The sequence below is a fragment of the Musca vetustissima genome, unplaced genomic scaffold (assembly GCF_032173495.1).
Source record: "Musca vetustissima isolate MV318-11 ecotype Yass unplaced genomic scaffold, APGP_CSIRO_Mvet_v1 utg20142, whole genome shotgun sequence".
NCBI classification, from domain to species: Eukaryota; Metazoa; Arthropoda; class Insecta; order Diptera; family Muscidae; genus Musca; species Musca vetustissima.
This window is the reverse complement of record NW_026882995.1, coordinates 188,871-309,075: the sequence shown is the minus strand read 5'-3', so window position 1 is coordinate 309,075 and position 120,205 is coordinate 188,871. Positions and strand designations below refer to the sequence as shown.

The 120,205-nt window shown below is 33.2% G+C and overlaps 5 protein-coding genes across 5 annotated transcripts; 3 read left to right on the top strand and 2 right to left on the bottom strand.

The window, feature by feature from the left end:
- The first annotated feature begins 6,236 nt into the window (after positions 1 to 6,236).
- On the top strand, positions 6,237 to 44,110 carry LOC133329743 (lachesin). Its single transcript, XM_061538209.1, has 2 exons — positions 6,237 to 6,795; positions 43,536 to 44,110. The coding sequence occupies exons 1-2, from the start codon at positions 6,237 to 6,239 to the stop codon at positions 44,075 to 44,077; spliced, it is 1,101 nt and encodes a 366-aa protein (XP_061394193.1). The 3' UTR covers positions 44,078 to 44,110.
- Positions 44,111 to 46,836: 2,726 nt separating this feature from the next.
- LOC133329748 (augmin complex subunit dgt5) lies at positions 46,837 to 50,057 on the bottom strand. The gene is made up of 8 exons (XM_061538215.1): positions 49,963 to 50,057; positions 49,101 to 49,233; positions 48,892 to 49,036; positions 48,582 to 48,830; positions 48,016 to 48,527; positions 47,479 to 47,957; positions 47,212 to 47,399; positions 46,837 to 47,096 (listed from the first exon to the last, which is right to left on the bottom strand). Exons 1-8 carry the CDS (start codon positions 50,055 to 50,057, stop codon positions 46,837 to 46,839), a joined length of 2,061 nt encoding a protein of 686 aa, XP_061394199.1.
- Positions 50,058 to 50,712: 655 nt separating this feature from the next.
- LOC133329741 (protein lethal(2)denticleless) lies at positions 50,713 to 53,897 on the top strand. The gene is made up of 3 exons (XM_061538208.1): positions 50,713 to 50,780; positions 51,179 to 51,822; positions 52,011 to 53,897. The coding sequence occupies exons 1-3, from the start codon at positions 50,738 to 50,740 to the stop codon at positions 53,895 to 53,897; spliced, it is 2,574 nt and encodes an 857-aa protein (XP_061394192.1). The 5' UTR covers positions 50,713 to 50,737.
- Positions 53,898 to 56,056: 2,159 nt separating this feature from the next.
- LOC133329740 (lethal(2)neighbour of tid protein) lies at positions 56,057 to 60,995 on the bottom strand. Its single transcript, XM_061538207.1, has 2 exons — positions 60,728 to 60,995; positions 56,057 to 57,399 (listed from the first exon to the last, which is right to left on the bottom strand). Exons 1-2 carry the CDS (start codon positions 60,780 to 60,782, stop codon positions 56,057 to 56,059), a joined length of 1,398 nt encoding a protein of 465 aa, XP_061394191.1. The 5' UTR covers positions 60,783 to 60,995.
- Positions 58,075 to 59,458, top strand: LOC133329727 (protein tumorous imaginal discs, mitochondrial). Its single transcript, XM_061538194.1, has one exon. The coding sequence runs from the start codon at positions 58,075 to 58,077 to the stop codon at positions 59,449 to 59,451; it is 1,377 nt and encodes a 458-aa protein (XP_061394178.1). The 3' UTR covers positions 59,452 to 59,458.
- Positions 60,996 to 120,205: the final 59,210 nt, after the last annotated feature.

Sequence of the window (120,205 nt, the reverse complement as noted above, 5' to 3'; positions counted from 1 at the left end):
AAAATCGCCGTATGCAGTGTCGATTGTCGTAGTGCCCCCCATAAACTCTATTATATTTATAATCTATTTCGAAGACTTTGGTCAATGAACCTTCAAAAAATATAATTCATGTCTTCGTAATTATCCAACTAGCCCATTATTTCGTACGCCCTATCAGTACAATCGGAAACAAACTTGATTCTTTTTCAGCTAATTCAAAAATGTCTTCATAAACAGCATCACTAATATCAATTCCTCGTACATGGCTACATATAGGGGTTCTAATTTAAGTATTTCCTCGTGACATAGAATATTTTCTTCAACAGTTGGGATATGTGATCTATATTTGTTCCCCCCATCTATACAAATAAAAAAATATTTGCAATTCATTAATCGACACTTAATATTTGTATAGTTGAAGCTACTTACAGTATTTAGCACTTATCCGATGAACATATAAAAATTAAAAAAAAAAAAAAACTTCAAGCACCTGTTTGATAGCCATCGTGAGAATTTGAGACCATGAGACGCCACACATCGATTGCCGAGAGAAAAGTAGTTATACACCATTCTAAACTGGGAAAATCTCACCGGAAAATAGCCGAACCGACTTTCGATCTTCATCATAAATCCTTGTTTTGTTATCTCAAAGCCCAAATTGTCCAAAAATTACACATTCTAGAAGTTTATTTTATCTGTTGACAACGATTTTGCATTAGTCGGTAAAAGTCGAAAATCGATTTTGAACAGTTCTGACAAAATCGAAAGATAGAAGTCGACTTTTTTGTCAAAATTAAAAATGGAAAAAACTTAAAATCGACTTTTGGTCAGCGGAAAAAACTAGAAAGTCTAAAAGTCGACTTTTGCGCTCGAGTACGTATCCCTAGTATGGCGCAGGGCGAATAAAGCCATACTCTAAGCACACAATTCCGATCGTAAAGCACTGAGGAGGCTTTGTTATGGTATGGGCGCTGTCAGAGTAGGAAATCATTTTTTTATTGAAGCAATTAATGGATAACATTTCTTATTTAAACATTCTAAAAGATAATTTGAAATGTAATGCTGAAAAATTGGCATTGGGGACAACATTTCAATTTTATTAAAATAATGACCCCAAACACAGGTCCCAGATCGTTCGAGAATATATGCTTTATAGTTTTCAAAAGTGATTCAAACAACTATTCAGTCGCCGGATTTATATCCTATAGAGAACTTATGGAGTATTTTTTGGGAACAAAAATGAATACTAACGATATTAAATCCGGATAATCAATTTTATTATCAAGTATGTCAAATATAAAACAAGCAGATTGGAACTTTCTTCGAGTTTCAAAACTTTGTAATCCCCTTAATAAACACCCAGATTTATAAGAAGTCGTGAATCAGCAGTGATTTTATAGAGAAAACTTTGTAAAACATTTTTGAATTCTTCCCACACGAGAAATGTATGGGAGTTGCAGTAGGGGTCCCAAATAATTGAAAGAAGCTTAACTATGTCAGCAGTGTGCTTGGGGTCATTATGCTGCTGGAAGTAGTAGTCGTTCTCCAGGCCCAGTTTCTCGGCGCTACGCTTCAAATAAAATATTAAGGTACGCATACTTATCCATAGTAGACTCGATGAACTCCAATTGTCCCACACCACTACTAATAACACATCATTGCACCTCCATTACCAAGTTGTTCTCGCCATACCAACTTGCACCACTTGATTCCAAAACCACACAAAACCTGCTCTCATCTGAGAAAATAACTTTTTCCCAAAACTCGCGAGGCTTATTTAAGTGATCCTTGGCGAAAGCATTGCCATTTCTATTAATTAAAGGTATAAAGGGCTTTTTAGGATTTTTTTAGGATTTTTCGAATTGCGTCAGGGGGCAGGTGGTCTTGTGAAACTGTTCTTTCACGCATTCTGAAATTTGCGATGCTGAAAGAGTTGAATTTTGTTGGGCACTTTGGAAGACTTTGCACGTTTCAGGACTTGTAAGCGTTGGCCCGGTCGATTGGAAATTTTTTTATGACTGGCGACAGTCATAACTATAAAATAAACCACGATAAACAACAAAGAATATATCAACATAAATTGTCATTAGATAATATGTCAACCCAGGCTTCGAATACAGTCCAAAATTTTCAAATGAAATCCATTGTTTGAATGCTGAAATGCTCTCAGTTCAAGTGGCAAGTAGTTCCATAATCGAGTAATACGTATTAAAAAATTATTTCTCAAACATAGAATTGTATATTCTATATTAAATCTAAACATATACAATTTTATAAATGAGAACTCATACACGGAACGAGAAATACGATTTACAATGCGCTTTAATTTCAAAAGGCTGTGATCTATAGTTCCAGATGCTACTTCCAAGCAGTAATTAATATGGGGTATACACTTTCTCTCCATACACATTCCGCTGTATATGATATATCAATATGAGTGCCAAATGATAATATGTCATCGACAAACACTCCTAAAATTTGATGACAACTCACAAAGGAGATTATATTTTAATAATAATAACTTAAATAACCGGTTAAGATCTGTAAAATGACTTAGAAATTTTAAACGTATAGCATTATTACTGTGCGAAAAAACCCGCAACTCAAGTGGCAGTGCATTCCAACATCGCACAACTCTAACTACAAATGATTTAGCAAAACAATTATTCCAATGTATCGAAGTATCAAAATCTGGGGGTTTCTGGAGGAGTGTGTGAAAGAGAATAACATCCTTAAAGGTTGAGGGGAATTATTTTTAATGATGCTGTAAAATAAAATTAAGCAACGATAATGCATAAATCTTTGAAGGGAACAACCTAGAAAACAAGTAACATATTCCGACACGTGACTGTCACGACGAAGTTTATAAATAAATCGTATTATGGTATTTACAATTCGCTTTAGCTTATTGACATGCAATGCAGTTGGTTCCCGAATACACCTCAAGTCCATATAAGACCTGCGACATTAAGCTGAAATATGTCATCAGCGAATAAAATGCGAATGTGGAGCAAGAAGAAGAGTCTATATTAGAAGAGAGATCGTTTACATATAAGATAAATAACAATGGTCCTACAGTTCGTCTTCGGACGGCTCACAAGAAAGACGCATTTAAAGAGTTAATCACGCCTAAGGACTCAAAAAAGTGCAAAAAGGCGCTGTGTTAAGCTTTCGCTTAACTCGCCACATGTTTTATTATCGAGCTAACGAAAAATATAAGAAAATCTCGTTTATCTCGAGCATATGGTTTATGGTCTTATACCTTCTATTCAATTAGAAAGTGGACTAACTGTAGTAACTGCCTCCAGTTTTAAAGAGATAAAAAAATGGTCCAAAGACTGATCCTTGAAGAACTCCAGAATATAAGGGGCGAGAATTTGACTCAAGACCATTGACGATAACGAATTGTCTTCTTCCATTGAAATAAGAATACATTAAATCACATGGAGATTTGGAAAAATTATACTCATATTTAAGTTTATGTATAAAATGTCCATGATTAAAACAATTAAAGGCTTTCGATAAATCCAGAGATACCAAGACACTTATCATACCATCATTTATGTTATTTCGGATCGATTCAGTCGGTTTTAAAAGCAGCGACTGCTATTCAATGCCCGTCGAAAGGAATATTGCAATTCATTGATCCTTTGCGAACACGTATCTAGCATTTGATCTTTAATAAATGATTGTCTTTGCACACTCAAATCATTAGACGTTAAAGTCAGCACTTGGGATCCCATACTTATATATTTAATTTCAACCAAGCTACCCGAAGAAACCAATTCCTTATGGGAACAAATTCTAAAATCTCACGCGTTTCCAATTTTAAATCTGTAAAAGATCGACACAGTCTTCCGCCGAGGAATTTATCTCAAAACTCTACCAAAACGCAGTCATATGCATCCCAAGAAAAATTAAATGCAACTTGTCTCTTATGTGAAAAAAATCACAGCATTCGTATTTGCCCTAAATTTCGAATTATGTCCGTCCATTGATTTCGCATTTAAGAACAAATATTGTAATAATTGCCTCTCAATTGGACACTCTAAGAATAAGTGCAAGAGTAAAAGTTCCTGCTTAAAGTGTAGAAAACGCCATCACTCCTTATTATATTACATATAGATAGCATAGCAATGTGAAAAAAATCACAGCATTCGTATTTGCCCTAAATTTCGAATCATGTCCGTCCAAGAGCGCATTGATTTCGCATTTATGAACAAATATTGTATTAATTGCCTGTCCATTGGACACTCTAAGAATAAGTGCAAGAGTAAATGTTCCTGCTTAAAGTGTAGAAAACGCCATCACTCCTTATTACATTACATATAGATAGCATAGCAATGGGTCTTAGGTAATTGGGTTCATTGACGGAACGAGACTTTGGAATGAAAACAACACGGGCTAACTTCCACCATGAAGGATATACAGATGTTATTAAGATTCTGTTAAACAGATCCAAGTTGATACTAGATATGTATGAATAGACTAGTTTTATAAAGGTAATGGGAATGCCATCAATACCAATCGATTTGGACCCAATTTTTCATATTGCTTCTAATATCTCAGACTATATGCAAAGTTAGGTCCAAATCGGTATATATTATAGGTATATTTTAATATTAAATTTAGACAATTGGAAGATCGGTGCAAAACTGTAAGCCTCTGTATGTATTAGAGATGTAAACTTAGAAAAATAAGAATTATGCTAAGTTATTTAAGTTATCTGGTGCATTGATGTAAATATTCGAGCGTGTGAATGTGAATAGATTCTTGCATTTTGGAAATCCCAAATTTTCGATTCCATTGGATTAATCAAACTGTGTAATTAAATTGCACATTCCGTAAACGAATCCTGTAACGAATTACTGGATTAGTTAAACGGAAGCCCGTAACCTAAGCGCTAGCTTAACTTTTTGCAAAACAACAGGAACTCCAGGTATAAACACTTAAATCCGTTAATATTTTTATGACTACAACTGAGTTGTTGTTTGCAACAAGTGTTAAAGATCCCTGGAAATCCTATTAATAGCCCTTTAAACCATGACAACGTTCCCTCTAAATGATATCTTAATGACCGGTAAAATCCAACAACAATTATATTTGAAAAACACACACAAAACAGCGTGTGTTTATATTGCATAGATCATAAAACTGGTATAGATGTGTTGTTACAACAAAAATGTTTCATTCCTATGAACTCTGATGCAAAATACCTGTTCAAATTTAAAAACAAAAATTTATTTTTATTTTTTGGTATTAAAATAATAAATTTTTGTTGCATGCTCGGCCAGTTAGCCAGCCCTTCTTTTTTCTGTGTGCGGTGGCAACCAACAGTCTTACCTGTATAAATGGGAACACATTTTGTGTGTGCTTGCGTGTGTGAAATTTACACACACACTCATTGTTGTTGTTGGTATTAATTGAGCGCCATATTTATGAAACTTATTAAACAACAACAGCTCATCTAATTCTCACACACACAGACAGGCAGAGTCATGCAGAAACCCAGCAACAACGTAACGTATTTATTTGGGTGGCGTACACACACACACACACGCATACACACCAAACAACAACATTCAACATGAGCTTAGCTAAGCGGCCCGAACACCACACACAATTCATTCGCTTGACGACGTTCAACGAGTAAAGACGTACAGAGGTTTTGAATAACGGTTAAAACGTTTGTTGTTGCCCCGTGAGAAAGGAAGGAAGAAAGTGTGTGTGCGCTTTGTGAGAAAGAGAAGAGAGTGAACGAATGAAAAGAAAATACGTGTTTTGAATCGTACTGTGTAAACGTGTTTGAGTGTGTTTTTTAAACTTGGCTTAAATTTCCCGCTCTCTCGCTCTTTTATTTTGTGCTGTCATTTGTATAACAGTTATAATACAAGTCACAGTCAATTAACTGAGCATCAGGCAAAAAGGAAAAAACAAGAAGAGCACAGTCTCGTTTAGTATCTACTTGACTCTTTAAGAAGAAGCAGCAGCTCTAGAGTACGCGACGTCGCGAAGATACGAAACAAAAAAAGAAACAACTTGAAAAGATCAAGCCAAAGCATTAAATTATTAAGCGTTTCTTTTCCAATCAAACAAAAAGAAAAATAAACGACTCTTAACAACGGTCTTAGGGTGTGGTGCAATATTTTTGTTGTTTTCTGCTTCTTCTTCGGATAGATCTCGTTGAAGAAAACTTAAGAAAAAAAATAACTAATAAATTTAAACCAAAAAACAAATACATTTTCTAAAAACACAAAATGTCCACGTTTAGAAGTAGAATCTCTACACATATCTCCAGCACAATAGTTGGCCTCTTTGTAACCCTGCTGTGCCTGAATTCTTTCGTGGATGCCCAAAGAACACCCACAATTTCATATATCACACAAGAACAGATCAAAGATATTGGCGGTACTGTAGAATTTGATTGTTCTGTACAATATGCCACCGATTATCCCGTAATATGGACCAAAAATGCTGGTGATTCGGTATTCTTATCGACTGGTTCAACATTGGTTATCAAAGATTCACGATTTGCTCTGCGCTACGATCCAAATTCATCAACCTATAAACTGCAGATAAAAGATATTCAAGAGACCGATGCTGGGCAATATACCTGTCAGATTGTAATGTCGGTCACACATAAAGTCAGTGCCAATGTTATGCTGTCCGTAAGACGTCCTCCCGTAATCTCTGATAATTCCACGCAATCATTGGTGGCCAGCGAGGGCAGTGAAGTGCAAATGGAATGTTATGCCAGCGGTTATCCCACACCCACCATCAGTTGGAGACGTGAAAATAATGCTATTTTACCCACAGGTAAGTTTGGAAAAAATTATATTTATAACTCTTAAACAAAGATCAGGGGAGCATATAGAAAATCTAAAAAATAATGGAAATCTTGTGAGAAAATTCTCTTTCCCCCCTTTCCAGTAATAATTCAAGCTTCACAAGTTGAGTCACCCACTTCAACACCAAAGTAACAAAAAATTGTTATTGAGAAATTCAATTGTGTTTACTTAACCTCTCTTTTTGTTTGCGCGCTCTCTAGAAATTTTTGAGAGTTGTAAAAAAATAAGAAATATGGCCGAAAAGTTTAATTTCTCTCAGAGAGCTTTAAACCAGTATTTTCTTGTTAAAACCTGGCTTATTCATACACACTCATGCATTTGCCCAGCAAATACGTGCCTTATCCCAAGCTAAATAATTAAATTCTTATCTCTGGTTTTTGTATTCAGTGCAATTTTCTGTAAACCGTAAATGAATTATTTATATTTGGTTCTATTGGAATATTTCTTAGACGTTTTTTTTTTCAATTTCACAATAATTTACTTGAGAAATGCATTAGAGAGAAATAAACAAAAAAGTCCATAATTGGTTTTGCACGTAAATATATATTTTTGTTGATTTTGTAAATGTGTTTATATTTTGGCATATGGCGTCTTAGTTTTTTTTTCAATTTTCAAATCTAAAAATAAGTAAAAATCACATTTGCCATTCAAAAATGCCTTGACCATATCGAATATATACGACAAAGGCACTGTCAATTTTAAACAGAAGAGATATGATCCATCTGGACGTGCTTTGTCTCTTTGGCTTCAGTTCCCCCTTCGAAGTGATCTAATTTGTCAATTCCATTAATAAATCCTCATAGAGAAGGTTAACCCCGTAAAAAGTTATAATGTAAATGCCGTTTTAGTAGAAAACAAATTTCTTCACCTAAAATTTTTCCTTCAGTATCAATGCTCTATTAATTTGGCTTCGATTTCCATATTAAAATAATTTCCTTTTTTTAATTAATTGCAAATTGTTTTCTTTTATTAGGAAAATGAAGGCAAAAATATCATTAAAAAATAATTTCCAAATTAAAATTAAACATTTCATGGTAGCTAAAGGTAATTCCATATGTGGCCAGACACCTTTAAGACATTTGTAATCATTTCTTTATGAATTACACAATAATGTCTCAAATCTATAATCAACTTACATCAAATCAGCTGATGCTAAAGAATATGTTATTATGCGTCTGATACTGGAAAAAAATTTAAATTTAGTCATGGGAAATTCTTCAAATTTGTAGATCCTTCCATATTATATTTCAATATACCTTTTTAAAATAATTTCTAATTCATAATCAAACATTTCATGGTATCTAAAGGTAATTCCATATGTGGCCTGACACCTTTAAAACATTTGTCATCATCTCATTTTGAATTACCAATAATGTCTCAAGCATGGATGTAAATCAGCTGATGCCAAAGAAGATCTTATTTGCAACTGGCAAAACTTTTCCAACATATTAAGGAGATTTTTTTGTTAAAATTGAAGGTGCTTGCATGCTTTAAAAATTAAAAAATAATTTTTTCATAAGAAAAAACGCCTAAGACACCTTTTAAAGTAATTTCCTTGTTATAATCAAACACTTCATACTTTTCAACGGTAATTTGATATGTGGCCAGACGTCTTTACGACATTTGCCATCATCTCTCTTTGAATTGCCAATAATGTCTCAAATAAGTATGTAAATCAGCTGATGCCAAAGAAGATGTTATTAAAAAAGCTTTTTCCAATTTATTGAATTCTTCATGATATGTAGATTCTTACTGGTTCTGAAACAGAGAAATAATTGAAGAATTTAGAAAATGATCTCACTAATACCATTTTCATTTGAGGGAAATTTTCCTTCAGCATCAATGCTCTTTTGAATTAACATTAGTTTTCATATTTTATTTTTTTTTTTCATTTTTAAGTACTAATTCCAAAATTATATTTGTCACTAAGAAAAAAGAGCTTAGATACATTTTAAAATATTTAATAATTCATAAATCAACATTTCATTAAATGAATATGTCGCCAGTCGCCTTTAAAGCATTTGTGATCAATTCTTTTTGAATTTACAATAATGTCTTAAATATGGAAGTAAGTCAGCTGTTCTGTTGGGAATATGAGGTGCCAAAGAAATTATAACTAAAAAACAAAATGTATTTTATTGAGCAATACAATTCACTATTTTATATGAAATGTTGTGTGCCACAATTTTATGAAAATTGTCAGGAATAATCAAAAGAACCCTTTTAATATTGCGTTGAAAAAAACTACGACATTCTTTTTATAATTCATTTCCTATGAAAAAGATAATTATCCTCTATGAGATTTTTTTTGATATATAATGACAATGGAATTTAAACTCATTGGATTCACTAAATCCGGTATAATGTAAATATTGTATTATACTTAAAAAAAATTTCCCTTTAAAATAAACCGATATTAAAATTTTCATAAATTGTATAACCAGCTGGCTATATAATTTTTTTTTTCAATGGAATGGCGACACGTCAAACTCGTAACAAAAATTTCACATTTTTCAAAACTTGTACGATTTTAATTGTCCAAAAATGAAACTTGAACATTAGTCTATTAAAACTAGCAATTCTGTCCCAAAACCTTGAATTCTAGTTTGACATGTGGCCATGAGTCTTTTGAGAAGTTTCTCCTATGACGTCGGAAAATACAAATGTTTACAAATAATATTACTGGGTGGCTAAATAAATTTCTAAAATATTACATTTTCTTAAATATTAACACAACTCGTCAAACATGTAACAAAAATTTTACATTTCTAAAAATTTTTTAGATTTTTATTGCTTAAAAATTATTACTTTTGTTATTTCCGTTATGTATCTTAAATTCTAGTTTGACATGTGCCCAGGTGACTTTATGAAAGCTTATCATATGACGTCAAAAGGGAGAAATTCTATTACTGGGTGGGCTTATTTCATTTTCTTTAATGGCCCGGCAACCCATCAAACCTGTAGTAACCAATTTCACATTTCAGAAAAACTTGTCGGATTTTTCTGTTATTTATTAAAGAAACACATTACTTTCAACATAATTTCACGAAAATCATAAAAAATTTCAAACCAGCTTGTTTTAAAAATAGCATTACACACATGTTAGGCCACCTGAAAAAAACATGTTTTCATTTAACTAAAAAATTGTTGCTTTATCATTTTTTATTTATTTTACGCAATTGCACACACACATATTTTGAAACGCTCCCACTCTTGCCACTTTCAAAAAAATTTCCCAAGAAAATACATTTTGAAAAAAAGAATAATAACAAAATGAGAATTGTTTTTCATTTTTCTAATCGACTAGTAGCACCTTACCGATGACTTAACATAAAATTGCTAATTAACTTTGCCTAAATAGGTGAACACATTTTTTTGTTCTGTTTTGTTTAGCCGGCTACCTGGCTACCTGTTGTATGGCCCCCGACTATTCATAGACCATAACAAAAACGATCAATATGACCAATACAACCAAAACATAATAGGAGTAAAATTGAAATGAAAATTTGAAAACGATATAAGGGGTGGGAAATATGTAACAAGTGAAAAACAAAATAAAATCCGTTGAGTCAGTGTGCACCTGTTTGTTGGAAAACGGGGCATTATTCTCTTTTTTATGGACATTTAAAACAACAAAAATATTTTTTTTTTTAAATTATAACAGGTTGATTCGTTACGGTGTTCTTATTATTACCTTGGGGATTTAAGGGTGGTTCGGATATTTCACATGTGGAAATGTTGATAACTGACCAGTTTGTTTTTTTGTTAAATGACTTTTCACACTGGGTCCTAAATTATGCATTTTACAAAGGAATGGCATTTATTTCATTTTTAATTAAGGGAATTGACAATTTAAATTACAATTTTTATTCAATTTCCTTTTTTGTATTGCCAAGGGCCAAATTAATATTCTATTGCAACAAACTCAGTCTTCTATAGCCATCTGACCACTCATCCAATTGCATTATTCAATATATATAAAGTTTCATACTTGTGAAGAAGTTTATGTGTTGCTATATCACTTTAAGACAATTTGTTATCAATTCATTGTGAATGGTTATGAACACAATAAATACAAGACATCTTAAAAGGTGTCTAGCTCACCATAAGACATTTGTCATCAATTCCTTGTGAATGATTATGAAAATAATAAATATAGGACGTCTAGGCACTCGACAAACTTAAAAAGTCAAAACGAATAAACAAAATAGAAAAAATACAAGCAAATTTTGGAAGTTAATATACTGTTTACATAGATTACTTCAAGAGATTTTTTATCAATCCTTTTTGAATTACTGGGAACATAAAAAATATAGTGTCAGACATTCATTACGTATTGAATTTTTTTTAGAAAATAAAAAAATTAATGAATATAATAAATGTAATTTTATTCTGATAAAGCCATCAGGCCATACATCAATCTTACAACTCAAAGTATCTCCAACATTTCCAATTTTATATAGATTTACGAAATCCCCTCGATCTTAAATGTCAATTCCATAGTGTATACGTCAAATATAATCCACGTGACGTATATGCAGTGGAATTAATATCACATACCTAGTCTGGTAAAGCCATCAGGCCACTCATCAAATCTGTTATACCAAAAATATTAACAAGTTAATCCAAAAAATTGCAGACCTTAGAAGTTTTTATTCCATTTTTTTAAACTATGTGATGAAGCCACCTAGCCACCCACCAAATTTTGAATATTCAAAAAATTACATTTAACTTTTTCACCCCTGATTTCAATCTAAATCGTTTCTCTAATGACTTGCCCTTATTAATTTTAAGGTCCCAAGGCGGGTGCCAATAAATGCTGTATTTTTCACACAGTCGGCTTAGTAATGTTTAAAAGTTCGATTACAATCACAGAATTGAAATAATGCTTGTCAAACGGTGATTTTATTGCAAATCCCCTGGCGTATGGTTGGGCGCCGTTTTTTTCGATAATGCAAATTTATGGGAATTTTTCACCCTTTATGAAAATACATTAACCAAAAAGGAAAAGAGAACAAGGCCTGCTTGCTGTGTGGGCCAAAGTCAGCTGTTATCATGACGAGAAAATCAAAAAATGTATATGACAATATGTATGAAAACGATAAACAGCCATTAAATATGCTTGAGATTAAAGGTTTTTTTGTTTTGGAACAAAGCAAGAAAAAAAGACGTGTGCCTTGCAGCCAGTGGAGGAGGAAGTCAGTTGTTAGCCCGGGCAAACGGCTGGCTATCCAAGAGTTTTGTTTACCAAAACTCAAATGAATGGATGGTTGGCTGGCTGGGCTGCTTGAATAAATGTAAGGCTGGCTCTTGCCTGCCAGCCTGCCGGTTGCCATAGACAATAATCACAACAATCGAGGACTTAAATAAACTTTTACATCACCCTTGCAAGCTGCAGAAACCACCCAACCTCCGCCAACCGCCCTCAGCCTCCTCTATGTCATATTTAACACCCACTTTACCTTGGCCAAGGAATAATGACAAGAATAACAAACCAGGACAGACAAACCAACAGACACACAGTTCGTTAGAGAAACAACAAAAAGTCACGCCGTGAAATTTATCCGTCTAAATGAGAAGTTTCACACTTTGATTTCAGTGTAAGTTTGTCGTTGTTGTTTTTGTTGCTGTTGACAATTGCTTTTTGTCAGCAGACACTGTCAGTTAGTCAGCCAGGCACGTTTTGTGGTGAAATGGTAGCAGCAAGGAAGGAAGGAAACCCTTTCTTTTGTTGTTCTTGCCAAAGACTTCTTAGAGCCTCTAGACTGCATAACTGCACACCCGACCAGACCAGACCAGACTTTTGACTTTGTTTCTTTAAAAAATGAACCCCTCCCCTCTGCCTGACATTGTATTCTGTTCTGCTGAGAGAGAGGGGGAAACCAAATGATGACGATATGGGTTTTTAAAGGATTCGACAACTTCAGCACGCGCAATTTGCTTCCGCAATCTTGAAAATGTACTCATGCCTTAAAGAAATGAAGCAAAAAAAAAACAAAACCTTTTCATACAATGGGTGGTGATGGCATCATTTTTTGCTTTTGCAAAGGCGAAACAAAAACCAACAGAATGTGTCCTCTTTGCAAAAAACATATCGCACACACACACGTCCAATGCCCATGTGAGTCTTCAATACCCCTTTCCTGTGGTTCTCTCTACACATTTTTTCAATGGGTAGTCGTTTGTCCACTTTCCCCTTTTCCCGGTACGCCAAAATAGATTTTTGTTCTGGCTCATAAACGAAAGGACATTTGCGCTCAGACATCACACATTGTCGAGAAGCGTCACAAAATAACAAAAACAAAAAAAAAACAGTTAATGCAAACAGTTTTGCAACTAATGTAAACAAATCCAAATAAGAACAAAGCCGTCACAACGACAGCTACAAAAAAAAATACAAGCAAACAAAAAATACTCGAAACAAAACCTCCATAACGAATCCATATCATTTACTCTGTCACACATAGAAACACTCGAACGCCGGGCGAAAAAAAAGGATATACTCTCGACTTAAGTTCGTCAACCAAAGAGCCTAGTAACGTGTTACACTGATGGTCATAAGTTTTACAACAATTTGATTTTTTTTTTTTTGCAAAGTAAAAATTGTTGTGTGGCCAACAGGTTCTATAAATTTGATATGTAGCCAGGCAGTTTCATATGGTGAACGAGAAGGAAATTTAAAAGTATATAAGTTACAAAATATGTGTGTCCAGATCACTTTGAGAGATTTGTTATCAATCTATTTGTTGCGAATTTTTTAAACTTAGAACTTAAAAGTGCTTCTAATTTTTAGAATTAGAATTGCGAAGTGAATTTGTTGTATGGTCAGGCAGTTTACGATTGTAAAGGAGAAGGAAATTTACAAAATAATTTATGAATAAAAGATTTTTAAGAGAACGTAAGATTTAATATTACATTCTCTCCCTCTCCCCTTTCTCCTTTCAAAGCAATCAATCTCCTTGATGTGTCGCTAGATCACTTTGAGAAATTTGTTATCAATCTCTGATGAATTACTGGGAAAACATAATAAAAGTAATGCAATAAATTTATTATGAATTTAAATTAGTTTAGAATATAATAAATGTAATTTTATTCTATTTACACAATCTTATTCTGATAAAGCCACCAGGCGACACATCAAACTTAGAACTCAAATGTATTTCTTAATTTCTTTAGCATTTTTTATATTTTATTTATTAATTTGTTATGTGGCCAGGGAGTTTAAGTTTGTAAAGGAGAAGGAAATTTGCCTAAAATTATTAATTTTTTAAGAAATATTACATTCTTTCTACCTCATATTCTCCTTTTAAAAACATTCAAACTAGTTTTCTATGTGTCTAGATTACTTTGAGAGATTTGTTATCAATCTCTGATGAATTGCTGGGAACATAATAAACGTAATGCCTAAAAATCATTATGGATTTCAATTAGTTTAGAAAACAATAAATATAATTATATCCTTTTTACACAAGTGTATTCTAATAAAGCCATCAGGCCACACATCAAACTTTGAACTCAAAAGTGTTTCCAATTTCTTTTTAGCTTTCTATTTAGAATTGCAAAGTGAATTTGTTGAGTGATCAACTGGTTTTATTTATTAATTTTTTATGTGGCCAGGCAGTTTAAAAATGTGAAGGAGAAAGAAATTTGCATAAAAAATATATATTTTTTAGGAATTATTGCATATTCTCCCTGTTTAAATATTCAAACTCCTTTTCTGTGTGGCTAGATCATTTTGAAAGATTTGTTATCAATCTCTGATGAATTGTTGGGAGAACATAATAAAAGTAATGCCATAAATTCATTATGGATTTAAATTAGTTTAGGAAATAAACATAATTATATGATATTTACATAATCTTTTTCTGATAAAGCCACAAGGCCACACATCAACATTATATCTCAAAAGTTTTTTAATTTCTTTTTAGCACTCGTTTTAAAGTTGCGAAGTGAATTTGTTGTGTGACCAGTTAGTTTTTTTTTATTAATTTGTTATGTGGCCAGGCAGTTTAAGTTTGTAAAGGAGAAGGAAATTTCCAATATAATAGATGGATAAGAGATTTTCAAGTAATATTACATTCTCTAAATGTCTCAAAATAAATCCATGGTTATAATGAATTTAGCATGTGGCCTGTTAGTATATGAATATGGTTAAAGGGGATTACACACTATCAGTTCTAACGGTCAGCCTTTTATTGAATACTGACTGTCCAACAATTGTAAATATTTTCGTGAGGCCTAATAACTTATCAAACAATCAATGTTTAAAGCGATTACACACTATGAGATTAAAGGCGAGTACACACTATCAGATTGAACTAAACTTTTTTTTATTGAATAGGGACTGCCCAAAAGCCGTGATTATTTTAGTGATCAAACAAACATAATTTTGATTATTCATGATAATCATTCCATTCATTCAAAAGTGATAGTGTGTACACTTAAGTGGCAAAAAAGTTACCACATAGTTGCAAAACATATGTGTGAATTGTTGTCCACTTTTAAGAAAATATACAAATGTTGAATAATTTTTACTGTAAAGATTTTATTTGAATTTAAAGTTTGATGTAATAACGTGTTTACACAAGACATGATAGCGACATAACAGTCGAATATATTGATTTCCATAGGTTTTGGTTTGATCAGCTGATTGTTATGGCTTTATGGTTGTGTCATAACTAATTCCACCTTAATGCCAACGAAAGCTTCATGTAACACCGTGTTTACACAAGGCAATTATTTTTGCTGTTCGAAATTATTCTTCAAATTTTGTTTGACACTGTACCAAAAATATTCTGAAAATAAAACAAATTTCCCGACATACATGCAACATACAAACAACAAATAATGGCGGCATAGAAAACAAAATATATACATACTTTCACATATACCATATAAATTACAAGGTACTCATAATAAGGTAACAAAAAAAAACAAAACAAAATGACAAGAAGGCATAATGCACACACACATACTCATAAATAAAACAAATGCAACGAAAACCCCCGACTGCACACGACCGCCCTCCCGGCCACCCAACAATACTTATTCTATGCGTTTGTATATATGTTGACTGATTGTTGTTTAGCATTGTGTGAAAAATAAACAAAACAAACATCCATACCTTGTGCTAAAAAAACCAAGCCGGCATGCTAAACTCACTCCCCTTTCCCTGTAGGGCGATTCCTTTTGCCATGGTAATCGACAACAACAACAACAAAGGTCGATAAACAAGCCTAGCCATCACTCAACCTTTTTACGCTTCATTATGACAAGTTGCTGAATGCATGCACGCATTCCCACTGTCGCAGAGGGGTCTAATGTTGTGCAACCACCAGAAAAGCCGCCAAAACGATCATCGAAAATAACCGGTACATTTGAAAGTGTATCAAGGTTTAAGGGTTACAAAAAAAATGCATTCGTTTTGCCAAAAAATAAACCCGAACGAATAAAAAACATAACTGTAATTAACGACACACACACAATTGTTTAATGGAAATCAATTCAATGTTTTTGTTTTCATTTCGTTTTGCATCATTGTTATTTGTTTGTTTGTTGTTGCAGTTTTTTATTGTTCTTACGCTTCGGGGTCTACTGCTGCTGCTTCTTCTTTTTCTGCTTCATACTACTTCAAAACCAAACAATGCATGCATGCAAAAAAAGTGCTTAATGAACAAGGTTACCGCCGTTTGCCATTCAACAACAACTATAAACAAAAAAACAACAACAATAATAATATTTGTGACCCCTTTCTCCCTACCCTTCTTTTTTAGTGACCACACCTAAATATTTCTCTGTGTTTTTTTTTCTTCTTTTTTTTTTTGTTACGATGAACTTGATGAAAAGTGCAGCTGATCAGCCATAAAGAATGCTATGACGTTTTAAATGTCACAATAACTACTTGGCTGACTCATCTGAAATATGCGCGATTGAATGAATTTCTAGACAACAACAATCAAAAAGTACATGCATTTTTGTTTTGTAATTGATCATTGTTACATTGGGGGTGTGGGGGGTGAACATGCATGACTTTTGTTGCATGCGCTGCTTGGGAAATTGTGAATAGTTAATTTTTTTGTTATTTTTTCCTGTACGTATGGTTGACAATTGTGAAATTAGTCATTGTATGAAAAGAATTAGTTTAAGTTTTCAATTGTAAATACTTCTTAGAATAGTTTGACGTTTATGTGTCACATAACCTCAAAATATGACAATAAATTGCAATACATTTTTTCTTAAAAAAATGATTGAAAATCGCAATATTAGTCATTGTGTTGTATGAATTAAGTTAATCTTTTAATTTGTAGTCGTGTTCTTAGGTCTGTTAGGGCTTTATGTGTCACATAACATTTCAATTTAAATTAGTTCTTAAAAGTACATTTACATATACGATTTTAAATCGACTCGATTAACGAAATCCAGAAATACACCCTAATTGTTTACACATACCCTTAATCATGATCTAAATGCCGATCAGCTGATGTTTGTTAGTATACATACAAAATTATTAATTTGCGCCAAAAATATTTGTTGGCAATTTGAAAAAGAATAGAAGAATTACCACAATGGAAGTGTTTTTGCAATACTGTGATCGTTTGGAAAGTAAAAAAAGCACCTAAAAACACAAAAATTCTATAATTAATTTTTATTTTCCTTTGATCTGTCATTTTTGTATTTGTCAGCCGTTAAATTTAAAAACAAACGGCATGTAAAAACAGTTGAAAATTTTGGTACATTGTGAGAGAGTTGTATTTTTTCGTACAAAACCCGCGATGCATCTCAGTAGTATCATGATTTCGATCATGATTTAAAATAAATCCTGCTGCACGATGATTTAAATTTGTGTGGTAAATCATGTTAAATTTAGCCTGATTAAGAAAATAAACCCTGATTCAGCCTTTAATCATGATTAAATGTTATATGTAAATTCGCTTTAAGACAGTTTGACATTCATGCGTCACATAACCTCAAAATTCGACAATAAATTGCAATGCAATTTTTTCTTCAGAAAATGATTAAAAATTGTCATATTAGTCACCGTATTATATGAATTAAAATTAACTTTTAATTTGTAGTAGTTCTTATGCATGTTAGGGCTCTATGTGTCACATAACCTCACAATTTTCTAATAAATTTCATATAGTCGACTTTTTTCTTCTTTTACGTAAATTTTGAATTCTTCCACATTTCTTAACTAAAAATCTATGATTCTCTTTTTTAAAAATGAAACTAAAATCATAGTTTTTTTTCAGTGTATGGTACCACACTTTTAAGGTTATGTTATTGTTTACTCTTTGCCATACTTTTCCCTTTCCCTGTTTTATTTTTAATAAAATTCAATTTTTAATAGGCAATTTAGAGGATAACTTCAATATGAATTGAAGCGTATATAAAAAAGTATTCAACATATTGGACATTATTCAAATTCACTGGCCATCGACAAGGGTGATTTGTGTTATTATGTTGGCAATGACATTTCACCCAAAAAAACCCAAGATGGGGGAGAAAATAACAACAAAAATTCTTCAGAATCAATTTCACTATACTAATAAAATTTAAATAAATTTTATGGCATTTTAAACCCAAAATTCATAAACATTATTTAGCATTCAAGTGGAAAATTGGAAATATTAAAAAAAGCGGAAAATATTTGAAATTCATGGGGGAAGGGGAATTTTTTTGATTTGCAATTTAAGGGAAACAAACAATTTCAAAAATGTTCACAAATATTTATGTTCTATAGAGTAATATATAGGGGGAAATATAAATAAGCAATGTAAACAATATTTTATAATAAAAATATTTTGAAAAGAATTCATCCATTCATTCTTTCCCACAATTTTTGAAGAAAATATTTGCAACCAATTCCCCAAAAACAGATGTTCATTAATAATTATATTCTCAATATTTTTCTTTGTTAAAAATTATAATAACTATTTGACAGTTCACATTCCTTGTAAACATACAATAATATAGATATATCAGCTGTTATTTTCTATGGGGGAAAGAACTGTGAAAAATTATTTTATTAAAAAAAAAAAACTATTAAAAACTATGAATTAAAAAACGTAATTTGTTTTTATCTGACCGTGTTAAGATGCCTTGAAATCCATTATTTTATTGCAATTATATTTGTCTTTGTTAAATAAATGCAACTTTAAACATCGTTTAAACTCTCCATTGACTTTAAAAGCATTTTTGCCACACAGCAAACTTTAAGGAAGCAGGCATTAATTGACGTTCTTAGCATAAAAATAAATTACTTATAAAACTTTTTAGAAATATTACACTCAATTTAATTCATTTTAAAATAAAAATCCAGATATTTTCTGTGTTTATTCAAAACTTAAAACTCCCACAGACACAATTCCATTATCTTGACATTTAGTACCCGCTTTCAATTTCGCTCTCCTCCCGCCAAAAAAAAACTTTGTTAACATATCAACTCTAATGATTACTTACATTTTCATTTTCAATATTCTTTAAATGTCTTCATTACACCGAACGACACCCAATATTTAAATAACACAGTAACGTTTTACTTAATTTACATTTTTCTGTTTCTAAGAACTTTTTCCCAACCAGCATAATGTAAACCCCTTTTCAAAGTATTTACTCTGTACAAACACGTGTTAATTAAAATGGGAGAGAGAGTGAGTGTGAAATGTCTCCCAAGGAAAAAAGGTAGCAAACTGTGTGAAAATCTCGTATAACCCGCATTTCTCACAAAAAACATTTAAATATTGTCAAAAGTTTATTTTTCCCCTTAATCTATTGACTCGAGATCTTAATTATAGTCTCTGAGGGATTAGTGACATTTTAACAGATTGTAAGTTGGGTACATAGGGGGGATAAAACTTTACTGATGACATTTTCTTTTAAATTTGAAAAAAAAAAATCAAATTATTTTAGAAAATAATTTTCCAGAACCAACACAAATGTATAAGTTTTACAACGATAACAATTTTTTCCCAGCAGTACGGGAACAGACCAATTATAAATTAATGAACAGCTGACTGTTTTGAAATATATGTCAAACATAAAATGTATTTTTTTGTTTCATGAAAACTGTGAAAAAATTTCAATTTAGTTTTGAACATAATTATATCTTTTTCAGAAGCTGCAAAAATTAAAAAAAAAAAACAAATAAAACCTAATACAAATTATTACGGGAACAGACCAATTATATATTAATTGAACAGCTGACAGCTTTCTCACAGCAAATTAAGCCGTGTTTACATGGGGTTATAATAATGTTTAATAACAATTTTAAACTGTACAGTTCAAGAAGACTAGTTTGAAGACCTTTTTAATTGTTAGCAATATGTTGCTAATTTTTTTTTCTTGTTAACAAAAAATAACCTAAAAACCCAAAAAAATCTATTGACAAATATTACTGTTTGTTACCAAATATTTTGACTTTTTCTCTTTGTCATTGCTTCTTCTTATTTAATAATGGGCTAGAACAAAAAAACCAAACTTGTTGACGATCTTCTTCTCCTTTTAAGACAAGTTTTTTAATGGCTCCGATGCTCTTTTGCTCAAACAAAGAAAGAGTTAAGAAAGGGAACCCTAGAAAAGAAAATGTCTCGGCTGGAATCACCATTTACCGCCGCCGTCGACGTCAATGCTATGCTAGGGTTTACACAAGTAACGGTCACTACATTAAGACACGAACTCAAGAAAAGGTATTAAGAACTCAAGAGACAGCAACAGCAAGACATAAGCAACATGCAACAAACGCCAACAAAGAAAAACAGGTATTTCAATAAAAAAAGATACATGAAAGAAGAAGTAGAAAGAAAATGACAAAACAAAGAAAAACCCTATAATAAAAAAAGAAACTACAACACAAGCATAATAGACTTTATTTTGTTGTACCTTCTTGACGTAAGAAGAAAATCCAGGCCCCCACAACAACAACAGCAAAACTACAAAAAGAGGCTCAATTGAAAACTGGTATACTGGCCTTTTTGGCCCTTACCTTAATACCAAGTACAGTTCTTAAATGTGTTTTTTATGGGGGAAAATGTAAAATAGTTTTCGTTATTATTGCAGCGTGTTTTTTCTGATTACTGTTTACTTAGGTTTCAGGTTTTCATTCGAATTTGTTTCTCCTTACCCAAAAAGAGGTGTGTGAGCGTAGTTTGTTCCCCAAAAAATTTTTTTTGTTATTTTTTTCCATGTCCTATAAAATAGTATTTATTTATATTTGAACATGTACCATGTAATTTACCTAAGGTGTTGTCGTGTGTTCCTACATTTCCAACTAAAAAAAAAATATTCATCACCATCACTTTTGCACTAAATAAATATTTGTGAGCAAATGTTTCGGGGAAAACTTTTCCCTATTATTATTTGAATTCATTTTACACAATAGTGTCAGAAAACACATACGCCTGGGTTGTGTTTATTTTGGACAAACGTTCTAAGGATTTTGGGCATAATACCTTTTTTATTTATTGTGGTTGAATTTTGTATCCTTCGTGTGTTATACCTTTGATTTATAGAATGTGTATTTTAGGGCTTTAAACCATATCTATTTGTTTAGGTCTGCTTATCCCCTCTCTCTGTCTCTCACATGATTTGACACTCATATGTTAGATGGCCTGGCAACCGACCATATGATTTGTAACATTTAGCAGCAAAACACACAAAATGACAATCATCTCTACGAAATATACATAAATACCGCTTGAATGGGAGATTAATAATATTTCTGCCCTCTTTACAATCATTCATCCATGTGTATGCTCGCTCGCTTGTTCCAGTAGTTTTTAATCCTAATTGCTATTTCTAATAGTTTTTATCCCTGCAATTAGTTGTTTTTGTTGTTTTGGCGTCCTCAAAAATAAGGGTTTCTTTTTTGTCCTTCCATCCTCCGTTATCATTAGGCATGAAAAAAATGTAAACAGGATTATCTCGGTAGAGATTTATGAAAGGCGGAGTTATGTAAATTGCTTGCAACTATAATTTTTATTGGTTAAGCGGTGATTCTTTTTGTAAATTTCTTTGTAAACCGGTTTGGTACCAAATTATAAAAGAGATTTATTTGTTTTTGGTATTCTTTCTTTTTTTGGGATTTCCATTAATCCCAAAAGATAACTTTTAGAATTTCGGGAACAGCTGACTGCTTTCTCACAGCAATCAAGCCGTGTTTACATGGTCGCGCAAATGTTATTTTTCAACATTTTTTAGCAAACAGCTGCATAAAAATGGTAAATAAAAAACGCATTCGACTTTTTAGAGATATTTTCCTATTCCTATTTTTTTAAGAAAACTTATTTATTTTTGCAAACTAAGAAAAGTATTAAGAATTGTTCACATTGAGTCTGTTTTTCAGAATATAAAATATTTTTAGTTTTATTTTGGGTTGTTTTTTATGATTTCCCTGACTTGGAAACTTGGCAGAAAACATCTGATCTTCAAAATGTTCGTTCAAAATCCCCAATAACTCAAAAAATTGGTTGCAAAAGTATACTTTAATATATTTGAATATTGACCACAGCAGATTACATAAATCAGGTGACTATAATAAAACAGCTGTTTAGTAAAATAACCCTTCTCCTTGTAAGAATACAGCTGATCAGCAAATATAATTTTAGTCGAAAAACGAATAAAGCTTTCTGGTCACAACTTAATTTACACAGATTTATTTTTTGTGATTTTGTTTCTAAAAAAATATTTGTAAATTTTCCATAATTGATTATAAATCAGCAGACTATAACAACAGCTGTTTATATGTTTAAATCCCTTAATATTATGACAAATTTTTTGTTACAAGATAACAGCTGATTTACAAATGCCAACAAATTTTTAAGAGATATTACAGTTCAAATGCCGTAATATTACTCTAAGAAATAATAAAGCTTCCTGGCCACAAGTCAATTTATAGAATAAAGGATTTTTTTAAAATGGTATATCTATTTATTTGAAACATTACATCGAATACTTGTAAATCAGCTGACTATAATATCAGCTGTAAAGTATTTTTTTTTACAAAGTTCATATTAAAATAATTTATATTTTTTTTATAAAATACAATGAATTTCTACTAACTTAAGAACACGACTTATAAATCAGCTGACTATAAAAAACAGCTGTTTAGTTATAGTTTTACTTACAAAAATACAGTTCCTATTAAGAAGGATTTTTCAGACGCAAGTTTTAGTTACAAAAAATACAGTTCCTGTTAAAACACCATGTTTTTAATAAAAACAACTGATCTGTAAAAGCAATGTTCAATATTACAGTTCACATGCCGTAATATTTGCCTAACAGCAAATAAAGCCTCCTGGCCACAACATAATTTATAGATTCAAAAGATTTGTTTATAGAAAAATATGAATTTTTACTTATTTAAACATTACGACTGATTATAAATCAGCTGTCTATAACAACAGCTGTTTTGTAAAAGCTTTACTTACAAAAAAACTCAGTTCCTATTAAAATATGATTTTTCTGAATGAAAACACCTGATCTGCAAATGTCATGTTTCAATGCTACAGTTCCCATGCCGTGATATTTGTCTAACAGTAAATAAAGCTTCCTGGCCACAACTCAATTTAGAGATTCAATGGATTTGTTGTTAAAAATATATTAATTTTTTACTTATTTAAACATCTACTACGACTGATTATAAATCAGCTGACTATAACAACAACTGTTATGTAAAAGCTTTTCTTACAAAGCTTACACAAAAATACAGTTTCTATTAAAGAAAAGATTTTTCTTAACAAAAACAGCTGATCTATAAACCAATATTACAGTTCACATGACGTGATATTTGACGTAACAGCAAATAAGGCTTCCTGGCCACAACTCAATTTACAGAATCAATAATTCTTTTGTTTTTGTAAGAAATTGTTGTTACAACAACATCAAAATTTAGTAACTATCAGTAAATCTTTTATAGAAAAGTACTCTAAGTGTTATTACTCTTGAGATAATGTGTGATAATTTCCTAACAAATAATACTTATAAACTGTTTACACATGGCTAAACATTTTTCTATTATAGTTTAGAGGCGCAAAATAAGATATCCTCCAAAGAATATCAACATTAAATCTGACAGCTATGTATTATGATAACCTCATAAAAGATGAGAGCAAGTGCTGGAAATAAGAACTCTTGAGAAAATTTCATATAATTAAGAGAGAATGAAAAATACCATTACACACATAACATAATGCAAAAAAAAAATCATTGCACACCAAATCTTTTCCTCAAATTCAGTATGCACATGCATGCCTGAAAAACATATGTATGTATATGTGTGTCTTTAGCGTGCTAAACAAGATCTGAATGCATAGATTTGCTAGTTAGGCGGAAGAAGTGGAAGAAGAAGAACAAGAGCATATAACAAAAAACAAAATATGAAATGCAAGAAGAGAACTGAATTTTTATTTTTTTCCTCCCAACACCACAAAGTGGGTGCATTCACATGTCTCAAGAGCTTGTTATATGCTCGATATGCAATAATAAACAAGCGAGGCAGCAGCATCAAGCAACGTCAACCGCCAGTGCAATAACACATCGGCTGACGTTTTTCTTTTGAGAAATTGTGGTGAATGCAACACTAAATACACAGCCTACTGCTTGTTGACCCCCACAATCATAAATCAAACCAAGGCGAAGGTTTTTTTTTTTGCCGCAGCAGCAGTATTCAAAAACAACAGTCGTCATCATCATCACAGACGTCAATTCACCTTCTGTGTTCTCGAGAGAGTAATAAAAAAAACGAAAAAAAAATCAAGAAGAACAAGAAAAATCAATGCTAAAATTGTTTTCCCCATTTTTAGAAAACAAAAAAATCTGCTTCATTGGCAGCAAAACAATTCCATGGCTTCAAAAGTTCAGTGGCGGCGTCGGCGGCATAACGAGCACACAAAAACCTCCTACCTCTTCAAAAAGCGTAAAGAACAAGAATGGGTTTGCGAAAAAAGTGAAATTTTCTAGAGGAATTAAGCGAAAGAAATATGAATAAAAATTCCTTAGAACACACAATTTTTAATTGGATTGCAAAGTGTGTGACGACGACAACGCCGTCTTCGTCTGAGATTTAAATGTAAATTGTGCAACATGATTTGGTGGGTACTACAACAATGTCTGACTTTTTTTTTAAATGCATATGTCAAAAAAATTATGTTAACATTTGTTTGTTTGTCTGTTGTCGTGACAGCAGACGACTAGAACAGAAACAACAAAAACAACTTTCCATCATCGTCATCATCATAGCCTTAGGTGAGGACTTTTGTATGAAATTTCTATATAGGATTCCCAAAGGGGTTTCTCTTTTTTTGTGCATATCCTTATTTTAACTCTTGCATATCCTGTGACATAATCATTATATTTCATCTCACATGCTTAAAATCAAAACAAGTCATATGTAATTTCAAAAAAAGAACCAACAACAACCAAAACAAAAACCCCTGGTTTTTTGTTTGTTTCTAAAGTGTCATGGAATCCTCCTAGGAAACCACAGGAGCATGCCTTTAGGCATATTTCTTTTTTTGTTGCGATGTTTTGTATGAGTCATGTGGTGAAATTTTTTGTGATGGGTTACTTTTTTGTAAGGAGGTGGAAATAATGACATTTTTTCATTTATAATCATAGACATTAGATGTGGTCCTTTGCAATTTTTGTGTTCTGAAAATACTGAAAATAAAATATTTTACGCCGAGTTCCCCTTCTTTATGAGGATTTTGTTTAATATATATTCAATGAAATTGATTTTTGGTGGATTTACAAAATCCGATACAATGTAAAAATACTATAACAATGTAAATGTAATATAAATAAAATATAAAGATTTATTAAACGGCATATACATTAGAACTTTTTACCGGGTTAACCTACTTTATGAGGATTTATTTGACATATATACAAAGGAATTGACAATTGAAACCCACTGGGTTAACGAAATCCGGTTAAATGTAAACGTACTATTAGGTGCTTTAAAAACAAGAAATATATTCGCATGTTATAAAAACTTCACAGAAAACAATTTAATCTACCTTTTTTAATTTATTATTTCAAATTTACAATTATTTTAAAATTTGGTAACAAAAAATGTTTTTCTTTGTTTATTTTCACTTTATCTACGAATGATTACAAATCAGCTGACTGCAACAACAGCTGTTTTGAAAACATATGTTACGAAAAATCCCATCTTATCCAATGCTTATTAAAAATAAAGTTTTTTTGTTGTCAGGAAATAGCTGATCTACAATTGACACAATAGAAGTTTCTACAATTTTAATTAATATTGCAGTTTAAATGCCCTGATATTAGTCTAACAGCTAATAAAGCTTCCAGGTCACAACTCAATTTACAGTTTCAAAGATTTTTTTCGTTTTATTCGCATGTTATAAATACTTCACAGAAAACATATGATCTACATTTTTTATTTCGAAATCACAACTAGTTTGTAACCCGAAATACGTTTTTTTATTTATTTTAACTTTGTTCACAAATGATTATAAATCAGCTGACTGCAACAACAGCTGTTTTTAAAACATATGTTACGAAAAATCCCATCTTATCCAATGCTTATTAAAAATAAAGTTTTTTGTTGTCAGGAAATAGCTGCTTTATAATTGACACAATAGAAGTTTCTACAATTTTAATTAATATTGCAGTTTAAATGCCCTGATATTAGTCTAACAAGTAATAAAGCTTCCAGGCCACATCCCAATTTACAGATTCAAATTTTTTCGTTTTATTCAGAATAAAATGTATTTCTAATTATTAGAACATTATCTACGACAGATTATAAATCAGCTGACTATAACAACAGCAGTGTTCAGTAAGCAATTTAAAGGTTTAGAATAAAATGTATTTCTATTTATTAGAACATAATCTACGATAGATTATAAATCAGCTGACTATAAAAGCAGCTGTTTTATAAACACATTTTACGAAAAATGTCATTATTACTACCTGTTTGTTGTAATAAAACAGCTGATCTACAATTGTCATACGTCATATTTCTATAATTTTAAGTTCACATGTCGTGACATCAGTCTATCATCTAATAAAGCTTCCTGGCCACAACTCAATTTAAAGATACATTAAATATGACAACTGGAATGTCCAATTTTCATTAGTTATTATTTCAAAGAATTACCTTTGATATCTGACATTTTATTAGTTTTTTCTTGACCGCTTTTTAAACTACTTTTTTGATAGGTTAACGAACAATACTATGGTGTTATCTTCTACAGAAATATTTTCATTTGATGACAGGGATATTAGAAAATAATTAACATTTGTCCATATATCAGGTTTACATTGGCTTACCATCCGAAAAGAATGTCCCATCCCTGAAGAAAAAAAATACAGCATTTAAAAATGTATATGCGGGTTCACAGGGCATTGCATTTACTTGCAAAATGTGAACTTCCCGTATGAATCTTTTCAGCTGATTTTAAATTGTTTTTATTAACTGCCTGTTCTTGGTAATATTTAATGCTCTGTTCACGAACCTGCCAGAAACTGCTATTATTTTCTATTTTTCCTATAAATTGTGTTGCTTGTCTCTCCTTTATAAAACTATATGTACATTAGATCGATAATTCGGGTTAAGCTACTTTATGAGGTTTTATTGACAATTTAAATCTCCTGTTTTTATAAATTGCAATACAATGTAAACGTACTATAAATTTAAAAAAGTTTTACCAACATTTCGTGTGCATATTTACAACCTTCGTAAATTCTCCATGAACCTCAAATAGTTGGTGTTGTTGTTATTTTATCAGGAAATGTAATACATATTTACCATGACAACTGAATCCCCCTTATTACAATTCAAGTTCATGTTTAAATTGAATATCTAAATGTCATTTCGTGCATATTATTTTGCTACATCGCTGTCAGCAGGCATTGAGTTTCACTTTTATTATACAATGGCGATGTTTTGTTGTTGTTGTTGTAGTAGTGAAATATTTGGTAAAAATGTCTTTAATTGGAAATTTATATTTTATATTTTTGTTCTCTTTCCCTTTAATCAGACTACAGAAGACTATTATCATATGTCTTCTAAACTATGGGTTTAAGAAAAAATTCTAAATTATGTGTTTAATTAAAACATATTTGATGTAAATACAACCATGCTTTAGTCTATAAAATACTACATCTCGATATAATTGTATGTTTTAATTGAGGTAATTTGCGGGTTATATTGAAGCTTTCAAAACACGCTATTTATGATATAAATATCAATCAGCTGATATTTGTTTATATATTCACATGCAAAAAATTAAAAATATTTTTGGCAGTTCATTTGTCAAAAAAAAAATAAAGAAAAAATATATTTTATTATCTGTACATAAACTCTAGAAAAAGGTAACTGAATTTAAAGTATGACAGTATCAAACTATAGGTCTCTATGAACAGGTGATCTCGATATTTAACACATTTCAATAAAAATATTAATTAAAATCCGTAATTCTATTAAATTTATTTCGAATAGAAATCATATATTCATAAATCATTTGTTTTAGTTGTCAGTGTCTACATTAAATGTGATTTAGGAATGGATTTTTATGCATCCATGAATGTATTTTCTGTATAAAAAAAAAACTCTAGTATAAATGTCCTATTAAAAACAATAATAGGACATGAAATTTTACATAAATGTATTGAATTTATTAACATATTTCATTTCGATGAGAGAAAGACAACTCAATTTTAATTTAGTATGTTTATTGAAATGATATCATAATCTAACTATAGATCCCTATGAACATATGATCGCTTTGATCAGTATTATGTCATATTTACATTAAACGTATGCTTATGAAAATCATTATTTAAATTGTCAATTCTATTAAATAAATGTTAATTAGTTATCATATTTACATAAACCATATATTTTAGTTGCCCGCGTCTACATTATATGTGTTTTAATAAGAGATTTTCATGGATCCAGGAATGAGTATTTTAAATTATTAATTTTTTCTTTCGATTTTCTTATAATTAAAAGCTCCTACCTTTAATATCTTCCATACAATTTGATATCATAATCAAACTATAGGTCCCTATGAACATATGATTGCTTTTAAATAATAGTGATCTATTATGCCAGGTTTACATTAAATGTATGCTTATGAAAATTATTATTTAAATTGTTAATTCTATTAAATAAATGTCAATTAAACATCATATCTACATAAACCATATGTTTTAGTTGCCCACGTCTACATTAAATGTGTTTTAATAAGAGGTGTTCATGAAGGGTTTTAAATCCCACATTTTTTTTATAATTTTCAAGCCACATTCTTTCTACTTTCTTATAATTAAAAACCCCAACCTTGAATGTCTTCCTTGGGAGCCGTACAATTTATATACTAAAGGTTAAACTGTATCATGACGACGTTTTTATTAACACCATTAAAAGCTTTAACATGTTTCCACAGGCCAGAGTATATAGTAATACTCTAGAGCCTTATTGAAGGTGGTAGGGTGGACTAAAGGAAAAAAGGAAATAAAATCGTTGTCTGATTGCTGGGTAGTTATTATTTGCATGTTTCTAAGAAAACATATCCTTTTTTCCAAACAGAAATTAAGAAATGCGTGCAAAATTGCAGGAAATTAGTAAGACGGCGGCGACCACAAACATGGCGTCGGGGACACAACTAAGCGTCTGACATTTTCATCATAACAACAAAGGACAAACAGGATATACAATAACAAATGTGAAAGTTTGAGGAAAATCAACGACAACAACAATATCAACTGTATGACAGTCTGTACAAGAACGCGCAAAAAAAATTGTAACGAAGTAAGCCAGACAAATTGCATTAACATGAAAGTGAAGCAAAGCACGAACGCGCGTTGTTGATTGGTTGGGTTCACAGCAACAAGAAAAAAAACAAATAGTCCACATCCTTTGGTGGATGTGTGTGTGTAAATGTCAGTTGGTGTGCATGATTTTTCCAAACCATTAGAATACAACACACACACATACACACAAACATAATTTCATAGACCTAAAATTGGTGGTGAAAAAAAAACTACAAATCGTTGAAAAGAAGAAGGGGGTTTGAAAACTTGTTTAAATTACTTTTTAAAAATGGCGACATTCTGTTTAATATTCAAATTTAAATTTTTAGTCTTATATTTAAAAATTTAAATAGCATTCTAGCTATGGAAATATGGAAAACTAGAATTTCCCACTGTTTAACTAACTACCTGTTGTTTGAACAAAACTATTTATGTTTTTTCTTTGGTCATTATTCAAAAATTTAGTATGGTTTATACCCCATACAGTTTATCACCTCCACTTTTTGGGAGTTCCAAAAGTGACATAACCTCGAAATTGGGGTTGTCTTTTTAGACAATAGACAATTAACGCATACCATTATCATGATGATGGTGACCAACCAGACATTGCAACAACAACAACAAAAACCAACCCTTGAAAATGGCCCAAAAATAAAAATTAATGGTTTGGCTGGCCATGTCTGGTCTGGTCTGGCTAGCGTCAATGTCACTATTAAGCCTTATCTTTCTTTAGGCCATCCATCGGACACAATTAAAAAAAAATAACCGAAAAGAGAACATGTTACCTGTTATGGTTGGGCTAACAAAAACACAGGTTACATCAGGGTATCGACCTTTGTCCGGGCTATGCATGCAACCATTCATTGTTCTCTTGTTGCATTCGCCCTTTTAGTGAAAGTAATAATTTAAACAGGTTCACACGCCGCACAGGAGGGATTCGTTTGAGAGTATTCTTTTTTTATAATTTATGACCCCTGGGGTCCTTTTATGGCGGCGGCGGAGGGGGATACCGTTACATTTGATATGGTTTTCTTTTTGTTGGACTGTTATCATCACCTGCATGTCAGCAGTATTGGGTTGCATTTTAATTTTATTTGATAGTTTTTTTTTTTTTTTGAAAACAAGTGTTGCATTTATGTGACTTTGAAATTAGAGTCAACACATGAAAAAAAAAATAGGGAGTGTACTAAATTGAACATTGGAGGTTAATTATTGACATTTTTGTGGGGGAAAAATTAGGATAGACAACGTTATTCTGTTACAATTCTTTAATGCGGTTTTAATAAAATATGTCATTTAGAATGTCAATTCCCTTGATTATATGTCAAACAAATGACATTTCTTCGTAAAGGCAACAATTTATTTTCCAGCAATACTGCAATTTTTTTTTAATTTTTTAGTAATCCCATTTATAAAAAATATATATAGGAACTTTCAGGGGAATCTGGGGAAACATAGGGGATTTTTTTTTAAAAAAACCACGAATATCCAAATTAAAGAAATGACACAATCCTGGGCAAAACTTTTACCACATCCCCTTACCTCTCGTCCTTTTATAAATGGAAAAATCTAAAGAAAATTTAATGATTTCATTTCAAAAAATTCATAGCTTCAATATAAGTCATTTATTTTTTTAATATACATATAGTAATTCGGTTGAAAATCTGGGGAAATATTGGGTATTTAAAAAAAATGTCGGGATTTCTCAAGTTAAGAGAATAGCAATAAAACAAGATTGAGGCTATAGTTTACAACACCTCCTAACCTCCCATCTAAATATCTACGGAAATATAGCCACATAACTGTAGAAAATTAATTATCCCGGGATATTTGTGGGGATTTTAAGCATTTTCAGGGGAAAAAATAGGATTTTTTTAGAATTTCCTTAAAATTGAATAAAAATTAATGATTTCATTTCAATTTATAATAATATCTTCAATATAAGCCATTTATTTTATTTATGTTTTTATATAAAATAATTTGCTGGAAAATATGGGGAAATATTGGGTATTTTTAAAATGCCATGATTTTAAAAGAATTCTAGAAAAAATAGTTTATAACACTCTCTAACATCACATATATTATTTTTTTTTATGAAAATCTAGTAATCTAATTGTAAAAATTTAAAGATCCCGATATATTTGTAGGTATTTAAAAAAATCGGGAAATGGGAATAATTAGAATTTTCTTAAAAAAATAATAATTATGATTACATTTCAATTTATAATCAAAACTGAAATATAACCCATTCAATTATTAATGTAGACATCAATGTTTTTGGGAATCTGGGGAAATATTGGGTATTTATTTTAATTTGCAGGATTTTCAAAGTTGAAAAAAAATAACAGTCAGACAATAATGGGCAAATTCGTTACAACAGCTTCCCAAAATTCATATGTTTACCTTGAAAGTAGTTCATATATATTTTTTTTAATATATAGCAATGCATTTGTAAATCTGGGGAAAATTTGGGAATTTTCCAAAATTCTAGGATTTTCAAAGTTGAGGAACAATGTTCAGAAAATAATGTACAAATTGTTTACAACACCTCTTAACCTCTAATCTATTTATTTAGGAAGCTATAATTACGTTTCGGTAGAAAATTGAATTCGCCGGGATATTTGTGGGCATTTTAAAAACTTCGAGATAAAAATAGAATTTCTTAGATTTTCCTTATAAATTAATAAATATTAAAGTTTATGATTACATTTTAGTTAAAATAATACAGTGAATATAACCCAATTATTGCCTAATACATATAGCAGTGAATTTGGGAATTCGGGGAAATATTGGGTATTTTTATATTTCCTGTGTTTCCGATAGTGATAACTAATGAGATTAGTTAGAATTTTCTTACAAATTAATAAGTATTCATGTTTATGATTAACTTGTAGTTAAAATAATATCCTGAATGCAACTCAATTATTGCTTAATACATATAGCAGTGAATTTGGGAATTCGGGGAAATATTGGGTATTTTTTTATTTCCCATATTTCCTAGTTAGAGCAAATACAGTAACTCAAGGCAAACAAATTACAACCGTTGCTAATATATAATATATTTATCTACGATAACATCTACGTAATACCGACGTAACTGCAAGAAAATTAAATATCCCCACATTTAGGGATAAAATGGGTATTTTTTAATTTCTTAAAAATAATAATAATAATAAAAATATTAATAAATATTAAGTTTTTAGTATTAGCCATAACGTAAAACTAGTGAAATTATTTTTAGTATATATTATTGTGTTTGAGAATCTGGGGAAATATTGGGCATTTTTCAAAATTCCAGGTTTTTTAAGATTGTTATATAAGTAAAACTTTACACTCGAAATCTAATCCACTAAGCTATCAAAGTATAGTCATACGACCGTAAACAAATCGAAAATTTTTCGGGGAAAAAAGTGGGATTTATAATTTCTCCACAAGAGATAATAATAACAATAATTATGATTACATTTTAATTTGTAATTGTTATACATTCAAATGTGATAATAGAGCATCAACAAAAACAAAGAAATTAAAATAATTTTCTATTTGGTCATGAAAAGTGAGCAATGGCTTTATGTTGTTTTTATTTTAACGTGTGAAATTTCTAAATTGCACGAAAAATACAATTTTCTTCATGCATACATGTGTGACTTGAGTGAATGACAGCAGCTAGCTGGATGGTTACTTTTTGTTTTTGGTTTAGATAACAGTCAAGCGTGACTTTGGTAAACCGTGCGCATTGTGGCATGGCAATGACAAAGCAAAAGAATACAAAAACAAAAAATTCAAGCTACCGCAAATTAACCACAAATGTTCAGTATAATTTTTTGTTCACTAAAAAAAAACAAACGAATAAATACATATTAAAAAAAAACTAACAAACAAAAAAGAAAGCTGCGCCGCAACATGATAATAACCATAAATGTATTGCTCTTTGCGCGACGAGTGGGTTTAATGGCTGGAAAGCCTAAACAATAACTAACAATTGTTATGCGTACTTTAGTCTAAACCAGGAGTAGTAGTAGGGGGAGGGTGTACTTAGTTCATTTTTTTTGGGTTGGTTGCGGTTCATGCTACAACAACCACAAAAAATGGTAAACAAAATAACAACTACCGTCGAAAAAAACGTGTTTTGAATTTCTAAAAAAAACATTTTCAAACGGCAGATGTTCTTTAAGGCTTTAATTTTGTTTTATGGCTTGATTCATTCTCCCTAACCTAAACACAGACAAAATGTAATTGGGTGTGCCGTTTGCACAAATAGAGAAAAGCTCTTCTTCTTCGTTGTTAGCTACTTCTTCTTATTATTTTTCATTTTTCTCTTTTTTAGTTCACCCAACAATGACATATTGTATTAATTAAGAAAACATACACACACCTACTACATGTGCCCGCAGAGCATAAGAAATGAGTCAAGCATAAATGAACATGATGGTTCCCTTAAAGTCATGACCTATACATAAAAGCTCTACATGTCAACACATACAATTCGTGTCATCAATGTGATCCACAAGATCGTACAATTACTAATCAAATAAATTCTGTGAAAGAGAGAGAGAGAGAAAATGGTAATCTTATGTGACAGATGAGAGAGAGAGGGAGCGCGGGCTTCAAAAATACTTGTCAATTTAAATTAATGGGGGGATAGTTATTAATTTATTTTTTTATTAATAAAATATGACCGACATTTTTAACGCCCTAAAGACTGGAACCCAAATTATGAGTTTTACGAAGATTGGTCATTTATTTGACATATAAGCAAGTGTATTGACAATGTAAATAATGATTTCTATTAAATTAGGTTGTTTAAATAAAACCATAGAATGTTAAAAAGTCCCCCATAAATTATATGTCAACATTTCAAAGTGAATGCCAAATTATTTTATATTCTCATTTACTGTTGAATTACATTTTACTAAGTATTTTATTGACATTAATATAAACGTAGCTTTAGAATGTTAAAAAGTCACCATAAATTACAAGCATTTCACAGTGAATGCCAAATTATTTTATTTTTTCATTTATTGTTGAATTAAATTTTGCTACGTATTTTATTGACATTAATATAAACGTAGCTTTACACTCGTCACCTGTTATAGAATAACATGCTTAAATAATAGTACATTTACATTATACCGGATTTAGTTATTCTTTTAAATATATGCCAAATAAATTCCCGGAAAGTAGGTTAACCCGATAAAAAGTTCTAAGGTAAATGTCGTTTAATATTATTTTGCTATTATTTGTTATTTTAATTTGTTTAATCCAATTTGGTATGCTTGTCGTATAATGTGTATGTACCCTACTTGACATACATTTGTGGGTACTCCACTTTATTTAACATGTCATTACTCATCTGTTGACACTTTTAAAACATAGCTTAAAGCTAATTTACATAAGGTTATTTAGCAGAAAAAAAAGACTTATTAAATTTTCAATTTTTTGAAATATATGCCAAATAAATCCTCATAGAGTAGGCTAACCCGGTCAAAAGCTCCAATGTAAATGTCATTTAATATTATTTAGCTTTTATTTTTTATTTTAATGTGTTTAATCCAAATTGGTATGCTTGTCGAATAATGTGTATGTACCCTACTTGACATACATTTGTGGGTACTCCACTTTATTTAACCTGTCATTACTCATCTGTTGACACTTTTAAAATCTAGTTTAAAGCTAATTTACAAAAGGTTATTTAGCAGAAAAAAGACCTAATATTGCAAAACGTTTACATTGTACTTAATAATAATAAAATAAAAATATTAATAAAACATGATTTAGTGGAAATTATTAATTCAACTTTTACCAGATATGTATTTCTTATCTATCAAAATGCAACAAAGCTATAATTTTAACAAAAAATTAAGTCTAGTTTTTCCATGAAAGTTTGAAAAGACAATCATCCATGATGTGTCCTCAATCTCTACAATTCAGATGATTGGCTACAAAGTTTCATCGTTTTTTGTTGTAGAAAATACAACTCATCTCCGGAACGAATCCCCCAGACAAATGCATCATTGTTTTCATTACAATGACAGATAGAAAAACGAAAAAAATGAAGGCATCATTAAAATCATTTCAAGAGAGAGATTTCATGTAATGATATGTGATTGTGTTTCGGCATATAAAGATAGACAGATATACAAAGTTATTGTCTTTTCTTGTTTCTTTGTCTCTGAAACGGATATGAAATTAAAGTATCGTCGTCTTCTTCTTTTTCCACATCATATGTTTTATGATGACGATTTCAATAATCAAACAAACAATGCTGCCACCATATCAGGCTCAGGGTGTACATAATGGAAAGGTGGGGGGAATATTTTTTGATTGATAGTGATCATCATAGCGTAACAAATAAATAATAGTTACATCTATTTTTTTTTTAAGTTATAAATGTCAGATAGTAATCTTATTCTTACACAGAAGATATAGAGATCATAAAAAGCAACAACAGGTGTTTTTTTCTTTTTTATTTTTTTCTATTTGTATATTTTCTTTCCCTTTAGGCAAACAGGAAATGTCTTTGTTATTGATTTATTTCTTTTATGGTGTGTATGAGAAATTTACTCAATAAACAGACGTTTCGGTTCTTTATTGTTACATTTCTATGGATTCCGCATTTTTTATGTAACTTCTTTATGTCTGTTGATCTGATTTTTTGTTGTTGTTGTTGCTATTAAAATTGTAACAATATTTAATTGGAAAATAATTAAATGTTTGTTTGATTATTTTCCACAAAAAAAAAAATAAATAAATCACATTGATATAAACTTCAAATTGAAATTTTAATGTGGTTTAGATAGGTAGAAATGTAATTTATTTTTCATATTTTATTTTAGAATATTATGAAGCCTTCAAAATTTTGAATCGATTTCTAATAGTTTTCATTTAATTTTTGTAATTGGGTTTCAAAATATATGTCAAATAAATCCTCATAAAGAAGGTTAACCCCTGTAAAAAGTTCTAATGTACATGTCGTTTAATGTTTGTATTTAAATTCTAGTTACAAGTAGATACAATTGTCAGTCAGCTGATATTTGTTTACGTATGAATAAATTGTGTTTAGGGATCTAAGAGGGCGAATTTAATGTTAATAGTTTTGCATTGCATTTTGGGAAAAATTATTTTAAATGTCTGAATAATTTTTTTATTTGTTAATATATTTCATTATATAAAATTATTTGTAATGATTTGAAGCAAAAATAATTTATTACATTTTAAGGGAAGCTGTCAAAAATATATTTTTTGGTGTTTGGCATTTCTGACTATTATTATTTTATTTTTTTTTATATTTTTTGATATATTTACATATTAAGAAGTTTAAAGACGACAATTCCCCTCTCAAAATTCCTAAGAATCAAATTTCAATGTTCATTCATGCAACAACAAAACAAATTTTATGTTATTTCAAGAATTTTATTAATTTCTCTTTCCCCTCATTCAATTATTTCGGCGGCGGTCAAATATTCATTAAGAAATATATTTTCCCCCCAATTCATTGAGTTCATATTTCAATACAAATAATTTATTGTTGTATGCCAGAGCTTCATAGAACTCCTAATTAATGGTTGAACAAAATATTAGTGGTGTTTTTTTATATTTTAATTTCTAAAAGGGATAAAAAATAACATATATAAAAAATATTTTTTTATTAATCGATTTTTTTACTATTTTTTGAGTTTTTTTATATTTAATTGAATATTATTTTATTATTAATTACAACCATAACGAAAAAAACACATCTAATGTAATTTAACAATCACTCATATTGCATTTATATTCGTCACTTTATTACCCAAATTATTCATTGGCCATTTTTTGTTTTTCATCGTGTGTATGGGTCATATGAGAATAATATGATAAGTCACAATTTGACATTAATTGTCAAAGTCTTAAATTTTAATCCATTCCATTAATGCTTATAAGAATTTTCATAGAGAAATTCCAATTGAAATAGGGGAAAAGGGTTGTCTTGGAAAATGGAACCAGACCAGCATCTTTGGTGCAGCATTTTAGGGCATCATGTTTTCAATTAAAATCGAATAAAAGAATAACGGTTTTTTTGTTGCTGGTCAAATTTACACCAAAGAACAGCATATTTAATAGGAAACTAACTAAAATGGTTTTAATTACTGTTACATATTTTGTTATTTAAAGGGCTAGTTTTGTGTGACATTTACGAAATGCATTTTGTGGAGTATTTGTAAAAAGGTTAGCAAACAATATGAATTAAAAAAAAGTATACTAATTAAAAAAAATTGAATTTCTTTCGTTAGTGTGTACCCAACTTAAGTAATACTAAAATAAGGGATCTATAGGAAGTTTTATAATTTTAATTTAAACGGCATATAAATTAGAACTTTTTATCGGGTTAACCTATTTTATAAGGCTTTATTTGACATATATGCAAAGGAATTGACAATTGAAACCCACTGGGTTAACGAAATCCGGTTAAATGTAAACGTACTATTAAATAGCATTTACATTAAAACTTTTTGGCGGGTTAAACTACATTATGAGGATTTATTTGACATATATACAAATAAATCCTCATAAAGTAGGTTAACCCGCTAAAAAATTGTAATGTATATGCCGTTTTACAATGTAAACGTACTATTAAATAAATACCTTGAAGACAGATCATTTTTATTATGCTATACAATTTATATAACTGCTTATTAGCATATTGATTTCCAAAAAAAGATTTGACAATGTAAACAGGAAATAACAATTTTCACAATCACATGTTAATAAAAACAGCTGACAATTATTTGCTTTAAGCAAACTACTAATGGATTTATTTAACCTTATTTTATTGTTATGGTCATTACACCTAAACTAGGTCCACTTTTTTCTTTATATCCATCTTGCTAACAGGGATTAACATTTCAATACCAAATACACTTTAACAATGTAAACATGGTATTATATCTCACACATAAACAAAAAACAACTGACAGCATATTTGCTTTAAGAAATCTAACAATTTCCAGGGATTTTCTTAATCTAATTTTATGACATAACCATTAAACATAAACCAGTTCCATTTTGTCTCTTAGTATCCACCGCAAAAATATAACAAACAAACCGCAAATGTTTCACTTTATTGCATATAATGTAAGTTAAGTATACACCAGACCCTTAACTAAATGCTACATATGCTATCAATATCCTTAATAGAAATTAAAACAGCTTTGCCATGAATAGCACCACCCACCCTCCTTTTGGCCCGCCTTATAATACAATAAAATAAAACCACTTATTAAATAAATACCTAAGCTAACCTATAACTACAATTAAACCCTCCTCGGTGAAATGAAAACGCATGTTACGTGTTAATGTTCTATAAACACCCGCATTTGCAGCATAACATATCCGCAAACGTATACAAATCATTAACGCAAATTGATCCCTTGCCATTTTGTTGGTGTTCTTGTTGTTGCTGTTGTTTGGGGAAATGAACACATGGCACACAAATCCATAAATATTAGAAAATAGTTTGCAGCAATGCAAAAAGTTATTGAACTCCTTTTCTATATATGTGACGGCAAGCTGGCAGGAGGGGTTGTGAGTGTGCAACAACATGCATGCATGTTTGAACTCGTTTTACCTATAACACAGAAACAAACAAAAAACAATAAACTAATTGCATAGGATCAATATAAGCAAACATGGTATTATTGTAAACGAACAATAGGAAGGGAAGGGGGGATGTTTGACGGGTTAAATTATACAGTAGCAGCAGCAGCCGCACTTCAAATTCTGAAGAGGGAATTTCCAAAAGAGGATGTTTTTTCCTAATGATAGGCGTCGAGCAGCACACACAGCCACCAGGATCCTTTATGGTGTTAATATTAATTACAGTATGCTGTGAAACTGTTTTTTACACACACGCACACACATATGCGCTCATAGACCGCTTTTTTGTTTTGTTTTGATTTTGCAAACGGCATCATCTCTGGCTTCAATTGTTTAATGACAACATAACGACATGGTTTCTTTCTCTCTCTCACACACAGTTACTCATCAAATTTCAATGCTGCTGCTGAGCCGAGAGGAGTCATGCAATGTTGTTATTGTTATTCATGTTACATATGACAATAATTATCACATGCTGGCAACCCTAGGTTACCTTTGTTTTATTTTATCAACTTCCGGCTTCCCTTTTTGTTGTTTTCCAAAAAGAGTAAAGAAAAGGGGTATTCTTCTTCTTCTTAATCAACGTGGGTACATGAACTCTCATCATCTTTATAATGGTTAGTTTCTTTCCTACTTTTTTTCGTTGTTGTTTTTTTTTTTGTTTCGCATGTACACATCAACATACATACACATGATGATGATGAATGAATGTATGTGCATGCATAAAATATCATTGCCCACAAGCAGTCAATGTCTATGATGATGATGATGACGACGGCGGCGACAACGACGACGACAGTTGCCCCGCTAAAACAATGTTTGTTCATTTTGTGTTATTCTTCTTTCGAGAGCCAACCATGATGGTAGGTTCATACGTCCGTAATGAATATAACCTCATTTCAAGTGTACTTTCTTGGGTGGTTGCCAAAGTTAAGTTGCCACTACCACTCACTGCTGCCGCTACTTAGAGGTTATGGTTAAGTGCAAGCGACGCAACGAGGCATATTTAAACTCTTGAACACACCAAAAAAATTGCCCGTAGGAGTAAAATGCATTTTCATGCATACGCATCACAACCAACAACAGCAACAACACACATGGATACATATATCCATAGGCAGAGCTTCATAGTTGTGAATGAAAGATGCCATCATTGTCAGAATTTTTTTCTCGTCTCGGCTTTTGACTTTAAACTTTCTTTTTTTTATAAAAAAATAGGAAGAACTTCACTTCCATGTTATAAAATTAAAGAAGGAAGGGGGGGATGAAAAAAATCATCAAAATAAAGTACTGTACATACAATTTAACAGGGAGCATGTGTCAATCAGCTGATATTTGTTTACATAGCAATCAAAACAGTTTGATTTTGTATCCTGTTTCTAGTATTGTATACATTTTTAGCTTTCATTAGCTTCTCGATTTGAAATCGAAACGATTTAGTTTAAATATTTTTGACAGGTGCCAAAACATTTTGACTTTTGTCTGTCATTACTAAGTGCGTTTATATTAACCCTCATTTTCAACAATTTGTGGTCGACTTAATAATGGCTAATCCTAGCCACGGTAGCAATAGTAACGAAGAGCAAATTGGCAAATTAATGTGTAGGCAACTCCCCAGACCATTAGATAAATTGCTGCAGCATCATTTTAAATACGTTTGCTGATGCAGCTATATCGGCCAAGGTATCCTCTGTGAGACCTTTCAACATTTTTCTTGTGGCTGCATTTTTATGATGACAGAACTAGAGAGGGAAATGTGACTGGTACTTCAAATGATAATGATTTCCCTGAAGATGCAATGCGAACTAAAAGGTCATTAACGTTTATTGTTTTCACAATTAATTTTTTTTTTTTTTGTTACATTGCAATGAAACTATTCCCTCAATAGCTACTGGGGAGGAGAGATATGGGGTGGTTTTGTTAACCAACCAAAAGTGCTTCACATTTTCCACACAGAGAAAAAAAGATCATCAAATAATAAATTGATTTTATGTTACAATTGTCAAATTGTTGCACAATTTACCCCTATACCACACAAACACAAACCACATGTAAACATTTTTGTTGTTGTTAACCACAATCCATCCATCCATAGAATAGATTTTCATTACCGTAACGTCATTTAATTAAATCTAAAACACCCGTTTATTTTGTCTGATATTGATTTGTTGGCTTTCGAACAATTTAATTTGATGTCCTGTTGTTGTTTGTGTACTTGAAATCAACCACACACATTTTAACCATAAAATGTGAATGACTTTTATTTTGTGTTAATAAAACACACCACTGACATCCCGCTGTTACATGAAAATTTGAAATGAAATTTTGACATGTTTTAAATTTAGTACTGAAAATTGCTGAAGAATTTAAGAAACTGAGGAAAAGACTAAAGAAGGAAGTAGATTTTACAGACTCTCCAAGGGATTAGAGAAAAAGTAGACAGATGTCAAGAAGATTGTTAGAAAACACCTGATCATACAAATCAGCTGATTTCTGCCAACTTTTTTATACTCGTATTTTAAATTGTGAATGTAAACTCCATCATAAAAATAAAATTTAAATAGCTTGACATAAATGCAAAGGAGCTTTTTAAGAAAACACCTGATCATACAAATCAGCTGATTTCTGAGAAGCTTTTTTATACTCGTATTATACAAATTAAATAAAAAATATATTGCTTGACATATTCTGGTCCTACAATAATGCTACATTTACATCAAACATGTTTTATGATAAATTGTAATTTTAATTTTATAAATGTCAAAAAATGAATGATTTCTATGATATACGTTCGATGTAAATGTAGAATAAGCATCATTATAAACATATCATACCATTATATTCATATTAAAGCTACATGGCCACACTTTAAATTTAACATATGATTTGCACGTGAAATAATATAGTATGGTACATATTATTGAAGAAAGTAATAGGTATTGTCAAAATTTCTCTTTTTATGCCGTAAATGCCGTTTAAGGATCTATTAAAATTGACAAACATTGATTGAGAATAGAGTAACCAGAAATTCTTAAAAGTTATCAAACATTTTAAAAAATACTTTTAATTTGTTCTATAATTTGTAGCCTAGCATAGTTCAATGGTCAATCGTATCTTCCAAACAAAGTATGGTCATTTAGCTTTATTATTAATACTAAATTCGAGTACTGCCACACTCGAATTTAGTATTAATAATAAAGCTAAATGACCATACTTTGTTTGGAATATACGATTGACCATTGAACTATGCTAGGCTACAAATTATAGAACAAATTAAAAGTATTTTTTAAAATGTTTGATAACTTTTAAGAATTTCTGGTTACTCTATTCTCAATCAATGTTTGTCAATTTTAATAGATCCTTAAACGGCATTTACATTAGAACTTTTTATCGGGTTAACCTACTTTATGAGGATTTGTTTGAAATATATACAATGGTATTGACAATTTATGCCTACTGGGTTAACTAAATCTGGTAAAATGTAAACGTACTATTAAATTAATAGCACATTTTATAAAATCTGTTTTTTAGGTCTATTCTGGTCGCTCTTTTTTCAACCAGATGCTTAAATTATTTTTTTTCACATTTGCATTTTTAATTGAAAATACTAGGTGGCGCTCTTCTCAATCAGCTATTAATTGTAAAGTTATAAGATTATGCCAGCAAATTAAAGTGTGGTACACATCATTGAACAAATTTATATTACTTGTCGAAATGTTTATTTATTTGATAATTTTACTGGTCACTCTTCTCAATCAGCTGTTAATTATCAAGATTATGTTTAGAAAAAGTCTGGAATTAATATATTACGCGAGTTCTCAATATTATTTTTGAATGCTCTGATATATTTTTAAAAACAGCTGATTCTTCTATCAGCTGTTAATTGTAAATGTGCCAGAAAAATATGATGCGGTACAAATCATTGAACAATTTGATGTTACTTCTCGAAATGTAGATTTATTTTTTTACTTGTCACTCTTTTCAATCAGCTGTTAATTGTCAATGGTCAAAATAATCATTAAATAATGAACAAAATTGGCATGTATGTTTTCGATATTTTTGTTTCTAATGTTTATATTTCCTCAAATATATTATTAAAAACAGCTGATCCTTCAATCAGCTGTTAAGTGTCAATTGATGAGGTTATGTTTAATTAAAGGTCATTTTGTCACAATATCTTATTCCTAAATTATACATATGATGAACAATTTTTTATATCCTCAATTAATTTTGACATTTTTTACATATTTATTAATAATTTTTTTTCTCTTATTCTTATAATTACAGATAGTGCAACCTATGTCGGCAATGTTTTGAAAATCAAATCTGTCAAAAAGGAAGATCGTGGTACCTATTATTGCGTTGCCGATAACGGTGTCAGTGTTGGTGATCGTCGTAACATTAATTTGGAAGTTGAATTTGCTCCCGTCATCACAGTACCCCGTCCCCGTTTGGGTCAAGCTCTACAATACGATATGGATTTGGAATGTCACATTGAAGCTTATCCACCACCAGCTATTGTCTGGCTTAAGGATGACATTCAATTGTCCAACAATCAACATTATAGCATTTCTCACTTCGCCACTGCCGATGAATATACCGATTCCACATTGCGTGTCATCACCATTGAAAAACGTCAATATGGTGATTATGTTTGCAAAGCTGTCAACAAATTGGGCCAAGCTGAGGCTCGTGTAAATCTTTTCGAAACTGTTATACCCGTGTGTCCACCAGCTTGTGGTCAGGCCTATTACGGGGATGCTGAACGTGTTGCTGCCACCTCATTGGCCACATTGGGTGTTGTGTTGGCGTTTTTGTTTACCAGATAAATGGATGGCTTTTTGGGGGGAGACCTTGAGAAACACCAGTGATTGAAGAGTGTGTAACGCCGCCAATTATATAAAAACAAATTATATATATCAAGTATCTATATAAAGGGATTAAAATAGAGGGTAATGTCGAACCCCTCCATGGCGAACGAAAATTATTTTTAACGAAAACATTCCAAAAAAAGTATAAACAACATAGAAGACCTTTTCCCATTAATGTATTTGCAAGGTTTTAAATTATTCTACGTCCATCCATTTCAATTTTTCTTTTTGTATTAAGTTAATAAGCAACAAAATAAAAAATTGTAATAGTATTTAAAGAAATGAAAATGAAATCAATTGATGATGATTAACCCTTAACCCGTCCGTTTTTTTATTATGTATACAAAAAAAAAAACAAGTTAAAAACCAAGAACAAATTAAAAATAAAAATAATAATAAAAAAAGAGGACAGTTACGACGATTCTTAAATTTTTACAAAGAATCTCTCACAAACCAATATTATTATTATAATTGAAAAAAAAAAATAATCTTCCATCACCTAAAAAAGAAACATCACAAACAAAATTATTTTTTACTGGAAAATATTTTATATTTATTTAATAAATTTATAAAATATTTTCCTCCTTTATATGCATGACACACACCGAAAATAATTTCATATTTACATACTATTTGTTTTTTATATAGAAATGTAAAGTATAAATTATATTTCATTCATTATCTTTTTTAATTTGTATTTCCAAAAAATAAAAAAACAAAACAAATATCTAGCCTTTAAGTATGTTTAATTTCTTTTTATAAAAAAAATAAAATAAATAATCTACATCAAACAGTTTTAATAAGTTTATATTGTTCTTCTTAAGGGTAGCACTTTAAAAAAATATTAAATTTTTTAAAGTAAACATTTAACAAAGAAAAAAAAAACAAATAAATTACAACTATTTGTATATGTGTAGTTTTTTATATATTAAAATAAAAAATATATTATAAATACTAAGTCTTAAGTTTGTGTAAAACCCTTTTGCTAGAAACAACCCATACAGAAGAAAAACAAACAGATAAAAAATAATAATTTTCCATTAAAAATCCTGGGTGTAAATATTACTAAGAACTCTTTTTTTAAATATTTTAATACATATAGGCAAAAAAAAAACAAACAAAAGTATATTATATATGTATTCGCCTCAAATTTATACGAAACAGAAAAAAATATATTAATAAAATTAAAAAAAAAAACATAAAAATGTGTGTTATTATTTAAATGGATTAAAGACTAAATCTCTCCCCATAAAATCTACAACTCTCCCTCTATCCAATAATGAAAGTTTCATTCAGATATCTCCATTAATTGCCGAGATATGGCCATTTGAAATTGACCCTGTGTCTAATTTGTGTAACGCCTAAAAGTATGCTCACTTTTTTCGCAAACTAACATGGAAACACAAAGCAAGCAATCTGGCAACATAACCTGCATTTTTCTGTTTTTGTGGAATTGCAATTTCATCAGTTTTCACATTTGCCGTACCAGGCCAACAGAATCGTGTAGCAGCTATATTTTGACACACGGTCAATTTCAAATGGCCATAACTCGGCAATGAATGGAGATATTTGAATGAAACTTTCACTATTGGATAGGGGAAATAATGTAGTTTTTGTGTGTATCTATAAATTAAATGAAAAATATATGTTAACATGGTATATTTTAAAATTTGTAAAAAATACTATTGCTGGTTTTCGTAAAAGAAATTTTTGTCTGCCGATACGGTGGAGATTTTTTAAGGATATTTATCCAAGTTTCAACAGAGCAAAGATTATATAAAGACTATTTTTTCAACTGTTAATGAATCGAGATATTTGAATGTAACTTCTGCTATTGTATAGGGGAAATAATGTAGATTTTGTGTGTATTAAAAATAACTAGGAAAATGATTTTAAGTTGGCATTTTTCAAAATTTACTAAAAAAACAAATTACCACGGGTGGTTTTCTTAAAGGAATTTTTTGGTGTGCCGATATGGCGGTGATTTTTTAAGGATATTTATCCAAGATTCAACAGACCAAAGATTATTTAAGGAATATTTTTTCAACTGTTAATGAGCGTATATTTTTATGTTTTTTTTTTTCGAGTATTAACAATAGAGCTTGAAGGAACATGTTTTTGGGTAACCTATGGCGCGTAACACCGATTATGTTTTTTCGAGTACTAATCAAGTGGGGATTTTTTTAAAATTATTTTTCCAATTACCAAAAGATTTGGAATTATTTGTCCAATGTTTTTATTTAAATTTCAATCGAGTATGGATTTTTTTATTTTGTTCAAGTGCCTGTAAAGCTTGATTTTTAATGAAACATTTTCTCAATACCTAATATGAGGCGCAGATTTTTAAATCTATTATTAAATTCCTTGCAAATAACACAAATCGTTCATTATAATTTCACATTTTATTTATTTTTATTTAATTTATTTAAATTTATAAACGTTCATAGAGATACATTTATATCACAACAAATACAAAAAAAGCAAAAAACGAAAAAAAATAAAGAGAAATATTTTGAGCTACAATGTCTTTTTATCTCTCCTGTACGCAGCAAATGAAACCAAAATTTTGTAAAAAGTGCCACTTATGTCACTTAAATTATTGTTGTTATTACTTGAGTCCATAATTTCATTCTATAATAATTAGCTTGATATCGAGAATTGAATTATCATCCACCATCATCATCATCACCATTTCGAAAAGTGCCATTTTTTTCTTTTCATTTGATCGAATTGCCAGTGGTGGCAATACGAATATACATGGTTAGTTCGCCTTCGTAATCTGCATACGTTTGATTGTTGAAGGTTTTTGTGGGGGGTATGAAGTGCCGCAAAGGATTCTCAATTAGGAAGTCATAAAATTTAGCCAATTTCTGTAAACTGTGAAGGGTATTTACCGAACAGACATCGATTTTATCTAGAACTTCAATAATGCGGTCATGCTGTTGTTTGGCCTTCTGTTTGTATTGTTGCGGGTCAACTGGAAAGTAGATGTCGAAAAGAAATGATTGGTTTTATGAATGAATGCATTTATAAGTAGGAGTTATAATAAAGGGAATGTTGACAAGTGTGTGTGTGCGTGTTCCGCAACATACCAAAAAATGTGTCCAAATTCAATTTCAAATCATTTGAATGTTGTGCAATCAAGTCCGCCCACAAAATACGATTTCGTACTTCCTGTAAAGCACCAAATGGTGTAAGTAAAACGCCCGGAGCCAATTGAACCGTTGATGACAGTTCACTTGTTTCGGTTATCAATGGATTGGGTGCCAAATAAAATAAACTGCAAACGGGATAAAAACAAACACAAATGAAAAATAATGCCATGTTGTTGTGAATACAAATAATCTTGAAATGCTCACCTTTCCTTGCGCAGACAAGAAATATGCTCCAATGGTGTTTCACAAAATGTCGCCAGTTCCAAGGAGTGAGATGGCAAAACAGTATTTTGTGCCTGAGGCGACATCAAAGTTATATCACCACTACCGCCACCACCAAAACTACGCCGTAATGTGGTGTTGTTCAAAGAACTGATGGTCGAATCAAAATCCAATTTTGTACTGCAGAAAACATTGTCATTGCTCATCTCAAAACTGTCAGCTCCCACCAAGGACATATTGTTGTTGTGGGTAATTTTTAATTTTGTCGGTTTGAAATTTGATTTTATCATGGTGTTGTTGTTGGCCATCATTGCTTCCAAATCGTCCAGTTGATGTTTCATAATATTTTTCGAATAGATTATTTTATCTTTGATTTGTGACAATTGCATCATATCGTATTGCAGTTTATTCACGGAGGCACTGATTTCACCATAGACTTGTTTGATGGATCCCAAAAGGACCTGAAAAGATAGAAGAAATAAAATTAAGTTTTTTTTAAATTTATTTTTATTGACTTACCTCATGATTTTCCAAATATTTCTGGGCAGTTTCCAATTCCGCTTTTAGCAAATCAATTTGCTGTGTTAGATATTCATTTTCACCTTTGGTGAAATTCAGGAAATTATATTCAACCACATAGTTACGCATAATTTCTTCACTATGTTCACTATCTAAATCGGTACTGAATATTTTCACTTTCTCCAATAGTTTATCTTCAAAATCTTCATAGGTTTTGGGGAATTCCATTTCTAAATTTTTCCGTTCCTGGCATGCTGTTAGATATCTGCCAACGATGCCTAAAAAACTTGATTTTGCCTTCATAAAATTAATTTCGAAATTTGTTAAAGGATCACGACTATTGCCCGTTAAATGTGAATCATTATTTATCGTTTTATTCAATGACATAATGTTATGTAATTGTTCCTCCTTCAAGCGATTAATGGTATTGAATATCAAGAAATTGGGTATATTGGCAAAGATTTGACGCATTTTAGCCCACAATTGGGTTTTGGCATCCTGTAGGATTTGATCTGTGAAAAATATATTAATATTAAAATTACTTTTAGCTATTCCATATTACTCACAATTATTATTTTGTTCACAGAACGTGTAGAAATCTTCTAGTTCCTTTAGGGCTTTGAGCACAGCTTCATTTGCCTTTTGTTCACTTTTATTTTCATGGGTCAATACCACCGGCATGGTGGCTTTTATTTTCTCTCGATTATCTTCCTCGCGTTTGATGTTTTTATCCAGTGCCTTGGATTTGAAATCCAAAAGATGCACTCTGGCTTCCAGTAGATCGCATTTATTTTCCATATTTGCAATTTGTATATCTAAATAATAAATAAAGTTACTAAATTTATTCATAATTGATTTGAAAATTTGAAGCATTACTTTTTGTTTTAATTGAAGCTGCCTGCGCTTCAAATTCTTTTTTCCTTTCATCCAGACGTTGCTCCAAATCTTTGAGTTTTTTACGTTTATCCTGTATCTTGAGATGCATTTGCAATTCATGGGGTAAAAAGGATCTTTCACAGACCTATAGAAGAGATAAAAATTTCATATTTGTATTTAGATTTTTTCAATATGTTTTTCTGACTTACCGACAAAACCTGGCCCCTAATTTTCTCGACTTTATGTATCAATATATTTTCCTTAATGTCCTTGACATCTTGGCGAGGTCGTACACGTCGCATCAGATTGCAGAAAACATCACGTTGGCGAGATTTGAAAACTCTGCAAAGAAAAAAACAAAAAAAAAATAGTACTTTATAAAAAAAGGAAAATTCTGAGCTTGAGGCCCGATCGCAGATCATTTTTAACATCTTGCCTTTGCGGAGGTCGATAATTCCAAAGTTCCATTGGTTTTCATTCCATTGTTTCCAAATGGTAAATGCCTTCCGAAATATTTAAGCGGTTCCGATTATTGCTGACGGTAGTTCGTTGCTACACAATATAATCTTCTTTTAAATAAAAATTATGTGTAGGTAACCTGGTATTGGTATTTAGATGGGAGAATGCCAACAAAGGCTACACAAGAGAATTACGAAGGAAGAACAATTTTTGCCATTAAATCGAACGGAGAACAGATTAGCACTAGGAGAAATACACGGAGGTGCAACATTCATCTCCGCTGGAACTTTCTAAGGACGGTCAACCAAATTCGATAACCCAAACATGAAACAAATCCATATCATCCTCCATTGTCACCTTGTGTTATAACAGAAACGAATGGGATATCATTGGGTGGGGCTACTCCAACTACGGAGTACACAACAGGACAGGATTGAAGCTTCCATGTTCAATTACATATTAAATTGAAACGTTTAAATTAATTGTTATGAACCTAAACATCTTTGTCCGAATATGACACAACAAAATATTTCTTGCTTAATCTGGATCAATTTTAGCAGACATTACTTTGCACAACACAATGATCTCACTCGTGATCAATCCAATACTTACGATTTTAAGGCATCTTCGCTGGGCATTGCTTCGGGTGGGCAGCCAAGTTTCGTAGCCCAGACACGAAATGCCTCCATATCATCCTCAATAGTCATTTTAGCCGAAGATTTCTTACAATTTTCCAATTATTTTTAAATTAATTATTTAATTTGTGACAGCAAGCCTCTTCTACGCGCCTTTCACCTTTTACTGAATAAACCGACCTAATTTAAAAACGTTCCACTTGGCAAGAACAAAGAGTGGAGCAAGGAGAAAATGGGTAATAAATAACTCTGACCGTTAACTTGCTTTGTTTACGAATGAAGCCGTATGCATAAACTCCGATATGTTCGTATTGTTTAGAAAGAGGATAGAAATTGTTTAAAGGAAAGTGAGTGAACCAGTAGCCGTATCGGCAGAACGCCATCAAATAGCGCTTCATGGCCAGTGCTGCCAAGTTAATACATTATCTTAGGTGATGCCAGTATTTCTTCTTACAACGGCGTCCGTATGGTGGCACTTCACGTGTTATCATTTTTCCCGTGAATAGCATGATGTGTTATCAATGCATTGTGTGAGACGATATCATTTTTTATCGACGTCTTTTGACAGCGCGGTCTTTTTTCTCTACTACGCCAGCATCTGTCAAACGTATGTGTTTTTCTTCATTCAAAAGTTTCATATTGATCAGTGAACATGAATACCAATTTCGTTGCTGTGTAGAAAAACCAACAAACAAATTAGTAATAATTAATAATTATTTTATATAAAAAATAATAACAAAATAAACAAAACAATGAATTATGTACAAAGATATTTTAAGAGACAGCAGGGAGAAGGTGAGTGGTGTGGAAAAGAAAAATAAAAATTTAATTGGTGCAAGTGAAATAAAACAATGTTGTTGTAGTATTGGTGTTGTGTTGGTTCATGGGAATGATGGTGGGGGGTTTGTGGTGACTAGAATAACAACAACAAAAGTATATTTTGGCGGTTTAATATTTATTTTGGCTCCAAAACTCCCCACTTTCTAGTAAACAAGGCGGGAAATTTTGTGCGCCAAGAAAAAAAGTGGTGATGATGGACAGATTAAAAGGCCAAAAAAATAAATAATTGTGAAAAAATGTAAAAATTGTGGACCAAGTGAAGCAGTGCTAATTATTTTGTTGATGTTGGAAAAATATGCTGGTAGTGCATTTTTCATTATGTTTTTAATTGTGTTCTTTTGCGTTCTTTATAGCCAATGACCTGAGCTATGATTTTGCGCTGAAGCGTTTATGTGTGGCCAAAGAGGATAGCTGGCGTGGCATACAACCATCGAATTATAGCTCGGATTTTAATCCTGAACCACCAATATTTGCTGCTAAATTTGCCAATTGTGATGGCTATCGTCATATGTTGGCCATTGCCAACGAGGATGGAAAAATCGCCTTGCAAGACACCACCCAGCGGAATTATGAAGCTGAAGAGAAGTCACTGACAGCACCACAATGCCATTACAATGCTGTATTCGATTTGGAATGGGCTCCGGGACAAATGCGTTTCATATCTGCATCGGGAGATCACACCGCCCGCCTCTGGGAAGTTACAAATAGTGAGATTGTTGGCATACGGCCATTTGTGGGCCACACCAGATCGGTGAAAACGGCAGCATTCCGTAAAAATGATTCATCAGTATTTGCAACAGGCGGTCGAGATGGTGCAATCATAATATGGGATACTAGGGCAAATCTAAATGTGGATATGACACCAAGAGCGGACAACTGCATTTACAGTGGGCATGTTGGTGGACCCGGGACACCGGTATCGCAGCGTAAACGTTCGCGTACACCAAAAATGCCACCAAACACAACGTCAAGTAGTATTACAGGATTAGCATTTCAAGTGAGTATAAAAATAGTTTGTTTCTTCCACACATAATTGGCCCCCTACCGTAGAATTTTATGCTGGTGCATATGACAGGCATGCATTTGCATGTGCTTAATATGATTTATGAATGTGTATTCTGATTTGTGGCCAATTATATTTTTTTATATTTGAACAAGATTTTCATTTTTGTTTTTGATTTTTAGGATGAAAACACATTGATCTCTTGCGGAGCTGGTGATGGCATCATTAAAGTCTGGGACCTGAGACGTAACTATAGCACCTATAAAAAGGAACCTCATCCCAAATATAGTCTGCCATATGCGGGCACCTCCACCTTTAAGGGCTTTACAAATTTGATAGTCGATGAACCGGGATGCCGCCTTTTCGCCAACTGTATGGATAACACCATTTACTGTTACAACCTCCATTCGTATTCACCAAAGCCTTTGGCTCGTTATCGCGGCCTTTTAAATAGTACCTTTTATATTAAATCTTGCCTTAGCCCTGATGGCCGGTATCTGCTAAGTGGCAGTTCTGATGAAAAGGCATATGTATGGAATTTAGATTACCCCGATGAACCATTGGTGGGTTTGTCGGGCCACACAGTGGAAGTAACATGTGTAGCCTGGGGTTCAACACATGATTGCCCCATTGTGACATGTAGTGATGATGCCCGTCACAAGATATGGCGTATTGGACCCGAAGAAATTTCCGAATCCGATAAACAGGAGAATTATCGAGGCCATGCGGAATATGTTATGAAATTTACCAAGCCCACAAATCATTCGGCGTCCACCCACAAGTATAACTTAAGAGAATTGGAGTCAACACCAAGATCCTTGAAGCGGCTGGTGGAACAAAATGAACGCACACCAAACACAGTGGAAAAGGTGGCCACCAAACGTAGTTTCCTTGAAATGTTAGGTGCTGCTGCAAATAATCCAGATGCCGTTGATGGCGAGGATGGTTTGCAGGAAAATAAACGGCAAAAAACTTTGGAAACCAGAGGTCGTCGACTTTTCAGTCCATGTCCGTCCACCTCAAGTTCTGTGATTGCAAGTACCTCCATGGGTTTGGCGGCACGTTGCTTACAAAAGCAGCTGACTTCAATACCTGAGGAAGGAAATTCGAGTATTTGTAGCCCTCAAATAGCCAATGATGTTACAAACAATGATTCAAATCAAGAGAATACACAACAATCGGCTGTTTTAAATACCCCACCGTCCAGTATTGGTATATCGAAAATATTCCCCTTAAATCAGACAACTCCATCACCTTTGGCCGAACGGAAGCCGGTGCTAGATACGAATCTCAATGCTGCTTCCTACACCTCACCACCGTCGACAAGTCAACAGGCAAATGCGGGACAATCATCCTCCTCCGTTTCATCTATGATATATTCGCCCACCTCTAATTTACCAAATTATGTGCTGGATGGCGAAGCACCACATTTGGGTATTATGTCACCGAAACGTAAAATCAAAGAAAAAGTTGATTGGCTGACGAAGATGCGTAAACAAAAGTTGTTGTCCTCATGTCGTGGTACAACACTGTCGGAGAAAATGCAGGATTCCATGAACACAGGTCAGGTGAATGAATCTACAGCTGGTGCGGGTGGAGGTGGCGGTGGTGGTCCAGTGGCTGCTGTTGCTTCACCCCGCCTGCAAAGTTTAAGACAATCCGAAAGTAGTCCCAAATCTACCACACCTCGACGTAGGCTATCACAAAATCACAATCATCATATGTCGTCTCCATCCTCACCCCACTCACAACCCAGAACGCCTACGTCAAGTAGAAGAAATAGTGAGACGACGTTATTACGATTTTTCAGTATTCAATCCGCGCAAAATGCATCGCCAGCAGCATCAGCAGCTAACAATCAAGATGCAAGGAATTCATCAACTTCAGCAGTATCTAGTAGTTCTGTTTCCTCGGCAGATGTTGGAGAAATGAGACCATTATCGCCAATACCATCCGCCACAATACAGCCAGCAAATACCAATCCTGCGTCAAGTGCCCTTATCTCTAATACAACAAATAACCCAACGACTGCATTACCTGCCACAGCTGCCACAACATGCACTGAATGATGACTGAGTACTTGAATTTGCTCAACTACACACAACTTTCCTATATTCAAGTTTTTTCACTTTGCTTAAATTATTTTTTTTTTCTTTTTACATCTAGTAGTAGTTTTTTTCTATTTTTTTCCATTGCTATTATTTTGTTTTATTAACAAATGTTGTTTCGCCTTAGTTCTTTTTCTCGAATCTCGATTACGGTAGAGGGGTTTCCAATTTACCACCGATTTCTAAACACTTGTTTGTTATAATAACAAGTTTAAACAAAAAGTTGGAGGCCTGTCAGCCGTATGAGAGGTGATAAATTTTCTTTCATTTTTTTATTTCTTATATATGGGCGTTTATTGTTTTTAGTTTTTAAATTATTTAGTTTGTAAATGAATTAGTTTTAAGCTATCTCAAAATAAGTGATTTTTTATATTCATATAAATATAATCCCTCCCAACTGCATAAGCAGTAAAGGAGGGCGACTATCAACATAGTTTTCTATTTCGAAAAAATTGGCAACCAATTTTTGGAAATTTTGAAAGCTAAAAGCGCACTGCCTCTATTCTCTGTGAAAAAATTCTGCTTCTAACACAAAACACAATAAAGACTTATAAATGTATTTATAAAAAAAAAAACTAGAAAGAAAATAAATATATGGTTGTTTTGGATTAAATCAAGTCCATGGAATAGGCTACAAATTGGATTGACTTTTAGACAAACTAATCTTAAAACAAAATACTCGCAAACAAATTAATTATCTAAAGAAGCTATTTTATGCATTTTATACAGCTTGACTAGTTTTTTTAGATATAAACATATTTAGCAATAAATGAACAATCATTTTGATGTACAAATATTTAGTATTTACAAATGAACAGCTGCATGTGAAAGCTCCTACCTACTCCCCCAAAAAAGGCTATTAACAATAAAATAAAATATAAAAACAACAAACAAAATGAAATGAATTTTCTTAAACCACCAGGGTCCCACACAAGAAAAAATGGGACCTTCGGTACTGAGAATTTTTTTGTATAGAAAAAAATGGGACCTTTGGTCCTGACATTTTTTTTCTATAAAAAAATGGGACTTTTGGTCCTGAAAATTTTTTCTATACAAAAAATAGGAACTTGGGCCTGAGAATTTTTTATAGAAAAAATGGGACTTTTGGTCCTGAGAATTTTTTGCTATAGAAAAAAATGGGACCTTTGGTATCGAGAATTTTTTTCTATAGAAAAAATGGGACCTTTGGTCCTGAGAATTGTTTTCTATGGAAAAAATGGGACCATTGGTACTCAGAATTTTTCTATGAAAAAAATTGGAAAAATTGGAATTTTTCTATGAAAAAAAATTGAGTCTTTGGTCCTGAGAATTTTTTCTATGGAAAAAAATTCGATCTTTGGTCCTGGGAATTTTTTTCTATAGAAAATAATTGGACATGTGACCCTGAGAACTTTTGTCTATAGAAAAAAATAGGACATGTGACACAGAACTTTTTCTATAGAAAAAAAAAAATTAAAGCTTTTGTCCAGAGAATTTTTTTTATGGAAAAAATTGGATCTTTAGTCCTGAGAATTTTTTTCTATGGAAAAAATTGGACCTTTGCTCCTGAGAATTTTTCTATGAAAAAAATTGGAATGTGGTCTTGAGAATTTTTTCTATGGAAAAAATTAAGCCTTTGGTCCTGATTTTTGTCTAATTTTTTCCATTGGAAAAAATTCCAAAGTCGAAAGTTCCAATTTTTTTCTATAGAAAAAAATTCTAAGGACCAAAGGTCCAATTTTTTCCTATAGAAAAAAAAACTCTGGATCAAAGGATCCATAGAAAAAAATGAAACTTTCGACCTAAGAATTTTTTCCAATGGAAAAAATTAGACCTTTGTTTTTCTTTAGAAAAAAATTCGACCTTTCGTCCTGTGATTTTTTTTCTTTAGAAAAAAATGGACAATTGGTCTTCAGAATTTTTTTCTATACAAAAAAAATGGACCTTTGGTCCTGAGCATTTTTTTCTATAGACAAATTTTGACCTATGGTTCTGATTGACTAAACCTATAAATGAAAACAATTTGCATTTAATTTTTTCTAAAATCGTAAAGCTTTTATTGGTCAATTCTGTTTTTGATTTTTCTTAATGACAAAATGTTAACTTTTTTCTCTTTTGAAAACTAAATTTGAAAAAAACCTCTAATTATGTTTTTTACTCTTGGGACCATTTGCCTTGGCACTTGCTGCTACTGAACCATTAGCAGCGTTCGCTTTTTGTTGTTCCTGGTGTTTACGTACCGTCTCACTTTGATTGATGGTCTTAAACATGGAACGGGCCACACCGAGCAGTAAAATCAAATGACAAACATGTAAAACATACGACGAAAAGTTTGTACTTGGATAGGTGTTCCAACAGTATTCGATGAGTCCCAAGAGTAGATAACGAGTACCCAAACTAAATTCAGCTGACCATGCTAAGTAGGGCAGCGAGTGGAAATACCAAACATAGAATTGGTAATGCAGGGAACGGGCACATAAAACACCAATGAAATTACACAAAAAGAATGGCAACAAAGCCAGTTGGGTACATTGGTCAAAATGTATGGAGACTTTGTCGTCGGAGGGTTTGGGTTTCGTTTCAGCTTTTTCTTCCTTTACTTTTGGAGGGGCCTTCAAACCAGATGCCTTTTGCAGACTTTTCTCAAAACTCGATAGGAAAGCCTCTTGATCTGGGGTTAGTTTTTCTTCATCCTCCACTAGGGGTTTGGTTTCAGGAGCCGGATTCTTAGCCTTGGTAACTTTGTTTTCTTTCAATTTCCGATTTTGTTCATTGAGTTGAGGTTGCAGCATATCCTGCAAAGCCCTTAGGCGGACATAATTCTTAAAATATTTTATTGTGGGATTGGCAAAGACAAATATCAGCAACAAATGCAATCCCAGCAGGCTTAAATGAAAGAATTTATTCTCAAAAAATTCTCTGGGCAGAAATCTATAATTCACAGTCCATTTATGTTCGAAAACACGTCCCAAATCAAAACTTCCCTTTATATATGACCAAGGATAGGTTAGGAGGAAGGGTAAACCAATCAGCAATTGTAAAACGCCACACACTGCCAATTGTATAACAGTTTTTACCATGCCCAAATTTATAATGTAGAATGCCAATAGTGCCGGTGCAAACAGCAGGATATTCATTTTACAGCCAACACCAAGACTGAAACAAATGCTGCCCCATGTCCAGCGACGATCCAAAAATAAGTTGAGGGCAGCATAAAGGAAAAGTATGGCCACGGGATCATTGAAAAGTCTTAGCACATAAATAGAGTGTATACGATAGGAGGTAAAGGCACTTATAACCAAAACATAAGGTGGCACCTTACGACTCTTACTGTAGAGGCGTAGAACCAACCACATTTGCAGTAAATAGATGATGCAGAAGATATACTGGGCCAAACGAATATTTTCTCCATGTGATGTTAGGAAATATAATGCTGAATAGATGTAAACAAAGGCCGCGGGATACACTAGGGGGCCGGTGTCACCTGGAAAATAAAAAATAACATGAAAAAACGAAAAATTCTCAGAACCACAGATCCAATTTTTTCTATAGGAAAACATTTCCGAAATTTTCACGACTTATCCAAATTTTCTATTTAAAAAAATGTTATACCTCAGTTCCAATTTGCTTCTATAGAACAATTTTTCATAACGACAAATCCAATTTTTTTATAGAATAAACTGCAAAAACACGCAGTTATTTCTTTATAAAAAAATCACTGACAGGATCCATCTTTTTTCTATAACAAAAAAATCACTGGAAACAATTTTTCACACGAACGTATCATTCTTCTCTCAGAAAAACTACATATCAAGTAATAAAATTATACAAACAAATCTATTAAAATATTATATTTTATAAATATTTACTATTTTCAATTCTTAATCCAATTTTCCATCATAATAATCACACATTTTCTCTCCTTTATCTTTAATTCAAAGCCATTACCCAACATAACGCCCCTGATTGTTGGTGTAAAAACGCCCTTCTCATAGAACAATCACTTTACTGTGAATGCATTACCCAATTTGACACATTCTACCGCTATTGTGAATTGTCACATTGAACAGCATGCGAGTTACGGCATTTCATCAGCTGATAATTGTGTGAGAAACTTTTCGGGGGACAATTTCGAGAAAGAAAATTTATTGTTGCCAAAATGATAACGTGTAATCGCCTCAATTTACATCTATTACGAAAAGTATCAATTAAAGGTATACCCGCACAATCCTTGCTGACCGCCAACGGCAACAATGTTCGCCAAAATCAGTCAAAACTTTTAACGACAATTACATTTGCTTCGACGACGGCAACAACAACACCGATCCACAGAAATCAACTGAGTTATCAGGGAAGTCATGAATGTCAGCAGCGACGTAAGTTCCACACAACAAATTATTTGAAGGCAAAAGACTATTACCAAACATTGGGAGTGGCCAAGAATGCTTCGGCCAAGGAAATTAAAAAGGCCTATTATCAACTGGCAAAGAAATACCATCCCGATACAAATAAAGAAGATCCCGATGCTAGCCGTAAGTTTCAAGAAGTTTCCGAGGCCTATGAAGTTTTGAGTGATGATACAAAACGTCGTGAATATGATACCTATGGTCAGACCACGGAAAACATGAACCGCCAGGGTGGAGGCTTTGGTGGCCACGGGCCTCAAGGTTTTTCACAGAACTGGCAATTCAGATCAACAATTGATCCTGAAGAATTGTTCCGCAAAATTTTCGGTGATGGCAACTTCCGTTCAAATGCCTTTGACGACTTTGCCGAGTCTCAATATGGATTTGGACGTTCCCAGGAGGTGGTAATGGATTTATCATTTGCCCAAGCTGCTCGTGGTGTCAACAAAGACATCAACGTCAATGTGGTTGATACTTGCCCCAAGTGTAGTGGTAGCAAATGTGAACCGGGTACAAAACCTGGACGTTGCCAATATTGTAATGGCACCGGTATGGAAACTATTTCCACCGGCCCATTTGTTATGCGTTCCACTTGCCGCTACTGTCAAGGTACCCGTCAATACATTAAATATCCCTGTGCTGAGTGTGAAGGTAAAGGTCAAACGGTGCAAAGAAAAAAGGTGACAGTTCCTGTACCCGCTGGTATTGAAAATGGACAAACCGTACGCATGCAAGTGGGCAAGAGGGAATTGTTCATTACGTTCCGTGTCGAACCGAGTAAATACTTTAGACGTGATGGTGCTGATGTGCACACCGATGCTGTTATCTCATTGTCCCAGGCGGTTTTGGGTGGAACAATACGTGTGGAGGGTGTCTACGAGGATCAGTGGCTGAATATTGAACCCGGCACCTCATCACATCATAAAATCTTCCTTAAAGGAAAGGGTCTTAAGCGTGTCAATGCCCATGGGCATGGTGATCATTACATAAATATTAAAATAGAAATTCCAAAACATTTAACCAAAGAACAAAAAGAACTAATGCAAAAATATGCTGAATTGGAGACGAATACACCGGGATCGGTGCATGGTATTACGAAACGAACGGATGGCAGCAAGAAAGCAACGTAAAGTATAATTCAAACAAAAATCCTTATATAATGGTTCCTTCTTACAAACATTTTAAAATTTTATAGATCTTCGGATTCGAGTAGCAGCTCGTCAACATCACAACAACAACAATCAGCTGAACAAGAAAAATCCAGTGGAACAAAAACAGAGAAACCATCTTCAAACACCACCACCTCATCATCAAATGACAAATTAGATGATAATGAAAAGAAAGATTCCGGTTTCTTCTCTAAATTGAAATCAATGTTTAATTGAAGTAGTTCGAATGAATATGTGCGTGTTTCCCTAATAGATTTTTTTATATTCTCTTATTTGTTGTAATGTTGTCAGGCAAGGATTCTGTTTTAGAGCAGTACAAGCTAAACACATTGCTTAAGACCTCTTATTATTTTTACAATCTAGTTTTAATTGTATATGAAAAACAAAACACAAAAACCGTTATGTTATCTAATTGTTAGTTATTTTAATTTGTAAAAAAATAACAAATAAAACAAAAGAAATACAAAACAAGAAACAAATGAAGAGTTTTCAATAAGACTGGGGGAAACATTAAAAAAAGTTGGAAATTCAAGATTTTTTAACTAATTAAAAAAATGTACTAATTTTTTATCTATTTTTTAATAAATAATTAAAAAATTTTTATATATATTTTTAAACAAAACGGTTTTTAAATTTAAAAAGTCAGAAAATATTGGTAATTAATTATACAATTATTTAATAAATTATTGTTTTAATTGATGAAAATAATTTGTTTTCTTAGAATATCTCCACAAAAATACACCATTTTTAAATGGTGATCCAAAATATATAAACTAAATAATCAATATGTATAAATTCAAAAGTTGTTCAAATATTGACATCTAGCTAAATATTTCAAAATTTAAAGAAATTATGGTTATATAACCAAAAGGGAATTGAAGTGGATTGTACCCTAATTCATATTTTGATATATTATTACTTCTAGGTATGTATACATTTAAAAACTTGTATTCCATACTGCAGGATATAAAAATAGTTTTCTAAAAATATTCCCTTCCTCTCAACTCAATCTACTACACTCCATGCTATTAAATAATAATCCAAAGAACCAAAAACAGCAACAAATGTTGCCGCAACATAAAGCATAAAATAGCGCACAACTTATCTATATATGTATATATAGTTCCTGTCAAAACGTAAACAAAAATAGAACAAGCTAGACACACATTTTTCGAAGACCTTCTGATGTCGTGGCCTATCCATAAAAATAGGAGGGAAAAATACTGATTTAACTCACCTCTCAGTTGGGCATAATCCGTTGTACCATTTAGGAATCCTTCACATTCTTGCATATATGCCTTCCAATCGATTTCCGTATATGGTACACGATTTACCACCAGCACATTTAGCACCAATTCAGCCAACAATATAAATACCGTGACAATGGGTAATGCGGCAGGATCGAATATTAGAAATTTCGCATATTCAAAGTTAATATATTTCTTATAGAAACGTTGAAAGAAATTCTGGCGTTTATTTGAACGTATGGGTGGTTTTGTGGACGTTGTTGGAGGCATTTTTTGGATTGGATTATTATTGCTCCATGGAAATATTAACCGGCACTATAACTGATTGATTAGAGTTGTGTTGTGTAGTTCCGTTGTGAACTAGTTCAATGGCAGTGTTCAAATGTTGGTATTCACCGAAAGGAACTTATTGGAACCAATGGTCATTCTTTGAATTTTTCATATATTTTTTTTAATTCCTATTTTAATGTAATATTTATATAAAAAATAATGAATTAAATACAATGGTTTAGTGTTTACATTAGTAAACAGCTGTAGAGCAGTAATGCTACAAAATCGTGTTTAGCCTATTGATATATAAAGCTGTCGGGCCACACAACAAATATAAAGCCATGACACATTAACAAGAGGTAGGTACAATTATTCAAGGTATTGTTTGGTAAATTTTCTATCAACCACATTAAATGCAAGGAAATCAATAGGATATTAACTGGCCATTGTTTCTGCAACAGCTCACTAGCTCGGTTTTGGAGTGGAATCTTCAGCTATGTGCGATATTTGTAATATTGAGGAAACCGCAGATCATATAATGCGGTGTACACACTATCATTTTTGAATGGCACTCTTGCCCAAATTTTGCTTGTTTGATAGTGTGGCCTCACATGTTTGTCATTCATCGGGCAACCACAAAAATATTTATGGTTGTTGGACAGTCAGTAATCGATAAAAAAGTTGACAGTCAAAAATGATAGTGTGTACACCGCTTAATGAATATTGAATGCCTAAAACATGAGTCCATCAGGAGCTCTATTAACGAGCTCAGTAGAGCAATATCAATGGAAGATTTCATCACCTGTTATGGCTTCGAGAAAATTCTGATAATCACTTCAATTTTGGTTCATGTAAACCTTTAGGCAGTTGGCCTTTTCCATGTCCTCGCTGTTTTGTTAAACGTCGTATACAAAATATGTGACTACATACACAGTTTTGAAAAATATAACAAAATATATCCGAAAATCGATTAGTTTGTGGATGAATTTTATAACACTTGTGAGAAGAAATGTATGATTTGTGAATGAATCAATATCTAAATCATATCCCAACTCGATTTTGAACAGAAAACCTGATATTCCATTCATTTTTATTCTGACATTATTGCCCATAAGGTAGAGGTGTCTTTTCTCCTTTTTGACAAAGCTACCCTACCTTGTGTAATTGTACCAGGCAGTAATACCTTGGAAAGTAAAAAATCACATATAAAAACAAACAACATGTGAAATCAGTTTAAAATTTTGGTACATTGTGTGAGGGTTGTATTCTTTCGGGTTTTATTCTTTCAGATTAAGAAAATAAACCCTTATTTGACCCTTAATCATAATTAAGTATTATATGTAAATCCACTTTAACATTTATCATGATCTAAATGCAAATGTCAAGACTTCATATTATTCTAATACTAGTCTAAACAGCGGGGATTTAATTGCTCGATTTTGATATCGTGTCGATTTAGAAGATATTGTCTAAACACGCCTTTAGGGACTCATGCGTTTTAAAATGCGTCGAAATAAATATGTCATATGAATCAACTGTTTACTTTTCGTATATTTATATTTGAAATTCATGATCAAAAAAGGTTTCTATTTATTAATTTCATAACAAACCAAGTTTTTTCTTTGTTTAAATTAAAATAAAACTATAAATATATCTATACTGTTAATCTGTAAAAGTTAATTTCAAAATTATGCGTGCAACAAATCACCACCTGAAGGTGTGAGAGCAAATTATTCATTGGGTTTTTGTTTTGCACTATTAAAAACCCTTAGAAGTTAGTGAAACAAAATATAACCATCAACAAGATCTCACTAAACGCTATATCGGTCAGCTGTTATCGTTGCCTTATCGCCAATAAAAGTTTTATTATTATTATCGTCGTCGTCATCGTTATCAATGACAGAGATAGACGAACGTCCTACTTGGACACACACATACAGAAATACACACCGAGCAAAAGAGAGCAAGGAGAGATGAGGAAGAGAATTGAATCGATGATGATGATGATTGTTTGCCAACGTAAGAACGAACCACATACCCAGCAAGTTGGCAAGCGGTGATAATGTTTGGCTGATAATGCACCCCGATTTGTATTTGTTGTTCGTCGTTAGTTGATTGTTTTCGATTTGTTTTTTTTTTTTGCTTTTGCTGGGCCATAAATCAATAATGTATTAAAAGCTGATAACACCGACAGAAAAGTTAATCATTTTCTTTTGTATTTTGAACACAGTCTGTTGTCTATCAGCAACTGTTACAGCTTTGCGGTTTAATCCATTAAATAGTGCACATATGGGTGATTAAAAAAATGTATGGAGGTAATTGCAAGGAATAAAAAAGAAATAATAAAACAATAAATACTGTAAAAAATGCAGCGATCATTGTATGTAAGAGAGGTCAATGAAGGGGCGTTGTGCGTCGCTTAGCATAGCATTATTGCCAGATTTTATACAATGAAGACTTTTACTACTGGAAAAAATAGGGGGGTCATTCAAATCACTTTTATGAATTTTCCAACAAAATAACATTCATAAAATACGGACTTATTTGTGTCCATTTTTTTTTAAATCTGCTATAATGTAAACAAGCTTTAATGTAAACGTCATTTTTAAATATATGGATTATATTGCTTTGAAACATATAACTATGCATATTTGTTATATATCGAAATGTAAACACACGTAAACGTATTAGGAAAAGGACAGATGTTTCATTTGTTGAAAGACATCAATGTAAACAAAGCATCAATCAGCTGATTAATAGAAGTAAATGTATATTAAATCAGTTGATTAATAGAATTAAATGTATATTAAAAAAACGAGCCATTTAAACAGTATACCGTGTAAATTTTAAAGATAAGACATAAAACATATAAAGAGAAGATACATTTGTGTACCACAAAGAAATTTAAAAAATTAATCTATATAATGTAAATTATAACGATAAGAGATATATAGCCTAAACACGCCTTAAGTATAAATTATATATCTTTGATCATGATGCAATAATAAGGTGATTTATCAGAATTCAAGTACAAATTACCCACTTTGACGAGACATCAGCTGCGCTAAATGGACTACCTATTTATTGTGCCATGCCTTTTCTGAATACAGAACATTTGTAAAAAGTTCGTAATTTAGATACCAGTAGGCCTATTCTGTAACCTTTTAACAACATTCGACATTGTTTATATTACAACAATTTCATTTGTATGTTTTGTTGTTTTTACAATAACAAAAGGAAATTAAACAATATCGAATGTTGTTAAAAGTTACAGAATAGGGCTACAGGTTGTTAAAAGGAAAATACGCTCGGTGTAAATATGACCAAATAATTTTTTAATTGATAAAAGTCTATAAGCACGTTTAGACTCAAATGTTAATTTTACATCGTATACATCATGGTACAAGGTAAAGTATCATTTTTCAGGAACGAAAAAATACACCTCTACGCTGTGGGCTATATTGTCCGAATAAATGTAAACAAATGCAGCAAGTCATTCTGTTCATTTGACATATATTTAAAATTTTACTAAAAATGCGAAAAATGAATGGAATGTCAGGTTTTCTTTTTAAAATCGAGTTGGAAATATGATTTAGATATTAAATCATCCACAAATCATACAGTTATCTTACCAAAGTTGTCAAACTCATCTGTAAACAAATGGATTTTTGTGTGAATTCTTTTTATATTTTTCAAAACATTATACACACCATGGCATAACAATACAAGGTAGTCTCACACAGTCAAATATTTTCAATTTTTTCATAAATTTGCTTTTGACAGCATTCAGCTTTCAAAATTTAAACGAAGATGTCTTCCTTCGAAATGTACGTAAATCTTGTGTCCAGTGGCAAAAAATTTTTGATTAATTTATATTTATTAATATTTTTAAGTTCCCTGCCTATAAAACCTAAAAATTTGTATTTATAGGTTTTATAGGCAGGGCAACATTCTTATTTAAATCTTGAGAACAATGTGGAGCTTTAGAAAAAAATATATTTTTTAATTTGTCGCAAATTTGCCAATCGCCATGCGTAACATTTTATGGAATTTATTTTTCATTTTATTTGAAATTGATATATGAGTTCCATATTAAGAAGGGTCGACATTATAAATTTCTTAAATGAAACTACCTTGTTACTAATACACACATTCGCATAACAAGCCACAATATGAATAAATTGTAAATTATAAATTGCTATGGCATACCCTGAATAATTGTACTATGGTAACAACTAGAGATTGTTGCCGAATAAAACATAACATCTGGTTATCTTTCTCTATGAGACTTTATTTGACATATATTAAATGGAATTGACAATTTAGATCTAATGGATTTACTAAATCCAGTACAATGTAAATGTACTACTATAATTTAAGATAAACATTTGTTTGTATGTATGTTTGATCTAATAGTACGTTTACATTTAACCCTTTGCATATATGTCAAATAAATCCTAATAAAGTAGGTTAACCGGGTAATAAGTTCTAATGTATAAGCCGTTTAAAACGGCATTTACGTTTACATTTAACCGGATTTAGTTAACCCAGTAGGTTTCAATTGTCAATTACTTTGCACATATGTCAAATAAATCCGCATAAAGTAGGTTAACCCGGTAAAAAGTTCTAATGTATATGTCGTTTTGCACAAGAACTTTTTACTGGATTAACCTACTTTATGAGGATTTATGTAAAATGTAAACGTACTATAATTAAGAGAAATTCCTATTTATACATGAATATCAGAGTAAATTTTTATATTTTTTACAATAAAAAATGAAGTCCTCTTATGTGTTTCCCCCTTAAACGCGCCTTAACTTGGCTTTGAAAAATGTAAATGAATACCGAAGAACGGCGTCAAAACTAAAACAGGACTCTGGTATTCCTTTATAAATTGACATTTAATAATTCGTAACTTAAACGAGTTAAGCCACTTCATGAGAATTTATTTGACATATATGCAATGGAATTGACAATTTAAATCCACTGGGTTAACGAAATCCGGTACAATGTAAACGTACTATCAAAAAAGCTCGCTATAATCATTGTATCTGTGTTTCCCTTGAAATTAATTAATCTTATTTGAATCTAATAAGAAAGGCCCCCCATCCGTTATGGCCTCTATTGGAATACATGTTTTTGATGATTCTGTTGTTGCTTGCTCGCTTGTTGCTGCTGCTGCTGATGGTGTGTACGTGAGTGTGGTTGTGTCGTAGATTTGTGGGGCTCTGCACTATGCTTCTTGTTTTAACATTGTTTTTGTTGTTTTATTGTTATTATGGGTATGGTTATGTGTGTGTGTGTTCGTGTGAGTGGCTGTGCCTCTGTGGAGAGAGAGAGGCCTTTTCGAATAATAAATAAAAACAAATGTTTTAGTTAAAGTTTGGTTACGGTCGGTTATAGAGCGGAGCGTGTACGTTGTTAAAAATTAAAATTAATATTTTTTTGTTTTTTATTTGTTGTAAATGTTTTCGTTGTTTTCATAGTTCTAAATAATTCTGTTATTATATGCAACAAAAATTCGTACCAATCCCCAACCCCGAAAGAAACAGCAAACTAATAAAACGCTAATTAACCAAAAAAATAGTGTAAACAATAAAATGCAAAAAATGTGTGAAACTAATTTAAATAAAATATAAATTTAAATAAATATATAATAGAATATATAATAATAAAAAATAATATAGAAAAATATTCAAAATAAAAAAAAAAAAAACAATTTATAATAAAATAAAATTTCATTTTTTTGTTTGTTGTTTATCAAATGAGGACAGTCAAAAAATAAAATAAAAAAAATCCAATAAATTAAATGGAGGCATATTAGGCCTTATTTTGTTGTTGTTGTCTTATATTATATTTTTCCGTTTGCTTTGTGTTTTGTTTTCAACATTGTTGTTTGTGCTCTTCATTTGTTTGTGTGACCAAAAAAAGAAAACAACAACAATACAATAAAATTGGAAAAAAACAGATTGTGTTTTGATTTGTTAATGCGGGCACTGCAATTTATGTTCGAAAACAAACCAGCCGATTCGTCGTTGTTTTGAATTTTTAGAAGTGAAGTGTTGTTTTTTTATTTTTTATTATACAAGACGGGTTTTAGTAAAAACACAAAACAAGAAATTTTTATAGAAAAAAAATCTATTTTAAGAATAATTAAGTGTATGAAAATACCTATTTTAGTATTTTTGCGACATTTGTTACTTTTTAAAAAAAAAAAAAAAATAATAATAATAATAAATAAATAATAATAACTGGAGTGTCATTCAAAAATCTAGAGCCAGACTTTCGTTGAACTGGTCGTACTTAAAAGGTACAATTATTGATTGAGCTAAAACAGCTGATTGAGGTGAATATTGAAACTATTCTGTGTCAAAATGTCAAACATATTCTGGTAATTGTTTTTAAAATGTAGTTTAGACATGTGATTTCATAATCGTGTAGTGTAAACAGAGTAAAACCAAACAGCTGACCAAACTCGACCTAGTAAAGATAAAAAAATTATTGTTTAAGCCTAAACAGCTGATACACTAGAATATTGAAAATTATTTTGCCAAAAGTTTCAAATCGATTTTGATAACAGTTTTTAAAATTTAATTAAAACTAAAATTTAATTATTTTAATTTAAGAATATCATGATCATAGTATAAACAAACAGCTGACCACAACTGACATTGTAAAGGGCATGACACATAAGAGCACGTCAGGCTTGGCATATGAATTTGGCTCTTTTTAATCTAAATGATTAAAGGAGAACTTAGAATATCTTTATCGTGTAGTGTAAACAAAGAATAAACAAACAGCTGATCACACTTGACGCTGTAAAGGTCAAAACACATAAGAGGACTTCAGGCTTGACATATGAAGGTGGCTCTTTTTTATTGTAAATGAATCAAGGAGTACGGTATCCAAAATCAAATCTGACTCTGATATTCCTTTATAAATTGGCCTTTTTATACAAGGACAATTTTAAAGGCCAGGCTTGAAGCCCTCTTATGTGTTTCCCCCCTTAAGAATGGTAAATTTATTTTTAAAGCTTAAACAGCTGATAGGCAAGAATATTGAAAATTATTTTGCAAAATCGTGTCAAATCGTTGAAGTGTAGAATATCATGATCGTGTAATGTAAACAAAGTATAAACAAACAGCTGATCTCACTCTACGTAGTAAAAAACATTTATTTGAGCCTAAACAGCTGATAAACAATAATATGTAAAATTATTTTGCCAAGATCGTTTATCATTTCTGATAATTGTTTTTAAAATTTTGTTTAAATATAAGCTATTTTAAACGTGCAATGTAAACAAAGTATAAGCATCAAACAGCTGATTGCTATGTTGTGTCTATCTAATATGGTTTTTAAGGCAAAACTCTATTAATTTATAATTTCGTTTACAACATAATCACCGGAGACACCTTAGAGTATTCTTCATAAATAAAATAATGACAATCGAATAAAAATCCATGCCGATTTAGGCAAGTCCGCCCTTTCAAAGTATTACTCTTATGGTGATTGATATTAAAAATCTGATATATCGGTGTACTATATAACCGTACCCATAAATATTCGTTATTTTGTGACATGTTTTACAACCGAATTGTCTGTAGTTTTGAACTTGAAGTTTGGTACCTCCCATTATTCGGTATTTTTGGTCAAGTTTCAGCAAGTTTTTTAACCTAATTGGTTATAATTTGCAAATTTGAGTTCTTTGGTTCTCATTGTGTGTTAAGTCTTACTTTCTATCAAAAAATTACCTTGGCCCTAGAGTAAGGTCAGTGTTTCCTGAGGGTAAAGATAATGAAAATCCCATCTTAAGACCAATAGCCTGGAAAGAAGAAGACCTATATTTATTTAACGAGAAATAAAGATATAGAAGCAGCAGCATTTTAATCTCTTCTACGTTACATTTACATTGGACTGAATTTAGGTAGTAAATCAAGTGGGATAAAACGACATTAGAACTTTTCACCGGGTTAGCCTACTTTATGAGGATTTATTTGAAATATATACAATGGAATTAAATATTTAAACCTACTAGGTTCTTCTGCATCAATTCAGCGATTTTCCTTTGCCAGGTTTTCAATCGTTTCTGTTTGGATAATTGTCATAGCATTCAGTCGAACCAGGTTACTCAGTCATATTAGTCATATTATCCTTAAAATTCACAAATCGTTTTGACTTCAGAACACCCCTTTTATCCACAGAGTGATCCAGTAAGAAGTTGTAATGTACATGCCGTTTTAAGTCATTATTTTTTTATCTAAAGTATGACTTGACATTTTTAATGGCGTATTTTTTATAACTATGTTAGATGTAAACGTAGCCATTGTAACAATTAACGCTTCTTCTAGTTCCTATACTATTTCTTAACAATACTAGTTCTACTATTATATATGCATATGAACAAACTTATTAAATTATAAGATCCCAACATCATTTCCATGTGATCAGCTGATCATGAGGATCAGCTGTTCTTCTTGGATTGAATTGAATGAGGAAGAATAGAATTGTTTATAAATTGAACATTACATATTTTTAAAGGATTAAAGCGGCATATACATTATAACTTTTTACCGGGTTAACCTAATTTATGAGGATTTATTTGACATATATGCAAAGGAATTGACAATTGAAACCCACTGGGTTAACGAAATCCGGTTAAATGAAAACGTACTAAAACCTACTTTAACCTACTACAATGTAAATGTATTATTTTCGAAAATATAACGATTTTTGCAAGGTCCATTAATAAGGTCCTCCAGGGAGACCACCTGGAAATCAGCTGCCTCTCAAGTTTGCTGTCAAAATCCATTATTGTGAATTGACTTCGTTTATGTAAAACGTAAATAAAGTCCAAATTTTTGACATTGGACGTGAGAAAAACCCGCTGGGTAACCTTATTATGAATGGATCTTGGATTTTTGTTTATAAGATATTAACTTTAAATGCAAATACGCCAAAATATTTGTAAATCAATATAATTGGTTTATTTAATTTAGATGAATTTCTGAAACCATTTATTATAAATTTTATCCTATAAATGAGTGTGTTTTAAATGTGTCATGTGTTTCTACTTTCTGGAACCCCCATTTCCAAGGGAAAATCTCCACAAAATTTCACCATATCTCTTCGTAATCCCCTTGTTTCTAATCTTTAGACAATCTTTTTAGATCGGAACCTAGAAATCGATTGCTTTTGAGATATACATCTTATCGTTGGTAAAAAAAGAAGCAAGAGCAACAACAACAATATGAATAATAACATTATTATTGTTGTTATTATTAATTTAATGTTTATGTTGTTTTGCAGTCAGTGGCAATACAGCACATGGCTGCTGACGGTTGCGGTGTTGTTGCTTCTGTAGTTTGGCCCGCTTTTTTTTAATCACAACAACACTAAATGATATGATTGAAATAAATTGTTTTTTTAGTTTGGTTTTCTTGTTGTTGTTGGATTTTTTTCGACAAAAATTTTGCCGGTTAGCGCGTTTTTCGATGACGAATAAGAAGAAGAAGACAAAATAAAGCCAAACAACAATTATAGTAAACAAAATTTGGGATGTGTGTGTGTGTGTGATTTGAAATACAGTGAAAACTGGCTGGTGTGAACACTGTATATAGAACAGAATTTAATGGACACAAACTTGTACAGATTTAACAGTACGTTTACATTGTACCGGATTTAGTTAAACCAGTAGGTTTCAATTGTCAATTTCATTGCCTATTTGTCAAATAAATCCTCATAAAGTGGATTAACCCTGCAAAAATTTCTAATCCAAATGCCGTTTAAGTCAACAAAAATAAAAACATGTGTTTTTATTGGGTCATCTGTCAAATTTTTTGTGGTAATATTTCTCATGGTTGGCAACATTGCAAAGTTGTATTCAATTTGACAGTTAATCTGATAGTCAGCTGCGCTTTAGCACTCATTTAGAGGACTCATTAAAAAGAGAGAGAGAGTAGACAAAAATGATACTGATTTAAAGATTTTACACATTTTGAGGGATTAAATATACCAAAAACTTTTGTTTAAAATGTATTGACATTGTACTGGATTTAGTAAATCAAGTGGATTTATATTGCAAATTCCAATTAAATAAAAAAACTCACATAAAGGAGGTGAAGCAGTAAAAATTTATAATTCAGGGAATTTTCTTTACCAGTTTCTCCATCATTTCCGTAGGTTTAATCGTCATAGAATTCAGTGAAGCCAGCTTAAAGGTAGTTATCTTATTCTTAATATCCATAATTCGTTCTGATTGCGGTTTTAGGGGTGAAACTTAGTCTTGTGAAAACTTAGGTTCTACTACTTCAGTTCTGTAAATTTTCTTTCGTCAAGTAAGATAAAAATTATTCTTTAATCTTATCCTCAATATCCACAAATCGTTTTGAATTCAGTAGACCCTTGATCCACATAGTATCTGTATAGCCAACGTATCTGATGGCTAACGTCATCTTATTATCCACAATTCGTTCTGACATCAATTGTATCGGTGCAGAAATTAGAACACCCTTGATCAGCAGAGTAAAACCCCACAGCTACAATTCCTCTATCCTTTGAAGATGTTTCCTCAAGACAATCTACCCAAGATACTACACTGTAAAAATACAAATATATACTAAAAACTTGGTCCCCAGATACTTTAGCTTCAATTCAGCGAATTTCCTTTGCAAATTTCTCAATCGTTTCTGTATGAATTCAGTTGTGTAGGCGCAAAATTCTGAACACTTTTGATCCGCAGTGTACACCACATGTAAATGAACCTATTAAATTATAATGTCAGGGAAAAGAATATCAGATGTTTCCATTTTCATGTGATCAGCTGATCATTAGTATCAGCTGTTCTTCTTGGATTGAATTGAATGAGGAAGAATAGAATTGAATGCTTTTACAAAATATTTTTGATAAAAAGATATACATAACATTTATAATTAAATTATTTTGTTTCCAAATATTTAAGTGGTTATTTATACTCTTTCGAGTTGAGCTTAATGATCTAAGTTTTGCAATGAAAAGGAAAGCCAGGAGAAGAACCTTACAAGGCAAAATTCAAATAACAAAAATTGATTTCAGCTGAGTACGGCTAGGACTCGAACCTAGGTCCTCGGAGCAACACAAATGTTGCCAGACCACTTAACGTTCTGAGCCATCAACACACTTCCAAGAACGGTTGCGCAAAAACATGTGTATACCATGGAAGAAATTGTAGGTGTGTGGATTAATTATCCATCGCCTGTTCCTAGAATAAAGACAAAAGTCGAACTTTTACAAATTTGAATTTAATTCGCATATGTAAGTTTCGCATCAGGGCGGAATAAATACAAGTTATCAACGTACGACCTTTGTAATGCCACATTGCCCAATATGCCTGATGAGCCGCTGAACCAACGGCGAAACGCGTCGCATAATGGTGGGTACGTAGGTTCTTCTCCTGGCTTTCCTTTCCATTGCAAAACTTAGATTATCAACCTCGACTCGAAAGAGTATAAATAATCACTTAAAATTACTTTGAAATAATCACTGCCCTAACAAGACAAAATTCAAATAACAAAAATTGTTTCCAAATATTTTTATTCTAAACATTCCAAATAATATTCACTTTATTTTGTACCCACTGTAAATTGTTTTTGTTAAGTTTTCGGTTGTTTTTTTTTTCAAGCCTATACTAGTCATTTTGTTTTTTTTTCTCAGCTAGATTATTTTTTTTTTGCTCGGGCAAACTCATAAAAAATATTTTGTGGAATATTTTTGTTGTTTTCGATGTTTCTTTTTTGGTTATGGAAAAAAACAAATTTGAAGCCAAACAAAACAGATTTTAAGCAAAATAACAGAAAAATAGCGAAGGAGTTTCTAGCAAGAAGTGGGGAAAGAAAGGTGTGGAATCTGCTACACAAATTACTCGAAAACAACTGCAATTCCGCGGGTTTTTTTAAGGAAAATGTAATTATGATTGATTTGGGAATAGGTTTTCAATATCTACAGGAATCTAAAATTTTTCAATATGATAGATAGATTTATGTTGTAGTGGATTTAGGAAATCCAGTGGATCTCTAAATTGGCAGTTTGCAATTACTTTTTCGATTCCATGATGCAATAATAAGGTGATGTATCAAAACAAAAACTTTTGTTGTTGTCTCGATCATCTGTCAAATTTTTTCATATAATATTTCACATGGTTGGCAACACTGCACATCGAATTCAAGTACAAATTATCCACTGTGACAGTTAATCAAGACATCAGCCGCGCTAAATGGTCTACCTATTCATTGTGTCATGTTCGATTTGAAGCTCTCATTTTAACTTTAAATGCAAATACGTCAAAGTCGTGTCGAAAAAATCAGGCCTTAATTTTTTTTTTGATAATTCGAATCATATATATATATATACATATATATTTGTATATTATTCACAACGCTAAAAGAAATATTCATCTGGTGAGGATATTTGCTCTTTTGTTTATAATAAACAAAATCTCATTTATTTTATAATAATTAATATATAATCCATTATTTATTCATTCACTTGATAAGACCAAAAGAATTTTAATCTTCCATGCGGAATTTAATTAAAGAAAAAAAAATAAATATGTTTTCCTATTAAATTGCAGGAATTGTCATGGAACATTAACGAAACCAAACACAATCTGATAAAAAAACACAGAAAACAAACAAGAAATAAATTATAAAGTTTTAAAAATAAAATTAAAATAAATATCTCAGACATATTCTTTAAATAAAATTAAATGTTTAAAATAGCCCACAATAATTTAAAATATTTTTTTCTGTGTGTGTTTTTTTAGTTAATATATATAGAGTGTTATAAAAAAAATATTTATGCAAACAATAAACTAATTTAACATAGTTTTGATGCTAATATTATTTTTCAAAACAAAAAAAAAAGTGTTGAATAAATAAAACTAGTGCAAAAAAACATGAAACAAACAAAATAATTTTGTTATCAAAGCTGACGAAAAGAGAAAGAGATTAAAAGAAAAGAAATTGAAAAAAAAAATAAATTATTGTGTCTGGAGGCGGAATATATAGTGTTCCAGATCTTTTTGTTAAATGTGGTAAGTAAAAGAATTTAAAAAATATTTATATTTAATTATCATAAAGTAATCTTAAGTTTGAGAACCAAAAACCATATCTATAGAAGGTTTTATTATATCTAAATGTAATATCTCTAGAAGACGATAATGATGATGAAGTCTATCAAAGTTTCTAAGTAAACTTGATGATAAATAAAATTTTACATTATAATAATGAAAATGCAGTGTCCTTCAGCACGCATTTGCTTTCATTAAATCAGATTATCCTACCTTAATTCAATGGTTACCATTTGAATCTACTACATTATTACACGACCAATACTAGACGAGGATCTTGCTTCTCATAAGTAGTACCTAAACTCAATTTAATTGCAATAAAATCGCGATGCAATCACTCGGATTCGATCCTCAAACTTGTCGCATGGTGGCAAGATTTCTGAAGGATCGAGTATTCCGTGTGAGAGTGGAAGATAAGATGTCTGAACAGAGAACGGTCAAAACAGGGGTACCACAGGGATCACTGCTAGGACCAGTTCTATACAACCTGTTCGTATGCGACATACCGGAGCCGCCTGAAAGAGGGCTGCTATTGACGTACGCTGATGATGTGCTACTTCCGCTACGAGGCCGTCTTGGAAGCACTGTGGAAAGGAGATTGAATGTGTACATGGAAACACATCACAACTACTTCAACAAATGGGGACTTAAACTCAATGTTGGAAAGTGTAGTTTTCAAGGGCAAACCCAAGTCCAAAGAGCTTCAGAAAATACATTCCAACTATAAAGTTTGGTAATGAATTCATTGGAATGTCAGACATGATGAAATATCTTGGAATCATCCTGCACGAAAGGTTCGACTTCTGTCGCCATGTGGATTATGTGCTTTCAAAGGCCAAAAAGATGAACTTTGCCTATCAAAGGCTCTTTCGAATGAGAGGAGGACTTTCTTCGGAGGTAAAGTTGCTAATATACAAGCAAGTGATTCGTCCCATCATCACCTACTCCTTTGCAGCGTGGACAGACATATCGTCTGCCCAGATGGAAAGGATTAGAATATGGGAGAGAAATATATTGGCATCATGCGTAGGAATGAGACCAACACTGCATATCAATGGGATATATAGACGTCCGGCTAATAGGAACATCTACAATGCATTCGACTTCAACCGAATCGATGTCTGCATGATGAAATATGACCTCAACTTTTTGGAAAGGAGTCAGCTTGTGGAAAATGGGATAGTGGAGCGATACCTGGAGTGCAACGAGAAACTCCACTCCATACTTGGAAGGAAACACCTCCCTCCTGCAGCTTTGCTGAAGCTGCCAGACGGAGGAATCCTTTACGACGAAGAAGGCCGTCTGATGTACTATCATCGGAGGTATCATAGATTTGACGCCAATATTGAGCCTGTATATAGCACAGCTCAATAAAAAGAAATTGTATAAAATTGTAGTTTTAAGGAAGTTAATTTAAGTTTGGCCTATTTTTTAAAATTTTAAGGCACGTAAAGTTTGAAGATTATGTACAATTACTAGATTGTTTGTATGATTAATCGTCATAGCATTTAGTAGAGTCATATAAAAGGCAGTTATCTCAGACACGTTGTAGAGCCAGATTAAAGGCAGTTATGTCAGATACGTTTGTGGCTGGCATTATCTTATTGTCCACAATTCGCCCTGACTTTAGATATATCGTCGTAGAAATTACACACTTTGTACACTATCTCTTGAAGAGAAATGATCCTAATGGTCATCATTTGGCGGAAAGAAGAAGTTGGTGTCTACTGGATGGCTTAACATCACAAAATAAAATAATCCTGGATGCTAAAAATAATGTCGCCATTCCGCTTTTATGAATGTGGTCAGCAAATTTCCTTAGTCATAGCATTCAGTGAAGCCAGGATAAAGGCAGTTATATTATTCTTAATATCCACAATTCGTTCTGAAATCAGGTGTATGGGTGTAAAATTTTGAACATTTTTGTGTTCATGATGATTTTACTACTTAAAATAGATATGGATACCAAAAATAATGACTCTATTCGGATTTTATGGCAAAAACGGTGGGCCATTTAATTTCCGATTCTTTTTCATCAGTTCAGAGATTTATTTTATAAGTTTCTGAATGCTTAATCGTCATAGCTATCATAGGAAGGCAGAGTAAAGCTGGTGGCTAACTTTGTCTATTTTTGTTCACAAATCGTTTTGCCTCCAGTTATACAGTTGCTGAAATCAGAATACCCTAGATCCGCATAGTAAACACCCGCCGCAACTCCACTATATTTTGAAGAGGTAACCTTATGATCATTTGCCCAATTATCTCTGATCCTAGGTGGCTAATATCATATTATTATTCACAATTCCAGTTTCCGTTATACAGCTGCAGAAATCAGAACACCCTTGATCTGCAGAGTACAAGTCCGCGTCTGCAACTACTCTATACCTTGAGGGGAAACTTCATGATCATCTGATCAAAAGGATTACACTGAAGGTGTGCTGATTCATGTTGCTTCGTTGCGATACGAATAAGTTTAAAAAGGGACGATCGGTAATAGTTTCGGTTCTTTCGTTCTGGCTACTGTCGTGTAACTCTGATCTCGTTTATTGCGTTCCTATTAAACGACTGGTTCATAAACGATCGGTAATACATTTTGTTCTTTCGTTCTGGCTACAGTCTAGAGGTGTGCAACGAAAAAATTCTCAGAGAACGAATGAGAAACCGCCATATGAAATGACTTACTAAAATATAACACAGAGAACGAACTTTTTTATACATGTAAACAAGGGCACCAGTTCCCATGGTTGAACAGGGCTACTACAGTCGTTTAACTTTGCTCTCCTTTATTGAGTTCCCTTTAATCGACTGGTTCATTGGGACATCGAACCACATCAGGAATGTTATCTCGTTGCAACTCTAAAGAATACCCGTAACCAACAGATCACAACCCTTCTGCTGCAAATCCATTATGATGGAACTTCAGCCACTGAATATGGCTGCCTTGGACGATACTACAGTCGATACTACATTTGGTATTTTAGGGATTTTGAGCAGGTTTTTCAACTGAATTTGAATTTGGGTTCTCATCTGGTAGAGAATCAACCTATCAAAAATTTTGAATATTTACCGAAGTTTCGGGGTAGGCCACATATTATGATATATTTGGTATTTTGGGCACGCTTTTTAACCAAATTGCCTCAAATTCGATATTTCGGATTCACATCGAGTGTAAAATCGTCCAACCGAAAATGATGAAATCGGTCTATGTTTTGGTATAGACAAATTCAAACAAAAACCGCATGTACACTAGAACTTTTTCACCGGGTTAACCGACTTTATGAGGATTTATTTGACATATATGCAAAGGAATTGACAATTGAAACCCACTGGGTTAATGAAATCTGGTTAAATGTAAACGTACTAAAACAAATTCCGTTTGCTAGATAGATTGAAGCTTGGAAAATCAAATTGCCCAGGCGAAGAGACCCAGGATTGTTTCACACTCCTCTGAAACTTTTCTTCCGTTCGCCTCAAAACTTCTGCTCTGGGAATTTCGTCATTGTTTTTGATTTTTTTTTCTGTTCACTTAGAAACAAAAACATGTTATTTTTTCACACCATATATTTTTTAAAATGATTGTCAGATTACACAAAAAAAAAAGATTTATTTTACACCTCCATAGTGATAGCTGACATAAAAATAAAAAAAATCTTGCAGATAATGACTGATTAAAGTCGGCATATAGTCGTCGTTGTCGCTTGAAAGACGACAGACGGTTAATTTGCTGATACGTAAAGTACATTCCACATACATATGTTGATAATCCGTGAATATGTTTTCGTTTTTTTTTCATGCCATTTGTTCCGCAAACAAATTAATTTACTTGTTTGCAGCTCTGTGTGTGGATTTTTAGGGAGATAAAAATAAATTGTGTACTGCTATGATAATGGTGATAATTTCTTTCGAAAAGTTGGAAGAACTTGCTCAATTTAATTTCAATAAAATCGCGACACTCCGAGTCCGGACCCCCCGTCTCTGATTCCTTTAGCGAACACTGAAGGCTTAAGATCATTATCCACGCTTGCCCAAGATGATGGACTCAGATCATAAGCTGGAAGTAGTTCCTTAAGAAGGAGTGAAACCATTATTTTAAATCTTGTTGTTTGGGTGAAGCCACACAAGCCCCGCTCACGAGCTGTTACATTGGCGCCCAACCTTGGGCCTGCTTCATTGACACCCAAGGTCGAGCTAAATAAAATAAATTGTGTACTTCTATGATGATGGTGATATTTTTTTTTCGAAAATTTGGAAGAACTTGTTTGGTAAAAAGGGACCAATTTTTGAAATTTTAAAACAAATTCCTGAGCTTTAAAAAATACGCTTAAATTACGGGGTCCTATGGAACCTTATCGAGAGATATTAACTTTAAATGCAAATACGCCAAGAATCTTATTAAGAACCTTTGGAGGTAATTATGATAGGTGTTCAGTTATCTCCCATCACTAACCCTAGTATTTTCGCAAGGATTTAATTTTTTTTATTGCAGAACCCGTAGTTTTTTTGTTTTCTAGTTTCACCCTCCCCCTCAAACATCTACTGTCCGTACTAGACATTTCTCGCTTTGTATTCAATTATTTTATTTCATTACACTTTGTGTGCTATTTCATTCATCGCCAATGGATTTCGAACCCATTCTGTGTGTGCTGTCCCGCATTCTAATGAATATGTATCTTAATTGAGCGTATCAAATTCTTAGCGTGACCTTGGTTAATATTAAATGGATTAAATGTTGTTTGTTGTTATATATTGTGTTATTGTATTCAAAATAAATTGAAATTATTTTGATGGAATTGACAACGCGAAAGCGGTCAAGTGCTAAGAAATTTCGAAAATCAGAAGAAAAATTATATGAACCTCTTTCTGGGGCTTTTTTTTTTGATTCAAAACAATTGATCAGATTATTACTTAAATATTTTTGACGTTTTTGCATTTAAAGTTATTATCTCTGGATTTAAAAAATCCACGCCGAAGGATAGTCTGTGAAAACTGAATTTTAAAAAATCCACGCCGAAGGATAGTCTGTGAAAAATTAATTTTAAAAAATTCCACGCTTGAAAAATAAATTTTCCTTCATCAATTCAGCGATTTATTCTGGCATCTTCTGACAAGTTGTCTCGTCATAGCATTTAGCGGGACAAGATTAAAGGCAGTTCTTTCTGACCCTATGTGGCTAACATCATCTTATGATTCACAATTCATTCCAATTTCAGTTATTCCGGTGCAGAAATCAGAACACTCTTGAACAGTCGCAGAGTACAACTTCTGGTCAAAAGAATTACACTGAATATGTCAAATTGCGTCGTTCCGTAACGAAGAATTTCAAAGGAGTTAGCCCGCCGCGCAGCTTCAACAAGCCATTATAGCTGAAGAATATCTTTTTTTGCCTGTTGAAATCAAATTTCTGATGAAAAATGACTCCCAGGCATTTTATCCTGTGTTTTACCTCCTCAATATTAAGACCAATTTGTAGGACCGGACGGTAGGTCCTATAACATGGCAAAGCATATCGTGTGCTACCCGTTATAATTATAGCCGAGCTCTTTTCGCCATTAATCTTTAGACCCCATAAGGTAAAGAACCTATCTAGGATAGCAAGATAATCATTCAGCTGTGCCTCCACTGTACGAGCCAGTGGACCTGTTAACGCCAGAAGCACGTCATCGGCATAAGATAATGCTAACCCTCCAAGAGGAGGTTGTGGCATATCACTGACGTAGATGTTATATAACATCGGCCCGAGGAGTGATCCTTGGGGTATGCCTGCCAGAAGGGGTTTTCGACTAGAGAGTCTCTCACCAACCTTCACCCTGTAGAATCTATCCGCTAGAAAACTACCTACTAACCTGCAGGTTATCAATGGTTATCAAAACCAAATTGCTGCAGTTTTTACGATAATCTTTGGTGCCATACGGAATCAAAGGCCTTTGAGAAGTCTAAACCCACAGCAATAGTTCCTTGTCTATTGTTGAGACCTGTGGCAACATAAGAAGAGAAGGACGTAAGGCATGGACAGTGGACAGGCCTGCCCTAAACCCAAACTGATTGTCCTTTAAAATTCTCTTGTCTTCTACTATTATTTTGATCCTATCTAATATGAAGGATTCAAAGAGTTTGCCAAAGCTCGATAAAAGTGATATCGGCCTATAGCTACCACATTGTTCCCGGGGTGAGCCCCTTTTATATATGTGAACCATCATGGCATCTTTCCACGCCCTAGGAAAGTATACCAGGTTCAGACAGTGATTAAATAATACTATCAGAAAACTAAATATTACCTCGCCTGCCTTCTTTAAGGCAGTATCCGGTATATTGTCTACGCCGCAGGAATTACGTGCTGGTCTTCGGGCTAAGGCCCTCCCCACACTACCGGCGCGTAGAAATCCACTCTCGTTTGCTTGGGCAATATTTAGCGATATTTGCACCTTTTGACCGAATAGAGGTCAACATATTCAGTACAGTCCTTCTATACACTTGTCCGGATTCCCTTCACTATGTGTTGTGTTGTTGTGATCAAATCGAAAAAACACGGTCCACTTCATCCCAATATTATTATCTGATCATCACTGAAAATTAAAGGCTTTGTCCTTGACCATACCTGGATCCTCATGGAAAATGTTAAAGCGATCAGCGCTATATTTTTGCCCTCTAGCGTGGTAATGGGTTACTAAATAATGTCAGAAATGTCTGTAAATATTTAAGTGTAACTCCCACATCCGATTACATACGACAATATAATTGATATCAATTTAAAGGTCAATAGTATATCCTCTTGGATATACTATCAACTTCATGGATCTAAATCCTTCAGGGGTAAATGTATACGCTATAGAATACAAATTTTGTCATGTTCATACAAAAGTCGGGATCCATTTCACCCCCTAAATATTAACCGTTCTTTATCAAAACATGCATGATTATTCTTTGGCCCGATCCTCCTCTCCTTGTGAAAATTCTTGACGTTTGGGCCATAATTGCGGGATCTGGAACGACCAGGAAATCTGACAAAAATAAAGTTTTTAGTCTATTTCATCTTCTAAATATTGACCGATCTTTACCAAAAACAATAGGGGTCTTCATTGGCAGAACCCATCCTACATGCAAAATTTCGTGAAGATTGGCCCATAACTGTGACCTATATCGTGTTTACAAATTATAATGGACAGACGGACGGACGTACGGACAAACATCTTTAGATCGATTCAGCTAGTCGAGATATGACGATCGTTATACTTAAAGGTGGGTCTATGACCAATCGCGGCGTTACAAACTTTTGGGGTTACACAAAGCTATAATACCCTGACAACATAGTTGTGTAGGGTATAAAAATATTATATAAAATTTAACTTTAAATGCAAATAGGTCAAAATAAATAGGTAAAATAATACACCCTTTAAAGTGTATCATTATTTTTTTTAAATACCTTTCTTGTTTTTCAAGAAATTGGACTGTTTCATTTTTTTCACAACAACCAAAAATATCTGCTGATAAACATGGTTAACGAAAACAGATTTTTTTGCAGGAGGGAGGGCACAGAGAAGAAAGTTTGCACTACGAACGGCAACTAGGTTGAATGGAAAATTAATAACAAAACAAAATCTGAAGAGAAAAGAAAAACAACAACAGCAGGCAGCAAATAACCCATGCGAACCACTGAACGAATCAGTCTTTTAAAAAACGAATGAGAAGGTGATTGAACTTGTTGAACCTTAAATAACAAAAAAAAAAAAAAAAAAATAGCAACAAAAATAAATATTGTTGCAGCAACATAAAAAAATATAACACAGCCTCATATATATATATAGCCTATGTTTGTAGGTGCCGCTTTGTTTTGAGCTTTACCTAGCTCAACACATACACACAACTACATACCTCCTCTATACGTATTATACTCTGCACTCTATCATTAGAAGAGCAACTAGTATTTTTGCTAACGTTTTTTTTTTATTTTTTGCTGAGGTGCAGCGGAGCTATATTGTGGGCCCGATATATATAACCAACCATACATACATAGTCGCAGTCGGTAGCATCGAACACAACTTGCATTGTATGGACTTGACAACAACAGTAAAAAAAAGCGCTTGGCAACAACACAATCCGCTGGGTAGTGAAACAAGAGAAACTCTCACCTCACCAATTGCTTGCCGCCATTCAGCTCTACATTACACAGTAATTTGTGAAAACAACAACAAAAGAAGAAAAAAAACAACAACTAACTTCAAAACAAAATGCAATTTTTCAATAAAACAGTTGTGGGCAGAAGTTTGTGCATGGTTGATTTTAATTTTTGAAAATGGGAAACAATTTTCGGAACAATGGATTTGAAATGCTTTATTATTATATAATGTATTTAATATAATATTTTGGATATATAATATTTTGGATAGAGGATAATTTTTTACATATTTGCATTTAAAGTTAATATCTCTGAATGAAGAACTACTTTTTGACTTCTGGAGTTGCGAATCTTCCAAAAGTTTTTTTTATTGAGGTTAGCGATTGTCTGGACCTTTGTGACCAAAGTGCTTCCTAGATAGCAGAAGCTATGGACGTATTCAATTGCTTAACCTTGTTTGATTATCTTTGTTCTTTTGAGTCTAAAATTGGTAGCCAGTTTATCAAAGACTTCTTCAATTTTGTTATATATTTTTTTAATCGGTCGTATTTGCATTTAAAGTTTAATATCTCTGATAGTCAGTTTCTCGGGACGAGAATTTGGTGTTATAGCGCAAGAAATGAAGAAGCGGTGTACACCGCTTAACTATCATTTTTAAGTGACAGTTTCGATAACTTACCGATTGTTACAGAATATGTGAATATTTTAAAAGAAATTCGAGATTCTGAGCCCATACTAGAGTTGGCTAGTTTCGGAACGAACTACTGCATTTTAAATTATTCCGAGAAAGGAACGATCGGAACTAGTTCCAACTCTTTAATTTATATAGTTTCTTTTTTTTGATCTCGTTCTTTTTTGAATTAAAAGGAACTATAAAGAGCAAAGGAACTGTATGGAGCAAAGGAACTATACGGAGCAAAGGAACTATGAAGAGCAAAGGAGCTGTATGGAGTAAAGGAACTATATGGAGCAAAGGAACTATATGGAACAAAGGAACTATAAAGAGCAAAGGAACTATGAAGAGCAAAGGAACTGTATGGAGTAAAGGATCTATATGGAGTAAAGGAACTATATGGAATAAAGGAACTATATGGAGCAAAGGAACTATATGGAGCAAAGGAACTATACGGATCAAAGGAACTGTATGGAGTAAAGGAACTATATGGAGCAAAGGAACTGTATGGAGTAAAGGAATTATATGGAAGAAGGGAACTATATGGAGCAAAGGAACTATATGGAGCAAAGGAACTATACGGATCAAAGGAACTGTATGGAGTAAAGGAACTATATGGAACAAAGGAACTGTATGGAGTAAAGGAATTATATGGATCAAAGGAACTGTATGGAGTAAAGGAACTATATGAAGCAAAGGAATTATACGGACCAAGGAACTATGAAGAGCAAAGGAACTATACAGACCAAAGGAACTATATGGAGCAAAGGAACTATACAGAGCAAAGGAACTGTGTGGAGTAAAGGATCTATACGGATCAAAGGAACTGTATGGAGTAAAGAAACTATATGGATCAAAGGAACTAAATGGAGTAAAGGAACTATATGGAGCAAAGGAACTATATGGAGCAAAGGAACTATACGGAGCAAAGGAACTGTATGGAGTAAAGGAACTATATAGAGCAAGGGAACTATATGGAGCAAAGGAACTATACGGAGCAAAGGAACTATAAAGAGCAAAGGAACTATTCGAAGCAAAGGAACTATGAAGAGCAAAGGAACTGTATGGAGTAAGGGAACTATAAAGTGCAAAGGAACTGTGTGGAGTAAAGGAACTATATGGAGCAAAGGAACTATTTCCACGCGATGAACGGCGACGGTACCCGGTTGTTAACCTAAATTTATAGTGTAGACCGTTGACGCTAGGTGTTCTCAACAATGAATAGTTTATTGTATGACCACTAAGGGACGTATTTCCACCTTTACTTTTATACTAATTTGCAATCTAGGATTTTAATTGAATTTGAATGAACAGTAAAAATATGTACCCAAAAACGATGGAACTAAATAAATGACTTAGTTTCTTTTGGAGGAAAGAATTGCTTTAGAACGATTCAGCGATTTATTCTGACATCTTCTTAATTGTATTGTCATAGCATTTAGCGGGACAAGAATAAATGCAGTTATCTCTGAACCTAGCTGGCTAACATCATCTCATTATTCATAATTCATTTCAATTGACAGGTGGTGGTCCTTGATTTACTGACGTATTGGTGCGAAACGATTGGCTTATATTCCTGTTTTGTAGAACTGAGAGCTCTGCATTCCCGCACTTACTTACTTAGCTGACTTGTTACACAGGCGGTTGTTCCATAAGCCGAGCTTAAAAAAGATTTCCAAGCGCGTCGGTCTCGTGCACAAATCCACCAATTTGGAAGACCACGTTCCAAGATGTTGTTTTGAACTTGGTCTTTCCATCTAATTCGTGGCCTTTCCCTTCTATGGGAACCATCAGTCGGCTCGCTTTTATATGCTTTTTGAGCTGGGGCATTCTCATTCATTCGCACAACATGGCCTAGCCATCGTAGTCGCTGCAGCTCAATACGACTGACTATGTCGATGTCCGCGTATAAATTGTAAAGCTCGTGGTTCTTTCGACGACGATATTCACCGTCGACGCAGATCGGCTCGTAGATCTTTCGGAGAATTTTTCTTTCAAACACCTCAAGTGCTGCCTCATCTGCTTGCGCAAGTACCCATGCTTCAGATCCATATAATAGCACGGGTAGTATCAGCGTCTTGTAAAGTGTGAGTGTGGTCTGGCGGGAGGTGGCCTGGTTTCTAAACTGTTTACTTAGACCATAGTAGCATCTGTTGGCCATCACAATCCTTCTCCGAATTTCAAAACTGATGTCATTTGTTTTATTTATTGCGGTACTAAGGTATATAAAATCTTTAACTACCTCGAAGCTGTAGTTCTCTACCATGCCATCAGCTTGGTCTTCTCGCCGTTTACTGCCGGACCCACTTTGGCAGACTCTTTTTCAATTTGTTCATTCTCGTACATCATTCTCGTATATTGAAGTTCGTCTGATTTGGTTGAAAGTTGTCTTTAAGTCGATGAACAGTAGATGCAGGGTGTACATTGTTCAACCATTCTATAGATTGTTCTATTATAGCTCGTAGGTTATTGGTTTGATCTGCAGCTTAAATTTGGTTTGAAGCTAGGTTCTGCATATTTATTGTCCGGTGGTATCATTTATATTCCTATTTATATTCTTCTTCAGCTGCATTCGAGATATTCGATACCAAGTATCGTCGAACATCCAAAGTTTGAAGTTTTATCAGTGTAGTGAATAACATTTTAAACATATAGCAAGAAATTACTTCAATAAAACATCCAAAAATAAAACTCAAACCCAAAAATTTTCAAAAAAAGCTTTGAGACTATTCACAGGCTTAATTTTTTTTCAAATATTTTTTCAACGCCTTCAAATGCTTTGATTTCCAAGAATTATTTTTTTAAAGTCCACCTTAGGGAGACGATATTTTATAAAATATTTTTAAAGCCGATCCAGGAGTGGTATGTATTTTTTAGAATATATTTTTAGGTCTTCCCTATCATAGGCGTGTCTTTTTAAAGAATATGTTTAAAGCTTTTTTCCTAGAGGTTGATACTGCCCTCTTGTGATATTGTTCTTCTTCAGCTGCATTCGAGAAATTCGATACCAAGTAACGTCGAACATCCAAAGTTTGAAGTTTTGTCAGTGTTGTGAATAATATTTTAAACATATAGCAAGAAATTACTTCAATAAAACATCCGAAAATAAAATTCAAACGCAAAAATTTTCAAAAAAGATTTGAGACTATTCACTGGCTTGATTTTTTTAAAATATTTTTTCAAGGCCTTCAAGGGCTTGGATTTCCAAGGATTATTTTTTTAAAGTCCACCGTAGGGGCGTCGATTTTTTCTAGAATATTTTTAAAGCCGATCCAGGAGTGGTATGGATTTTGTAGGATATATTTTTAGGTCTACCCTATAGGCGTGGCTTTTTAAAGAATACTTTTTAAAGCTTTTTTCCTAGAGGTTGATACTGCCCTCTTGTGATATTGTTCTTCTTCAGCTGCATTCGATACCAAGTAACGTCGAACATCCAAAGTTTGAAGTTTTGTCAGTGTAGTGAATAATATTTTAAACATATAGCAAGAAATTACTTCAATAAAATATCCGAAAATAAAATTCAAACGCAAAATTTTTCAAAAAAGCTTTGAGACTATTCACAGGTTTGATTTTTTTATATTTTTTCAACGCCTTCAAGGGCTTGGATTTCCAAGGACTATTTATATAAAGTCCACCCTAGGGGCGTGGATTTTTTAGATTATTTTTAAAGCTGATCCAGGAGTGGCATGGATTATGGAGAATATATTTTTAGGTCTTCCCTATCATAGGCGTGTCTTTTTAAAGAATATTGTCTAAACATTTGCCTTTTTCCGCAAGCCTGAAGGAAGAACTAAAAAATAGAAAAGATGTGTTACTCTAAGCGGAAGCTACATACCAATTTCCTTACTATCTATCATCGAACAATTTTTGGAGCATTTTATTTTGCGACGCATGTACTGGGTTATTGAAGAAAAGAGGATCCTTCGAAATCGAATAACACGCACTAACCCATATGGAGAACGAATTATAACCTGTGGGGATTTTAAATACCTAAAGAATATTTTTAAAGTCCACCCTAGGGGCGTTGATTTTTAGATTTTTAGAATATTTTTAAAGCCGTTGAGGAGTGGTATGGATTTTTTAGAATATATTTTTAGGTCTACCCAAATAGACGTGGCTTCTTAAAGAGTATTTTAAAGTCTACTCATGACGGCTAAACTTTTAAAACTTTCCCTAGAGTCCTGAATTTTTTTAAGGATATATTATTTCTGAAATAAAAAATACAATTTATTTATTTGTCACTTAGAGTACGAAAATTTTCAAAATCTGCATCCCTACAATGTGCAAACTCACACATCACAATGTAGGTATGCGTGCATGTGTGAAGACGATCATTTGTGTGAGGAAAAAATAAATCTGATTGTATTGTCGCTGTTGCTATGCACTTTTTTTGTGTAATAATTTTCACCCAAGTCGAGTGAAAATATAGTAAAAAATGCACACAACGACAACAGAAAAAAAGAAGACAATAATTGACGGTTACAAATTACATGTTACATGGGATGACCTCTAAGGGTTGTAAAGTTTTGTATCTGGCACTAATTATCTGTGAACCTAAAATAACCTTAAATTAAAATCCTCTATATATATATTTCAATCCCAGCATACGCATCTGGCCCTACAGTCTTTATTTTTATAATTTATTTTTCAATAAAAAAAAATTGAATTTATTTTAAGTGCTATTTCGAAAAACAAAAACAAAATAAATTAAATTGACAGTGGTCAGGAGCTGACTGACCGACCGCAGTCGGGCCAATAGCCCCACTACTTATTGTATCATGTTGCTAACCTAGATAATATTTTCATATTTGTTTTTGTTTTTTTTTGTGGGCTTTGTCCCCTAACACACACACAAAAATACATCTACTTTTCAAATATTCTCTGATAAGATTGCAGTCATAAAGAAAAAAACAAAAATAAAACAATTGAACACAAAAGTGCCAATAAACATGGCAACATCATTCGTTGGGTGAGTCAGTCAATGGGTTAAATTGATTTAACAGACATGTTAAGTGATGGGTGTGAAAATTTGGGGGACTGACAATGATTTCAAGTGCAGATGAAGAAGAAGAAAAAAATAATACCAAAATTACCAAATTTTTCAACAAGCTATAACAATTTTCTTTTTGGTGGCATTTTGTAAATAATTAATAGACACAGTGAAGGACAAAATTTGGAGCACGTGGTGAGAAATTACTTCAATATAAGATCACAAAATAAAGTAATATTTATATAAAAAGGTGAGTTGCGACTTCATCCACTCAAGACCCCTAATCCCACGTTGCAATGTCGCCAGCGTCAGCTGCAATCCCGATAATCTGAAAATAAAAAATATATTAATTGGTTGTAAGGCAATTAAAATATAAACAAGTGAGCGGAGGAGTATAGTTGGCCGACCATATGATACCTTACACAACTACCACGGAACTCGAACTTTCTGTGGTACTACTACAATACTTGGCGATATTTGCACCCTCATGGCCGACTAGAGGTCAACAAATACTATGTATTATTACTAATATTCAGTACAGCCCTTCTAATTACTTGTCCAGATTTCCTTCACCGTGGGTTGTGTTGTAATGTTCGGTTTTAAATGTTTGCTTATAAATCGACTCGACTCAGTCCACTTCATCCCAATATTCTTGTCTGATCATCACCGAAAATTATAGGCGTTGTCATTGATCCTCTTAGAAAATTTCAAAGCGATCCGCGCTATATTTTCGTCCTCTAATGTGGTAATGGGTAACTAAATAATATATGAATACGTAAGCATCTGTAAATATTTACGTGTAACTCCCACATCCGAGTACATACGACAATATAATTTGTATCAATTTAAAGGCCAACGACTCCTCTTTGATATACTATCGACTTTTGGGGTCTATGTCCTTCAGGGGAAATATATACACTCCAGAATAAAAATTTGTAATTTTTCACACAAAAGACAGGGTCCATTTGACCCGCTTAATATTGACCGACCTTTATCAAAACAGGCATGCTTATTCTTTAGCCTGATCCCGTTCTCCATGTAAAATTTCGCGATATTCGGGTCATAATTGCGGCCTTTGGAGCGAACAGAAAATCAGACAAAAATAAAGTTTTTGGTCCATTTCATCCGCGAAATATTAACCGATCTTTACCAAAAACAATAGGGGTCTTCATTGGCCAGACCCCATCCTACATGCAAAATTTCGTGAAGATTGGTCCATAACTGTGGCCTGTATCGTGTTTACAAATTATAATGGACAGACAGACGGACACATGTCTAGATCGACTCAGTTAGTCGAGATATGACGATCGGTATACTCGAAGGTGGGTCTAGGACAATTATTTCGCGGCGTTACAAATTCTTGGGGCTGCACAATTTTATAATACCTTGATAACATAGTTTGGTAGGGTATAAAAATGAATAAAATGCTGCTGATTTCATGTGATGAAAACTGAGCATACTGCAAAACAGCTGACCGTATTAGGGATCTAAAATCCCAAATATAGCTGGAGGGTATCGCCTAAGAATTGGTGGGGCGTATGAAGTAAGTGGATATACGCTGCTAAAACTGTTTCAGGATTATTATTTTATTATATCCGAAGTTGTTGTCCTGGAAAACCGAGGGTGGTATGACTCCGATGCGATTATTAGCAACCCCACATCAGATAAGGACAAATGACTAGTTTTATTAAGACAACAAATGATCCATTATATGAATGGATATTTATAATGCTCTTCCAGGTTTAGTCTTCAGTCTGCAGGAGGAATTTTTTAAAGGTGCCAGTGGTTATCAGTCCACCGGTTCTCATAAAAAAACAGTAAGACGTTTGTGTGAAATAAGAATCACTTAAACTATAAGTCAAGAATAAGAGTCTAAACGCAACCATAGAGTCTTGAGTCAGCGACAGTCGTTTGCCGTGTGTTTCTTATTGGCAACGGGAAATCGCGTCGGCTGACGTTCTCGTTTAGCGACTAGACGCTAGAATAGATTTTATTCATTTTTGCTCAGCGTCATACACAAATTTTCTCTCTCTTGCTCTCAATTGAGTTGCCATATTTTAGGTAAAAATCAACCGTGCTACCAAATTTCAATGAGAATTTATATCAAAAAACATATGTCAGTGCTGTTAAAAAACACATATTTTCAAAGATTGTGGACGTTTTTTTTTAACGAATTAATAATAAAATGGAAGAAAAATAATGTTTTCAATAATTTTCACCAAGTTTCTTGACATTATTGTTTATTAAATAAAAATTGATTTTGGTTTGCACAACGTAAAATTTTTGTCAGAAAATGAAAACAAATAATTGACATTTTGTGCCGCTAGCCGCTAACTCTTTCGTTTGGTTTTCACGCCGGCGAAAAAGTATGACGCTGACTCGTGACTCTCTGGTTGCGTTTAGACTCTAAGGTTTATGTGTTTAAATGGTTAACTTTATTATCAAAACCTTGATTCCCACAAAAAAATCTGGCAATAACAGCCGAGGAAGCCGATGGTTACAGGGTTCGTTAGTTCATCTTTAATAGCTATAGGGTTATATAGTTTAATAAATAACATATTGTTTACATGATGCTTAATTTTCTTCAACCCATTTACTTCGATTTTCTAATTCACATCATATTCTCTCTCCTCTTTTCAGATATCTTTCCGTTTTTTTTTGAGAATTTTCTATGATTTGCTGTACTTCTATTATCACCTGTTTTCGTGCAATTAATCTACCGTATGTGAAGCTACAACGTGTTTATGTTAAGAAGGTATGTTTATCTTAAATATTTAATTCATTCGTATTTATTTATTTTTTTAATTTAAAAAACCCAACAACAACAAAAATTAAATTATTTATTAAGTAAATATGTATATGATTAGAAGATGATAATTTCGTTGGGTGTATTTTAAGACCCCCGGACGCAAAATAATAGAAAAACAACTTGGTTAAATAAATAAAGATAGGGAATTAGAAGGATGAGAGCAGCGTAAGAAGTCATAGCAACAATTTCTCAACAAGTCATAGCAACAATTTCTCAAGATAATAAACTCAAAATCCATTCGATGGATGGCAACAAACAATTCACTTAACAGAAATTTGTTAAAATTCGCATATTAATAAACACTTGGGATAAGAAGAGATTGTTTGTTGTTGGCATTCTGAAAAAAAAATGTTTCGCTTGGCTATGGGTGGTATGGTCTGACTGGTTACAGGCGCTTATCGTTGTGTTTTTTTTGTAAATATGGACTTGGGCCTTGTTTATGTGATCAATTATTGCTGGAGGTACATATATGGTGGATATCAGGAATAGGAAACATAGTTCTTCTGTTAAATATTGTGAATTATGACAGTTGGCAACACATATATTTGAATTAGTGATCCCTATATATGTTAACAATAATAGAGTGCAGAATGCTAAAAATAAGCTTGTGGCATCGACAATATTCCAGATGTTGCCATGAAGAAAACTGGAGAAGTCATCAACATTTTCCTCACTGTACTTTTTAATCACTAAGTCTAAACATTGGCTTTTTCCTGAAGGACTAAAGACTAGTCTTGTGTCGTTCGTGAACGACCTAGTTCAATTGAACGAGTCAGTCCACTGAACGAGTGAACGACATAGTTCAGTTATTATTATTGTCGTTCACTGAACGATTTCGTTTACCAAACTCAGTCGGTCTCTGAACGACGTTGCTCACTGAACGACTATGCTCAATGAACGCCGTCGGTCACTGAACGACAATGCTTCACAGATGCAATGACGAAAAACCGTCGGTCACTGAAATTTTTATATATGTAATATTTCAAATGGTTGGCAACACTGTATCTATAGACAAACGTGTAGCATGAAAATCAAATTTAAGCCAATTTGGCAAACAAGTGTGCTGCCGAATATAACGAAGTTATGCCATCGACGACCATCCATTAACAAAGTGGAGAAAATAGATAGGAAAGTCCTTCGAATAATGTGAATGTGAAAGTTAATCATTCTTTACGGTTGGTAGAATTGCCAGAACTTAATTAGAATACGCTGCCGTGCCAATTGAACTGAGTAACCATTTGAACGATATAAGCAACTGAACGAGGTGAACGACCTAGTTCACTTTTAAAAAATTATCTAGTTCGTTCGATCACTGAACTGAACGTTATTGCCCAAGACTACTAAAGACAAGAATATTGTTGGAGCATTTTATTCTGCAACGCATCCATTGAGGAAAAGACGCATTATTGAGGAAAAGAGGATCCTTAGAAATCGAATAACACATACTCAACAATATGAACGAATTATAACCACACAAAGATAACCTTTGGGTATTCTTTTAATACCTACGGAAGTTTATGGACTTCAGCTAAATCTAACCTGAAACAAACGGAACATGTCTGAGGAGTCTCCTGAATCTATTTACAAACTGAGTTATCAGTATCTATTGAGGTTTAAGTCCCCAGTTTGGAACTGGATCAGTTTTCAATTTCGAGTTCATGCACTTGCAGCTTTTTCGACATATGTCACCGAAGGCTTCAAACTCATGGAAGAAATCATTGCAATTGGCTTGGACTTCGCACAATATGACAGCACTGCTTCCAAAACAGCTTCAGTTCTACAGCTGCATTGGAAGACATATCATTAGTCGATATGGAATTGAATAGGATGAGGGCAACACTCGATAACAACGAAATTTTTAGACGTCCATCTAACAGGAGCATCTACAATGCCATCGATTTCAATCGCATCGATGTCTGCATGGTGAAATAAGCCCCCTAACTTTTTGGAAAAGAGATACAGCTTGTGGAAAATGGGGAATGGTGGAACAATTTCTGGATTACAAAGAGAAATAGGATGAAGAATAAGGTCAATACTCGATAAAACGGAATCTATAAAAGTCTACCCAATGGAAGCAACGAATTTAATCGTATCTATATCTGCATGGTGAAATAAGCCCTTAAAACATTCTGGAAAAGAGTAAGCTTGTAGAAAATGGGGAATGGTTGAACAAATTCTGGATTTCAAAGAGAAATATGATGAGGAACGAGGCTAACACCTGATAAGAACGATATTTATAAAAGTCTACTCAATGGAAGCAACGATTTTAATCGTATCTATGTCTGCACGGTGGAATAAGACCCTATACTCGATATGAAAGGAATCTTTAGGCGTCCAGCCAACAGGAGGATCTACAATGCCATTTATTTCAACCGGATCGATGTCTGCATGGTGAAACTTTTTAGAAAGAAGTAAGCTTGTGGAAAATGGCGAATGGTTGAGCAATTTCTGAAATACAATGAGGAATATGATGAGGAACGAGGCCAAGACTTGATAAGAAAGGGTTCTATAAAAGTCTACCCAATAGAAGCAACGATTTTAATCGTATCTATGTCAGCGTGGTGGAATAAGCCCCTATACTCGATAAGAAAGGAATCTGAAGCCGTCCAGCCACTAGGAGCATCTACAATGCCAATTATTTCAACCGGATCGATGTCAGTATGGTGAAACTTTGTAGAAAGAAGCAAGCTTGTGGAAAATGGGAATGGTTGAACAATTTCTGAATTACAATGAGGAATAGGATGATGAACGAGGCCAACACTTGATAAGAATGGGATCTATAAAAGTCTACCCAAAATGAGCATAGATTTTAACCAAATCCATGTCTGCATGGCGAAATAATCCCCTATACTCGATAAAAAAGGAATCTAAAGGCGTTCAGCCATCAGGAGCATCTACAATGCCATTTATTTCAAACGGATCGATGTCTGCATGGTGAAACTTTGTAGAAAGAAGCAAGCTTGTGAAAAATGGGGAATGGTGGAATTTCTGGATTACAAAAAGAAATAGGATATGGAACTAGGCCAGCGCCTGATAAGAACAGGATCTATAAAAGTCTACCCAATGGAAGCAACGATTTTAATCGTATATATGGCTGCATGGTGGAATAAGCCCCTATACTCGATAAGAAATGAATCTAAAGGCGTCCAGCCAACAGGAGCATCTACAATGTCATTGATTTCAATGATCGATGTATGAATGATGAAATAAGCCCTTTAACTTTCTGGAAAGGAGCCAGCTTGTGGAAAAGGGGATAGTGGGACAATTTCCGGATTACAATGAGAAATAGGATGAGGAACAAAGTCAATATTCGATAAGAACGGAATCTATCTATATAAGTCAACCATATAGAACCAACGATCAATCGGATCGATGTCATCATAATGAAATAAGCCATTAACTTTGTGGAAAGTATCCTGCTTTTGGAAAATAAGGAATGGAGGAACAATTTCTGGATTATAAAGAAGAATTCCACAGCATACATAGAACGAAAACACCTGTCCTCTGCATAAACATTCTCCTCAGCAATATGGCGTTGGAAAATTTATATTTATAGTTTTATTTTAATGCTATAACCATTAAGTATACTGTACAGCTTCAAACAATTTTCTAAATATCCGGCAATTTTTAAATGAGCTTCCCAGCTTGTAGGTACCGTCATAAGTGTAAGCATGAGGAGAGGACCCCAATAAGTAGAAGAACCGCTTCTACAAATCTGGTATTAGTACTTTTTGATTATTATATTTTTTATCATTAGCTTGTATGATGAAATTCCCTAGGTGCTTTGCATAATGCAGAATTGCACCAAAAAAATCCGCAAATTCCGCACCTCAGTCAAATGCAATTGTAACAACAATGTGTCATCATACAATTTTACCATTTGTTGTTTTTCCCACATCAGGATGGGTGGGTGGTTGTTGTTGAGGTAAATGGGAGGATGAGAGTCGAAAAAAGTGGATTTGGGATATACACATTATACTGGGAGTGGGAACAATTGATGATAACGCAAAACAAATCAATTCTATTATTCAGCAATTTTTGGCACACACCACTCTGTGAATTAAACAACAAAAAATTAGAATATTTTTTGCAATTAAAAAAAATAACGGTAAAAATCGCAAACATCTCGTGACTAAATCGGATAAATTTAAACACATTTGTTTTTTTTTCAAAATGTTGACTTCTACACAGCCATCAACGTCAATGGTGTTGCCAGTGCGTCTTCTCTTACCAAAGAGGAACGTTGATCTTTTGTCGTAAAAAAAATGTTTCGAAACTATTTACAGAGAATAAAAAAAATCGAATTGCGTAAGTTCGTCTGTCCGTTCGTTTGTCGTTCTTGAAGACATCTGTTGCAATGTGTTGATATACGCCAGATGTGGTGAAAAATTGAATAACACATACTTACATATATGGAGAGAGTATTACAACGATGTACAAATTTATATGGAGAAACGCTTTGGAGATGTTTGTAAATACCAAGGGAAGTTTTGGGTGCTTAGGGAAATTTAACCTAAAATAAACAGGATGGCTTTTCAGAAAGTCTAAGTTCTTAGACTACACAGGCTTAGAAGTCTCAATCTCTATAAAAACTAAGCGGAAATTTATTTAGAGGCACTAAAATGGGAGACACTGGCCCACTGGTTCTGGTTAAGAAACGTACACTGGACAAAAGACGAGTGTATTTGGATCGGAATAGTGTTGAGTCCAAATCTGAATTAGAAAAGTAGGAGCAAGTAGGGACATGCAGAAATTATGTGAGCAAGAAAATACAAGATGATTGCGAAAACTAACGATAACGAAAGATAATGACGAAGAAGCTGATTTTGATGTGGAAGAACAACACAGTCCAAAATAACTCTCTATACAGCCTGAGATCTCAATCTAAATAAATGCAGTCTATACAGCCTGAGGTCTTCATCTCCATACAGTCAGAGGACTCAGACTATATAGCCTGAGGCGTAAGTCTCTACACAGCCTGAGGTCTCAGTTTCTATACATCCTGAGATCTCTATGGCTGGACCTTTAAAACTATTTTTAAAAAATCCAGGCCATATGTCGCTGGACCCTTAAAACTATTTTAAAAAAGCAGGCCTGGACCTTTAAAAAAATCCACGACTAATGTGTGGACCTGTAAAAAATTCACGACTTCTGTGTGGACCTTTAAAAATATTTTTAAAAATTGTTAAAAATCCACGCCTTCGGTAACCCTTGAAAAAATATTCTTAAAAAATCCCAGCCTTCGGTAATCCTTGAAAAATATTTTTAAAAAATCACAATAGACTTAATTTAGTACGCTATGCCAAATTTCGTGCAAATCGAAAAATATATGGGTACTTTGGTGCACCAAATCGGACGAAAAAATATATATGGGAGCTATATCTAAATCTGAACCGATTTTCCCGAAAGTTACCACTCATCATTCTAGACTCAATTCATTGCGCTATGCCAAATTTCGTGCAAATCGAAGGATATAAACGGATTATGGTTTTTCTTCCTAAAATCGAACGAAAATATATATGGGAGCTATATCGAAATGTGATCCGATTTTCTCTAAAACTTAGCACACATCATTCTGGACCTAATTCAGTACGCTTTGCCAAATTTCGTGCAAATCGAAGGATATAAACGGATTTCGGTGCACTATGTTCCTAAAATCGGACGAAAATATATATGGGAGCTATATCTAAATCTGAACCAATTTTCACGAAATTTAAAACACATCATTCTAGGCTCAATTCAGTACGATGTGCCAAATTTCGTGCAAATCGAAAGATATATAGGGTCTTTGATGCACCATTTATATAAAATCGGACAAAAATATATATGGGAGCTATATCGAAATCTGATCCGATTTTCACGAAACTTGGCACACATCATTCTGGACCTAATTCAGCACGCTATGCCAAATTTCGTGCAAATCGAATGATATATAATGACTTTGATGCCCCATTTATATAAAATCGGACGAAAATATATATGGGAGCTATATTTAAATCTGAACCGATTTTCACGAAACCTAACACACATCATTCTAGACTTACTTCAGTACGCTATGCCAAATTTCGTGCAAATCGAAAGATATATAGGTACTTTGGTACACATTTACATAAAATCGGACGAAAATATATATGGGAGCTATATCGAAATCTGATCCAATTTTCACGAAACTTAACACACATCATGCTGGACCTAATTCTGCATGCTATGCCAAATTTCGTGCAAATCGAAAGATATATAGGAACTTTGGTGCACCAATTACATAAAATCGGACGAAAATATATATATGGGAGCTATATTTAAATCTGAACCGATTTTCACGAAACCTAACACACATCATTCTAGACTTACTTCAGTACGCTATGCCAAATTTCGTGCAAATCGAAGGATATAAACGAATTTCGGTGTACTATTTTCCTAAAATCGGACGAAAACATATATGGGAGCTATATCGAAATCTGAACCAATTTTCACGAAATTTAAAACACATCATTTTAGGCTCAATTCAGTACGATGTGCCAAATTTCGTGTAATTCGAAACATATATAGGGTCTTTGATGCACCATTTATTTAAAACCGGCGAAAATATATATGGGAGCTATATCGAAATCTGATCCAATTTTCACGAAATTTAACACACACCATTCTGGACTTACTTCAGTACGCTATGCCAAATTTCGTACAAATCAAAAGATATATAGGGACTTTGGTACACCATTTACTTAAAATCGGGCGAAACTATATATGGGAGCTATATCTAAATCTGAACCGATTCTCACGAAACTTGGCACACATCATTCAGGACCTAATTAAGCACGCTATGCCAAATTTCGTACAAATCGAAAGATATATAGGGACTTTGGTGCCTATATCGGACGAAAATTATATATGGGAGCTATATCTAAATCTAGACCGATTTTCACCAATTTCAATAGGGTTCGTCCTTGGGCCAAATAAGTGACTTGTGTCAAATTTCATCCAAAGTGGATCATAAATGCGACCTGTATTTTGTTTACAATTTAACATCTACAGACGGACAGACGGACGGACATGTATAAATCGACTCAGATAGTGATTCTATGCATATTGTCAAAAGGAACCATGTGTATATCTCTTTTGCTTTTGCCTGTTACAAACATATGCACAAAGACATAATACCCTGCACCACAGTGTGGTGAAGGGTGTAAAAATTCACCCTTATTGGGACTCTTGAAAACATATTTTTTGAAAATCCACGCCTTGGATTGACCCTTGAAAAAATATTTTTTTTTAATCCACAGCTGTCTGTAGTCCCTGAAAAAATATTTTGAAAAAATCAACCTTTTGAAAAAATATTTCTCTTCTCTGGTCTCCTCAGTCCTAATTATTATTATTTTTTGTCTCTAAGTTTTTAATTTCAAAATAATGCACAATTAAAATGCAACATTTTCAATATGGATTTCAAAATATCGCCTGTCACTTCCAGTGGATTTTCTTGTCATCAATGTCAAAACAAAAATATTTCAAAAGTCGCCAGCTTTACAACAAACAAAGAAATGTCAATTGCACAGTGATTGCGAACAGAAATCCGATGTGTATTGGTAGAGGTCTTATTAGCGGAATAATTTATTTCAAAACCAGTGAGCGGAGCAGTATAGTCGGACGGTGCCGACCATACGATACCCTACACAACTACCACAGAACTCTAACTGTTTGCGGATTTTTTTTCCGAGCCTGGGTAATATTTCGTGATAGTTGCACCCTCTTTTCCGATTAGAGGTCAACAGCACATCTTCCTTACACTGACATATTTTCCGAATATTACCAATATTCTGTACAGTTCTTCTTCTTCTTCTTCTTCTTCTTACTTGTCCACATTCCCGTCACTGTGGGTTGTGTTGTGATGTTCGGCTTATAATTGTAGCCTATAGATCGAATAGAAAAAAAAAAACGCAAAAAATAAGTTTTCGGTCCACTTCATCCCAAAATTATTATCTGATCATCACCGAAAATTATAGGCGTTGTCCTAAACCATAACTGGAACCTCATGGAACATTTGCAAAGCGATCCGCGCTATATTTCCGCCTTCTAGTGTGGTAATGTTTTATTAAATAATATCTGAATACGTAAGTATCTGTAAATATTTACGTGTAACTCCCACATCCGAGTACATACGACAATATTATTGGTATCCATTTAAAGGTAAACCACTCCTCTTTGATATACTATCAAATTCTCGGCTCTATGTCCCTCAGGAGTAAATATATACGCGAATACAAATGTTGTCATTTTTCACACAAAAGTCAGGGTCCATAAATAAATGTTGACAAATCTTTATCAAAACTGGCATACTTGTTCTTTCGTCCAAACCCCTTCTCCATGTAATAATTGCGGCCTCTGGAGCGACCAGAAAAGCGGACAAAAATTAAGTATTTGGTCCATTTCATCCCCTAAATATTAACTGATCTTTAAGGGTCTTCATTCCTACATGCAAAATTTCCTGAAGATTGGTCCATAACTGTGGCCTGTATCGTGTTTACAAATTATAATAGACAGACGGACGGACACACATTTCTTACAAACTCGACTCAGCTAGTCGAGATATGACGATCGGTATACTTAAAGGTGGGTCTAGGACCAATATTTCGCGGCGTTACAAACTCTTGGGGCTGCACAAAGCTAAAATACCCTGACAACATAGTTGTGTAGGGTATAAAAATCAGATATTTTTTTCAAAGAAGGGAATTATGATAGGATTTGAATTTTTGTATTTAATTACTTCGTGACTCTTCGTATCACTGTGCTGTACCCTTAGCCCCATGCGGTGACATGTAAAGTAAAACGCTTTGTAACAAAGAAAGAAAAAAGTGCCATAATTAAACTATCAAATGTTTGTTTTGTTTTGTTATTTCGTGTTGACGTCTCTATTTCTGACACATTTCTGACAGCCAACATCAATTTTTATTTTTTTTTCCAAGCATTCTTCATATTCGGATTTTGGGTCTCCGATGATGGCATCTCGGTTAAATTTTTTTTCTTCATCTGTCTTTTAACATCTCAACAAAGTGTTGAACGATTCGGTCAATTTTTTTTTGTTTTTTATTTTTCAAAATTTCAAAATTTATTAGTTGGAACCTAAACAAGTTGGACCATATGTATGCTTTTGGTTTGGCTTATTTGTACACCAACACCACCAACAACAACAATAAAACATGTATTTCGTTACATTTAGTTTTTTTTTTGTTTTTTTAATTTTTTGTTGTTGTTTTCCTGTAAATAGGTCACATTGAAATAAACAGTTTTTTTTCGTTGTTTCGAAGATTTGAAAATTATTTACAAGCAACCACAATCAAGAACAAACATGTTTAGAAGACATAAATTTCCAATTTTATTATTTCAAACCAAGGCAAGAAACAAACAAACAAACAACCCGATTTCACCACAAACATATTTGATGACAAACACTATCAAACACTTGTTTGTTAGCAGCAGCGCAACCTCCGTATCGCCGATAGAACTTTATTTTTTTTATCAACGGAATATATTTATTTTTAAACGGTTAATTTGATTGATTTTTGAGTCGGTCAAATATGTATATAATCGACATCTCAACATAACCTCAAACCTTGAAATTTTGATTGTGGGATGTTTGTTTGCCTATTGTTATTGTTGTAATCTGCTCAAGTTCATTTTTTTATTTTTTTTATTTCAAACACATGTTTGAATGGGTGACAAAATGTTTGAGATGAAATAAGACATTATTGGAATCTAGATGTAGATGTCATCGACATTGTGACAATATTCCAAAAAAAAAAAATTATTTTTAGTTTCAACAAAAAAAAAAAAAAAAATAATAAATACACAATGACCTCTCTGTGGGGGGAGGACAAGCAAAGAAGTCTGATAACCGTGTTCAACTCAACTATGTCTCTGTGTGACCTCTATTCCTATATTTTTTTCTGGGTGCTTAAATGTTGGGGACCACTGGTATATGTTTCGGAAAAATAGAACCCATCCTTATTTTGTACGAATTTTCTTCTTTATATTTTTATTTTTCTTCTTCCTCCAAACAACATCGATTGTCATGTTACTTGACCTGGTTTTTCCCCCACTCAAAGATGGGTTTATTGTGGTTGTGTGTCCAAGTTCGTTGTCGTTAACTGATTTCAATTCAATTTAATTAATTAATTGATTTCAATTAAGAAGAGGCAGAAGTGGTTATTGAAAAAATAAAACCCAATAAGGAAAGTGTCGGATTGGGCCAAGTTCACCACTTTGTATATTCTACAAAGTCATAACAGACTTTCAATTGACATGAAATTTAATTAATTAATTGACTTTAAATCGGACGAAAATATATATATATATATATATATATGAGCGCTATCTCTAAATCTGAACCGATTTTCAGGAAACTTAGCGCACATTATTATAGACTTTATTTAGTACGTTATGCCAAATTTCGTGCAAATCGAAAGATATTTAGGTGCTTCCGCGCACCATTTACCTAAAATCGGAGGAAAATATATATGGGAGCTATATCTAAATCTGAACCGATTTTCAGGAAACTTAACACACATCATTCTAGACCTAATTCAATACGCTGTGCCAAATTTCGTGCAAATCGAAAGATATTTAGGGACTTTGGTGCACCATTTACCTTAAATCGGACGAAAATATATGTGGAAGCTATATCTAAATTTGAACCGATTTTCACGAAACCTAACACACGTTATTATAGACTCAATTTAGTACGCTTTACCAAATTTCGTGCAAATCGAAAAATATTTAGGGACTTTGGTGCACCATTTACCTTAAATCGGAGGAAAATATATATGGGAGCTATATCTAAATCTGAACCGATTTTCACGAAACTTAGTACACATCAGTCTAGACCTAATTCATTACGCTATGCCAAATTTCGTGCAAATCGAAAGATATTAAGGGACTTTGGCGCACCTTTTACCTTAAATCGGACGAAAATATATATGGGAGCTATATCTAAATCTGAACCACATTTCACGCAACTTAACACACGTTATTATAGACTCAATTTAGTACGCTATGCCAAATTTCGTGCAAATCGAAAGATATTTAGAGGCTTTGGCGCACCATTTACCTAAAATCGGAGGAAAATATATATGGGAGCTATATCTAAATCTAGACCGATTTTCACGCAACTTAACACACGTTATTATAGACTCAATTTAGTACGCTATGCAAAATTTCGTACAAATCGAAAAATATTTAGGGACTTTGGTGCACCATTTACCTTAAATCGGACGAAAATATATATGGGATCTATATCTAAATCTGAAACGATTTTCAAGAAACTTAGCACACATCACTATAGGCTCAATTCAGTACGTTATGCCAAATTTCGTGCAAATCGAAAGATATTTAGGAGCTTTGGCGCACCATTTACCTTAAATCGGACGAAAATGTATATGGGAGCTATATCTAAATCTGAACCGATTTTCACGAAACTATACGTACGTCATTCTAGGACTACTTCAGTACGTTATGCAAAATTTCGTACAAATCAAAAAATATTTAGGGACTTTGGTGCCCCATTTACCATAAATCGGGCGAATATATATATTGGAGCTATATCTAAATCTGAACCGATTTTCACGAAACTTAGCACACATCATTCTAGGCCTACTTCAGTACGCTATGCAAAATTTTGTGCAAATCGAAGTATATTAAAGGACTTTGGCGCACCTTTTACCCTAAATAGGACGAAAATATATATGGGAGTTATATCTAAATCTGAACCGATTTTTCCCAATTTCAGTAGGATTCGTCCTTGGGCCAAATAAGTAACCTATGCCAAATTTCATCCAATTCGGATGATAAATGCAACCTGTACTTTGTTTACAATTTAACATCTACAGACGGACAGACGGACGGACATGCATACATCGACTCAGAGAGTGATTCTATGCATATTGTCAAAAGGAACCATATGTCTATTTCGTTTCCTTTTGCCTGTTACAAACATATGCACAAAGACATAATACCCTGTACGACAGTGTGGTGAAGGGTATAAATAGATTCGGAATAAACATAAATATAATAAGATCGGCAAGGTTGTGGCCAAGGTAGCCTACTGAGGTCTCAGACTACCAGCAAGCGTGGATTTTTTAAAACAATTGGATTTTTGTAACAAATATATCTGACAGTCTGGCCATATGTCGTGTATTTTTTAAAAATATACGAGAGCCAGACATGTACTCTTTCTAACACCGTTGGAATTTTCGGATTCCGATGTTCCAGTGAGGAGTTATCATGCCCGCCATCAAAAATAAGGAGTTTTCTTTGATCACAAAAAACAACAACAAAACAACAACAAACATTTTTTGTAAATTATTTTTCTTCCTTTTTAAATCTTCAAATATATATGTGCAAAGTTACAAACCTTAACAAGCATTGGTATTCATTTTCCAGCCCATTTAAAATCTTAAAAATAAAAAATTTTGAATGGGGGGGGGGGGTTCCCTTAATTGATTTCAATTAAGGAGAGGCAAAAGTGGCTATTGACAAAATAAAACCAGTAAGGAAAGTAGTAAAGTCGGACGGGGCCGACTATATGATACCCTTCACCATTTTGGGTATATACTAAAAATTAACCTAACAGACTTTTCGAAAGAATATTGACCTGAAATTGAACACGATATTTAGGGACTTTGGCGCACCATTACCACTTTAAATCGGACGAAAATATATATGTTATCTATATCTAAATCTGGACTGATTTTCACAATATTTAGCACACATAACTATAGGCTCAATTCAATACGTTATGCTAAATTTCATGCAAATCGAAGGATATTTAGGGACTTTGGTGCACCTTTTAACTTAAATCGGACGAAAATAGATATGGGAGCTATATCTAAATTTGAACCGATTTTCACGAAACTTTACGTACGTCATTCTAGACCTACTACAGTACGCTATGCCAAATTTCGTGCAAATCGAAAAATATTTAGGGACTTTGGTGCACCATTTACCTTAAATCGGACGAAAATATATATGGGAGCTATATCTAAATCTGAGCCGATTTTCACGAAACTTAGCACACATCATTCTAGGCCTACTTCAGTACGCCATGCAAAATTTTGTGCAAATCGAAATATATTAAAGGACTTTGGCGCACCTTTTACCTTAAATCGGACGAAAATATATATGGGAGCTATATATAAATCTGAACCGATTTTCCGAATTTCAATAGGGTTCGTCCTTGGGCCAAATTAGTAACCTATGCCAAATTTCATCCAATTCGGATGATAAATGCGACCTGTACATTGTTCATAAAAATACATGGACGGACGGATAGACGGACATGCATTAATCGAAAGTGAAAGTTCTATGTATATTATCAAAAGGAACCATGTGTCTATCACGTTTCCTTTTGCCTGTTACAAACATATGCACAAAGACATAATACCCTGTACCACAGTGTGGTGAAGGATATTAATACGTTCGGAATAAACACAAATATAATAAGATCGGCAAGGTTGTAGCCTCAGGTCTCAGGTATCAGACTACCAGTAGGCGTGGATTTTTTAAAACAATTGGAATTTTTTACAAATATTTTTGAAAGTCTGCCAATTAGTCATGGATTTTTTAAAAATATTTTGAAAGTCCTCTTAGAAGGCATGGATTTTTTAAAAATTTATTTTCAAGGACTACCAGTGGATTTGTATATCCTACACAACTATGTTGTCAGGGTATTATAGCTTTGGGCAGCCCCAAGAGATTGTAACGCCGCTAAATATTGGTCCTAGAACTACCTTTAAGTATCTCGACTAGCTGAGTCGATCTAGACATGTGTGTCCGTCCGTTCGTCTGTCCATTATAATTTGTAAACACGATACAGGCCACAGTTATGGTCCAATGTAGAATGGATTCTGGCCAATGAAGACCCCTATTGTTTTCGGTAAAGATGGGTTAATATTTAGGGGATGAAATGGACCAAATACATAATTTTTGTCTGCTTTTCTGGTCGCTTCAGAGGCCCCAATTATGGCCCAAACATTGCGAATTTTTACATGGAGAAGGCGATTGGGCCAAAGAATAAACATGACTGTTTTCATAAAGATCGGTTAATATTTAGCTATCAAAATATTTTAGGGCCCTGACTTTTGTGTGAAAAATGACAAAATTTGTATTCTATGGTGAATATATTTACTCCTGAAGGACGTAGACCCGAGAAGTTGATAGTGTAGCCAAGAGAAGTGCTTGAACTTTAAATTGATATCAATTATATGGTTGTATGTTCTCGGATTTCGGAGTTACGTTTAAATATTTACAAGTTCTTACGTATTCATATATCATTTAGTGACCCATTAACACACTGGAGGTCGAAAATATAGCGCTCATCGCTTTGTAATTTTCCATGAGGATTCAGGTGTGGTCAAGGACAACGCCTATAATTTTCGGTAGTGATAAAAAGATAAAAAAATTGGGATGAAGTGGACCTAAAGCTTAATTTTGTGTGTGTGTGTGTTTTTCGAGTCGATCTACAGGCCACAATTGAAAGCCGAACATCACAAAAAACATCACGGTGAAGGGAATCTGGACAAGTAATTAGAAGAACTGTACTGAATATTAGTAATATTTGTTGACCTCTAGTGGGTCAAGAGGGTTCAACTATCAGGAAATATTGCCCAGGCTCTGAATTAAAATCCGAAGAAAATTAGAACTCCGTGGTAGGTGTGTAGGGTATCGTACTACACTAGAGGCGGAAATATAGCGCTGATCGCATTGACATTTTCCATGAGGATTCAGGTATAATTTTCGGTGATGATCCGATAATAATATTGGAATGAAGTGGACCGAAAACTTTTTTTTGTTTTTTTTTTCGAGTCGATCTATAGGCCACAATTGAATGCCGAAGATCATAAAACACCCCACGGTGAAGGGAATCTGGACAAGTAATTAGAAGCGCATTACTGAATACTAGCAATATTAGTTGACCTCTAGTCGTTCAAGAGGGTGCAACTATCACGAAATATTGCCCAGGCTCTGAATAAAAATCCAAAGAAATTTAGAACTCCGTGGTAGTTGTGTAGGATATCCTACTACACTAGAGGCGGAAATATTGCGCTGATCGCATTGAATTTTTCATGAGGATACAGGTATGGTCAAGGACAACGCCTATAATTTTTGGCGATGATCATATAATAATAGAAGCGCAGTACTGAATATTAGTAATATTGGTTGACCTCTAATCGGTCAAGAGGGTGCAACTATCACGAAATATTGCCCAGGCTCTGAATAAAAATCCAAAGAAAGTTAGAACTCCGTGGTAGTTGTGTAGGGCATTGTATGGTCGGTCCCGTCCGACTATACTGCTCCGCTCACTGGTTTTTAAAATATTTTTTCGATTTCGATCCACGCCTAGGGTACACAGGCGTGGATTTTTTAAAAATATTTTTTCCAGGGCTATCAAAATTGGTTTTAATGGTCCAACCATTAGTCTCTGAAGACGGTTTCTGATGACTATCTCTCCTGACTGATTTGTTGTTCTTTCTATTTTGTCTGATGCCTCATTGTCTCCTTTAATAGCGTAATGCAGCTACAAAATTAGTATGTGTGAGTGTGTGTGTTTATTCGTTTTTTGGCAAAAACAAAGTCATACGCCACACATAAATTTAACAGACAATTTGTCGCTGTTTTTTCCACTGACGTGGTTTTCCTCGCTTTTCACATCTCTGGGGATGCAACAAAAAGCGGGCCACATTGCAATGCGATATGGTGGGCAATGCAACGGGTCGGGGAGCAGAAAGGACGACAACATCAGTTTATGCAATCAATTTGCGATGATTTTTCTTTTTTGGGGGCAGCGTGACCGTTGTGCCACTAAAGTATCAATTTTGATACTTTTTTTCGGTCTTGCCACTCTTGTGCCACTTTTTTATTTTGATACCAAATGTGCCACTTTTTGAAATTGTGTGCAACTTCTTCCTATATTTTGAAACTTTGTTTTAAAATGCTGGTACACGAAGATATTTACTAAGGAAATATTCATGTGCACCATTTTTCAATTGGTTTTATTGAAATTGTCTTTCAGAATTTTTACATCCTGTGGTGCATGGAATTGTTATTGTGCATTTGATGACATACGGATAGTATTTTTGTAACCCAAATGAAGGTAACATTAATTATCCGAATGGGATGCAATTTAGTACGTCTCATTTGTTTAGCCTATTCAAATTGTTGTTAAGATATAGGTATAGCTCCCGTATACAAGATGGTGCGCCTAAGACCCGACTTGTTTCCTAATTGGGGCGAAATTTTCCATTGGGTATCGAATAGAGTCTATAATAACTTTTCATTGGATACAGACTTGGGATGAGAACAATGCGGTATTGAAATATTCGAACATAAGACTTAGCTTTTGACTGATTTTAAAATTTGTAAGTACCGTCCATATATAATTTCATCAGATTCCATGTTAATATGTAGAAAAATAGTGTGCCACTTTTTGCGCCAACTTTTCAAAAGATTTTTGCCACTTTTTTTCAAAAATGATACTTTCTGTGATACTTTTCGAAAAATATCAGCGGTCACGCTGTTTGGGGGTTCTTAACGAACGGCAACTAGAAAAAAGAAAAGAAAATTGTTTTTCTTGTTTTTCACAATAAAAAATAAAATAATAAACTGCAAGCGGGCAAGCAACGTACGGCGGATGATTAAGTGTAATTCTTATAAATAGAATTGGATTGTAGGAAAACAACAAAAAAAGGAAAACAAGAACAAAGGCAACAATGCAAAAAAAAATGCAACAACAAAATAAAACAAATGTGGAAATTGTAGATTACACCTACTTAAATACTCATTATGGCTTTAAAGTGAATGAACCGTATCTCGGAAAATAACAAAAACAAAAAAACAATGATTTTGAAATTGAATATATAAATATATATATATATAAACGAAGTAATAATAATGAGGTGGTATAATTATAAAATATTTCCTATTTTTTAAAATATTAAAAAAAATTAAAAAATGACTAAAAAAAATATTTAAAAATTCCACGCCTAACGGTTGACTTAAAAAATATTTAAAAAAAACACGCTATGGTGACCTACGAAAATTTGTTCTTCTCATTGGTCTGCCCAGCTGGTCACTTTTTAATATACCCTTCACCACACTGTGGTACAGGGTTTTATGTCGCTGTGCATATGTTTGTAACAGGCAAAAGGAATTAGGATAGAAATGTGTGTCCTTCTGAAAATGCATAGAATCACTTTCTGAGTCGATTTACGCATGTCCGTCCGTCCATGTATTTTTGTGAACAAAGTACAGGTCGCATATATGATCCGATTTGGATGAAATTTGGCATAGCTCATCTATTTGGCCCAAGGATAACCCTATTGAAATTGGAGAAAATCGGTTCAGATTTAGATATAGCTCCCATATATATTTTCGTACGATTTAAGGTAATTGATGCACCAAAGTCCCTATATATCTTTCGATTTGCACGAAATTTGGCATAACGTAATGAATTATGCCTAGAATGATGTGTGTTAAGTTTCCTGAAAATCGGTCCAGATTTATATATAGCTCCCATCAGGGACGTACGCAGGGGGGCGGCCCTGGGGGCCCGGGCCCCCCCGAAATGAATTTTTTTCACAGTAAATTTATGTTTGCAACAGCGAATTTTTCCATTTTGTACTGGTTTGTAATGGTGCACCAAAGTCCCTATATATCTTTCGATTTACACGAAATTTGGCACAGTGTAATGAATTAGGTTTAGAATTATGTGTGTTAAGTTTCCGAAAAATTGGTTCAGATTTAGATATAGCTTCCATATATATTTTCGTCCGATTTAATGTAAATGGTGCATAAAAGTCCCTTAATATCTTTCGATTTACACGAAATTTGGCACAGCGTAATGAATTAGGTCTAGAATGATGTGTGTTAAGTTTCGTGAAAATCGGTTCAGATTTAGATATAGCTTCTATATCTGACCAAATGAAAAAATTATTATCGGTTGCAGAATGACATGTTTATGGATCCAATTTCATTTTACTGGTCCTTTAAAAATTCGACGTCTGTTAGGATTCATCTGTTGAATGTCACCAAAGTGGTGAAGTGTATCATGTAGTCGGCCCCTTCCGACTTTACTACTTTCCTTACTGGTTAAGTTTTAAATTTCTGCAATATCTGTCCAAGAATACCGCACATCGTCAATCTGTGGTGTTTTTGTTGTTGTTGCTTTTTTCTTTCATTCTTGTGGTTGTTGTTGTTGTCGTTGCCAACATGCAACTATTTTGGGGTTCTCATTCTATCACGACAACATTTAACATCTGTTGCTATAGCCAAAACCAAAACGCAACATGTGAATGTGGGCCAATACAAATCCGGGTGTTTGAATTTAGTTTTTTTTTTCAGCTCTGCGCAGCCATTCTGGCAGTCAGTCACTCATTTGACATTTACCGGTAGCTGTGCGAATTTTTCTCGCTATTTTTTCGGATACCCTACATTGGGGGGATCGGGGTGTTGGTATAAAAAGTTATCCTTTATTTTTGTGTAGGAGTTTATCTCAAGAGGTTGTTTATTTCGGAATTGAATATATTTTAGGTTCAGCTCCCAAAACCTATATAATAAACGAATATTTAGAATATTGAATATTCGAATATTACAGATTCGACTTATCCCATAAATTACACACACATAAGGTCCAATACAGCAAACGGATATTTTTCTTTGCTCCCTGGGGACCAAGGCGGTTTACACGGCCGTCGATGTCAATTTACGGCTGTCTCTATTTTTTATTTTTTTTTTAAATTACGCATCATTTCAATTGTTGTTTTCTATTTTATTTTTAATTCGAGTGAAAAAAAAATACGCAAAATATGTTGCGACAATTCTTCCTTTAATTCTGGGAATAGAACAACAACAACAAAAAATACAATTTTTATGTTGCAATTAAATGCGAAAAATTGCATCAGGCTGTGTTATGTCCCGATTGAGGGATTTAGTTGTTGTTTTTATCATTTTTAGCTTGTGGCATTGGGGAGGATGGCAGGGTGAGAGAGTGTAGGTTAATGTCGTTGTTGTTCTTGTGACTACATTAGTGGCACTTGTTGTGTCACTCCTTTATTATTTTATCAGAGCACAGTGGTGGTCAGAGGATGGGCATTGAAAAAAAAAATTATTTTAAAAAAAATCCATGGCATGCCTTAGACCTCGAAGAAATGTTTTTAAACCAGTGGGCGGAGCAGTATAGTCGGACGGGGCCAACCATACGATACCCTACACAACTTCCACGAAAATCTATCTTTCTGTGGTTCTATATTCTGAGCTTGGGCAATATTTCGCCATATTTGCAGTTCATCCCAAAATTATTATTCGATCATCACCGAAAAGTATAGGCGTTGTCATTGACCATACATGAATCCTCATGGAAAATTTCAAAGCGACCAGAGCTATATTTCCGCCCTCTAGTGTGGTAATGGGTTACTAACTAAAATCTGAATACTTAAGTACCTGTAAAAATTTAAGTGTTACTTCCACATATAGTCCTATAATTATCAAGTTATATGTCCCTCTTGGATATAATATTCCCATTACACATTTTGTAATTTTTCTCATAAAAGTCAGGATCCATTTGAACCGCTAAATATTGACCAATCTTTATCATGCATGCTCATTCTTTGGCCCGACCCCCTTCTCCATGTAAAATTTCACGATGTTTGGACCATAATTGCGGCCTGTGGAGGGACCACAAAAACGGAAAAAAATTAAGTGTTTGGTCCACTTCATCCCCTAAATATTATCCGATCTTTACCAAAAGCGATCTTTATTGGCCAGAACCCATCCTACATGCAAAATTTCGTGAAGATTGGACCTTTTAATTATCGTGTTTGCAAATAATAATTTCACCGTGGATTGTGTTGTGATGTTCGACTTTAAATTGTGGCCTATAGATCGTCTTAAAAAAACGCAAAAAAATTAAATTTTCGGTCCACTTCATCCCAAAATTATCATCCGATCATCACCAAAACGTATAGACGTCGTCCTTGACCATAACTGGAACCTCATGGAAAATTTCAAAGCGACCAGAGCTATATTTCCGCCCTCTAGTATGGTAATAGGTTACTAAATAATACCTCAGCACGTAAGCACCCGTAAATATTTAAGTGTAACTCCCACATCTGGGTACATACGACCATATAATTGGTATCAATTTAGAGGTCAATCACTCCTCTTGAACATACTATCAATTTCTCGGGTCTATGTCCTTCGGGGGCAAATATATACACCCCAGAGTACAAATTTTGTCATTTTTCACACAGAAAACAGGGTCTATTTGACCCGCTATGTATTGACCAATCTTTATCAAAACATGTGTGCTTATTCTTTAGCCCGATCCCGTTCTCCATGCGATGTTCGGGCCATAATTGTGGTCTCTGGAGCGACCTGAAAATCGGACAAAAATTTAGAATGTGGTCCATTTAATCCCCTAAATATTAACCGATCTTTACCAAAAACAATTGGGGTCTTCATTAGGCCGAATCCATCCTACATACAAAATTTCGTGAAGATTGGTCCATAACTGTGGCCCGTATCGCGTTTAGAAATTATAATGGACAGACGGACGGACACACAAGTCTAGATCGACTCAGCTAGTCGAGAAATGACGATCGGTATACTTAAATGTAGGTCTAGGACCGATATTTCGCGGTGATACAAACTCTTGGCGCCCTGACAACATAGTTGTGTAGGGTATAAAAATCCACGCCTGTTGGTTGTCCCTAAAAGATATGTTTAAACCAGTAAGGAAAGTAGTAAAGTCGGACTGGACCGACTATATGATACCCTTCACCACTTTGGGTATATTCTACATATGTATCCTAACAGACGTCGCGTGTTTGTTATATATCGATATCTGAACCGATTTCAGGGAAACTTGCCAGAGACTAGTTTATATTACTTCAGTACGTTGTGTCAATCCGCCTAGCTATGGATCTTTTCACGAAACTTTGCACACATCATTCTAGATTTAATTCAATACCCTAGACTTTGGGAACCGAATTGAACCGATTTTCACGAAACTTTGCACACATCATTCTAGATTTAATTCAGTACGCTACGCCAAAAATCGTGCAAATCGAATGATTTTTAAGGACTTTGGTGTACCATTTATCTAAAATCGTGCGAAAATATATATGGGAGCTATATCTAAATCTGAACCGATTTTCGCGAAACTTTGCACACATCATTCTAGACGTAATTCAGTACGCTGTACGGGGGATATATAGGGTCTGTGATGCACCAATTACCTTAAATCGGATGAAAATATATATGGGAGCTATATCTAAATCTGAACCGATTTTCACGAAACTTTGCACACATCATTCTAGACTTAATTCAGTACTCTATGATAAATTTCGTGCAAATCGAAAGATATATAAGGACTTTGGTACACAATTTACCTTAAATCGGACGAAGATATATACGGGAGCTATATCTAAATCTGAACCGATTTTCACGAAATTTTGCACACATAATTCTAGGCTTAATTCAGTACGCTATGCCAAATTTCGTGCAAACCGAACGATATATAGGGATTTAAGTACCCTATTACCTTAAATCGGACGAAAATATATATGAGAGCTATATCTAAATCTGAACTGATTGTTCCCAATTTCAATAGGGTTCGTCCTTGGGCCAAATAAGTACACTGTGCCAAATTTCATCCAAATCGGATCACAAATGCGACCTGTACTTTGTTAACAAAAAAAACATGGACGGACGGACATATGTAAATCGACGCAGAAAGTGATTCTATGCATATTCTCAAAAGGAGTCATGTGTCTATCTCGATTCCTTTTGCCTGTTACAAACATATGCACAAAGACATACTACCCTGTACCACCGTGTGGTAAAGGGTATAAAAATGTGATAGTCTCTGAAAAAAACGTTTTAAAAATTCGCACCTTGAACAACATATTCTTATGGTTCGTAGTTCGGTCTTCTTCAACCGACTGTTGGATGTATGACTGCATCAATCAACACCACCACCAAAAAAAAAATCTGCAGCAAAATATTTGGATATTTTCGGTCAATTTTTTTTTTCTTCGCCCGAAAAAATCGGCTGATTTTCGTTTTTTGTGGTTAATTTTTTTTTCGGTGAGTGGTGAGTGCACAAATGGTCGGTTGGTCGGTTGATCTTTTGTGTATGGGTTCTAGCACCTTTTGTGGTTGGATGGCTGGCTGGCTAGCAGTTGGTTGCAACAGCTAGCAGTGCATTAGCCAACCAACCACCCACCTCCCTCACCTAATCTGTGTGGGAATTTTTTTTCTGTTTGGCATAGCAGCGGCCTAGAACAACATCAAGTAAATGAGGGAAAGGGGTATGACAAATTTTTTTCTCTGTATATTGTTGTTGTTATTTGCCATGTGACGAATGGCCAGCAACATTTTGTTTTGAGCATTCGCATTGGCAGTGCATCGCATCGAGTCGCATCAGATCGTTTTTTTGGTTTTGTTGTTGTTCGCTAGGTTCTTTGCGGTCAGTTCGGTCCCACTTTAGTTGTGCTGTGTGTTCCTTCAATTCAGTTTATCGTGTGCACTGATACGAGCTGGTATCTCGTCGCATCTCGCCATTAATTTTATTTTACGATTAGGTCGGACATTCGATGTAAGTTCGAAAACGTGAAAAATCGACCGGCTCTTTTTTTGTATTTAATTTCTTTCTGAGGAACACCAACGTTTCGTTGTTATTACGGTTGGGGTGTTCGATTCCGTTCGTGTTCGTTTTAATGAAAACGTGACGTTCTGCTGCTGCACATCAGTTCTGTGAGAAGAGATGGCGCGCGATTGTCTGGTCTGAAAAATTAAGAAAAAAAAAAAATAAATAAAAAATTGAATAAAAAAATGTTTAAGAGTATTGTGACTTTGGGTTGCCCTAATAAAAATGTGAGTGTATTGGGTGTTGATGTGATATGGAAAATTGTAACTCCCAATTAATAAAAAAAATGATAAAATAACTCAGTGGATAAAAAATTGGAATATTTGAGTTCTTGAATATGATGAGCTCTTGAAATTGATGAATGAAAATGTGTGTCAAAGTATAAAGGATTCTCGAAAAAATATTTCAAAAATCCACACCTGTTCACCTTTTGCCATCCTGGTCCTTGAAAATGTTTTTAGAATAATTTTTAAAAGAAAATTTAAAAATCCACGCCCGTTCCTTAAAAAATATTTTTTAAAAATCCACTTCTGTGGATAATCCCGAAAAAAAAAATATTTTTAAAAAATTTAGGAATGTGGATAATCCTTAAAACCGATTTTTTTTTTAAATCCACATCTGTCCTTAAAATTATTTTTAAAAATCCAAAAATCGGATGAAACTGTATATGGGAGCTATATCTAAATCTGAACCGATTTCAACAAAACTTAGCATGTTTCAATCTAGACCTAATTCGGTACTCTGTGCAAAATTTCGTCTCAATCGGACAAATATTGGGTGTTTGGTGTATCCATCATTCACAAAAAAAACGGACGAAACTATATATGGGAGCTATATCTAAATCGGTACCGATTTTAACAAAATTTCGCAGGCATCAGTCTGGACCTAATTCAGAACTCTGTGCAAAATTTTGTGCCAATCGGACAAATATTGGGAATTTGGTGCATCATTCACAAAAAATCGGACGAAACTATATATGGGAGCTATATCTAAATCCGTACCGATTTTAACAAAACTTCGCAGGCATCAGTCTGGACCTAATTCAGAACTCTGTGCAAAATTGTGTGCCAATCGGACAAATATTGGGAGTTTGGTGCATCATACACATAAAATCGGACGGCTATATAAATGGGAGCTATATCTAAATCTGAACCGATTTTAACAAAACTTCGCAGACATCAGTCTGGACCTAATTCAGTACTCTGTGCAAAATTTTGTGCCAATCGGACAAATATTGGGAGTTTGGTGCTCCATTTACATAAAATCGGACGAAGCTATATATAGGAGCTATATGTAAATCTGAATCGATTTTAACAAAACTATGCAGACATCAGTCTGGACCTAATTCAGAACTCTGTGCAAAATTATGTGCCAATCGGACAAATATTGGGAATTTGGTGCATCATTCACATAAAATCGGACGGCTATATAAATGGGAGCTATATCTAAATCTGAACCGATTTTAACAAAACTTCGTAGGCATCAGTCTGGACCTAATTCAGAACTCTGTGCAGAATTGTGTGCCAATCGGACAAATATTGGGAGTTTGGTGCATCATTCACAAAAAATCGGACGAAACTATATATGGGAGCTATATCTAAATCCGTACCGATTTTAACAAAACTTCGCAGGAATCAGTCTGGACCTAATTCAGTACTCTGTGCAAAATTTCGTCTCAATCAGACAAATATTGGGAGTTTGGTGTATCATTCACAAAAAATCGGACGAAATTATATATGGGAGCTATATCTAAATCTAAACCGATTTCTAAATCTAAACCGATTTCAGTAGGTTTCGTCCTTGGGCCAAATAAGTGAACTGTGTCAAATTTCATCCAAATCGAATCATAAATGCGACCTGTACTTTGTTCACAAAAATATATCTACAGACGGACGGACATGCATAAATCGACTCAGAAAGTGATTCTATGCTTACTCTCACAAGGAACCATGGGTCTATGTCGATTCGTTTTCCCTGTTACAAAAATATATGCACAAAGACATAATACTCTGTACCATAGTTCTTCAAAAAATATTTTCAAAAATTTCAGGCAATATTTATTAAAAAAAATATTTTTTAAGGTTCTGCTCTCTCCCATTCCCTAATTTTCAATGTTGGTGCCACACGTAATAACGCCAAAATCTTTCATCATCATCATCATCCTCAAATATCAATTAATTTATTGTTGTTTTTGAACAACCTTCAAAACAACAACAACAACACCAAAAAACTAGTTCCCCACCCGCAATTCTGGATTCATAATTGAAATACGATATTGTTGTATTTTTTTTAATAGTGTTAATTTTTTGTGAGTCACCTTATCCCCTCTCGCACCACCAATCGATCCATCCACTTAATATCCAATTTAATTTTATGACCTATCGCTGCAAAAGGTACACTAAGGTACCTGAGGTCACCAGCTACAAGACAACGCCTTATGGTCTTCAGCCTAAAAAAATAACTATCTTGTTATGTTTATTTTTGGAAACAGTTGTTGTTGTTGTTTTTATTATTTACAAAATTTTGGAATTTTTTCTAACATAAATTAGCTACAAAGGTACTAACATACATACAAATCTATAAGAAGAAGGGAGGAGCCGAGTAAGAAGGTTTTGTAATTTGCATAAAGGGCTTGGTTGGTCCATACAGAAAACGAGCATGAGTGTAGAGAGGAGAGAGAGGAGACTTGAATTAAATATTTATAAAAAGCTAAAATCTAAAAAAAAATAAAATAAAAAACCTGAACCTATTAAAGGCTCTTGAAAAAATTCCATGCTCGAACAAAAAATTTTAAAAATTCCTCTTTTTTTAAATATTTTTAAATTTTTATACCCTACACAACGATGTTGTCAGGGTATTATAGCTTTGTGCAGCCCCAAAAGTTTGTAACGCCGCGAAATATTGGTCCTAGACCCACCTTTAAGTATATCGATCGTCATATCTCGACTAGCTGAGTCAATCTAGACATGTGTGTCCGTCCGACTGTCCATTATAATTTGTAAACACAATACAGGCCACAGTTATGGACCAACCTTCACGAAATTTTGCATGTAGGATCGGTTATGGCCAATGAAGACCCCTATTGTTTTTGGTAAAGATCGGATAACATTTAGGGGATGAAATGGATCAAAAACTTTATTTTTGGCGGTTTTTCTGGTCGCTCCAGAGGTCGCAATTATGGCCCAAACGTCGCGAATTTTTACATGGAGAAGAGGATCGGGCCAAAGAATTAGCATGTCTGTTTTGATAAAGATTAGTCAATATTTAGCAGGTCAAATGGAGAAGAGTGGTTGACCTTTAAATTGATACCAATTATATTGTCGTGTGTACTCGGATGTGGAATTTACACATAAATATTTTCAGGAGCTTACGTATTCAGATATTGTTTAGTAACCCATTACCACACTAGAGGTCGGAAATATAGGGCTGATCGCATTGAAATTTTCCATGAGGTTCCAGTTATGGTCAAGGACAACGTTTATAATTTTCGGTAATGTTCAGATAAACATTTTGGAATGAAGTGGACCTAAAACTTATTTTGTGTGTGTGTTTTTTTTGAGTCGATCTATAGGCCACAATTATAAGCCGAACATCACAACATAACCCACGGTGAAGGGAATATGGACAAGTAATTAGAAGGACTGTACTGAATATTAGTAATATTCGGAAAATATGTCAGTGTCTGTCGTATGTACTCGGATGCGGGAGTTACACTTAAATATTTACAGGAGGGCGGAAATATAGCGCTGATCGCTTTGAAATGTTCCATGAGGATTCAGGTATGATCAAGGACAATGCCTTTAATTTTCGGTGATGATCAGATTATAATTTTGGGATGAAGTTGGCCGAAAACATAATTTTTTGTGATTTTGGCAGTATCTATCTATAAGCCACAATTATAAGCCGAACATCACAACACAACCCGCGGTGAAGGGAAGCTGGAAAAGTATTGAAGGACTGTACTGTATGTTAGAAATGTTCGGAATATATGGCAGTGTAAGGAAGAGGTGCTGTTGACGTCTAATCGGGCAAAAGGGTGCAAATATTAGATATATTACACAGGCTCGGAATAAAAATCCGCAGAAAGTTAGAGTTCCGTGGTAGTTGTGTAGGGTATCGTATGGTCGGCCCCGTTCGACTATACTGCTCCGCTCACTGGTTTAAAACTTCAATTAAATATTTATAAAAATCTAAAAATCTATTAAAGGCTCTTAAAATTTTTTTTCAACAACCCATGCCAGTTGGTAGACCTTAATAAAAAATTTCAAAAATTCCTCTTCTTTAAAATATTTTTAATTTTTTTTTCATTATTATTATAGTTTATAATTCTATATAGCAGGTGTTTCTTATAAACTTTTTTTTTATATTTACTATTTTTGTTTATTCTTCTCAATGCAGCTGGGCATCAAAAAAATTTTATCATCATGACAAAAAAATTTAAAAAATAAATATTTTTGTTTATATTAAACAATGCAAATCTGACTGAGCCACCTAGATAGAAAATCAGCCAGTCCGTCCATCCTTCCGTCCGTTTGTCGAACATTCCGTCACTAATAATATTACTTAACAATTGTGACAATAACCATTAATAGTTTTGACAGTAATGGCGTACGTGCCTTCTCAATTATCTGCGATATTTTTTTCAACGTCGAAGCGGAGATTTTGACAAGCGGACAGACAGACAGACCCTGGTTCACTGCCTGGCAATTAAAACTGGGAAGACACGTCGTGTGGAGACACATTTGTGAATAATACGACATATATTGAATGCAGTGCAAATGAAAAATACGATATAGTCTAGCGGAACAATGACGGAATACTAATGGGGGGACGACAGAGAACCACACAAAGGGCCACAACAATACCAACAGCCCTGAGGAGGAGTGAAGATCATAGATTTTGATATTTTTTTAATTAAAAAAAAATCAATATTATTTTTTTAATTTTTCAATGCCTATCTTAGGCGTGGAATCTTTAAAGTAGAATTTTCCAACTGTTATACAAGGCGTGGATTTTTTCAAGTAGAATTTTCCAACTGTTATACAAGGCGTGGTTTTTTTAGAATCGAATTTTTCAACTGTTATACAAGGCGTGAATTTTTTTTAGAATAGAATTTTCAACTGTTATACAAGGCGTGGATTTTTTAAAGTAGAATTTTCCAACTGTTATACAAGGCGTGGATTCATAAAACAATATTTTTTCAACTGTTATACAAGGCGTGGATTTTTTAAAGTAGAATTTTCCAACTGTTATACAAGGCGTGGATTTTTTCAAGTAGAATTTTCCAACTGTTATACAAGGCGTGGATTTTTTCAAGTAGAATTTTCCAACTGTTATACAAGGCGTGGATTTTTTCAAGTAGAATTTTCCAACTGTTATACAAGTCATACATTTTTTAAAATAGAATTTTCCAACTGTTATACAAAGCGTGAATTTTTTAAATTTATTTTTCAACTGTTATACAAGGCGTGGATTTTTTAAAGTAGAATTTTTCAACTGTTATACAAGGCGTGGATTTTTTAAAGTAGAATTTTTCAACTGTTATACAAGGCGTGGATTTTTTAAAGTAGAATTTTTCAACTGTTATACAAGGCGTGGATTTTTTTAAAGTAGAATTTTTCAACTGTTATACAAGGCGTGGATTTTTTAGAATCGAATTTTTCAACTGTTATACAAGGCGTGGATTTTTTAGAATCGAATTTTTCAACTGTTATACAAGGCGTGGATTTTTTAAAGTAGAATTTTCAACTGTTATACAAGGCGTGGATTTTTTAAAGTAGAATTTTCAACTGTTATACAAGGCGTGGATTTTTTTAAAGTAGAATTTTCCAACTGTTATACATGGCCTGGATTTTTTGAAAATTCAGTTTTCAACTGTTATACAAGGCCTGGCTTTTTTAAAATTCAGTTTTCAACTGTTATACAAGGCATGGATTTTTTAAAATTCAGTTTTCAACTGTTATACAAGGCCTGGATTTTTGAAAATTCAGTTTTCAACTGTTATACAAGGCATGGATTTTTTAAAATTCAGTTTTCAACTGTTATACAAGGCAGGGATTTTTTAAAATGCAGTTTTCATCTGTTATACAAGACCTGGATTTTTTAAAATTCAGTTCTCAACTGTTATACAAGGCTTGGTTTTTTTAAAGTAGAATTTTCCAACTGTTATACAAGGTCTGGATTTTTGAAAGTTCAGTTTTCAACTGTTATACAAGGCCTGGATTTTTGAAAATTCAGTTTTTAACTGTTATACAAGGCCTGGATTTTTGAAAACTGTTATACTAGGCCTGGATTTTTGAAAATTCAGTTTTCAACTGTTATACAAGGCATGGATTTTTTTAATTTCAGTTTCAACTGGATTTTTGAAAATTCAGTTTTCAACTGTTATACAAGGCCTGTTTTTTAATATTTTCGTTTTAAAATCGTTGATGAAAATAATAAAAAATAATCCTTCCTGTGTTCTTTTTCATTTTTTCGAATTATCATAGAATAGGCGGCATTGTTTGGAAATTTGTTTTGTGTTTTTGTCTGCATTCGTTTTATTTTTTTTTTGTTTGCTATTGTGAGGAGTGGCCATTGTTATCACCAATTGACCCATATAAGTATGTACGAATGTGTGTGTGTGCGTATGGACATCAGTATTGCACAGAAATTAATATGACTGAAGATGGTGTTCGTGACGGTTGGTTGTTCGTATGGAAGGCTGCCTGCCTGACTGACTGGCTGTCAGCTAGAAAATCATAGAGCCAGATGTTTCTGTTGTTGTTGGAAAAAAATCTACAGCATTTGCGGCCCTGCTAATCTCCTAGATTTAGAAATGA

Excerpts from the sequence above, each read along its gene's own strand:
- LOC133329727 (XM_061538194.1), top strand. The coding sequence starts at position 58,075 with ATGATAACGTGTAATCGCCTCAATTTACATCTATTACGAAAAGTATCA.
- LOC133329741 (XM_061538208.1), top strand. The coding sequence starts at position 50,738 with ATGAATTATGTACAAAGATATTTTAAGAGACAGCAGGGAGAAG. Across the intron at positions 50,781-51,178 it reads TAAGAGACAGCAGGGAGAAG|CCAATGACCTGAGCTATGAT; the intron begins GTGAGTGGTGTG and ends CGTTCTTTATAG. Across the intron at positions 51,823-52,010 it reads TTACAGGATTAGCATTTCAA|GATGAAAACACATTGATCTC; the intron begins GTGAGTATAAAA and ends TTTGATTTTTAG.
- LOC133329748 (XM_061538215.1), bottom strand. The coding sequence starts at position 50,057 with ATGACTATTGAGGATGATATGGAGGCATTTCGTGTCTGGGCTACGAAA. Across the intron at positions 48,528-48,581 it reads CTGTGAACAAAATAATAATT|ATCAAATCCTACAGGATGCC; the intron begins GTGAGTAATATG and ends TATTTTTCACAG. Across the intron at positions 47,097-47,211 it reads GAATTTGGACACATTTTTTG|TTGACCCGCAACAATACAAA; the intron begins GTATGTTGCGGA and ends TCTACTTTCCAG.
- LOC133329740 (XM_061538207.1), bottom strand. The coding sequence starts at position 60,782 with ATGCAAGAATGTGAAGGATTCCTAAATGGTACAACGGATTATGCCCAA. Across the intron at positions 57,400-60,727 it reads GGATTATGCCCAACTGAGAG|GTGACACCGGCCCCCTAGTG; the intron begins GTGAGTTAAATC and ends TTTATTTTCCAG.
- LOC133329743 (XM_061538209.1), top strand. The coding sequence starts at position 6,237 with ATGTCCACGTTTAGAAGTAGAATCTCTACACATATCTCCAGCACAATA. Across the intron at positions 6,796-43,535 it reads TAATGCTATTTTACCCACAG|ATAGTGCAACCTATGTCGGC; the intron begins GTAAGTTTGGAA and ends TTATAATTACAG.